At 39.5% G+C, this 144,179-nt stretch overlaps 3 protein-coding genes across 8 annotated transcripts; 2 read left to right on the forward strand and 1 right to left on the reverse strand.

The window, feature by feature from the left end:
- Positions 1–3,822: 3,822 nt before the first annotated feature.
- Positions 3,823–14,623, reverse strand: CMAS (cytidine monophosphate N-acetylneuraminic acid synthetase). Its single transcript, XM_072337461.1, has 8 exons — positions 14,380–14,623; positions 12,470–12,612; positions 12,108–12,263; positions 10,724–10,857; positions 9,825–9,919; positions 8,556–8,727; positions 6,764–6,914; positions 3,823–6,123 (listed from the first exon to the last, which is right to left on the reverse strand). Exons 1-8 carry the CDS (start codon positions 14,538–14,540, stop codon positions 5,891–5,893), a joined length of 1,245 nt encoding a protein of 414 aa, XP_072193562.1. The 5' UTR covers positions 14,541–14,623; the 3' UTR covers positions 3,823–5,890.
- An 82-nt stretch (positions 14,624–14,705) lies between these two features.
- ABCC9 (ATP binding cassette subfamily C member 9) lies at positions 14,706–102,311 on the forward strand. 5 transcript variants are annotated; one of them, XM_072332759.1, is made up of 41 exons: positions 30,435–30,587; positions 31,917–31,956; positions 35,999–36,067; positions 37,574–37,736; positions 40,238–40,379; positions 40,774–40,895; positions 41,984–42,150; positions 42,914–43,156; positions 49,334–49,528; positions 53,111–53,269; positions 54,624–54,779; positions 57,659–57,793; positions 59,087–59,249; positions 59,816–59,856; positions 60,873–61,015; positions 63,400–63,508; positions 64,527–64,637; positions 65,651–65,723; positions 66,867–66,972; positions 71,602–71,640; positions 73,327–73,428; positions 74,766–74,850; positions 75,638–75,718; positions 75,933–76,070; positions 76,564–76,689; positions 77,242–77,338; positions 78,998–79,245; positions 80,207–80,355; positions 80,510–80,579; positions 81,349–81,506; positions 85,170–85,262; positions 87,769–87,871; positions 89,996–90,097; positions 92,792–92,912; positions 93,924–94,054; positions 95,662–95,740; positions 98,420–98,528; positions 98,745–98,848; positions 99,469–99,602; positions 99,971–100,033; positions 102,091–102,311. In XM_072332759.1, the coding sequence occupies exons 4-41, from the start codon at positions 37,592–37,594 to the stop codon at positions 102,226–102,228; spliced, it is 4,680 nt and encodes a 1,559-aa protein (XP_072188860.1). In that variant the 5' UTR covers positions 30,435–30,587; positions 31,917–31,956; positions 35,999–36,067; positions 37,574–37,591; the 3' UTR covers positions 102,229–102,311. The 5 variants fall into 5 exon arrangements, with proteins under 5 accessions (XP_072188843.1, XP_072188880.1, XP_072188860.1 ...); XM_072332769.1 differs by lacking the exon at positions 35,999–36,067; XM_072332742.1 differs by lacking the exons at positions 30,435–30,587; positions 31,917–31,956; positions 35,999–36,067 and adding an exon at positions 14,706–14,734.
- Positions 102,312–112,045: 9,734 nt separating this feature from the next.
- Positions 112,046–120,154, forward strand: KCNJ8 (potassium inwardly rectifying channel subfamily J member 8). 2 transcript variants are annotated; one of them, XM_072361534.1, is made up of 3 exons: positions 112,046–112,129; positions 112,957–113,405; positions 117,275–120,148. In XM_072361534.1, the coding sequence occupies exons 2-3, from the start codon at positions 113,041–113,043 to the stop codon at positions 118,173–118,175; spliced, it is 1,266 nt and encodes a 421-aa protein (XP_072217635.1). In that variant the 5' UTR covers positions 112,046–112,129; positions 112,957–113,040; the 3' UTR covers positions 118,176–120,148. The 2 variants fall into 2 exon arrangements, with proteins under 2 accessions (XP_072217635.1, XP_072217634.1); XM_072361533.1 differs by lacking the exon at positions 112,046–112,129 and adding an exon at positions 112,468–112,694 and having other exon boundaries at positions 117,275–120,154.
- Positions 120,155–144,179: the final 24,025 nt, after the last annotated feature.

Below are 144,179 nucleotides of genomic sequence, written 5' to 3' on the forward strand. Positions count from 1 at the left end.
GAAACGGACTATGAAGGGAACCAGGCACAGGTCTGAGGTGAGCAGGCCAGTTTCCAGGTATCCAGTGACAGTCCTGATGCACAGCCTGCTTACAGTGTCCTTGTATCTGATTGCCCACGTCTGCAAGAGTTTAGCTAGGGACGATCAGTCTGTAACCACTGAGAATCTACACAGAATGGTGGATGGTATGACAAACTGTAGGCACGTAAGCAAATATTAATGGCCAAGAGAAATAAAACCGGATTTTCCTTTACTGTCTGCAAGACTTTGTATTGTAACAAAGGATAACTGGGATCTGGGTTATTTATTTTTGTTGTTGTTTGTTTGTTATTTATGACCTTGGTAAACTACCTAGATCTAATCCAACAGCCAGGTGGTATCACTGCTACTCAATTGCAACTGCTTGCCTAGTTGTTTAAAGAGGGATGAGAAATTAGTCTGCAGCATTGCCTGCTGGATAAATTTACCAACGTTACAATAAAAAAAAAAGGCACAGCAGGACTTCATTGGCAGGTGAATGCAGTGCAGCATGAAGCTGGCTCATGTATCACTACTAGTCGTGCTCAGACACCAATGACAGCAACTTAGCTGGAGCAGCCTAGACTGAGTTACCCTGCTTCTTGGCAGGGGCATCAGTAACCTGCAGTACAGATACACTGCAAGACACAGATCCAGTTGGCTTATTAGTCTCTATATTGTCACTGCCAGCAACCTTAGCTTGAAACCCCCCCAAATCTCTTAACTTTCATTATAAATCAAATGTGCGTTCTCTTTAAAAAACACAAGCAAGATACATGGGAAGCCTTACTCTTTTATTAGCTGCAAGGTGCTCACTGAGAAGATGATAAAAACCTGGCCATGTATTAAGCAAACGAGAGCAAGAAGTAAAAAGCACCACGGCTCGATGACAGCTGTTTTCTTATAGTGAGGCTACACAAAGAAACAACTACGTAGATGTGGCAAGTCATCAAACTACTGCTAAAAAAACCTTCATACTCTTGTCTCATTCAAGTGTAGCTCTGTATTGTTTAAAAGAACATAAAGTAGCATTCACAGAATCAAATCCAAAAGCAGATCATGATAAACACCTTGAAGAAATCCTTAGGTTTATTAAGTCAAATGAGCGGAAACTTTTATATCCATTTACATCATTGTTCCACACCATTCACAAGCTTTTTGGACCTGGCTTCACCCAATCAGTGGTACCGCCTTGACTGGGCATCACTGATCAAAAGGATTCACTGGTGACATGTCTCCTTCCAAGCTATGGCTGTGTTGCTGTGAGCAAGATGTTATAAGGGAAAAAGGGTGGGAGAATAAAAGTAGCTAAGCTTTTAAATGGGCTGAAAAACTGCACAACTGCAATCATAGTCAATCTGGAGATGTAACCCTTCACTATCTCCACATACAGCTTCAATTTGAGTAACCATGCTAGCTCAGATGTCTGTTTAAACTAGAAACCTGTCTGCAAGTGTACATGAACAAACAGGACAAGCACATGATATTCTCCTGAATGTTTTTCCAACCTCCAATTACATTTTGTTTGAGAACTTCCTGTGCAATATACCATAAGCGCCCGCAACAGATGGATCCCAATTCAGCTGATGTCATCACATTCTTACACAGTTTCTGTGCTCAGTTTTGCTTTATGAAGTTGTTTTGAAGATTAGATGATCAATACCTAATAATAACACTATGCTCTTTTCCTTACTGTGTATGAGGCATGCACTGCTACTTCGGAATGAACCATTGATACGTACTGTGAAATAAGAATAAAAATGCACCTGGGAGTCTCCCACACAAGAAACAGGAGGAAGAAATCAAGGTTCAGAACCTGAGGAAACATATCATGCATCAGACACGTGGAACACAAGGACAAAGGCTGTTTGAAGTGTGCAGAGTATTACTAAGTTTCTGAAAGCCATATCCAGCTTCAGAGATTTGTGAGCTGCAAATGTTTGGAGATCATGAGGAAACTAGAAAGAGCTGGCAAAGACAGCATGGCAAATTTAAGTTTCTTGGGCATGTACTTTTGGTAACTCTTCACTTCTTGAATAGTCTTTCCCTGTTCCTCTTAATTTTTTGGGTGTGTAACACAACTCCCAAAACTCCCCTCAGTCATCCTTCTAAAGTTCACTTCAAACTTCACTTGACTATTGGTCACACAAAAGTTGGTTTCTTCCTTTTATCACCTGTTTTATCCTCATACAAACTTTTAGTTTTACAACTTTTCTAACATGTAAGAAACCAAATATATAGTATTCAAGATACATGAAAATCACTGATTAATACAGTGGAATGATGATTTTCGTCCTTTTTGCTCTATACCACTTTTCTTATCATTCCTAAAAACTCACATGCTCATGTGCAATTGAGTGATTTTGTTCCACTGGATGCATCTTATTACTGCTCTTGTAACACTGACATTTAGGATAATTAGTCCTGCTGGGTATCCTGCATTTCTTGAAACAGGAAATAATTCTTAAAGAGAATATTAGTAGAAAACATATTATATATTGAAAGAAAAAGCGAGCTTTCCCAGATGGATACTGGAAATGCCATTTAAATGCTGTCTGCTTGAAGTCTAAAAGTATTACAAACTTGAAATAGTATGAAATCTCTCTGAACACACCAGGCTGAGATTTACATGATTCACATTGATCTGAAAAGAACTCAAGGCAAAACACATTGGATCACTCTGCAGGAAATAACACAGAACTTGAGAGAGACATACACTGACCAGGGCAAAGACCAGACTAAAACAACGTCATGGAGCCCAAAGCAGGTGAAAGGATAACTCATCTCTAACCCCCAGCGGAGGTTAAGAAACAGCAATAGTGTGTTATTGTCCATCCTTCTGCCCTCTTGCCCTCCTGGCAAGAGCAACCAGTCAAAACCAGCAGAATTTGTGAGACCTACACAAATCCTGAGAACATTCTGTCAAAAAATCCTCAGCACGTGCTGCTCCTTGTACAAGGATCCTACCACAGAACAACAGGGCTCGCTGTGACAGCTCATAAAGCAGAGACAAATCCTACCTTTCACAGATACAAATTTCCATAGTGATGGGATAACCATACAGACTCAAACAGTGAAGGTTCGTCTCCAACAGCAGATAGGGACAAAGATATTGGGTAACTGACTGTGCGCTGTGTGATTAATTTAGGCATCAATTTCATCTATCTTCATGAGGTAAATTCACATCACGTAGACATGAAAGCATACAATTTGCGGTATACAAATCACTGTGACCATCCGTATCCAAAAGGGCTAAAGAAAATTGTTTCAATATCCAGTTAATTGACTAATATAAATTATTACGTAGCTTACCCTTCTAGGTTGTCACAATTAGGATAAATATCCTATATTAGCTAAAATTTGGGGTAATTTTTTTTCTTGAGAATTCCCATTTTTTAAGACAGTTTGAAAAAACAAATGTGCACTTTTTTTTTCCTCTCCAAGTCTGATGACCAAAGCAGCAGTATCGCAAAGTTAGTTCACTCTAACAAAAATGACCACTGAAGTCTAGTCTTAGTGAACTACACACCTCTAGTGAGAGGCAACTCCAGTGCCAGGGTATGCAGTGGAAAAACAGTCAGCAAATGGTACATTTTTCAAGATTGACTCAGGAGTTCCCTGTATGGTAAAACTCACCCTCTCAAACTCTACTACTCTGTTACACCGAAACCCTCCATATGATTGAGGAGCTTCCATAAAAACAGTGATCAAGGCATCTCTTGGGATGTTCTAGTTTCATAGTCAGGCTTTCTCTATATTGCAATATAGAGCAATACAAATCAGAACCTTTCACATAGTGGATTTTACCTCCTGTATTCTCAGACTGCCTTTATTTTGTAAAGTTTCTCTAGAGTACTTTAATTGCACAGTGTCTTCCAACATGTCCAATTAAAATCTTATACCAGATTTTTCTAAAAGGAATTTGCCAAAGTGAAAACACTTATGCATCAGCTACCATTTCATTCTGCTCATTACATACTCGCAATATTTTCTGCATTTATTTTTGTTAGAGGCAGAGGTTTGGCATAAGGACCCACAGTATTTGCAGTACATTCAGCTAGTGGCTGAATCATTAGGGGAGCTCTTGAGGTAAACAGAAACTACAAGTAGTGCAGACAGCTTTTATTTCTGTTAAGAGTTGCACTTACTCATGCTTTTGCTTTCTCTTACATAAAAGGAATGGGAGCCAAGTTCATCGCAACTTCTCTAGTTCTATGTGTTCAAGGACAGTTTTCGGTGAATAAAAAGTTAGTTAAGTACCTTGACCATGACAAGGTGAAGTAAATAGGAGCTTGGCCAATTTTAAATGACGTTAATAAACTGAATTGTTCAGACCATCTGGACTTCTACAATTTATCACATTGTTTATGTGAGTAAAATGACTCATTGACCTGTACCAAAGTTCATAGTTCTGTCCAAAATATGGTGCTCTCATTATCAATGGAATTTATCCAGCGCAGAACCCTAAAATTCAATGAATGGAATTATTTAAGTGATAACTGAAGAGGGCAATAGTGCAGCTAATTCATTTTTCAGCTATTCACCTACTTACCTCACTGCTACAGGTAGTAAAAGTGTTTCAGCTTAAAATTTTGCTTTAGAAAGGGAAGTAAACACAAAGTTTATCAACAAAAAAGCAGTAAATTATTAGATCTTATTCTGGAAAGAGATACAGGAAGTCTTACAATGAGAAACGTAAAATAAAATGATAGACCGGTATTATTCATCTCGACAATTATTGCCTGTATGGCCATGATTTTATTTGTTGTTTTTTTTTTTATCTTTTTCCAGCCTAACCCAAGGCTGAGCCTGACTCACTGGTAATACAAGGATTGAAAACAGATGTCTATTTTCAATGTCAGTTCTGTAGATGTTTACAGATCATGGAGTTCTTCAAATCAAAACCCAGTAAAAGCTGTATTTTACATAAATACAGATGTATTTACACCAACTTTAAGTTAATATGCTAAATATAATCTCAGCGTATTTTGTATGAACCCAAAAACATCAATGATGATGATTCTTTTCCCCCACAGCAATTACTTTTCCATATGATTAACATTATTTTTTTTAAAACCCATTAGCAGCTGTAATGAAGACTCTACATGAAGAAACAGTTTTTGCAAAGGAAAGATTTCAAGGTTAATGGGACATTTAGTTCCAAATCTGGAGTAAAGCATTTAGTTATGTTAATTTAAGCATTTAAATAAAACCCAACATAAGCAGATTCAAAGGTAAGAGGCATAATTCTGAATGTCACTTAATTATTTATCAGCTTAAACTGCACACATGCTTAAACACTTTTCTTAACTAACATTAACTAGTTTTACATTGATTTGACTTTTTAAAATACAGGAAAATGTTTGGTGTTTATTTGACCTGACCTCTTCAGCTTATGCTAGAACTCTTCCTTACTGGAGAGACAGGCACCCCAAGAAAAGCTAGCATATAACTACAATCTCATACTGACACATGATAGAGGAAACGTACATTAAATGCCCACACCTTACAGAACAAAATTTGTGAATTCCAAATCCACAAATCATGAAAAAAATCTTTGTTCACTGCATATATCTGGATTATAAAACAAAGATACGTTATTCTTGCAGAACAAGTGTAATGATTAAGAGTAGATCTACAGGACATTACTTTTGTAGTATTTGTTCAATTGCACTTAAATAGCTTTTAAAATAATCATAAATACAATCATGAATGTCAGCACTTAATCAAAGCGGAACCTTAAATTAGAGGGAAACATTTGTTAAACTCTAATACAGTTTAAAACTGTATTAGGAAAGGAAGAAGTGGAAAAACGAGAGAACAACTGCGTTATTGTTTTTTCAATAGTTCCTTATTTCCACTTCCGCTGTTCTCATTTTCTCCCTGTATCCTCTCCAGTTGAATTCACTTCTTCCATTTGCTTTCTTGCAGAGTTCACTTTTTCTAACAAAAGGAATATGTGTTCTGCAAACTCCCGGACAGCACCGCAGCCACCACTGCTTTTACAAATGTAACCAGCAGCCTTCTGAGCGAGTGCACAAGCATCAGCAGGCACACCACTCATACCAGCTTTCTTCAGGCATTCCACATCAGATTCTTCATTTCCTATTGAAAAAAAGTGACAGACGTAAACAAACAAACAAAACAGAGAGGAGAAAAACTGAACAAAATCAACATTTTTTTTTCTGTTTAAATATTAATCTAGTTATTAAAATTTCAATTTTTGTCACATTTTTTTTATCCAAGAAGCTCAAAAGCACTTCAAGTGAACACCGATTATATTTTACATATAATATTTCAAGGAAAAGAGTTGTACTCTTAAGAAGAGTAACATTGTTTGATCAACTGAGGAAGCACTTCCAGGACTCTTCAACTAAGCTGTCACTGAAATATAGTTTAGTACAGGATCACATAGCTTTCAGTTTTAATTCTCTGCTATTTGTTTCTAATTCAGAGTAGAATCTGTATGATAATCTGAAACAAATTACCATCAATTCCAAATTGTGAACTACAACTGTACACTTCTGTAATATGAAAAGCTTTTCTAAATCACATTATAAACATAACTAATACATCACACAAAATTCAATAGTGATTCATCGCTGCATTTAATATTTAGATTTTACCCAAATAAGACTTAAAATACTCATCTGCTTTTGGTGATACTGTGTTATTGCTGGCACTTTAATCCCACTAAATTCAGTGTAATAGCAAAGGGCAGAGTGATTTAAAGAGAGAAACTGACCTAAGTAAGCAACCTCTTTCCAGCTTAAACCAATGTCTTTTTGCCAGTCCTCCAGGACTTGTAGTTTATTTGTTGCATTAACTTCTGCTACACATCCCAGTTGCATGGCTGACAGGGATTTTGAACAATCTCTTTCAGAGATGAGTCGAACCTATTAAATCAAGTCAAGTTAGAACATAAACCTACATATAAAGAAAACAAGTAAGTTGATTTATGAAAAAAAGAGAATACAAGTGTTGTTCTTAGCAGCATAATCAGGTATCAGCTGAGTCTTGCGTGACTTGTTTCCTCATTCAGAACTCAGAACAGAAGTGATTTGTACCCTCAAAAAACCCATATTACAGTCCTGAATTACGAAGTGCTTTCAGAAGGTAAATTATCATTCTGTAGGCTTCCCAAATAGAAGGCTACTTCTGTCTTTTTAAATGCACCATGTACCAAATGAAATACTGGCTACACCACAGTACAATGCCATGCTTGCTATCTAGTGTAGTATCACCTAATCTAAGGCAAAGTAGGGTATCAAAGAGCTTCTGAGGACAGTTTCTGAAATATTTGTATAAGTGAAATATTTTGAAGTATTTTTCCTGATTCCTTAATAACATTAACATTTTATCTACAGAAAGACTTTAGAACGCCAAGAGACCATTAAACAGATTGAAGTGGTGTGGCATATTAATCGCTTGAGATTTAAATTCAAATGTGAAGTTTAGAAATAACACATAAGGTAGGCTAAAACCATAAGATGATTGCAGCGAGATTTTTGAAGATCTAAGACACAATCTCTCCACATTTTCTCTCCAAGCTGCGGACAAGCTTATCATCCCTAACCACTGTTAAATACTAACAAGTATTTGGCATTGATTTTAAGTACAGAATGAATGGGACTGGTGCACAGAGTAAGACTGTGTTAGCACCATACAGTAGAAATAAAGCAAATGAAGCGCAAAGCCCAAGAGGTTTTCAATAACAAATTCCAGGTCCCCAAAATGTATCTGCAATGGCCTTCTTGGAGTTTAACTAGCTTTACCATATCTATGCCTACTTCTATAAACAATAGGACTCAGACTAGGCCCTCTGAAGGCAGCCCTAATCTGTATCTTACCTCAATAAATTCTATATCAAAGCTATATCAAAGGTAGAAGCACGCAGAAAACAATAACAGGAAGGCTAACTGCACATGAATGCAAGCAAATAACTCTGTTCAGCAGAATTCAACAACAATAATTAAAAAAGTAACAGCAATAGCTAAGGAAAGCATCCATGTTATAATTTCTGTTTTTTTCATTTATATCAAATTGTTACCACATAAGTTACAGTTAAAGTAACTATGCAGAGAAAGCGATTGGGGTTTGATTTCTCCTCTGCTGCAATAGCAAGTCAACTAGGATGAGCCAAGTAATTTTCCTAGGTATCTCTTCTTCTTACAGAGCTGAGAGATAACAAACATAGCTCTGCTTGGTAAAGCTATTGCAAAGACACAATTTATACAGCAGAGACATGTCACAATAAACAATCATGACATGAAGCGACTGCTAGCTAATGTGTGCCTAGATTAAACAGCACCAATCATATTGTGTGCTATCAAAATGCCATACAAATGTCTTTCCACATTTTTCAAGGACAAAAGGAAAAATATACCATAGCTGCTACAGATGAGATTGAGCATGTTATCAAAACATATTTATTTTCCTCTAAGGAATCTGAGAACAATGTTTGTCCCAAACCTGAACCAGAGTATTGTGCTGATTAATCACAATAATAAAGCCTTACACTTCAGAACAGTCCTCACCTGGATTCCCCTTTTCTTTAATAGATTGATACCAATAATATCTCTGTAATCATAGGAGACCATTTCCTTGTGATCTTCTGTGACATAAATGCGACCATTTGTCAGGCATCCATCAACACTGCAAACCAATAGCTTCACTTCTTTTAACGGCTCCTTGCCAAAATATCCAAAGCTAAAACAAAGAAATTATCTTTTCAGATGGAAGTTTTTGCGCACTCCAAAAGCAAATATTTCAAATACAGCTGTGAACTCCAGGCAGAAGAACTGACTTTAAAATTCTCATTTTTCCCCATAAGGTCTTCCCTTGGTATCTTCACTCTTCAACTAGATTCTCCCTCTTCAATTAAAAAAAGACCACAAAGCCAAAAGACAAGTAAGTGATGTCTTCCATTTAAAAATCAGAATGATATTTACTTAGCATAAAGCGTTATGTTCTATATGGCACTTGTGTTGGGAAAAAGCAAAATGGAGTAAAGGATGAAAAAGGTACAGCAAATACATTCAAATACCATCCACTGCTTCCTTATAGAAATGTAGAGTAGCTGCAAAGAAAGGCAGCAGTCAAGACATAATCAGCCCATGTCTTCTATTTGGACCACTCTTCACATTCTACAACTTCCTTGAAGGGAGGTTGTGATGAGAAGGGGTTTGGCCTCTTCTTCCAGGCAACAAATAGGACTCAAGGAAATGGCCACAAGTCGCACCACAGGAGATTCGGATCAGGTATAAGGAAAAACTTTCTCTCTCAGAGAGTGGTCAGGCACTGGAATGGCCTGTCCAGAGAGGTGGTGGAATCACTGTCCCTGGCAGCGTTCAAGAGGCATCTAAATGAGGTGCTACAAAATATGGATTAATAGCTTAATGTGTAGTAAGGGTGATAGGAGAGTGGTTGGACTAGATGATCTTGTAGGTCCTTTTCAACCTTGTAATTCTATGATTCTACAATCCTATGACTTAGTCACATGCATGACCAAGCATGTTCCAGGCCACAACAGCTAGAAAAAACAGGGATTTCGTTAACACATTGCTATGAGATATTGAGGATTACAATCTCCCTTTGCCCTAGACTGAACTTACACAAATAAGAAGCACGTACAAGTATATAGCACAGATAATTCAGATGATTTTAACAAAGAAAGGAAAAATAAAGTATTTCAATTATCTTGAATGATTTGTTAAATTGAAAATTAAAAAAAAGCAAATTTACATGATCGTTCTTTGAAACAATTACTAATTTTAAAGAAATAAAAGGAATTATAGTGCCTTTACCTCAATACTCTTTGCTCTGCAATAGGCCAGTCAATGTCTATATCAATATCCACACTGTGCTCAGCACGCATTTCATAGTAGGCCATTTTACCACCCTAAATAAAGTAGAATCCATTACAATTTTCTGTTTGAGATAATAAAACTACAAAATGGTACAACTTAGTACTTTGTAATGAAAGCTAAATACCTGGTTATACTGCAGTCACAGTTGCTAAATGCAAGCGAACCATCAACAATGATATTTTGTCTGTTACACAAAATCAAATACTTGAAATTTTATAAAAGCAATGGTTAGTACCTTCCTTTCACAACTAGAGGAAGTGTGCAAGAAAGATGGTATATGCTACAGTTATTAGGATGTACAGATTTCAGCAGGTCTTTCAATACAGTAAGATGGCAAACCTATTTTGCATGAGAAAGGTAAGGGACTATATTTGTAGCTCTACACAGTATGCAAACGTCAGGAGAGGATAACAGACTTTTTAAACCGCAGTACAAAACTGGCATAGGACAAAGGGTGTAAACTGCCCAGGAATACAAGTTTGTAAAGTAAGAAGCCTATGGCACTGCATTAACATAAGCTTTTCACTCAGTAATACTAAATTGAATGTTAAGATACATACATACAATCAACTTATGTGAAACTCAGTATTCTAGGCTTAAACATATATATTGTAAAATATTATTAACATATTATTTATACAAATATGTGCGCTCTGAACAACCCTGATTACAATCAGTCCTGTCATACTGCAAGAAATAAGCCAGCTGTCCTGAGGCCAAAGTGCTGTTAGCAGACTGAATAAGAAAAAGAAGCATAACATTGAATTCAAATCCCACTGTGACAAGAGTTAAAAGATGGGTTATTATAAAGAGTCATGACAACCAGAAGCACTAACCTGCAAGTAGCCTTTCTCGATCAAATGCCTCTTAGCAAAGTAAAAGGAGCCATTTTCATACAGCTCCCCAGGCCAATCTTGCCTCCGGTACCGCTTTGCTGGATTCAGGTTTTGGGGCTCTGTCATTTTGTTTTCTGTTAACAGAGAGAAATGGAAAAATAAATAAATAAATAGGAAAAAAACAACGAATTTTCCAGAATCCTCATTCAGAATCATTTAACAACTTTCTCTCAAAACTTCTGTTGAAAAACTAAGAACACAATTCAGTTACCACCTCCTTTTGTTATTCTCTCTCATGGCCTTCACTCATTTAACAAAGAATCACCGAATTTCTTGCTATATCTCAGAACTACGGAAAATAACATGGGGGGACTGCCCTGCTATCTCCTGGTACACCGTAGGGGGGACTTTAGCTTTCAGAGAGAGTACACAGAAAACACTCAGCTATGTATTCCTAGAAACCAGAATGCCCCAAGTACCCTAGAGCTGAGGGGACCAACCTGAAATACATGAAGTGATAAAAGAGCACGAGAAGAGAAATTTTGTCTGTGGAAGTATTTTGGCACTTCTCCAACATACTTCCTATTTAGAGACATGCATAATATTAACTATTTTCTATTTGTCCAATTAGCATTTGCAAATAAACAAAACAGCACTTCTGAACAAACAAGATCCCATAAGATCCCATGCTGTTGTCAGTGTCAGCAAAACATGCAGCAGAAACTGAACCAGCGAGCAGAGATCTACCTCTAGTACCTAGAATCAAATAAAGAGTTTAGACTTCAGTCCTCTTAGCAACTGTAGCTGAGAGGCGTATTTGCTCTAGGATGAAGAGTCATATTCTTCTGTATGAGCTAATTACCATGAGATCAGTCCTCATGAATCAAAGGCAGTTTGCAATTTCATATAAGTCATCAGACAAATTAGCAGGCTAAAGCAAATCTTAAGCCTCCAGGCTAGAAGGCTGTCATCCTGTCTTCACTGAGATTTCATCTCACACTACTTGCAACTTATTGGCTACTGCAGGGTAAGATTAAACATCTCCCTAGTTAAGACACGACCTCAGTGTCATGTCCACAAAATCATCAAAACACACCAAGCAGGCATAAACATGTAAACTTGGGAGTTATGTTTTGAGCCTAGGCACGTTAGCGACATTTACATTTTCATCATATTATCACTTCCAAAATCCAATTACAGAACTGCTGAGTAATGAGCAGTAATATTAAAACAGTAATGCTTAAAAGTGATCTCACACCTCCACAGAAACCCAGCCCATGCTCATGACATCGTTTCCAAATATAAACGTCTTGAGTACAAGCAACAAACCCTTGAAGAAAACTTTGACTAATTTTATCTTTAGCCACAAACAGAAAAATCTTACCTCCTTTTTTTACCTCACTCCATCTAAACTGATGCCGTCTCACAACAGAGAAAACAGAATCAAAGCCCTCCTTTTGAATCAGATTTGCTACTTTTATGAGATCACTGGGATGTAGACAGGGAGATGTTGCTTGAATATTTCCTACAATATCGACTTCTGAAGAAAAATAAACATACATTTATGAAACAATGAGTATTTTTAATATATACAACCCCAATGCATAGGATGAGCAGAGGCCTCAAAAGAAGGAAATCTTTCCAACTTTTATTTAGTATAGGATTTAGTTATTCTCCTAAATAGTAAGTGAATCACCCCTCCGGGCCTATGACATAAAAGCTCAGTATGCCTCATTACTGATTTACCGTGATGATGATTAAGAAACTCTCTGATAGTTTCTAGGGAGGTAGAGGAGTCTTGAGATACTTCAGGGCTTCGGCGATGAACTTGAGCACCAAACTGCTTTGCAACCTTCTCAATTTCATCATGGTCCGTAGACACCCATACACTGTTGGCAGACATTGACAGTAATTAATGATTATATAAAGAACAACATCCACCAAAAGGCTTGTCTGACACAATCTGCTCACCTGAACACCCTGTCCTATAACTGGCAATTAAAGGAACTATTGTATTTGTGATGAAAAACCTTACATCAGTCCAACACGGCACTTTTAAGAACAGAGATGAAGACTGTAAAGCCTCAAGCATGTGCTGCATTTCAGTTTAATGCTGTAAGGTGCCTGGCCTGCCATATATACAGGTAATTTAAGAAACATAAAATTCAGATGCATAACCAGAAAATTCAATGCTAATTCAACACAACATTAGGCATGCTAAAATATGATTGAATTGTGACTATCTTGAATGATGTACTTAGGATAAGAGCAGGATTCAGAAACAAGGCCTACAGTAAGTAAAAGTGCCACTCTGTCAGAACTTGCTTGCTCTGCAAGAATTTTAAAGTGCCTTAGCTAGGCTTCATATAATCGCAGAGGAGCTGCTCATGTGGCAAACACATCAGTTTTGGCACCAGAAATGTTCAACACCGGTAAGGCAAGATTGTTACAGTCCAGGGTTAATAAACATTTACAAAGGGAAGGACCAAGTCTAAACATTATGGGATGGTAAACACTTCCGCCTGAGTAAGCCACCTGTAAGGTGGGTACTGTCTCCACTATGATAAAAAAACAAAGTATGCAACATATAAAAACAAAAACTATGACCAAAACCTTTATTCTCTCGGAAATATTGGTGTTCTCAATGCACTGCACATAACAGGTGATGCTTTAGTTAATTTTTTCCATTCAAAGACATCATGAGATCATCAGAGCCTAACTGAACCTGACAGTGACACGTCAAGTCACACCCATGTAAATGAATGAAGAGGAAGTCTTTTCCATAAGCTGCCTAAGTCTGGCTAATTCAAACAGTTACTGCCCACTTAACCAACAGAGTTTGGCTGTGTAATGGGCAAAATGAAAAACCTATATTCACAGAAAGTCACAAAGCAGTATGGATTCACACGGAGGAAGGAATTACCAATGATCTAGTAGTGACACACTGTTCCTTTACGAACAAATAAAGTCATAGGCACTTGTTGCACTTTTTAGAATAGAATAAAAGAGATTTTCCAGAGCAGATAGCAGTAGAGCAGCTGTGAAGACATGGAAGACGGTGCATAAGTCCTGTGCTCAACCTGTCTGGAGCTCATTGCACTTCAATGCAAACCCTGTGAGTCAAGTCCCTGCCCTTAGCATAGTCCACCAGCTAGACATCAGGAAGTTGCACCCAGGTGTGCCGCATACCAAGAAGCACCCTCACTGTGCACTGCCTTTAGCTTCATCTATTAGTGTGTGTGCGTAAAAGTCTCTTTTTATTTGTTCCTGGTAAACGGCAGAATCGTTTAACAGCCTCGTAGGAACGTGTAATAGCCAGATAGAAGTGCGTAAAACCCATAGAATAGCACCAAAGAAGTGGGTAAGCACTCAGAACACCGAGCCCAGCCCCCGGTTGCACGCTGGGCTCCACGCACCGCCAACAGTAGAGCTCCTGGCACTCACTGTTATTCCCTTCCCTCCGATATCTGCCGAACTGCCTCTAACCCCCGGAGCGCTACAGCCGAACCCTGAAGGGCTGCGGGTCGCCATCGCTGGGCAAACCCGAGGACTCGACTCGGCCAGCTCTCCATCACCCCGCAGCGCTTCCGTCCCCTCTCCTCGTTCCGGCCCACTGAAGCCCCCAGCCCGTGAGGGGTCCGAAGGCGCATGCGCACCTGTGGAAGACGCCAGCGTCGAGGGCGGCGCGCAGCACCCAGCCGATGAGCGGCACTCCCGCCAGCAGCTTGATGTTCTTCAGCGGGATCCCCTTGCTGCCGCCTCGGGCCAGCACCAACGCGGCTAGATGTGGCTGCGGCTGCGTCTCATCCGTCTCCATGCCGCCTTCCTCTGGCGGGCGCTACCGCCCTGCCGTGCGCCACGCACCCCTCTCGGAGTGCTACGTGCATGATGGGAACTGTAGTCCTGCGACCGCCGCGCCTGCGCGGGAAGGGGAGGAGACGGGAGGTGTCATGGCGGCGCTAAGGGGAGGATGTCCTATTAGCTAGGAGTGGGATGCTCCGCCTAGCTGGTGTGAGTACGGCTGTGGAAGCCCTAGATGAGCAAGTGCTGTAGTTTTCCGTTGTTTGCCGTCGTAAATCTCAAATTTGAGCATGCTGTCCCGTATCACGTCCTTGTCATGTGAGGAGTCCCGGCAGAGGGCAGAGTCCTCTCAGGGAGACCCTTTAACACGTGATGAGAAGAATCCTCCTTGGCTCTTTGCTTCTGTTTCCTACCTGCTTACCTAAAGGATAAAACCGATAAGTCCGTGCAGGAAATCGAGGTGTTTCATCTAAAAACTGGAAAGTAAGAGGCTGCTGAGCAGCATTAGGATGAGACAGGATGAGAAGGAACGGCCTCCCTTTGCACCTGGGGGATGTTCAGGATGGATATTAGTAAAACTTTCTTCTCCAAAAGAGTGGTGATGCATTGGCAGGACTAGAGTCATCGGCCATGAAAGTGTTCAAACAGTGTGTAGATGTGGCACTGAGGGAACATTACTTTTGAACCAGCACTCATAAAATATATATTATTATTACTGTATATGAGTAACAAAACTTATTTTAACAATATTTTTGTTAAAACCTAAAGAGAACATTAAAAAACATAAAACTAGGGGGATATCTGACCTTGTTTTTGTGACGGTAACATCAGTCTGATTCAGTGGCTGGTGTTGCAGTTCTTAGTGAGTTCTCAAGGTGTTCATTAGACTGCTGATGAAGTTTTACTCTTCCTGTACTTAGTCCTTGACAACAGTTGTTCACAAATGTGTGTACTGTCTAAAAGTGATAACATGAATAAGATGTGATAGTGAAGCTAGGGATATTTTTCTCCGGTCTTAAAAAAGTCTGGTAAAGAGACATGATCACATATTTGAGTTGAATGTTTAATAGCAAGCTGATTAGAAATTGAAGTAATTTGTCTAAGTCAACTGAAAATGGAGTCACAAATATAAATTGGTGGGTTTTTTTTAGTAATCTTGAGACTTTTATCAAAATTCCTTTATCAAAATGGAAAGTGAAGCTTCATATTTTTCTCTGTTCACAGGAATGTGTTTAGCCATGTATCAAAATGCATACTATTATTTGCCATAGCTTGAGTTGACACTGAACTGCACCCTTCCCTTGCTCTGGTTTCAGCTGAAACAGCTCAGACAACACACCTATATTTGGTTGTTGTGAGCAACGGGTGCACACCCAAAGCTAGGATGGGCTGCTCTGTAGGGCAGAGCCACTGTCGTGATGGCATGGGGCAAGGGGTGACTGCATTGTGAGCTGGACTGGACTACATGTGGCCCCTGGGCCATAGGCTGGACATGCCTGAGAGTACATTGGAGGGCTATTAATCTCTTGCATGGTTAGAGCAATGCTTTGATAGGAAGTACACAACTTAAGAACAAAGTGTAACAGATGTGTCCGAACAAGAAGCATCACTAGTCCTGATCATTGGGGTCTGCTATCAGATGAACATTCACTGAATTGCCCATCATGGGATCTACCTTATCCTCCATCTTCTGTACCATCTATCATGAGTTCTGCTCTACCCTTCATCTTGTGTACTTCCTGCTGTGGATCTGCCCTTTCTGCCATTCATACTGACTGCAACACTGCTCTTAGTCTTTAAGACTGAAAAAATGTAACCATGATTCTCTGAAGCTCACAAAGAGGAGCTTCATGAGGAGGCAGAGACTTTGTGGTATGTTAGAGAATGTTTGACTTCTTAAAAACAACATTAAACTACTGTTGACATAACTGGGGCCAGGATTTAATTTAGTGTGCCTGAAGTTCAATTCTGCTTATGTCAGTAGGTCCCCAAGTGGTTCCAACTGCAGGTTCCTGACTTTTTCTGGAATATACCTAACAGTGAGTACTTCAGAAACAGATGAGAGAGAGACATGGAAGCATGTAGTGGTAGCCTCTGTCAGTGACCCAGGGATACATTACATCTGAGTGAACTGAAAGTTACTCTTTCTATGTCTTTCTGCAGCAACAGGAAAAATCAGAGATCTAGATCTTGCCTTCCCTGCACTGGCCTTGGATAGCTCACGTAAAGTCCGTGTAGTCCTGGAGTCAGATCAGTACAAAGGAAATAAGAAATGGACCTCAGAATGTCAAGCAATTGGCCTGCTCTTACTATTGGAAGCTTCATGCATCTCTTGGGCCAATCCAGTTTGTCCAGAGATAAGAGCTAAATAAATAAAGATTAACACAGATTTGAGAAAAGGGCAACTCTCAAAGGTCTGAGAGTTCCAGAAATCACCTCTGAAAAGCAGACAAAAGGGGGCAAGATTGCTTACACTTGACTTGGTGTATTACTTAGACTTTCTGCAGAGCTGGAATGGAGCAAGTTAGTCTGCTGCAGTGTACTGGAATGCACTGTGTTTAATTCAGTGCTTACTGGATTAAATGTATTCCACTTGGCTGTCTGGTATACGCAGAAGACATCAGAACTGAAATACATATATTTAACAGTAATTTCAAGCTAAGTGAAGTCTTCATTATTATTACTATGACTACTATTACAAAGGATGTTGATGTTACCTGCCTGGCTAGGAACAGTTATTAATTCTTGTAATAACAATACTAATTTATATTTAATTTTTACCTTGAGACTACCCAAACCATTCTGTTAAATCAAGTCCTTTATGTTGCAGATCTTTGTACTTTCACTTAGTTTTCATTTTTGTGACTTTGATTCACCTCACCTAAATCCAGGCTTCTAAACTAAGGCAATAAGCTAGAAGGCTGAATACCTCTGGTTCCTTCTGTGGCCAAAAAGGAAGCATACTTTCAATTATCTTTCAAAAAGTACCTTTAGAGACTGGTTGAAGGCACCTAAACATTGAATTGTTCTTTGTAGAGGATGCATTAGAAGGTTACCTCAGCTGGAAAATGGGTTTTAGTAATGCTAGCTATCCCATTACATTCATCTTTTTCAGATTCCAGGTTAATGTGTCCTAATTGTGTCAAGAAGGTTAAATTCCTGGCCAGATGTGCAGAAAGAATTTTTCCCCTAACTCAGATTTGCAAAGATCTGTGTTAACCTTATTGTTTGTTTGTTGAATTTTCTTCTTTAGTTATGGTTTAGTTGTGGCTTTCTTTAAAATCTTCCTCTAAAGTTCCGTCCTACTTAGAAGATATTCATGTCCTTTAGCTAACTCTTCCCCAGAGATTACACCCTCATACACTTATTTCATATAATTAAAAGCACCTAGATGGCAAGGACCACTTACATACAATACAGGCAGCAAAGGACACTGACTGCCAATTGCTCGTCATTTATCTGACTGACGACAAAAAGCTCGTTTCTGACAGATCTTTCAAACCTTTTAGGAATCAGTGCTTGTTATAGGATGGTCCTTTGGGGATTTTGCTTACTTTAGTCTCCATAAGCCTTAGGCAAAGTTGCTGCTTTTGCACATTTTATTTTCTTTTGTTTGAAATATACATCTGTTTTTCTAGTGGTCCAGCAGGAAAAGGAATGCAGTATGTCATATACTGAAACCCACTTGCCATCTTCCTGTTGTCAGGATACAGCATCTTCTGCTGACAAGTCATCTGTGCTCAGCTCTTATCAGAGTACAGGCTTCTGGGGCTTGACCTAAACATCCCATTACTCAATTTTACTGCTGAGAACAAAGCTCTGGGAACAGTATCTGAGGAATGTAGTCCTTCATTAGCAGTACAGGCTACTTCTTCACCCCTCTGCTGTCTCATCTGATACTTTCACGCACATGTTTCCACTCATGATGGGTCCATAACACTCTTAATATTTTTTGTTAACAAATCTGTACAAATTTAGCAGCCCACTTGCTCATTTTATCTCTGCTCTGGGTCTTTAAACAGTATATCTGTCTAAGTCCATAAACACCATCAATCTGTGGCCCGTTTTCCCTTAACAGGCATTAAACTATTTATGAAATGCATATTTATTTTTCATATTTACAAATTATTACATTTGAAACGTAGGAATTTGTGTATAGTTCCTCCTTTCTGTCTGGACCATCCCTGGCTGCTTCTAATGATTTTGGTCTACCGACTGAAAGGCATATTCATTCTTGGCAGATGAGAAACTTATGATTTGAAATTGCAGTCTTACCAGAACATGGCTTGCTTTATTTGTTCCTGGTATGTAGCAATTAATACTTTTCTCTGTGTGAAGCATTAGATTTAAATCACATACATTCTTGTAGCTCATATTGTGGGGAGGGAACACTGCCATCTAGTGACAGTGTTGTTGCAGCATTATCACCATCCTGTGCAGAAGTAAAATGAACTGAACGATGGTCATCAGGAGTCGGAATAAGAACTCTGCTAAATTACCCTTTGTACTCTAATATTGATGCTGATGTGAGCCCGCGAAGAACTATGTAAAATCGACAGCTGTTTTTACTGAGGAAAGCTTTCCAGTCAGGTATCTATGATTATTACACAAGAAAAGCTTCTGCAGATGCCATTAATATCATTTTCAAGTTCTAGTTACTATCCTTTTATATTATTTTATGGCTGTGCTGAGTTTTATTTCCTTTTCTTCCAGACCCAAAAGTTCAGGTACAGACCAGATGGCAGTTTCCTTTTAATGAAATGATTCACTTGTATACACATGTTGCCCTTCCTTTCAATGTAAACACTCTCTCTGTGTCTAGGACTCAAGCTGGATGGGAAACAAGTACAGTAGAGTGTTGTTGTTTGGACCAGTTCCTGTTTCCAACCTCACTGCTGGCTGATGACCCACAGAGCAAGCCCTGGATAGAAAGCACATGCTCAGCCTGAAAATCATTTTGTGAGGTCAGATAAATAGTTATTTTAGTAATTCTGCTATGAGCATGTGAATCACAGAAGGCTGTACAAAAGATCAGACAGAGATCAGGGTCTCCTGATGCTACCTTTGTAATTCACGCTGTTAGGAAATCTACTTCCTGCTCCCCACTGCTTACGCAGTGGCCGATGGAGTCAGAGAGTTCTCATTTCTCTCGTGTCCCTGTGTTTAGCTAACTGTCTTCTCAGACCCAAGGATATTTCATGTCATGTTTCTGTAGGGTCATTTGCCTCAGTGCAGCTGTGGAGCGTATGACGGTGCTCAGGTCAGCACGTACGATCTTCCTGCCTCACTACAAGGGAAGTTTTTCAAAGATGTTTCTCACACTCCAACTCATTGGTTCACAAGTAGTCATTCTGAACTGCCCACACCAGAACATGAGCCATATCACACTTGTAATTGCTGCTGGGAAGGCAAGTCATTGAATACATGCCAAATCACATTTGTGATAGATTTTACTGTTTCGTCTCCCTTTCCCTCCAAAAACAAAGAAACAAACAAAAGAAACAAAAAACAACACAGAAATGATACACTGGTGGTGGATTAAAGAATCGTTTTATTTTGTTAATAAAGACATAGGGGCATCTGCAAAGCATCTGCAATTTAATCGTGTGACTTTGATTGACTTACTGTGATTTTACAGGCAGCTGGTATAGCCAAGAGATTATTAGAGTGACCAAGAGTATTAGCTGGCTCATGTGCTCTCCATTTTATTCTTTGCAGTGTCCTGGAGAAAAGTTGGACCCACAAATCCCTTTTTTTTTCTGTAGAAAGAAGCATTATCTATTCATCTTACTATCTTTTCTTAATGTTACCTTTGCAAGTTTTTTGACTTTTTTTTTTTTTTTTCAGCAAAATATCTGAAAACTGCTCTAGAATTTTTATAATGCAGAACTAAAAACTGAAGTCCTACCACTCTACCTCAAATCATATTTCAAAACCACGTTGAAAAGACTGGTATAAATCTTATCTTTTCTGCTATTCAGTACAGTGACCTGCTTTCAACTGTTTGAGCTGCAGTTTGTGTGCATGATACATCACGTGCTGTATGCAATGTCTGAGAGCAATTTAGGAGAGTGACGATTGTTTTTTTCTAAGTAATTCAAAAGAAAGATCTCTGTTCAAGCACGGGAAGCTGCTGTCCTGGGAAGTCTCCACCAGATCAGACATCACTAATGTACCTTGTCACTAAGGAAATGACTGCTGGAAAAGAATTAATAACTTTTGACAGTACTTGCTAAATTCTATACAGTGCATGGAGCCAATTACATGTTCTCTTACCTACTGCAGTATTTGAAATGCATTACATCTCCTTCAGTGTCAGTAATTGTTTAAGACTACCTGAAAATAGATCTTTGACATGGAAATAAGCGTTTTTCTTAGGCTGGATTTGTTGTTTCTCAAGGAGCAAGTGCACAGAGAGCTTCAAAGGGATGACTGCCTTTCTGGAGATGGATCTCCTGGTGCTGATCATGGCTGTACTGACCATGGTGATTTGCTTCTACCTCCTTTGACAACCATTTTTCTCTTCAAGCTAAATTTCCTCATGTCTTTCTTCCCATTTTCCCTAATCAGATACTCTCTTGGCTCAAGCCAAGGACATTTGGTATTTACTGATGTGTTTCCTAGAGGGAGTGATGCTTATGGGGTCTGATAGCAAGCACTGCTCATGGGGAGGAGGAACTTTCCCCTGGAACACTCTCCTTCTACGGCTCCGTGCCTGTTACCAGTGTTCAATTTGAAAAGGAGATTAAAATATTATCAGGATCATTTCAAACCACTCCATGTCAGGAGCCTTACATATAGGCAAACTCACTTTTGTTGAAGACTTCTATCTGTGCAAGATAAAGTTTATAAATTTGAGACTGGTTATATTTTTGTATTTGACATTGAATGAACACGATTGTTTAGCTTCTGAGATTGCAGCAACTTCAACACTTCTTTGAAAGATCTAAAGGAAAATATTGTTGTAGATACTCCAGTCTATGATGGATGCTGTATCAACACTTTTAATGGGGATAGCTGACAATGAAATACAAAATTTTTGGTAAGGGAACTATTGTTTTATTGTTACAAGCTTTGTAAATGTTCATGGTGAAAGCTGTAATGCATATTTGTGAGACAGAGATCTTTCTGAACAAAAATCGTGTTTCTGACAGCATTAAGTGGGTATAGAAACTGGGGCAAAATAGGTAGGAATGTAATCTATTTCAAAACAGCATTTCATTTTGTTTTATTTATCAGGATCATGTTATATTGGGTTCTTCAGACATAACACAATGCGTTAGTACGTTAAGTATCATCCCAGTCATTTCTGATCTTCCTTTTTTTCAGAAGTTATATATGTATCTTTCCAGCTCCGGCAAGTTTCTCAAAAAATCTGATTCTCAAGGGTGCCAGGAATCAGCATTTCCTCCCAGCTTCAATGAGAAAGTACTTAACAGTGTTAAACACTGATTCTGAAGGGAAGTTAAGATTTTCAAAACATGGGATCTAAAGTTAGCATCTAATATCCTGAGAATGTTGAAATGAACATCATAGGAATCAAAAAAATACATTTTTCTTGCATTAGACTTTGTCAGAATGTTCATCTCAACAAATAGGACGTAGTAAAGACTCCAAAAACACCAAATAGAAGGTTTTCCAGCTTCTTTCTCAGTGTTCTGCTACAAAAAGAAGAGAGAAAATAAAAGAGTGAGCAAAAGATAGAATAAGAAAAAAAGGTTGTATTTTCCGTCAGTAGAATTATTTTTTTTAATAATTTTAATAATAATATTATTATTATTAACGAGCTTTTCAAAGCAGGATTTCAATCAACTATCCTTGTCATGGATTTCCTACCAGCTAGTATAGAACCAGTTTGAGTAAACACTTGTTACTTTGGTTGAATGATAAAGATCAGCACAAGGTATCCTTTCCAACCACAGGGAGCATATGAATTTAAGAAACATCAGAACACATTTGGCACACAGTTAACTTTCCTGTCCTCATCACTATTCTGTTCTTTTCCGAAACTGACCTCTTTTTCTTTTGGATCTCTCCCTTCGAACTGCTTTAGCCAAACATCCAGTCTTACCTTACAATATCTTGCCTTACAAGACTGTCTGCTTAATGTAGGTAGACTGGCAGTGTGCAACTGTATTTTCCCTCAAAAACACAAATTCTCCTAGGATTGTCCTTTTATTTTTCCGCTCCTCACGTTTTCTTATAGTGTTTCCCTGCTCTGTGGAGCCACACTAATCAGAATATCATTTGCTACTTTTTCCAACAATAAAATACTGCCATGGCAACAGATCAAGTGAGGGTTGTTTGTGGGGTTCCTGAAGTGGAAATAAAAGAATGTGCACATATATATTAGTTGCTCAGGACACGATGTAAAGTATGAAAAACATATTGGCTGTATTGCATTCCAGTTTCATGAACTCATGTTTCTACCTAGGATCTTCTGAAAAGGGATATGGGAGATCTACATTCTGAATATAACATTTCAGACATAACATGTAATGTATGTTGATTCTTGTAACTAATGGCTGTTGCCTTATGTTTCTAATACAGTACCAATTATATTCTACTGCTATCAGGCATTCCTTAGCTATGTCTAGCAGTTAGTTCCTGCAAGATCTGTCTCATTGTAGGTAGTAAAATGCTCTCTTAATTCAAAATTTCTATAAAACCAGATTTGGATCTCAGCTGTACAAATGGAATACATTTTCAACTGTGGCCAGAATGGTAAGTGATATGTAACACATAATGCATACTTATGAACATACAATAGCTTGCACCCTGGAATAATTGGGATGAGAGATACATTGGTTCAGTTGAATGGCTGCATGTGGGATCATGTGCAGTTGGCTTACAAACAGATTCACAAGCTGAAAACGTTGCTGGAAGGAATCTGGTCATATTTTTTCAGTCGTGTCCACATTGACTCAGCACGTCAGCATTTCATATGCAAGGTTACAAAATAATCTGCTAGTCCACTTGAAATGAGGTAGTGCTCCCTATCAAACCCACAAATATTGCAGGGACAGGATGTAAAACAGGGATTGAACACTAATGAATTTCTGTTTAATTCCCTCATACATTTCTCAGGCCATTTGCTTTATTGCGGCAAATACGATATAAATCTCCCTGAAGTCATGCTAATAAATCTTGCATTGCCTGCCAAGAGCCTGCCTGGAAGCATTATGCACTTTGTGGTGTTAGTTTTCTACTACTGTTCTACTGGATCTGTTATTTCCAGCCCAAAGACTTGTATTTTCTACCATTTTGTACCATATAGTGTCACCTTTATTGCTGTCTTGGAACTGGACCAAATTGTGCTGTAACAATTTATCTTGCTTTTTTTGAACTTAGCAAACCCTTTCACCATGCAGTCAGGCCATGATGAAGTCACAGGACCACGATGAAGAATTACAGAAGTACCTTAGGTATACCCTACTGAGGAGCTTCAGGACAAGGGGAAATGGCCTCAAGTAGCGCCAGGGTAAGTTTAGTTTGGATGTTAGGAAACAATTCTTTACAGAAAGAATAGTTAAGTACTGGCTCTCCGGGGAGGTGGTTGAATCGCCATCCCTGGATGTGTTTAAGAGACGTTTGGATGTGGTGCTCAGAGATATGATTTAGCAGAGGGTTGTTAGGGTACTATGGTTAGGCTGCGGTTGGACTTGATGATCTTCAAGGTCTTTTCCAACCTGTGTAATTCTATGATTCTAGGATTCTAGGATTCAGGAAGTGTTTTCAGAGAGACAGTGGGGACAGCATTCCTTTGTACATGGTGTTTCTCCAGCATGCTGATCACTGAGTAGGATATTTTTATTTGTTTTTTCATAAATTTTCTTCTGTGTGTTCTATTAAGAAATTGCCTTTCATTGCCCTATCATTGACAATGTCCTACTCTAAAGAAGTAGAAATATTTTAAACTAATCTTAATGCATTTGACTAACTTCTGTCACAGATTTTAATCCTTATAACCGTGAGATATAATAAATTTATGTGTGCTGTAAGATACACTTTAGACTTATGTTACCATTTCCTGATTTCCAGCAAAGGTCACAGGTGGCACCAGTGAGGAAAGAAAAAGACAAGGTAGTTAGCATTTAGTACCCGCTAAATACAAAAGTGGTTGAGAAGTCAAAAAACATAGTCAGTCCTCCCCAGATTCTGCACTTATACTGCAGTGATTAAACAATCCAGACAGTATATAATTAATTTGAATATAACATAAAGTGTGATCACATTAATTTTAAATATATACAGAATTTTACCTATATTTGAAATTTTTGCCTTTTTGATATAGGTGAATTTTAGTAGAAGTCTTTCTTTATTCCCAGAAACCTTAACGGAGACTTTATTATAAAGCTTCCAGGCTTGTGAGATCTAACTTCAGAGACTGAGCTTTAAGGTTTAAGATAGAAGTCAAATGTAGGACCCTTTATGGTTAAAGATTTGTTTTAGAAACACAGGAGACTGCACTACATATCTTGCCTGAAAAAAGAAAAGAGAATGATATGGACCTTCGTAAGGATTGAATGCATCCTATTATGGTAGTGGCTTTTTGAAGAATGTGTTATATATGGTGGTAATAACAAAACAAATGATGTGTTTTGGATACAGCAGATGTCAACATTTCGGGTTAGCATAAGCAAATGAATTCCATTTTTTCATGTATTTCTTTTAGTTTTGATTGTTCATCTTTCCTCACATTTATGCATTTATGCCAGCATAGAGCACAGCAGTGGTCAAGTATGATTGAAATGTGTCAAAATTACAATCAGAGCTGGTAAGAGATGTTGCAGGAGGACTGTGTGGGTTCTACCTGTCTAGTAACAGCGGTGGGATGACTTCTACCAGATATTTGTCCTATTTACTTCTCTTTCTATCACATTATTTTAGACTCTCTTGCTATACATTGGAACATAAAGTGGTCACATGAAAAGATATTTCATGCTGCTATGCCATTTCCATATCTCAAAGAAAGAAAGGGAAGAAATAGATACAAGATAGAACTTCCAAAAATGTTCCAATAATTTAGGTTCATAATTCTCATTTCTAAATGTAGCATTGCAGCAGGAAATAACTTCCCTAGTGTGAGAAACACTTAAAACAACCATATAGACTCTGCTAGTCTATGAGGTGAAATAGTCATATCCAGAGGAGAATGAATTCTCAGCATCTGCTTTAGGATGCATCCTTGCTTTAGGATGGAAAGAATTAATGTCTAGAAGTATATCTTTTCTCTCAAATTCAGTATAGGGAATCTACTGTCAGACATAAGCAACCAGTTAGCAGCCATCTATCCCTGACTGAGGTGAGTTCCGCATTCTGTGATGCCCTTTCAGGCATTTGCATTGAAATTAGACGCCTAAAAATCTTTTTTAGTTTCTGGCTACAAAGTACCTAGAAGCCAAAATTTGAAAAAAGGGACTAGTCAAGATAGGCACCTTGTTGACTTCAATGGGAGAAAATTATCCTCTCCCTAGTTTAGTCTTACCACATTTGCTGAGAGGATAAAATCAGACTGCTAGCTTGGCTGCTGTAAAAATGAGATTTTAGGATCAACACGCAATTATAGTCTATATTGCCAGTGTCAGCCCCTGGCAAACCACTGTGAGGAAGCATCATGAAGGTTGTGTGTGGTAATGACAGTAAGTTGTGTTTCAGCCTTGTGCTTACAAGCCTTGTGCAGAAGCAACCCAAATACTTGCAGCAGTGCAAACTTCTGAATAAACTGCAACATTTCACCCTAATTCAGCCAGGATTTCGAAATACCAAGATAAACATAGCATAGCATCACCACTTACATTGCTGCTCATCAGAGATCAGAGGGATGGTAAATCCCTGCTCAAGCCCTGTGTCTTTGTACACCTTTTATAGCGATGAAGTCTGCAGTCTGGGATTTTCTTGTAGTTCTCCATATAGAGTTCTTTTCTACTTAGGTTGCACTGTTGAACTTTTGCTGTATATATTTTCCACAACATTTTTTCCCCATAGAAACAAGGAATAATAACTTTTTAAAAAGCTGTGGAAAATATTTGAAATAATACCAATCTTCTGATGCTTTCTCTTTCCAAGCTTAATCACAATAAATATTTAAAAGAGACGGAGAAGTTATTCAAAGACCAGGCTGCATTTTCCAATATATTTAAAAAAAAATTAGAATAGAAGATTAATGTTTTGCTACTTCATTAACAATTTTTGGTTGAACTATTTTTATTTTTGAGATAAAATTAAAATGGTATGAAGCCTTTTTTCTTTTAAATAAGACTGTCAGCGTAACTAAAATTAATCTTGAATCTGTGTCAGTCTGGTATTTTTATATGATGGCAAGAGTTCTGACACAGCACTTCTAGCATTTAGTACTGTGACAAATTTAGAAGTAAAATAAATACTTGATAGACCACAGCATATATAATTTACACCTAGAATTGCCTATACAGTTTTATTAGCAAAAAGCTTTCATATGAATGATACACACAGGTTTAAAACATTGGTGTCCAACCTCCCGGCTTGCCTGGGCCACACTGAATGAAGAGGAATTGTCTATGGCCGCATCTACAATTGTTGCTCTGAAAGTAATGCGTCTTAATTATTTCCATGGAAATTACAACAGATACAAAAAGTGCAATAACACTATTTAAAAGAGCAAATTCTCAGCTAAAATATGCTATTTTTTCAACACAGTTACCAGAATTAGCTTTGCATTTTCACCAATGATGAACTATACTGCATTTGTAACAAGCAGCACTCGTCGATGTGACACTGTCACTGTTGCTACTGCTGAAATGCACTGACATCATTAACAACATAATAAAATAGGAGGCATTACTTTCAGGGCAGATCTCATACACAGTAGTAAATGTCAGTGCTGCCAAAACTGTAAATATGGGTTATTGTGTGGAAAATGTTATCCCTGTAGGTACTCAAAGTTAGGTTGGATTGGGCCCTAAAACCCTGCTCATGGCAGAGGGGTTGGAACAGGATTATCACTGAGGTTTCTTTCAACCCAAACCATTCTGTGATTAAATGATTCCGTGATTCTTTTACTTGACTGCTAGCATCAGTGAGCCATGAAATACATGTAGAGGGAAATCTATGGACTGATCTGCAATATGGGGAAAAGCTGAGAGAGTTTGTAGTCATATTCTCATATTCTTTATCAGCTCATTATGTGGACTGAGTCCAGAGCACAGTACCCTTTTCTGTGTAGTGTGTTAAACAATCCAAGACAATTAGAGTGGAAAGTGCTCAGAAGGGAGCTGTGGCAGATAAATCCACAGTCACAGTGGACTGGTCTTACAAAAGTTAGTATTACTCTATTAAAACCATTTCCCACTCCTGGTATTCATCCATCATTTAGATCCCCTTGGGTTCAGCTGATTCAGCCTGATGCAAGCCTTCAAGCAGCATGGAAAGTATCACCAGCATCTTAATGGGCTCTGGCATTTGACTGCTGCCTGCATGCGAGCCAGCAGCCCAAACTCCTTGGTTTTGTAAGACCCACTTATAAGTCCCTCTGAGTCACCAGGTAAAGTGGTCGTGGTACTGAGCTACCAACTCTGCAGACCCAGTCTGAGGAATGGGAACAGAAACAGGGTTAGGATGGGGTTGGGGTTGGGCAGGAGGCAGTGTGAGCTGGAGCTGTAGAGAAGTGGTTGTTGGGCTTCTGGGATGTTCACATGAGACTGGGAGAGGGGATCAAACACGTATATCCAGACATCATCCCATTTTTCCCTTTAATGGCAGATTCAAATGAATCCCTGAACCATTTTGAGTTCCTGTTTTTTTTTTGTTAGTTTCTTTGTTTTGTTTACTTGCTCATATTTTTCCTTCTGACAAATACAAAAAGAATTGCAACAAACATTTTGGAGCAGAGCAGAAAGTTTTCTGACGTTTCAGAGTTTTCTGCTTTTCTTAATTCTTTTAAACATGCATTACAAAGCCTTTTAGCTTGTCACATGGAAAAAAAATGAAAGAACTTCATTTAGAAATCAGCAAAATTATTCATGCAGGCAGCTGCTATGTTTATTTTCATTTACTTTGTTTTGTTTCCCTTTTAAAATAATTTTATGGAAATGAGTGAATAAGCTTTTGGTGTTTTGATAAATAAAGGTCTGATAGTAAATTTCACTCACTTGGATCTGAAATTATACCTGTTTTCAGAAATGCTGCCTGACGTGTTAAAGATTTTGTTTTAAAATTCTTTTAACAAAACATGGATTTATAACAGTACTCAGATCCTTCCTCCTAAAGTACTGAATGTACATACACCAGAGGGAAGGAAACTTAGCAGAAAACCCAAAAAGCAAGGAAAACATATAAATTGCTGTGTAATTGACTGAAAATTGTCTCAGTTGCTCAGTATAATTTTTGTGTCAGTGTTTCAAGTCAATGGGAACTTTCAAAAGGCATCAACTTTCTTCAGATCTGAGGTCTCCTCTTTTGTGTCACTGCAGTCAGAAGGAAAATACATAATAATAAAAACCATAGAAAAAAAGAAAAACTGGATTTGCCAAGACTTGGATGGATTCCCTTACATGGACAGATTCATCCATCCCCTACATTTTCAGCTCAGAGTTTTCTGAAATTCTTTTCATAGAGTGAAAGCATGTTGTGATCACAATCCACTGGAAACCATTTGCTCTCCAGTGATCTGGATTCAGCCTTTGGTTCCTGCTGGGTCTGAGCAAACTGCCCCAGAGACCTCCAGGTCTGCCTCTCAGCCTCTGAACCACTGTGCTCTCAAATGGTCTGAGCTGCAACCAGATCTCAGATCTGACTCAAACACCTTTACCATTTTTGGCCTCAAGCTTTAGGACTTGGTAGCATGAAATGATCAAGATGAAATACCTGCACCCTGGCGTATCTTGGTTCAGTGGCACTGAAATAGATGACAAACCAGCCTGCTGCATAGAGGCAACTTAGAAATCTCCAAACAAAGGAATATTTAGGGATCTTTGGGGATCTTTTAATAAAGAAACATATATGTTGGTCACACTGAAAGCAACACATCCTATTTATTTCCATAGGAACTATAACAGATACAAAGGGCACAATAACACTATTTGATATAGTGAAATCTCAGCTACAGTACACTATTTTGCAACATAGTCTCCACTATTAGCTGTGCATTTTCACCAGCAATGAGCAAGAGCTGCATGTCTTGCTCATACAAATCTGCTCCAGTGGAGGTGACCCACAGTCACTGCTACCACTGCTAAGATGCACTGATGTCATGGACCAACATAATAAAATAGGAAGCATTACTTTCAGAGCAGCCCTCATTCAAATTAGCAACTTTCAGTACAAGAAAATGTAAATGAGGGCAATTGTGTGGAAAATTTTATCCCTGGAGTGAGCATAACATTTGTTTTACCTTTTATTTCAAGCTTAAAAAACAATCTATTTCAAAAGAATAGCTGTCCGGTGCCTCGGTTCCTCTTTTCTCTGTGATTAGTAAACAGATTTTAAGGTGAAGAGTATGGAGGTATCTAGGGTGAAGTGAAATATCTGAGTAGACTTATGCTTTCACTTCGACTCAACATGATGGAGAATATATACAATTATGTTGTCAAATTCAAATCAACTAAGCCAAACTCAAAAAAAAAAAAACCCTCAAAAGCTGAAGCTCCCATGCCTGCCAAAAGTTAGACTACCTTGTCCAAGTCAATTATGTTAGGATACCCATCTGGCCATAGCTTGTGCACTGCAGTGCAGCCTCTTGGATTCTTACCACTCCAGTGAGTAAAAATGAAAATAAAAGCAAGCAGAAGAAATCCCAGGGGACTGCGGCTGCAGGAGGCGAAAAATTGGTGCTTCTTGCTTGCCTGTCTGTTCCCAGCTTCCTGCCCCTTTTCGGCGTGTGAGAAAGACGAGTGGAGTTTGTGCACTTTGGAAACTCGATAGGAGGCAGCAGCTGATCTTCCCATCACGAGCCTAAAAATAATTCACTCCAGGACTCGGAGCTGCTTCGCTAAGTGGAGGAAAATCCTGCCGCCGGGATGATATTGATCACATAGCACAACCAAGTGAAAACTGGGGTTGGTATTTTGGTTTTGTGTTTGCAAAGGTAAGCTGCAGAGTTTGCTCTAACAGCCAGCAGGCGAGCGGGGCATGCAGTGACCCCCCCCTGTCGTCCCCACTAACTGCCTCCTCCTCCTCCTTTATATCTGTGGGACAGGGCTGCTCCTCGTTCTTTCCTGGGATTACGACTCAGATCTGTTTTCCTTTTCCTTTTCCATTCTCAGGCATTTTCAGGCTTTCCAGTCCCCTACCGCTGATGTTTTCTTTGCCGCTCTGCTCATGGTTCTGTTTCTTTTTTTAAACCGTCCTGTCTTAGCATGTGGAGTCATAGGTTTTGCAGCAGGCAGCATAGCACGTCAATGCTTGAAATTGCATTGCTTTAAGGAGCTTAACAAAAAAGAAAAATAAATGTTTTGGATGTGTGAGAGCGCTGCTGATACTGGTGTGTGATGTTTTTCACAGTCAGTACCGCGTTTAGCTGTTTTGCCGATGGGATTTTCTCTGTGTTTGGGGCCTGATCCAAAACCTGCTGAAGTCAATGAGATTCCTTGCATTAGCTTTAGTGAGGTTTGGATCATGCTGCTGGTGTATGCCAGTGAGCGATAAAAATGCTGAAAAGCATCTGAAGTAATTCATCACCTTAAGGCCCAAGGTAACTGGGACAGTGCTTAGTGAGGAGGCAGGGTCTATCTAGGGCAGTTGGTCACAGCTGAAATAGAAATGAAAAGAAAAACAATATTTTGTGCCGGACCATTTGGGATAAAAAAGATTTTTAATGGACAGCATTTTTATATATTTTTTTTCTTTTCCATTGCTTTAGCACAACTCTTGCAAATTTACAGGTTCCATTAGGTCAGGTGCTTTTAGGGAGGTAGAGCACTAACCTAAAATCTGTGGCAAGGTAGGCCTTCCATAGGGCTCATCGAACTTACAAATTCTTCACTTGAACTTCGAGAAAGTTTTCTCTATGAAATTCAGGAAGGAAAGAAAAAAGCTTGCTTTGATGAAGACTCCATTATTCAGAAATTAAGAACCGACTGCTTTTGCAAAACTCCGAGTACTTTCTCCGTTCTGCATCGCTATGTGTACACATACCCATGTATATATGTATACTTGTATATATGCATATGTGGCATATGTGGGCATATAATGCACATCATAAGTAAGACTATATATATATATATATATATATATTATGAACTGAGACCCAAGTATGCTCTGTAAGCTGATATATTTTAATCGGGAAGTGCAGATATTGATATATTTTTTTTTAGTACAGGCAGCAGAAATACTGAACCAAAAACTTCTCAGAAGTTTCATATTTCCCCCAAGTAAGGTCCACCTGAGGACAGTATTTATGCTCTTTCCTTTACAGTTGTATCTTGCAGAGCGTGCAGAACAGAGTGATAATCCAGGTAAGAGAAAACTCTTGAATATGAAGGCTTTAAGCCCAGTTTAAAAGACCCTAAGATAACTAAAATATATTTAACTAGAATTCTTGCAGTTTTGCACTCAGTGAGGATGTTTTTATTGTTTTTATGAAAATTTACATTATCTACCACTTTCCCATTGTATTCTTTTCTATAGCTTAGGTTAAATGTATCTCAGGAATTAACTCTATGCCTTAAGAATTCCATGTTTAAGTTTGTTAAAATTAGATTTGTAAGTGTTTAGGCTAAATGCTACATCACATTCATGCTTAATACTTTGTCCTTCTTCATTTTTTCTCCCCAAAATGCTTTTTGTTCCTGAAACTCTTTGGTACTGATTTCTGTTTAGTATATTATGACGATGTCTGTACACCTTAACCCAGAACCAGAAAATCTCAGTTTCCAGTGGTGATTTTAGGATGAAAATGTAAATACTTAAAGGGCATAAGTTTTTTTTTAGACATTTCATTGCAGGGTGAGCTGCTGTTTAGATAGTTCACATCCTCATTAAATTAAACCAAAAGGGAATCAGATTCCCAAATGATGTCAAGGAGAGCTGAGACTTTGTCCACTGGCACCATCAAGGACCCATCCTCCTGACTGTTCTTTCCATTCCCCTCTTCTGCAAAGTTCTTTTTTTTGCTTTAGCTTGCAGCTGGCTGCTTAACAAAGGCCGTTTTTAAGGGGAGAAAGAAAAAACACCCCTGAAAATGTATGACTGGTTCTAGTGCTTGTAAAGATTGAGGTTAAAGTGAGTGATTTGTCATTAATTTTTGAGAACAAAGTCCTCCAGTGTACAAGAGTGTACATTATTAAAAAAATAAATAAATTACCTGATATATGGCAGCCTTACTGGGGGTGCTGAATGTAGCTGGTACCCTCAGATGGCATGCCCTTATTATCAGAAGATCTTTATCACACTAATGCATCCCCCCCGACTGAAATGCTAGATTAAACCTAGCATGCTTGGCAACATTATTATAAAGTACAATGTTCCTGCTGTAATTAGTAGTGAAGTAAATACTTAGTGAGATACTCCCTTTGGTGCGATCAGCTTAGCGTAATTTGATGGCCTACTGTGTTTAATAGAAAAAGAAGTTATAGCAGGGAAATCTTTTTTTTTTTTTTTTTTTTTTTTCTTGGTAATAGCTATGAGCATTTTTTCTTCTGAAATGTGTGTACAAGGACCTCAGCAGGTATGCTGAAAAGCTACTGCAACCTGATGAGAAATAGTAGTCAATCACTTCAGGTGGCCAACAAATTTCAAAACAACCCATCCCTTCCTATATAGTCAAGTTTGGGTCATGTGTTTTGTTGTTTTAAAGTGGCTGTCAGGATTAACTTATTGTAACCATTGTTGATAGGTAGTCAAACTGTCTGCCTGTAAATAAGCCTACAGCTCCAAACATTACAAACTGGGCATGGGCTCAGAAAAAGGTTCTTGGTAATCTGTATGGGAAAATGATGGCTGTGTGCTTTCCAGTGGCTGCCCCTTCCTTTGACACACACGGGGAAAGATATGCTAAGAAGTCAGTGGGCCTTTTCCTGTGACTTATAGGTCCTCAAGTTCGTCTTGACTGAGGTAGCACTGAGGTTGAAGCATGGCAACTGCCACAGCTCAGCTCTGATCTCATCTCAGGCTTGCAGCAAGCAAGACTTCTTATCTAGGAAATAGTATCTTGCTGACAGAAGTCAGTTAATTCTGATAGTTAATATTTGTGTGGCTCCCCATTGTACTGTGTGGAGCTCAGTGTAGCAGGCAGCTGCCTAGAGCTGCTCCTGAGGTGATAAGCACCTGGCTTTGCTACTCAATTCACCTGGTTACAGTTCCTATAAGAGAAGCTCAGTGCTGCTGCCAGTATCACCAAGGAAGAGTTGACAGGCAGGTGTGGAAGGGTAACTGCTCCTTGGAAAGGTGATAATCTTCTGGAGTTGCAACGTCCCCTGCTTTTTGCTGTACTTCTCCTTGCAACATAAACCTCTTCAAATCACTCCTTTACTTCTGCATCCTAGATTTCCCTCTTTGATCTCTCCCTCATGCCCTCTGTACTGTGAAAAGTCTGTTTCCACATACAAAAAGTCTTCAGTGAATTTAATTATGAACTTGCATGATGCTTTGCACCAAGTGAAACGAGCAGCACTTTCTCATATAAGCAATATACACCTATTCACCTCTCTGTAGGTGTTTTTATGACAGAACTTTGACATAGTCTTACTAAATCCAATGGAAGAGAAGCCTAAATTATAAAAAATCCAAATTTGGTTAGGTGTCAGTCATGTTCCATCTTCTTTTCTAAATCTAGCTGTAGTTTTTGAGAAGACTCCAGGGAGACCTCATTACAGCCTTCCAGTACTTGAAGGGATCTTATAAGCAGGAGTGGGACCAACCTTTTACACGGTCTAATAATGATAGGACAGAAGGAATGGCTTTAAACTAAAAGAGGAGAGCTTTAGCTGAGATGTTAGGAGGAAATGCTTTGTTCAGAGTGGTGGGACACTGGCACAGGCTGCCCAGAGAAACTGTGGATGCCCCATCCCTGAAGGTGTTCAAGGCCAGGTTGGATGGGGCCCTGAGTAGCCTGAGCTGCTGAATAACAGCCCTGCCCAAGGCAGGAGGTTGGAACTGGGTGGGATTTGGTGTCCATTCCAACCCAATCATTCTATGATTCCATCATTTTGGTTAGATTCAGCAGTTGGCAAAACTGGAAATTTTCATGTTATTTCTAAATCTGATGTTCTTCCATTTCAAATTTTCATTTTGTGAAAAGAAATCTTATGGTATTACAGAACAGGAGAGATTACAGCCTTTTCACTCTGCCTTTTCTTGATCTGCTGTCAAGATCTTCCAAAAGGTCTTTATTTCCAGGCTCAATTTTTTAAGTGAAAGATTTCAAACATGCATCTCCAGGAAGGAAGGAAGGAAGGATCACAGGAATACTAAGATTTCCCACAGTTCTTATCTCTTCTGCTTCCTAACACTGCCATACGGCACTAGATGCGTGCCCTGAAGTGGGTCCTGCTGAAAAGGAAAGTTGGATCTGATGAGCATTTTCTGAGACAAAATCACGAGCTGTATTGGGTCAACACTGCATCAAGACCCTTCAGGAGTGCCTCAATAGATTTTAAGCTGAGAGAATATTAATAAAAGTTGTCACTGGATTTGTGCTTCTTATACACACCCTTGAAAATAATCACCAGTATGATGGGCACTGTCTTTATATACTGATATTATTGATCAGACCAGATTCTCTCCTCTAAAGGGCATAAAGGGCAGTGTTTTTTTTAAGACAGCATATTGTCAAATTTACTTCATTCCAAAATTGGGCTCAGCAAAGGTGCTATGAATCTTTCTTGATAACTTCTAGGGACTACAACTTGAGGTGTAAGGTGAAACTTCTACAGACCGATGGTTAAGAGCTCTCCAAGCTAGGAGAGAACACTCTCCAAGTGGTCAGTGGTCCATTTCCCTTTCAGAAAAATGAAAAAAAAACAAACAAACAACTGTTTCCCTTAGTTTCTCTTAGACACAGTTTTGATCCTTTCTCCTAGATTTATTTTTGACTCTAAGCCAAAATCTACAATGGAAGTCAGTGATTCAGTGCTTGATGGAGCCCAGGATCCCCCCTGCTTTTCAGTACCAATACAGCCACTAGACCACAATAGCATCTATGTTGTCTCAGAAAAGAGCCCTATTTGTGGGAAAGGGAGGAAAATTCCCAGCAGAACTCCCTTGGACTTCTGACCTTCAATAAAAATGAGGAAACAACACATCTGACTTTCAAGAGATTACCATTGCCATTATGGTACTCTTAAAGGAGACGTGTCAAGCTTTTACATATTAAACAACCTCCTTGAAATATTCTTTTTTAAGTTCTGTATTCTTTTAATAATGTCTCAGTCCATTCAGAAAGAATTCATGTTAACATAAAGCCTACTTTGCATTATTAATCTTTTACCATTTTGAATATATTTTATATTAAAATGTAATGGCAGATTGATAGTGGTTGCATCATGCTATTCATTCTAGGGAATGGGCCACATTATCTATCAAATTTTGTTCTACTGAAATTGAATTGCCCATCAGCTCTTGCACACAGTGAGTACATGCATCCATTTCTTCAGGCCATGGTCTACCATATAACCCAAAGTTATGCTTATCTTCTGGTAAATGCAAGTCCATGTATCACTGATGTATTTGGAAAAGGGGCTGTATTTATCACCTTCTTTCCACTGAAACTAACTTTAGATGCTTCGCTGATGTGTTTCAACATGGACTATGCTTTCTGGATCCAGCAAAAAGCTATTTAAAATAAAAAACAGGGTTTAGCAGAGGTTCAAAGTGGCTCTTTGAACTCTGTATTCTTTCGAAGGTCTTTATGTTTGTGCTCTCTCAAAGAGAGTAATTGAGTGGTTTATACTTGCCTTCTTTATACAAGTAAACTCACAAAACTAATCTGAACTATCTGAGGAAATAAAGAAAACACTTTTCCCCATTGAACTAATTTTTTTTAACTGTATCTGTGTATTTTTTGCATGTATTTGTTCTGATTCCACAAATCAGATGCCCATGCTATTACAGAAAGATGTGTTCACCAAATTATATAATATACTTTGCTGAATTAGACTCATTTTTTCTATTTAGTAGGTAAATATGGAAAACATATTGTAAGAAAATAAGTTTACACAGCGTGTTCTACGGCACTACGTTGCTGAGTATAAGTTTGGGGAAAATAAACCACCAAGAAAATATTTTGATTCAATCTTCCTATGAAAAAGAATGAATAAAAGAATAATGCATAGATGACTGATAAAATCCAGAAGCTGGCTGTAACTCTAGATCAAGCTGTGTCCCACACTCCATAACTATGAATGCGTGAGTTTATCTTTGTGTCCAAAGATACTCTTGTAAGAAATAATGGAAGCCAGATCTTGGCTCAGCTGAGGCCAAGCACGTCCATTAGGATTTGCAGGATCAAGCGCAAATGCTGATTTACTGCCTATGCAATCTTCAGTACGACTCACTTTGATTAAGAGTTTGGCACTTCATCTGGTATGAGTAGTGTATGTAACCATTGTTGTTCTATGAGACAGTGCAAAAATGTAAAATGTTAGTAAATTCAAAGCTATCAAATCACAAATATCAAAGATTTGAGCTATATTGAAAATGTAGCGCAACAAATTATACAAACAGAATTATGCAGGGCTTAGGCTTACAAAAGTAGCAGTAACACACAGGATTCAACTAATGTGAATTTGAGTTTTCTTATTACAAGTGGAAGTAATTTTTTCCAAACTTCGTTGTTTCAGCCTAAGTTCATACAACATTAGAAGACAATGAACAATATATTTAATGAATATGTACCCATTTAATATATTTAATCAGAGCACAGCCTTCATTCTCATGCATTTATACATGATCAGGTCACAAAACAATTTCAAAACACAACCACATTATCCTCTGTCAGATGTTCAGTGTGCTCCACGTGCATCTCTTTATTTTATTTATTTCATGTCAGGCTAAAAGAAATGCTAGCACTCTTGGTAGTCAGCTCGTACTTCAACACATCTCTTACATTCTCTTATTTTTTCCTTTTTATAATAGGCAGACCTTCTGGGAGCAATGAGGCTCGCATTTTGTGGTAATGACAATGCTTCAGCATACAACATCACTGCTGGTGTCCTTAGAAATGTCTGCTTTGTGGATGCCCTCAACTTGGTTCCTCATGTCTTCTTGCTTTTTATCACCTTTCCAATTTTGTTCATTGGTGAGTTATTCATTGGAGCCATGCAATCTGACATGCACTTGAGCATGTATTTAAACTCAGCCACATGTATGTGTGTGTTTGGTCTATGGTGTAAACTATTAGGAGCTTTGTATTTACTTCTTTTAAGAAAGAATGACTTAACACAGAGAACCTGAAATAAACCCATTTTAAATAGTGGAAATTTTAGATACAAATCTGAAGTGAACAACATGGGAAGATCAATGGGAGCTAGAGAAATCAGTTCCAAATGCTTTGAAACTTCTTTCTGGGAAAGCTTTCTTCGGATTTGAAATTAGTAGCTTGCAATCTTTGCTATTATTGCATGCTAGAAGACAGGGCAGTGAGTTGGAATTCCCTTAAGTTATGCAAATTTCAGAGAATGTCTTGGATCTAAGGCTAGAAGTAGGAATACTTTCTTTTGCCAACATTTGCTAACAAAAGGAGAGCAAAGGAGATGATCTTTTCCCATGGGAATGAAAATAAGAAAAGATAAATCTCTCTCAAATAATTTAAGGCATTGTAAGAGCTCAAGTTTATATACTCTTGTAAAAAGCCATGTTTAAACTAGGACTCTAATTAATTTTTTTCTCCACTGTTGTCTCTTTATCCTGGGTATATGCAGTGATGAAATAAATACAGCTTAATATTTTTTCCAGTCTGTCAAACAATGCCACTCTAAGTTATCATAGTAGATAAAGACATTTGAATATCTGTTTAAAAAGCAATAATATAATAAAAATTAATTATTCTCCTGACAACAGCATAAGAAATGACATGTCACTTCTTTCATGTTAATTTCATGGTGTTATGCATTGACATAATAATATATATCTTCCATGTGGAAGGTTTTAGTTTGGGACTGTATTTGAACTGGAGATTTAAGGAGTTCCATTGCACAAAAGAATCCAAAATGATTTAATAACAAGTGACAGGAACCTGTGGGAATGAGACACTGAGTAACTAGAAATCAAAAATAAGATCCTGTGACTGCAAGCTAACTAAATAATTAAACAGGGGAATAATGAACATTTCTTAATAGAAGACAGAAAAACAAAACAACAAAAAAAGTAACCCGCAAGGGTAATGGAGGTAATTGAAGTAGTGTCATGGCCACTAAGAATGTACTCTATTTTCTATCAGCTATAGGAAAAAAGCATGGTATCTTAAATTATATGGAATGTATTCATGTATACAATTGTTTTTTTCTATTTTGTACTATGGTGATAATCTAACTATTCCCATGGACTAAGAAGCATGAAATCTTGTTTATGTTTCTGACTCTCCTGATGAGACTGTAGGCATTAGGAGATACTGTCTTTCTCCTAAGGGAGGGGATCCGGAACTAGATGATCTTTATGGTCTCTTCCAACCCAAATCATTCTAGGATACTGTGATCTTTGTGTAACAAAATCACATCCTGAATTTTAAGTTCAATCATGCAGCTACTGAAATAGTGATGCTCACTATCCTAAATAAATTTTTGGGCTTGTTTTGTTTTGTTTTGTTTCTTTAATTCCCTAAATTAGCTATTTTTGGGTTCATCTCCATGCTTCCGTAAGTCCACCAGTGAGTTCCAGAATTTGCCTTACAGTAAGAGGGATATGTACAGGCCAAATCTTTTAGGCTAAGTGGTTCAGGACAGACTTATACCAGGATGGGAAGGGGCAGAAGATAAGTTGCCTTACAGAGCAACATGCAGGACAGGACTTGACAGGCTAACCTCTCCTCAGCCCTAAGCTCTTCCCAACACTAATGCATCTAAAAGGTTCTTGGAGTTCTTGTCATCAGGGTGCTGGCTTCAGAGACAATCTTGTCTGAAGTGGATAGTTGATATTTGTGGTGATGAATCTGAAATAAACTTCAAAATTAATTCACTGATTAAACCAACTGAGTTCTGATGATCTACTGGGAAAAAAAAATATATGAAAACACCATCATTTCAGTTGTACAATTGTAGAATCATTCAGGTTGGAAAAGATCTCTAAGATCATCCAGCCCAACCATTAATCAACCATGCCCATTAACTGTGTCCCCTAGCGCCACATCCTCACATTTCTTGAATATCCCCAGGGACAGTGACCCCACCACCTCCCTGAGCAGCTTGTTCCAATTCCTCACCATTCTTTCCGAGAAGAAATTTTTCCTAATGTCCAACATGAACCTTCCATGCCAGCCTCTATTGTGTGAGATAGGGTGAGACTGAGAGGTTTTTACTGTCTTTCTCATCTTTGTTCTTGACTGGGGGCCTCTTCCCTCTGATTTCTATGCTAGGAATTCTTTTGTCCTGTTGTCTACAAAGTTAGATGTAAGTTATTAGGGGCTTTCAAACAATCGTGGATCATGTCCAGGTAGTAACAACAGCCTCCCTCCATGGTTTCGTAGCTATTCTGTGCTAATTCTAGGCTATGAAGCATAACCTATGGCTGAGAATAGGGAACAAATATCTATATCCCTGGCTGACTGTACAATAACCTTCCTCCTTTAATACTATTATTTTCCAGGCTGGGGAAGCCAAAGCTCCAAAGTCCAGATTCACCACAATACATGGCTGCACTTTCCTGGGCATAATCTGCGGTGGATTCTGACATTCACTCTCCTGTTCGTACACGTGTGTGAAATAGCAGAGGGCATAGTTTCTGATACGTAAGTGACAGTAACAGATGCATAGCTAAGCTAACTCAATTTGTAAGTGTACTCCGTTATCATGTGATATGCTTGCTAGTAAGATGTAGAGAGCTTTTGTTATTTTTTTTTCTTTTTTCCTTTTCCCCCAAAAAAGGATGGAGCACCATTTCAGAAACCTGGATTTAATGAGATATTGAACTGATTGTTCTTAGCACATAGTTATTCTCCAGTCAATATATAACAGCTAGTAAATATTGACAGAAGTTAATGCATACACTCAGAAAAAAAACACCTTTGTGTCACTGGGAAAGTCATATTTGTCAGATTAGTTACATTAGCAGAACACCTGTGAATGTAACAATGTTGTTACAGTGCAACCAAAGTCACTAATTTATGCCTTATTTAATTTCAGACAAATGAAATCTCGACATCTCCATCTCTTCCTACCAGCTATAATGGGATTTGTGGCTGCCACTGTATCCATAGTCTATTACCATAACATTGAAACATCTAACTTTCCAAAGTTACTCTTGGGTAAGTCCAAGTCTGATTATGTACTCTTACAAAAAACAGTACTTTTGCCAAATTCACCTTGCTTAGATTGAAAAGGATGATGAAACGCAGGAGAACGTTAAAAGGGAGAGAAGTAATTTTCTGCTCATAGAACTTGTATTTTTGTAGGAGTTATCTTGCATTTTATTAGATATACATTGAAAACTACTTTTAGAAATGATCACAGAAGGGAAAAAACGGGAAGTCTATTGTATTTCTAGCACGAGCTTTGCGGTTGTCTTGTGTGTTGGTTTTTTTTCAATACTACTCATTATTTTATGTCCAAGACTTGTATTTATTCAAAATGGCTATTTTGTAAGGCCTTTTGAAACAGTAGTCTGTTCAGAAGACATCGTGTGAAGATTGCTGTTTTTTTTTTTTCTCCACATCCTTTGCAGTTGATTCCAAGGTCTGGTCTAATGATTAATACCACCACTTACTTTTTCCAAACGTGTGGGGGTGTGGAGGATAAGGAAGGTTTATCTTCAAAAAACATAGCTACCTTCTCAGATGGTGAGAAGAATTTGACTAGGCTCTGCAGAGTACTGTTTCATGGGAATATACTGCCAAATTACCTATAACTCAACAGCCTGAACCAATCATACAAACCAGAGTGCAGGATGTAATTAAACTACATGGATTCTTTCAAAATAAGCCTGTTTCCAAATGCACACCTGTGATGAATCCTACTTTTTCAAGGAGGCAATATGATATTTGTCATGTTAAGTGACTTTTACTTCATTTTAGAAGCAAAGTTTCCCATCAGGTTATCTTCAATGGACTTTTGTAATTGTGCGAAGCTCCACAGTTGTGGATCTTTTTGAAAGGTGGTAACCCAGGAAAGAAAACAATGACTTGGAAAAAGAAAGTGCAAAGCAAATCTCTCCATTCTGTGTTCCTGGCCGACTGACATCAGCCTGGGCCATCCTGCAGGCTTGTGATATAGAGGACTGCCATGTTTGCATTGAATTAAGCTATGAAACATTTCTGCTTGAGAGAGCTGCAACTTCTGCAGTGTTAACATAGCTGAAATACGCATTTATAATGATGCATGTGCATCTGTTTTACAGCTCTCTTTCTTTATTGGATAATGGCCTTTGTCACCAAAACTATCAAGCTTGTCAGATACTGCCAGGACGGTGTGCCTTTTTCTCAGCTGCGTTTCTGCATCACTGGAATTATGGTGATTCTCTATGGGCTGCTAATGGCTGTGGAGATCAATGTCATTCGAGTTAGGGTATGTTGTTTCTTGATCCATATCTGAATAAATATCTGCAGTTTCTGGGTGATGAAAATGTCATTAGCCCCAGTAACTGTCTCTCATCTAGTTTAGGTCCAAGTTTGGTGTCACTATGAATGTCTAGTTAATGGATGTAGTAGTAAGGGACACGATTTAGCAGTGGGTTGTTAGAGTTAGGGTAGTATGGTTAGGTTGTGGTTGGACTTGATGATCTTTAAGATCTTTATCTGAGCAATTCTATGTTTCTATGATACTATGAATTCTATAGACGTGGCATCTCTTTAAAATATGAATTCTCAGTTTAGACCCTTGTCTGGGTATGTATGTGTGCATACGCTTTTGTATACATACAGACAGTGACAGACAGTATAGATAGATATACACATGCATTTGTGCATCTATAGGTATGAGTGTGAAATTGTGTAATCTATACTCTAAGTTAACACAGATAAACTATATATGTAGTGAAGGCGTAAGCAAGCATATGTTTTGCCCATTGCAAATAAGAACATATCCCAGCAATTCTTTGTCGTTATTATTCAGAGATAGGTGATACTGGGAAGCTAAAGAGTTGTGCCCACATCCCACAGTTGTTAATTTCTTAACAGTTACATTATCAGAATGGAAATACTCATGTTTAAAAGCAAAAGGTATTAATACCTTTGAACACAAATTTGATGCTTCCATTATATTATTATACATAGAATTTCCTGTAATAATATATTTTCTGAGAACGTGCTGTCCATTTTCTTATCTCCAGAGGTACGTATTTTTCATGAACCCTCAGAAAGTGAAGCCACCAGAGGATCTACAAGATCTTGGGGTGAGGTTTCTTCAGCCATTTGTCAATTTGCTCTCAAAGGCGACTTACTGGTGGATGAACACGCTTATTATATCTGCTCACAAGAAACCTGTGGACCTGAAGGCAATTGGGAAGCTTCCAATTGCAATGAGAGCACTGACAAATTACGTTTGTCTCAAAGAAGCATATGAGGAACAAAAGGTAAGCAAAGATGTCCATGTCACTATTTTGGCCTTAAAAATTATTGTGTCACTTTGAATTTCTTCTGCTGTGATGAAATCCCAGTTTTAGGAATTTTTCACTTAGGACTGTTTGTCCCAAGGTGAAATTTGTCACAGGAAGTTCCAATGCAACAGTTACTGTTTGGTTTTAAGTGAATTTACAGCAGGGAAGAGTTGCCAAATTGAGAGCAACTGGAAACCAAAACCATAACAGAATGGTTGCTTGCTAGATTTCATTTTAAAAATGAAAGCTTTGTTTAAATCTTAGATATTCATGACAGCATCTTAAATTAGAAAACATCCTACTTTTCCATAGTTTCAACTGGAAACACTCATCTCCACTTTTTCTTCAGAAGTCCTGTCTTATAAATATTACACGTTAAAGTAATTCTTGTCCTTTGCATTTGCAGGAGTGTACAAACTCATAAAAAAACACGTCCATATTAGGTAAGGGCTCAGTTGTGTTTCCTCTGAGATGCACATTGTATGGGAAGCAAATCCTTCCTTCTTTAGACAGAATGGTGTTTGAACAGGGAAATCTTTGGGCACAGGCAAGTGTTACAGTAGTTTTCTTTCCAGTAATTCTACTCTCATTTCAAAAACACATACCAAGAGAAGCAGGTGGATTAGCCCCAAAGAACATCCAAGCACTCACACAGCTTCTTGCACACTCTTCTCTTGGTGGAACAGGAAAGAGAAGCATAAGAGCACAAGCTAAAAACTGGTGAGTCAAACTAAAGGCAACTTACGAACTGAACCAGTGCTGTGCGAGCAAGAAAAACATAGTACAGAGTTCATTGCTACTCATTGCTACTTCCCACCAGCAGGCAGATGTTTAACTACTTTCTGATAAGCACAGCCTCAGCACGTGTGAAAGTTACTTGGGAAGACAAACATCATAATGACACATATCCCTTCTTTCTCCTGCTTTGCCTGAGCTTTTATTATCAAGCACAACATGAAATGACATGGGATACCCTTTTGGTCAACTGGGGTCATCTGTCCTTGCTATGTCTCCTTCTCAAGCTCTTGTGCACCCCTAGCCTCCTCACTGGTGATAGTAGGAAAAGGGGAATCCTTGGTGGGATGCAAACATGGCTCAGCAACAGCTTGGTGTCTTACCAGCCAGCTTTAGTTGCAGATCCAAAAGACAGCAGAATTCAAGCTGCTGTGAGGAAATGAACTCCATCCCAGCCAGACACAGTAAGAAAAACAAAGCTGTTTTTTGTTTACCTACTGACTCAGTGGAGAAGATGTTTCCAGAGAAAGTTCTGCATGTATTTAGGCAAAACTGTGGAATTTCATTTGTGGAGCCTGTCTCCCTGATTTGTTCATACTTGTCAGTTCTTGAGCATAAACAGGAAGGATATGGGCAGTCAGAAGCCACTTTGGAAATATAGCACATAAGATGAAGGCATGTAAATCCCTTTCTTGTACACACCAGGTAAACTTATTTCCAAGCAGTAAACAGTTCAGAATAGCAATGCAAGGAGGGTATGGCAAGAGCAGTTCTTTCCACCTTGGTAGCTGGTGGAGGTGCAGACTCTTTTCCATGCCTTCTGAAATGAAGCACTAATGAATGCAAGTCATTACATTCTAAATAGACTGAGGCTGCTTTGCATGCCTTCCACAACTGATGTATACATTATTAGAGAGTCCAAGACCCTTAAAGCAGAAATCTACCAAGTAATTGGAACTGATCTTTTCACACCAAAGGAGAAATACATCTCTTAGGCCAGATCTTCAAAGAAGCATCTTACTTAAAGAGACCAGTGAGGCTTAGGTACCTACATGCCCCTTAGAACTAGAAGCTCTGTGCCTTTCCTTATGACAAGTGTGCATGACTGAGTGCAAGCACTCATCTGTATCTCATTTATATCTGCAGATACAGCATGTGCCTGCAAAAATATGTATCTCATATGCCAAAAGGCAAGTGAACTCTGTTGTTGTTCATGTGCATTCACTGTTTAGCTTCCATCAGTGCATGTCATGCATATATGAGTACTTGCAGTATTTTACCCATGGTAACATGCACCTACATTTGCAAAAAATGGCTGAGATCAGATTTCTTTTATTCCCGTTAACCTGCATAATATCTCAAGATTATCATAGCCTCTATTTGTGATAATATTCTAAAACAGGTGGTAATCCTAAAGTAAATGGATATTTTACTGATAATGTTAAAGTAAACAGAAAGACTAAAACTCATGCATTGGTTTTGTGCATGGCTGGGTTAGAAAACAGCCACAGAATTAGTTAAATTCTTCAGGCTGAAGCGTGACTGCAGTCTGGAAGAGATCCTTTGTCACTGTTTCTGTTGCCAGGGTATATTTTATTCTGATCTTCCACAGCTGGGGCAGGGAGCCCCCCAGATCCGCTGGCTTAAGTTGGTTTACTCCTGCCTGCGCCTTCAGAGAGCTTATCTCAGCTGCACTCCTTGGCCATGTGGGATGAAGGCTGTTGCTCCTTTCCAGTCCCCTTTTATCACACCTTGATAGTAGACACTGAACATGAACGTGCATGTTCTGTATTGTAAAATGCCGTTGAGACAGTTCACACGAAGTGAGTGGCTTTTAAGGTTTTTTCCTAATCCTTCTGCCTGAAATGAAAATTGAAATCAGGTACTCTACCAAAATAAATAAATAAATAAATAAATAAATAAATAAAATGGAACAGAGGCTTCAGGTTAAATTTTGATGACTGTTTACCAAAATCACTGTTTCTCCTAACCCGTGTCCCAGGCACAGGGACCGAACACCGAGTAGAACCTTTTCTTCTTTCCTTTGCAGGCAGTAGGTTTTTTTGTTGAAATCTTTTTTCAAAGCATTTTCAGGCTGAATTATTGTTTATAGAATCTTAAAGTCAGCAATCAATAATTTTGTTTTAATATAACGTAGTATAAAGCAACACACTGAAGGGTACATAATTGGAGATCAGCATTCTAATTGGCTATTAATCTGATAGTTGCTACAGCAAAAGGCATTCCAGCTCCTACAATAAGACACATGTCATTTGCTACTGGTTTTGTGAGTAGTTTGTGCCTGGCAACGTACACAACATATTGTAAGACAACATCATATATGTCCTTTCAGATTGAAAGATACTATAAAATGACTGCTAAAACACGTTCTCTTGGTAATCTAGCTTACTCAAATATGCTGTTTGAGGTTTCTCATAAACAACTTATTAACAAAAATACACATTGGAACTGTCTTTCCTTCTCATTTATTCTGCCATCAGAAATACAATAAAAGATGAACATACTACATTTCCTTTCTTTTCTAGATAATCAACCGTAGAAATTGAAACACCTCATCTTGCAGCATTTTTTTATCTCATCTTTCTAAGTGCTCTGTATAAATTCTAAGTGTGGATAGGGAGGTTGCTTTTGCAGAATAAGCTGTTGTGCGTGTCATAAACATGGTGTTGCACCCACGACCTTAAATTCATGCATTCTCTTTAACACACATTCACAGTTCCCAATATATTAAAGGACATTTTGGCTCAAGATGAAGAATTTTTTAATAAGATTTAAGAAGGTAAAGGAGTCCTTGGTGATATGAAAGTAAATTCCTACAGCCAAAGTTTTGAATCAAAGTATTACACATGGGTAGTACCTGTCCTAATCCTGAACAAACTGTTGATTTCTGCTGTCACTTCATGGTTATTTTTGGGTTTCTCTTCAAGCAGACTAGATGTTTCAAAATGCATATTAACACTTGCGTTGTATATCCCAGATTTGCACCACATACAGTACACTGCAAGCCCACTAGAGGAAAATTCTGCAAAATTTATCATTGTTGGGAAAAAAATCCAGTCTTCTTTCTCCCCTCTTCAGTTTAAGTACTTCAGCTATGTTAAATTGCTGATTAAGGAAAGAAGAAACAACAGTGTTAAGCAATAGAAATTAATAGCCTAAAAACACACTCAGAGAATTCAACTCTTATGATGCTTCTATCTTCCTGTTAATAACAAATATCTTTTTTTTTAAAGAAAATTATTTGAAGGCATATGGAATGGCTTCACAAATGTAAGTGTCAACACGTCAAGGAAAGAAAATAAGTCTAAGATTTACATTTGATTTTTTTTTTTCCATTAATACATCTAGATTGAAGAGGAAGGAGTATAACAATTCCACTGCCTCTTAGAATTCAAATTTTATTAGTAGAATTCTAATGAAGAGTAAATACATTTTATGTAGTGATGACAAGTACGTGAATTTTATAACAGTGGTGAAAATGTCTATTGAAATAGCATAAGCTTAATAAAGGAATAAGAATTTGCCATTATGATTTACCAAATTTACCATTAACTGAATACCCAGGATAGTGTATGCTATTGTTTCTAGAAGATAACAGATGTATTTTCCCAGTAATTTAGCTCAGCTCCTATCAAACTGTTAAAATGCTGATCTTGTATTGGAGGTAGATGATAATAGAACCTGTAAAGCGGTTCAGTCCCATTAGGCAATAAATTCAGACAGTTTTGTCTGGGAAAATCTCATAAGAGTCTTGTACTACTTCTTCAAATCTGAAGTTATTTCATGATAATGTTAATTTTTGAAATTCTGTTGGATGTCTTTTAGCCCCTAGCTGTTTTAAATGCCTTTAGGCAAACATAGAACCAAGAATTTTTGGTAGGATTTATCTCACGTAAGTTTTGCTGATTGCAGCATAGATGTCCTCATCTGAGCCAACCTCCTCTCTTATAAGTGGTAGAGAGATACAGCTCCTTTTATGGAAGAGATCCATCTGAACTGTTTTCAACATATTACTTCAGATGGGGTGACATTGTGCCACATTTGGTTAGAGACTTCTGCAACCAGCTGGAGAGATGATGCTCAGGAGTGCCTGTATGCACGGTTAACCAGCACCTACCAGTGTGATCAGCGTTGGCCCCAGCAGCAGGAGGAACACTGGCACGCTGTAGGGCAGAGCATGTGTAATACCCTCTCAAAGTGATGAACTTGAAAACAATCTGTTAGCTCGATTTGTCCCTGTGCTGACTATTTCCATATACTGTGCTTCTTGTCATTGGTTATGACCAGCCTGATCTAATCTCTAGAAGCCAGAAAGCAGTTATCTGGCCTTCCCATACATCCGTACATTTTTGGCACCATGTGCATATTCCACCTTACTGTTGAAGTGTCATAAAAGGAAAAAACGTGAAAAGAGAAAACATGACGGAGAGTAGCCAGGCAGGGCACATACATGCTTGCCTTTTGTTGGATAACTTGCTGGGTCAGAGGCTTGTTATTACTGAGCTGTACTTAAAATGTCTCTGCGAACACTCAAGAGGGCTTGGCTTCAGTTCCAACTTGCAGGCATCTCTGCTACTTGAAAAATGACAGATGATTTTTTACAGTGTCAAAAGCTGTTGCCTGAGGCACAGGAAACCACTCTGCAGACCATGGATCTGTTAAGTAAAACTCTTTCTTCTTTAGATTAAAAGGACCTTGACAAAACCAGCACCCCTCTGACCGAGCTCAGATATATCCACTGGTTGGTACTTCAGTACGTGAGTGAAGATAATGCACAGATTCACAGAACCACAGGCTCAAAAGGACCATTAGATGATTTAATCTCACCTCCCAGTATAATTCATTACTTTTACTCTCTTGAGCCCAATAATTAGCTATAAGTGGAAGTGTGTTTTTCTAGAAGGCATGCAAGAGAGAAAAATCCAGATAAACTAAATTAAACTATATTCTCGTAGCTATCTCTCCATGTTTTTTCCTTCAATCCCTTTCTTATATCAGAAAGCTTTACTGAATCAAGTGGTTTCACACCAGCTTTGAAAGTAAAGATTATCCATAGGAGTAAGGTCTTGAAAGGTCAGACCCTTTCCAGAGAATGCCCGTGACAAAGAGCAACATCTACGTGCCAGTATGCTTAACCTGTATTCACGTTCTTGTGTTCAGAAAAGTGTTAAGATTTAGAGGGGAGGAACCACAGTTACCAAGAGGAGGTAGAATCTGAATTTGCTGTGAGGGTTGTCTAAAATCTACCAATACCAGTATCACGTTTGCTACTTTCTCTGCCCTTACAAACCTACAGGAACCATTTGGGCATTCAGACAGCAATGAAATGGAAGTTGTCACATATTGCCAGGGAAGCCTCATGTTGATGCATTATTAACCTGTTTCTCTGTTTTCCAGAAAAAAGTAGCAGATCAGCCCAATCGAAGTCCCTCAATATGGTTGGCGATGTACAGTGCTTTTGGACGACCGATTCTTCTTAGCAGCACCTTCCGTTACTTGGCTGACTTGCTGGGTTTTGCTGGGCCTTTGTGCATTTCTGGCATTGTTCAGGGCTTCCAGAATACAACCCATAACACAAATACAACAGAAAAGGTAACTTTATAATATTATTTAAGGATATTTTCTAGCATTTGTTCTTGATTCATATCAGGTATTTAATACTCTGTGTGTCCAAATATTATCGTTGTAATGTTTCATTATTCCTTTCAAGCAAATTATTTTTTTGTTGTTGTTAGAGACCACCAAGTGAAAGACCTAAGTAGTGGACCTAAGTCTTCATCACAAATGCAACACAAGTAGTACAACAGAGACAAGGCAGGCTTCCCCCAGCTGGAAGAGCTGGCTCTTCATGAAGTCAGTTCTGAACTTCTAGGGAGAAGTAACAGCTTTTATTAATCTCTTCAGCTGTGCCTCCTCACTTCATTCAGGACACCTGCTGGTAGCTTCCCAGTGATGAATCCAGAAAAGAGGAGTCTGTGTGTTCTGCCTGATTTCTGTCCCTCTATCCATTTGTCATTAATTGACAAGTTTGAACCAGTTGTAACCTGTTTTCCACTGGGATCTGAGAGTAGTCACTCTCTGTGACTGATTACACTGCTTGATGCTGTGATGAAATGCATTGGGCATGCAAGAAGTTCATTATTCAGTGAACTCCTTGCACAGAAGATGCTAGTTCACATCGCGTTTCACTCTTCACTGAGACTTGTATTTACATAAGTCGTCTCTATAAGACAACTGAATAAGCCTCTGACACAAAACATTTTCTATCGTAAGAACAAGAATTTGTTAAAAACTAGTGAAAAGACAAAGGCAAAATAATTTTACTAAATGACAGTAGACAAGACACAGAGAGGAAATTTTTCTTCTGATATGGAAATATACCCATACACTTTATACAGTGAATGTTTGTTTGAATTGTATTTGAATGAGGGGATACGTATGTAATGGAATAAAATTTTCCCTTTCAGATAGAGCATTTCACTGCCATCACTGTCCAAACATCTTCTCCTTGGCTGCTTATTCCCAACATTCATTTTCTTGACTGATACTCTGAATTGGGCTTTAGACTTTCAGCCATTTCTGCTGACAAAATAGAGTTTAATCACGCAGCTTATCAAATAAAAGCTTTGTCACATTGAACCTCAACATGTTGGATTTGAGCCACAGTCAAATAGCAAAGTATGCCTTCTGCCTCAAAAATAGAGTTTGGGGTTTTAGTTTTTTTTGTGACAGGATTTTGTTGTTTTCCTTTTTTTTTTTTTTTTTTTTTTTCATGTTGAGCAAACATGATGGTTTTGCTTGAAAATTTTCATGTCTGGATCTCAAATTTGGAAACTTGCACCTTTTCCATTTGCACTCTTCATCAAAATGTTTCATTTTAAAATGTTTTAATCAACACTGGCTAAAGGGAAGATTAAAATAAATTGGAAAACTTGAAAGCACTTCAACATTCTGGCTTTGTGACAGATAGTCACTATTTCTCTTGGATACATTTCAGAATACATTTGCTTTCAATTTGCATATTTTGATAAACTTTCCCTTGGTTGTTCTTGCCATTATGAGTCTCTCTTTAAATCCTCTCTAGCTTCAACAAATTCAAATTGATTTAATTTTATGGTTATTCCCCTTTAATTCCTTGTAATTCTATCTACATTGACAAAGGTGGCCACCAAAGTTAGTTTGTTATTGTTATCCCTGCTATCTTCACATGGGAAAGTTAAATGACACAGGACATTAAGAGAAAGCATGTACCTGACCAATCTTGCACTGAAGCAACCCTCATTTCCAAGAGTCTTTAGCTGATGAAGGAACCCTGTCCTGTTATTTCAGCAGGTTGTCGATGTTTGAGACTTTGGCACTTTTGAAGTGATTTTGGGTCAATAGGTGTTTATAAATATTTGTCTATTTATACTGCTTTGGAAGTATACCTGACTAGGGATGGGACACAGTTCCCTTCCAGTCACTTGGTTCATCCCAGACCCAGACTACCTACCCACTGGTTGCCTTTGATAGATGGAGGAGAGTAGGATGAGATTAAGATGATGGGATGGGATGGGATGGGATGGGATGGGATGGGATGGGATGGGATGGGATGGGATGGGATGGGATGGGATGGGATGGGATAGGGTAAAGTAGGGTAAAGTAGGGTAAAGTAGGGTAAAGTAGGGTAAAGTAGGGTAAAGTAGGGTAAGGTAGGGTAAGGTATGATAGGATATGATAGGACAGGACGGAACAGAATAGAATAGAATGGAATGGAATGGAATGGAATGGAATGGAATGGAATGGAATGGAATGGAATAGAATAGAATAGAATAGAATAGAATAGAATAGAATAGAATAGAATAGAATAGAATAGAATAGAATAGAATAATCAAATTTTCTGACCAATCCAGGGCCAACTGAAAGTTAAAGCATGTTAATAATAGCATTGTCCAAATGCCACATGAACACAGGCAAACAGCATTAAACATCTCCTTAGGAAGCCTGTTTTGCTGCTTGACCATCTTCATGATAATTTTTCCCCAATACTCAGTTTTACCCTCTCCTAGTGACGTTACTGTGGTAAAGTGAGCCTACAAGCTCAGGTCACTCTCCTGCTTCTAGTTCTTTTGCAGGTGATAGTAATCCAGAATGAGACTTTGATGAGTGACAGTGTAAACATTCAGATTACCTCCCAGTATTTTTAGGTGGTGATGCACTGGAACAGGCTGCCCAAGGAAGTTGTTGATGCCCCATCCCTGGAGATATTCAAGGCCAGGCTGGATGTGGCTCTAGGCAGCCTGGTCTAGTGTCTGGCCACACTGCACATAGCAGGGCAGTTGAAACTAGATGATCTTTGAGGTCGTTTTCAATTCAGGCCATACTGTGATTCTATAACTCTATGATTCTATAATTCTATGAATCTGTGATTTACTAGACCTTTCATCTCAACATCAGGCTGGGCATTTCAGTAGAAATTCCTCTGTTTAGAATTCCAGTATATCCTGCTTCCAGCTGGATTGGAAGTGCCAAAGAAACAGCCTTCCTTGCAGTATTTTGGTACATTTGTTTCCTTCTCTGAATGAAGCTGAACAGCAGAGCAAACAAAAACTAGAAAAGGAAAACAAATTTATATAAACAATATTTTTTTCCCCTATTGAGGCATGTGCGTCTCATTTCATGGGAAATACTTGTAGAAACACTTTTATTTTTATTCAGAATTCAGATATCATAGACTGCTTCTGGAAGGAATTGTTTCTATAATGTACAAATACAACATAATCAATGTTGCAATATCAACGCAATAAACCAGTCATATGTTATAAATATAATTTATTTGTAGCTTCTTTATATGCAGGGAAAGTTGCATTTCTTAATCTGCCAAATCATCGGAATTCAAATGAAAATCTAAGGAATAAGACGGACATGTCAATCTCACTGTCTTTTCCTGCTAAGAAAAATTATTTCAGAATTGCTAACAATTGCACTCTTAAATCTTTGGAATATAAGCAGAGAGCTTGATTTCTATCGAAATACATAATATATAGAACAGTGAGAGTTATGATTCCTGCAGTGTTCCCAGAATACCATCAATATTATATATATACAAGGATTGAATTTCCTAATATCTAGCATCTCAAGAAGAGATAATCCATCCTATGTCATTGTCATCGTATCTTTCCTTTTCATTTGTAGGATCCATCAAATTCATATCTCTCCTCAGAGGAATTCCTCAGGAATGTTTATGTTTTGGCAGTTCTCCTCTTCCTGGCCCTTATCCTGCAGAGGACATTCCTGCAGGCCTCCTACTACGTGACTACAGAAACTGGCATCAATCTACGAGGTGCTTTATTGGTGAGCAAAGATGTTCCCATGATATGCCACTGTTCCTGCTTCATCCTTACATTTATCTTATCCTTTATCTAAAAACTCAGTTAACAACTATAGTCTGAGAGAAGATATTCACGATATTTTCATGCAGAAAACTGGAAACAGCAATTTTACTGCCAAACTGACAGCAGTAATTCATTTCACCAAAAAGTAGAACCATTATAATGATACTCAGAAGTTTAACACTCAGTCTGTGCATCTACAAACATATCTTTGCAAATAGTGTTAGTCATCTGAAGATAAGCAGTGTTATTTTGGCTCTGTATTTACTTATGAGTTACTTTGGCTGACTGTAACAGTCAACAGCCATATCGTTGTCCTAGCAATGTTTTACTGGGGTACTGTCTGTGAAACATTAGTGGTGATTATGAATAGTTATGCCCTTTTGCCCTGTGATTCTTCCCCCAAACTGTCTAAAACCAGCATGCATTAACCCCTTATGGAAGTCATGTTTATGAACAAGAGACAGAAGTTCCAACTCAGTTTAGGCTGTAGCCAGAACATTGCAGAAAAAAACTCCACAGACAGTAGCAGGAATTTGTGCAAAATAGAAGCTGGTATTGATGTTTTCCCAGGTGTTGCTAATCACAGAATATTATACCAGTGTGAAGGCTTCTCTTTGTGCTTGCTCTGTGATTGATGCAGCTGTTTCAATAGAGGGGGTGCACTTGGTGAAGAAACAGTACTTCATCATTTCCTTATATTTTTATGATTCCCAGTTTCCAAAATGGGAATTCTACAGGATCTGTTTTATCAAACAGATAAAACAGGGCAAAGTTTTTTTCTAAAACTTCCTTGATGCCACAACCTGTGAAATTTGATTACAGCTTCAACTGGTCTTGCAGTATTTATCTTTAAAATTCTGGGAGCTGCTCAATTAATTTTAAACATTGTTGTGCTCTGACATATTTTATGGAAGCAGATGACCAGGCACAGGAAAGAAAGATGAAGGAATATAAAGCCATTCTATTCAAAACTTCATTGCATGAGTTCAGCTACTGCACTAGAAACAATAATTTATTTGACAGCGCCACAGAAAACCAGGCTCACCAAATGTTTATTAAAAAAATTCTTTGCTCAGTCCCCTGAATTTTCACATTTTGTTGTCATTTTGTTCTGTTTTGGGTCTGCATTAAGCAGCAACACTTTAGGAGGTTTTAAAAGTCTGTTCTCATTTTTTTTTTCTTCTCTCTATCTGTCTCAAGTGAGAGAAAGACTGTGCTAAGTAATAACCAACACTGCAGTTTGAAACATCCTGCTGCTCCTATTGTTTTATAATGACATCCTTTTCATAGATACCATTTCATTCCCTCCACAGGCAATGATATACGATAAGATCCTGCGGCTTTCCACATCCAACTTGTCCATGGGAGAGATGACACTGGGACAAATCAATAACTTGGTTGCCATAGAAACAAATCAGTTAATGTGGTTCTTGTTCCTGTGCCCCAATTTATGGGCTATGCCTGTTCAGGTAGAGCATCAAAATAAGGACATAACGTTGGGATCCTCCAGCCCATTAGAAAAGAGTATACATGTGTGAGACTACCACCTAATCCAAAGGGGAACCTCTAACAATGGACTTCACACTCATTTGCCAGGAGGAGAACTAACAAGCAGAAATGTGGCCCATCATCTCCTCCTAGAGCTTGGAGATTATCTTTCTAAGGGCTGGTAAAGTGAGAATTTTTTGACTAGGATTTTGCTATCCTGGGTACAATCTGTGACTTTACGGGTGGTAGCCTGTTGTCTTTTCCCTGCTCTGTCTTCCCCTACTGACACAAGTCATTTCATTTTCTTCTGCTGTATGGAAGCAGAATCTCTGAAGTGCCAAGCGTTGCTTTTGCAGTGCCTGCTTGTAGCTGTGCTTAGGAGTAGGAACAAAAAGCAATTGAATTATGCTCTGCTGACTGATAGCAGGACTGATGGGCTGCACAAAATGCTCAGAGGAGCTCCAATTTAAACAAGCTTAGTTACTGCAAACATCTAGTTCTTAGCAAGGCAGGAAAGAGGGAAAAGCAGATGTGTGTGAAAGAAAGCTAAAAGTTATTAACCTAGAGGAAACCTTCAGAAGTGTCCAAATCAATTAAGGACCTGAGCTATACTTATTTTCCACAATGCCAGAAACCTATAGCATCTCCAAAAGTTTAGCTTCTGGTAGAAATGGAATGGTTCTTACCTACACATGACCCCAACAACACCAAACAAGTTAAAAAAGGGATAGAAGCCACACTTCTTGCTGAAACTCCTGGAACTGTGCTAATAAGCTGTTGTAACAGTCAGCAATATGACTGCCACTAATGGAAACAAATATTGCTTTTATACGTATACCTTAGGATAGGGTAAGTTTTAGGTGATAAAAATAATTCACAGAGGAAAAGACAGAAGAAGTTTGCATAGTAACAGAAGTTAGAAATAATACAGAGGATTCTATTTCAAGTCATAAGTCAATAATAAGAGGGCTCTGTTTCACATCCATGTTTATTTGGAAGCGTTGCTGATAGTACTGGAGTGTTTCTAAATGAACAGGTGGTCTGTTTCCTGTAGCTAGTGAAAAATTAAATATACATAGCCTAAATTCACCATTTACTGTTTCTTTAATAAACAGTTTCTGTCTCAGCTGCTGAAGAAATGTAATGGTTTTTCTCACCAGTAACCTAACAGGTTTGTTTGAGGAAGTTTCTGTTGATTTTAGTGGTTCCTGTAGTTCAGCCTCGGGGAATTAGGAGACAGTGAGCACAGAGACAGCTTGACCACAGCTTTGTTCAAGAATGAGCATAGCTTCACCCATGAATTTGCCCCTGATGAGTAACTTAGCAAACATCTGTGGCCTGGGCTATACAGGGCTCCTGCACTTAAGCTCTATTAATTGTAATGATTATTTTACATCTCTGCTTCAACAGTAGAAATGGAAGGAAAATTGCTACTATTTCCTTCTCAAAGTATTATAAAGCTGATGTCAGTGATACTGTTTTTGTGATAAATTGTCCTACTGCCTCCTGATGAGCTCAACTATCTGCGCTCTGGGGGGAAAAACAAACAAGCAAACAAAAAAACAGAAAGGAAAAAATAAAAAAGGAAGATAAGGAAATAACCCTTATTAAGTAAGGGCTGAATTAGGACCATACTGCTCTGGGAAAAAAAAATGACAGGACTATCCTGTTTTGCCTTATGCAAAGGAAATAAGTTTCAATGGGTGTCCCAAGAACCAGTTACAGTCAAACCTGTTCCCTCCTCAGGAAGAACAAGTCATAGCAAATACCAAACTTGCATCTGTACAGCATGATTAATGATAGTATAACTGTCCATAGACTGCTGAGGACTGAATAACCTTCGGAAATATATTGTGCATCTACCTGTGTATGGCCTGCTATCAAGGACAACAACACATTGCAGAATGAAACCCACAGTAAGAGCTTGAGAGTTAAGCCCAAGTAGAAATTACCTGTAACCTTGTACTATTTTGCTAAGAAAAAGGCATCTAGGGGCGTTAGCTTACATTGCAGATGCCTGAAAAGCTAAATAATGCTTTCAAAATGTCCAACTCCTCTGATAATTATTTCTATCTAAGAAGACAAACTTCAAGAGAGATCTGACTCAAATTAGGAAACCAGTTCCAAATGTCCTGTTTTCACTGAGGATATCTCTGTACCTTGAAGTGGAGCTCTATACAAAAAAATGCTGTAGAACTCATGTTAACTCTGGCACCAGAATCACAGCAATTGCACCAAAATCATTCCCAAATAAACTGCAGTGGGAAGTGTTCCTACCCTCTTTGCAGGGCTCAGCCAGCATCTTTCTCCTTTCCTACACAGCTATGTAATATCGAAGTATAAGCTCAGGTCTGTGTCACTCCCAGCACATTTGCTTTGTGCTTTGGTGCCTGTCTCAGAAATGCCTCTGTCTCCAGTTGAAGAGGACCCAGAGGACAGTAGGCAAAAATGATTCATGAGAGTTCCAAGACCTTCAAATGCTTCCAGAGTGATGTAAGGAGATCTAGTGTAAATAAGACTTGAGGCCAGTGGTTCTATCACATGTTTTGGAGCAAGAACTAACCTTTTTGATGCTGCTTCAGTTCTGTGGAAATATTGTCCAGAATTAGGACTAACAGGTACTAAAACAAAACACTCAGTTCGTGTTCAAAAATAAAGATTTCTATGTTAATTTTCTTTCTAAAATTCAGGGTTAACTTCGCTTTCTAAATGTGAGCTCCTGAAATAAAGTCTCACTTGATTCCTGTGAAACTTTTAGCTTTTTTATTACAAGAACAAATATATGCATATATAATATTTGCTATCATTCTGGTGTATTAAAGTGGACATTTTATTCTATGCTTTTTTTTTTTCTTCATAGATAATAATGGGCGTAATCCTACTTTATAATTTGCTTGGAGTGAGTGCTTTGGTTGGTGCTGCTGTTATTGTACTGTTAGCTCCAATACAGTACTTCATAGCTACGAAGCTGGCTGAGGCCCAGAAGAGCACGCTGGTAAGTAATTTATTGTAGTGGTTCTTCTGATCTGGAAAGGAGAACAGGGAATCAGGAGTTTTGGATTCTATCCTTGTTGCTAGTAACCGTTCACTGCAGAAGCTAAGGCAAAACATGTCTAGATTCCAACAACCCTCCCTTCATCTTTCCCCATGCATGGCTCAGGAGCCCTTCCTGCCTCAGAAAAGTACCTCAGCATTTGTCAGATAAGAATCCGAAAAAGTATGTGGGCCTTGACCTGCCTTCTCTGCAGAGTCTATATTTACCCAAATAGCACAGTTTTGTCTGAATTCAATTCCATGAAAGGATATTATTACTGAATTCAAATGTTGTATGTCATGGGATGTTAATGAATAGTACAAATGACAGATAAATTATGGGAGTACATTATTAAAGAATGTGGACAGTCCTCCTCTGAAATGGCTAGAGACTCTACACTCTCACTCCAAGCTTTTGCATCCTCTAAAACTCAGATGACATTGCTTGATAATACCTACTATACACTTTTTATCATCTTGTCTGCGTCACCAATTACAGATGTTTTCTAATACTTTGTCTCACACTTAACCTTATTCTCATGGTCTTTGAACTTTTTTGATATGTTTGATAACCTTTGATATGTTAGTCTTCAAATATGTAAAGATCTTTGTTATCTTAATATGCAGTAAGCAAATGAATAGGCAAGTGGATTTGTTCCTCAGTACACTTCAATTCTGTTGATCAATTTATACCAAGATAGGATTTATCTTCTATACTTTCAGAAATAGTCTCAATCTTTTTGCCTTTTTTCTGATTTCTGGCTCACAAAATGATTTGGCTTATGATTTACCAAAACATATGAGCACTGTTTTCTGGTGAGAAGCAATTAGCTAGATTAGATAAAAACATGAATAAACATCTCACCTATTTTCATGACCATTCTGTATGAATCCCAGAATGAATCTCCTATCAGCAATTACACATTTATCATCAGCCTATTATACTGCCTCCCTGAGTTTGAGCTTCTGTTAGAGGGGTTCGGATATTTTATTTCTTTTCTTCAAATAGAGTCATTTAATTTCCCCTCTGATTGTAGGTATTTTAATATCTCCAAAGAGCCTGAAATAATTGCTGGTTATTTTACTCAGTGTGACAACTGAAAGCCTGTGCAAATTCATAAGCAACAACAACAGAAACATTATCTCTTTAATGAACTTTACGAGATAATTAATTGGGGAAAAAAAAAAAAAAGCATTCTCATTAAAACTACAAACCATTATCAATTACTTATCCTTGTTTTCATTTGAAATGAAGGACTATTCTACAGAGAGATTAAAGAAAACCAATGAAATACTAAAAGGCATTAAATTATTAAAGCTGTATGCCTGGGAGCACATATTTTGTAAGAGCGTGGAGGAAACAAGAATGAAGGAACTCACCAGTCTCAAAACCTTTGCACTTCATACATCTCTTTCCAGTAAGTAACTGTTCTTAGCTCTCAGAAATGGGTTCTTCTGACTTCAGCTAGAGCGAGACACAGCTGTGCCTATGGCATTTTTTGTATGTGAAATGTACTTGGAACAAAATATGTGATAAATACAAAGCATAGAAACTTGACAATATATCTTGCTGATTATTTTAGAAATTTGTTTGTCACCTTAATTGTGGCATTATAAGCTGTTTTAGCTTCCAGGTAAAGTCAGAAGCTTAGATTACAGCAAAGATAAATAACTGACTGATAGAAATCGTATTTCTTGTACAGAGGAAGAGCTGACAGGTGATTTAGTTTTGTGGCATAATAATTACGCACATAAAATGTTTTATCCTAATTTACTGAAGTATACAAAGGAAATAATTATTTGGCTTATGCATTTGTGTGTTTAAGATCTCTCTCTGTCATGGAAGGCAATTTGTTACTGCAGGATTTTCCTTTTTGGAAGTATCTGAATTGGAAATAGACAGATTCTTCTCGCGTCATAGAACTATCTGTAAGGCTATTTTACATGTCATGTAATCTGATGCTTATTTTTTTTCTATTCCTAGTTTTTATGAATGCAGCCATACCAATAGCAGCTGTTCTTGCAGTAAGAATTTTTCTTTTCATTTTTCTTTAAAAAAGGGGAGGGAAAAAGAGAGGAGAAGAAACAAATAAACAAACAAAAAAGGCACTGCTGTCACTGCAGGACCATTGTTACTGTTCATAAAACCAGCAGATGAGCACACCCGCTGGCTGGAAGGTAGTGTTATATTAGAAATGCCCATTCCAGTGTACTGGTATTTCATCAGTTGGGATTTGGGTTCATAAAACAAACAAACTGAAGACTAATGGAAATATAGGCTTTTATTGCCAGAAAAGGCAACAACTCAAAAAACAACTCAACATAATTGTATCAATTTGAATGAAGACCTGTTTTTAGAAGCTCCTATTTCTAAGAGTTTTAAGGTGGCTTTGCTCTCCTGCTGTCTAACAGTGAAAATCATTCCTGTAACAGAATGTACTGCAAGCCACCATTTCAGTATTCAAGAAAGCATACAATGGAGTTTAAGGTGAAATAAATTTTTGATGGTGCTCTGGCCAGGTTTAAATCTCAGTCTAATACATTAGAGTAAGTACCACCTGCTGGTCAGTAAGAATTCTTCATAAACCGAATTCTGAGGGTGTTCCTCAGATTGTGCTGGTGATATTTACCAGGACTGAGTGAAATGTGTCTATGGTGCTGTATCTGTGGGGAAAAAAGCACAATGTTTACATTTCTATTGGTTTGTCAGTATTGTCTGCTTCCTCAGGGCACTGAAATCAGCCACAAAACTTCATAGTACTTGATGGTTTGACTTCACAAAACTAAACACTTCAATTTTATCAAGAGATTTTTTTTTTTTTTTTTTTCATTCTTAAATGCCTGAGTCACTTGAAATCACTGGCAAACTTTTTGAATCTTTTGTAATGTAACAGGAGTCACTTTTCCCTTCAATTTTCTGGAATTACATCAGGGATATACAGCTATTGGCCTTATTTAACCAAAACTTTTCCTTGCTTTCTTTATTACTTCTTTATTCAAGAGAGTTTATATATAACATGCTGTTTCTTCTGACGTGACAGACCTTCGTGACTTATGCATACACCAATGATAAGCCCCTTCAGCCTGCCCAGGCCTTTGCATCACTGTCGTTGTTCCACATCCTGGTCACACCATTATTTCTGCTTTCCACTGTGGTTCGTTTTGCAGTCAAGGCTATCATAAGGTAAGTGGTCCCAACTTACTCTATGATTGTTTTTCCAGTTCTTTAATATCAACATGCAGTAACACAACAAGGAAGGTGCTAGAGAAAAGTTTTTTTCTACTTGCTCACCTGGAGGGGGATTTAAAGGTGAGACTCACAATGTCCATTAACAATACCTGAGAGAAAACAAGAACAGTTTCTCTTCATTGCACGATACATAGACAACTAAATGTTCTGTTCCCCAAATTTCCCAATTTTGTAAGTCTAGATTCAGAGCCACATTGTTCTCTCTTGGGATGAATATGCATCCCTTTTCACATAGCTCTTGCATAGGCTGTAGCCAACACAGAAGATGAGAGAGGCTGATTAGAACTATCCCACAAGATTTGCCCTGTTGGTGCAAGGAAGATCAACAGGCTTAACTTGACCTCCCCACAGAACGCATGGTGCTTTAAGTGAGAATTCAGTATTGCCATGCCTCTCATTGTCTAACAGTAGCACAGACTCACTTTGATAGGAGGGTGGTTGGAGGAACATTGGGCCCTGAAGGACTACATACACAAGAGAAACAGCACTACAGGACTTTCCTTTTAAAGGAAATTCTGTTTCTCCTGAATGGCAGTAGAGTGGTGCAGGAGAGGAAAGATGGCAAGGCAGACATTTGGGAGTTTAATCTCTGAGTGCAGGAGATCTGCATGGCAGGACAGAAAAGAAGCTGGCACAAAGTGAAAAAGATTTCAAAAAATAAAAGAAAAAGGAACTCATAAAATGTGTTGCTTCATCAGAAGCGTGTATTTGCCAGGCATTTGCTTCTGCAAATAACTTAACAAAACATCTTCCTAGTTGTAGACCACTTAGTCTCAAGGGACCGTATTGGTAGTAAGACAAATTTTAGACCTTCTCTTATTGCATCAGATGGTCTGAATGGAAATAGTCATGGTTATGGGGCATTTATGTAGAAGTAGACACTGCTAAGCTGTCCCAAGAGGCAGTGTGACACCTGATTGTCAGTAACGTGTCAGATGCCAAACACTAGTATGACAGGAAGATCATACTAGTCTTCCCAATATTTCTTTGGGATAGTAATCAGGGGAACTTCAAGCTTCATAGCTGTAATTTACCAGCACCACATTCACTTACTCTCACCAAGTGAGAGATTTTCCCTACTCTGAAAATGATTTCTGACTAGTGGAAAATACCATCTCTCCCTTATAAATCATCCTAGCCTCTAAATCTTTGCACTACATTTAGCACGGCCTTGATGTCAAAATTGTGCTGACGTTTTCCTTATCGCAGCTGGCTATCCCTCAGAACATTACTTAATACCATATTTGCCTAAATAAACTTCAGCTTTTGACAAACTTCTTTCCTGTAATCTTTCTCCCATGGGCATCACATCCTCAAGTGAAGAATATCCATCATCAATCAAATATATAAGTATGCAGTCATTTGTGTTGTGATTAAGCCCTAAAATTTTGGTCCAAATCTCTGTTTCAATTTAAAAAGTAGTTCCAATAACATGAAAGCCTTTGTGCATACCTGTCCTCATTAAAACAGAAAGTAATGGTTTATGTATTGTTAGGGTGATGATCTGTGTGAGGTTTCTTTTCTTTTAGAAGAGAATTTCTTTCTTGACACAGATATTCTTATGAAAGACTGAAATACTGTTGTTAGACAATCTAATTTTCCAAAATTCCAAAGTCATATGTTCTCCTGCTTTCTCCTGCACCTTGATTTTAGTTTTTGCAGAGTGACATAATTTCACCATGGCAGGTCATTTCTTGTATTGATCCCTTTTCTAGGATGATAGAGCCCTATATTTAGGGCACACTTAAAGGAAGCGGGACAAAAGGAGAATCAAGTCCTTCTGTGATGAAGAATGCGTTGAACCTGTGTGCTGTATTTCCCATGAAAGCAGATAGAGAGAAAACTGTTGCCGTGTTGCTCTGAAGCTGGCTATGACCGTGCAGTTTTGTGCATTATTCAGTCCCGTTAGGATGCTGTTTATGCCAAGGTTGTATTCAGGATACACCTATTGTGTTAGCATTTTCAGAGGATGTAGGCAAGTAAATGACTTTATGTAAGTCCCATGTGTAGACGTGAGAGAAGCACAGCAGAAAGAAATCTGCTGAGATGGAAATAAATCCCACAGAGCTCTAGCAGAAATCACATGACTTTAGCTCTCCTCTTCATTTCCAGCTCCCTGTTTAATTATTTTTGTATGTCCTTTACCACGTATATAATTTTTCACTAGGGTAATAGATGGTCCAATAGGCAAAGGAATGTATCCTGCAACTTTTCTTTGAATACTTTTGGGTGTCCTGCTGTCTTGGCTGCAGATAACTGGAAATGTACCCTTAGTAACTTGGGCATATTTAACCATCCTGTGTTTGCTTCTTTTAAAGTGTACAGAAGCTGAATGAGTTTCTCCTCAGTGATGAGATTGGAGATGACAGCTGGAGAGGTGGGGACAATTCTGTAGCTTATGAATCCTGTAAGAAGCACACAGGACTTGTAAGTTCTGTTTTATGACAATGAATTTCAAAGCAGAGAGGTCATACAGACCAGTATGAGGCAAATGCCCTGTTGATGGTGCTGAGAAGTTTGGGGTTCTTGCTTGACTCTGTTCTTGACCAGTTCTGCCTCTTCTGTTTAGGGACTTGTGTTTCTATGGCATGAAGAGTCCTCAAAAACACTGGAGCTCTACAGAAGTGCCAATAGTAATAAAAATGCCAGAACACACTGACATGTGGGGATCATATTCAGCCTTCTTGGATTTTAAAGTTGTTCCAGATGCATTTTGTGTGGTTATGTGGATTGTAGTGTATATTGCCAGTACAAATCATGATGCATTGGGCATTTTTAAGCAGGAACACTTCCTGCCCTAGCAAATTCAGAACTGGAGATTGAAAAAAACAACAGTAATGTTTGTGGAATAAAAATTCATTCCATAATGCTTTTTGCTAGATGTGCTAAACACAAGTGAATCTGAGTAAAATTTGAGGAGTCATTTTAGCCAGAAACCAACCAGCCAACCTAAATACATAAATAAAATAGACATCAAAAAACAAAAAAACCCACACAATTTGGGAAAACCCTTCAAAGTTTTTCTAAAGCTAGCTGAATCAGCTGCTTAAAACTGTTGATATAATTTCAAATATGACTAGAACTTGACTAAAGCAAGCAAGAACTAGGATGGTAGCTCTACATGTCATTATAATTTTACTGACATAGCTTTGTTTGAAGCTACCTCAAGTAGGGCAGACCTACCTAGTGCTTTGAAGAGGCTGAGGAAGCTGGAATTTGAGTTGGTTATGCATGGGAAAACAACATCAAAAGGTCAATCCCCGTGCTTCAGTTAAGAATATTTAAAATCTTACAGTATGTACATGACAGATACTGAAAAGCATTTTCTTCTTGTGACCGAGAATGATGGAAGAAATGGGAACAAATTCTCTTTTTGATAAGAAACCAAATGCTGTCCTTTCTTGCAAATTCTGACTTTTCTCTTTTCTTTCTCCTCACGATGTAGCACACCAAGGCCATCAACAGGAGGCAGCCCTTGAGGTATCAGCTTGAAAACTATGAACAGACATCAAGAAGGCAAACACGTCCTGTGGAGACAGATGATATTGCAATCAAGGTGGTTTGAAAACATCAATACATACTTTACAAGCAGGTTCTTCAGCTCGGTCCTACAACAGTACCAGAGAAAGTGCAATTACTGCTGCTTTTCCAAAGGAAAATTGTCCAATTCAAGAACAAGCCAAAAATGCCTAAATAAATTAGCACTTAACACAAAAATAAAGTCTGAATGAGAAGGCTTCTCTTCAGACCAATTCTTTAAAGTGCTTCCTTATCTTCTCGGGAATAAGAGGCATCATGAGTCTAAAGGAACAAAAACTAGAGAATCCCATATGCAGAAATGAAGAGATTGTTTAGACTTTCCCTTCTTACACTTCTCTTTCACTCTTAGAATCAGGATCAAAACTTTTACATCATTTTCTGTCATTTATTAAGGATCATAACTTATGATTACATTATTTTAAATTATTTTGGAATTTATTTTTTTTTCCCCCATACATTTCCTTGTTATTTATGGAAGTAATGCTTCTTGCCTCTATTAACTCCAAGGAAGGTATGCACAAAACAGCAAAACCCAACAGGTCTGTCCAGCATTAACCTTGAGGCTATCCAACTACTACTTCAGGAATCCATTCAGAATTCAGGCCATAATATCACAGTATGCAGAAGGACACAATGTGTGATAAGCTCTGGTATTAAGTCTGTAACCTGTGTTAATAACAACCTATTGTTGTTATTTTTAGCGTTTAATCTTTTACTTGACAAAATGAAAATGTCTAGCATAACAAAGATGAGCTCAAGAACATCACCTTATTTCACCTTATTTCATTTCATACTGTATATATTTTATGTATATAGCTTCTTATATTTCTAATTTTGGCTGGTTTTGCTCACCTATCTTGCTTTTGTTGTTGTTGTTGTTGTTGTTGTTGTTGTTGTTGTTGCATGTGTTCGAGCATACATCATCATATCCCAAAGGTGTTTTAATAACCTATTTTAAATCCAAACTAGACATTCTATTTTTCACTTCTCATATTTTTCTATGTCTGATATGTGATAATTTCTTTGCAGGTGACCAACGGATACTTTTCATGGGGAAGTGGTTTAGCTACCTTGTCCAATATAAATATCAGAATCCCAACAGGTAGGATAAAAGTGCGTCTTAAATATGAAATAGATTATACCAGATTGCTGCCAATTCAGTTTCTTAACATTTCTAAAAGCACAAAAACACTTTTTAAAAGGAAAACAAAAAAAAAAAAGAGGAAAATAGGAAAATCAAAAGTTAAACAAGGTTATGAACTGTATTGGGTGTATAACTTCATTGTTAACCAAGAATGCTTTAAATAATAATTAAATATATATATATATATTTTATATTAAAAAAACATATTTTGTGTATTTACATTCTTCATATTATATTAAGACAGAAAGAACATAAACATTAAGAATAAATACTAAAAGGATAGTTGCAGAAAATTTCATTATTATTTTGAAGAAAAGAGTTAAAATAAAAGAAAAAAGAAAAATCAGAGAGAGAGAATTCTAGATTCATTCAGACCATGAGTCCATCTAGTCCAGGATTCTGCTCCAAGCAGCAGGCACAAATTAGCGCACAAGGACACAGCAGTCATACAGTCATACAGTATACCTTTCCTGCCTTTCTTCAATATTACAGTTTCCCAGTATTGAACTATTTTCATCTCAGTGCATTCCTTGACCTTCATGCCATGATCTGTCAAGGAGTCTTTAATGAATTTATCTTTCAAGTTGTTCAGTTTGCCTGTTGTAAAGTTATTGCCTCCACGACATTTTTTGGCTAGGAGTTCCACATATTTATGGCTTTGTTTTGGAAGACCTACATAACAAGTATGAAAACTATTATTTTTTATTTTGATGATGGTGGTGATGGTGAATGCTGTAAAATTCCTACTGCCACTGTAAGAAGGAACTGCAGATAGGAAAACAGTGACAGGAAGAAGTAATAGTACAGCAAAGGAGAAAAAATAGTGGATCTTTCAGTTGCAGATAATACATGTCAAAACAATATTCTCATCCTTTTGGAGCTTAGTGTGTAATTATGCTTTCCACTAAAGTATGTATCACAAATGAATAGATGCAGTGTTGCTTGGTTACACGGTGGGTGCAAACAATGTCCTGTGGAACTGGATCTAGCTATGTCTCGTAAAATTGAGAAGAATGTTTTTTTTTTTTTCTTTCCTGTTTTGTTTATGTTTTTTGGTGTGTGTTTTTTTTTTTTTATCGTACTTTTTTATCATTGTCATAGGTCAGATGACAATGATTGTGGGTCAAGTTGGCTGTGGCAAATCCTCACTTCTCCTCGCTATATTAGGAGAGATGCAGACACTGGAGGGAAAAGTGCACTGGAGCAAGTATGTATCGCATAGCTACTAATTGTTGTTTTCAGTAAAGAAGGAGAAGTTGGATTTTGCTGTGAGAAATGTAAACTTCATGCCTCAGAGCTGTTTGTTAAATAATTACCTATCTGCAGTACCTAGATCTTCTCTGAAAAGCATCATCAGCTAACTTATGCGTTCCATTGCTGTTTTGTTCATGGCTCAGAGCAGGTAGAGCAGAGCCTGAGTAGGTAAAGTAGAGTGCCTTAGGAAGGGAAAATATCTAGTCTGGTAATTAATATCTAATATAGTGGCCGTAGCAGATGACCTGAATAGAAAGAATATTTTACATAGAAAGAACAGAATGTTATCCAATGACCTTCTGTGATTTGAGTCAGCCCTAATTTGCAGTAGTCATTATATGTGAAGAAAGTCTTGCTGCAAAACAAAACAAAACAAAACAAACAAACAAAAAACAAACAACCATGCAGTAAGAACAATAAATCTGCTGTGTTTCATCAGAAGGGTTTGTTGTCTAGTTATATTTTACATAATATTTTCAACTCAAGTCGTGCCAATAATGAGATTCTTCAAGAAGCAGTGGAGGGATGATAGAGTAAATCAATGTGAAAGGAAAACTGATGCTGTGATTTGGATTCACACCTAGATTGTTAAATCAGCTTTGTTGTGATGCAGCTGTACATGGGTGAGGGAATTACAGGCTGACGCTTCTTCAGTTGAGAGGTGTTATTGGTATACTAAAATATGGGAGAGACTTACTTTACCACTCTGCTAGCAGAAAGAAATAAAAGGATTAAGTAATAAACTGTGTGGAATGATGTCTCCTGATATCTGCCCAAGCTTCACTTGTTTGATTCAGTGCTGCTCTTCACAGTATGCACACAGAAAGCAGACTGAGGGTGCTGAATACTAAAAAGCAAAGCTTCCGAAAAAGATGTTGTTGAGGAGGCAGTTGTGGATGGAGTTAGGTCTCTGGTTCTACATAAATTCAGAGTCAGTGCATGAGAACTATGGAAGCTAAGTGAGACATCAACCTCCTTTCCAGCTTAGGCTACATAGAGGTTATTGGAGAGATGTGCTGTAACCCAAAGACTTTTTCTCTGGTTTTAAAGATCAGTTCTGTTTCCTTGAATCCACCAAGCCAAACTCTTCCTAAGTAGCTCTTTTGGTTGAAAGGATGAATTTTGTCACAGTGGCTGATATTATTTTTGCCCCATCCCTTTATTAAAGTAAGTAACCTGTATCGTCATCTTTTTTCTTACAGCAATGTTGAAAGCTGGATATTTTTGCTTTCCTGTGTTAGTATGCATGCCATTTTCTTGTTCCCTAGCCGTATTTCTCTGTTGGCTATTCTAAACATATGATCTCACTGGAGTAGTAGGTATCGTTGGAGCCAAGGCAAGACTAACTTCAGTGCAGTCACATGCAAACTTCAGCACCGATGGAAAAAAGAATATGTGACTTGCCACAGTTAATTTCTTTGAGATATATCATGGAAACATTGACCTCATAATGAGGTGGGTTTTTTCCTGACTAGGTTAAGAAAAAAAAAATAAATCAGAAGAGTGTACATGAAAATTATTCTCACAGCTAGTTTTTAATCTGTGTTTGAGAGACTCAGATTAATTCCTATGGAAGGATATGAAATCTTAGATTAGAGCAATAGAGCAATCATTGAAAGACACTACATAAAGAATATGTAATAATGTTGAAACTTCACAGTGTTCAAGAGGGTAGGATCATAATGTCAGCTAGAAAGCAGTCAGCACATAACCAAATGAGTAACTCAAGTTTTTGCTAGTGTCTCAGGTTTACTGAGTATCTCTTTCATTGTAATCTATAATTTGGTACCATGTTATAGCTTTATCATGGCTTTTGCTGATAATTTCAGACTGCTGACAGGAAGCTTAATTTTAATTATTACATATTTACCTAAGTAAGTGGACCCTATCCTTTACATGGTAAAGGTCCTGTTTACTCCATTAGATCCCTCTCCATGAGATTCAACATGCATGAATAATGTAGCTATCCAGGTATGAATTGCAGTCTAGGTGAATTCAAGTGTAACAATACAGTATAGTAATGATGTATCAGACTTCAGCCATTGTTAATACTGAAGCAATCCTACAATATATTATTGTGAAAGCTCATCATGAGGCTTGAATGCCCTGTTGCTGTTGTGATTAGCTGCAGTAAGACCTGTACATCCTATTGCCTGAGTTGTCATCATTCTGCATTCTCGGAGAAAGAAAGTGTATGTGAAATCATGAACAGAACCAACCTTACAGGCCAGACCTCAGTTCTTGACAGTTACATGAGACACTGCAAATGTTAGACAAGGAAGTGGCTTTTTGTTTTCCTGGTGAACAATCAGCTAGAGAGAGTTCTTCAACACTGAAGAATGAGGTCATCTGGATACAGTGATTCAGCCATGCCCATCTCAGATCTAAGGGATGGATGTGGAGACTATGCAGAGAGACGTATTCTTCTCTTGCAGCCCAAGCCAGTCAGGACCCTATTTTCAGACAGTTAAAGAGAGAAGAGTAGCAAAGTGGGAGGCCTTTCACTTGGGTTACATCTTCTGCCCACTGAACTGGTTTCTGTGCAAACACATTGCTGTGTATGAAAAACATGGAAAACTGAAGAGTTACTGAAGAAAATATATCCTCCCGAATGGCTTGTTCTGCATACTAGCTATGGAATACTTCAAGAAAATTAAGAAAAGTCAGCATTTCCCTAGAAGGATCAACAAGTATGTCTGCCTACCAAAAGACTGCAACCACTATACCTCACAATATATACTATGGAAATATACATACTGGAAAGCTTCAGATTCATCTCTCTCCCATGCCCTGCTATTGCATCATTCTTCTGAATTCTACTGAAAGCACAAAACCAAATACTTAATCCCCTTGCATATGTTTATTAGTGGGATTATTAGAAAATGTGGGTTCTCACAGAACTCAGAGTTCAAGAAAACTGAAGTGTAATCATCAAGCATGCAGTGAAAAATGTCTATCCAAGGAAGAAGAGTTTAAGGAATTGAGATTCTAAAAATTGTTCTTTCTCATTCAGATAAGCAGTCTGATCATAATGGCAAGCATAATACTCTTAAGGAATTGTAAGGTGTTTTGTAGGGCTTGTTCTTGCTTTTTCTTAAGTTTTACTTCTGAAGTCATCCCAAAGCATTCGTGAAAGCATTATCACTTCCTTTCTCCACTATTTTAATGCACTATTCTTAGTGTAAAAGTCTGTGCTCTTTTAATAGAGGAAGTTTAGGTTTTCTTTTTTGTTTGTCTTGACCTAAATTCTGATTTCTCTTTATTCTCTCATTAGTCTCCATTTTCTGCTTCCCTTGAACTTTCTTCCACTGTAGAAGAAAGTGGGTAAATGGGTGGGAAGCTTTTCTGATGAAGGATCAACTTTTATGGAGCAATATCTGTTTTGTGTTTCCTTTTGTGCCTCTCTGACTCTTCTGAGATAATCAGCAGGGCTGATCTAACATATTTTGTGGCAACTGGTGCATGAAGAAAACACAGTGACGGTGCACATTAAGAAGCCTGAATAATCAAAGTTCTTAGAGAGATGATTTACAGCACAGAAAGCAACATGTCTCAGTTCTGGCACTTTGGGAAGATGCTTACTGTGTTAGTCTGGCACAGTAAGTGCTCTTCTATTAGAATTTTTCTGCCCTCTACAAGACTTGGATCCTCTGTTTATGAGCGGAGATGCAGTTATGGTATTCCAGCAAGCTAGCAGACATTTCCATTGCAGTAGTATTTAAGGGTTTGTAGATTTGGAAAGAGGATTTCTTTGTTTTGCTCATTTGGCTGTTTGTTTTAAGTGAGACAAATAACACAATAATATCATTTTCTCAGTCCTTTTATTTCCCTAGCCAATTTCCATTCACCTGGTATATAGTTACTCTTTAAGGTTTTGCAGTTGCAGTGATGTGCTGTCATTCCTGGCAGCAATCATCACTGCTGGTTTAGAAATCTTTTGGCTAGCATCCCATGCCCTTGACACTGTTAATAAGTCAATTACTGGGCATAAACCACTGCAAATCATTCATGTCAGTGACTGTGCATGTTCTTGAAGATCCTTAATTAGAGGCTGACTCTTAAGAAAAGTCTAAGTGCTGCAGTGCTATGCATAGCTTGATGACGTCTCTATGCTACAAAGTGGTTCAAAATTTGTTTTGGTTCAAAAGCAAAGATGTGTCACCTGCACCCTGCGGAATTATATCTGCAGGGCTTCTCTTTGGTCCAGGAGAAATCTGTCATTGGTGGAACAGTATGAAGAAACTGATTTATTGCTTGTCAATCTTTCATATGCCTATGCAACATTAACAATGTCAGGTTGAACAGATTATAAGTAACATTTTTCGTTTTTAATGTGTTTTCTAACAACACAGTTTTAACTACCATGCACAACAGATACAAAGATGTAGTGTTTCCAAAAGTTCTATGCTTTTGATTGAACCATGTTTATTTTCTCTTTGAAAGATAAAAACACACATACACAAAAAATTGAAGTTGCATTCTTAAATATGTACTCAACTACAGTTCCCTGTATGTAAAACCTGCACAATAAGCTATTCTCTGTGTTTTCTGCTTACTAAATGTCATTTACCATAACTTGCAGTGTAAATGAAACTGAGCCTTCTTTTGAAGCATCCAGAAGGTATTATCTCTGTTTTTAGTGTATCATAATGCACTCATTTTTCAGAATTTCCTCAAGCTTTCATCTGTGTACCCTTCAGCCATCTCTGTTTCCTTCCTGTTGATAATCATTTACTATAGAAATAACTGGAAGACTGTGCTAAATCTAGTGGATCCCGATCTTCCCCAGCCACTGTACCACTACCTCAGTCTGAAGTCCAGCACCTCAGAAAGGCCAAAGTCTTGCTTGAAAGATATTGAGCACATCTAGCTATCCAGCTCCTATTTGACATCACTGGGAGTTCTTTATGCTCCATATCTCACAAGACAGGGCCTCAAGATGCAAGTCATCATTACATATACCTGCCCATGTGCATATCTTCTCTCCAGCACTGGGTTTTGTGCTGCTGTGGACCCAGCTTGGCAGCTGTGTGACAGAGCAAGGCACACAGTGTGCAAAGGGAGCTGGCTGTGGTCTGGCTGAAGTTAGCCTGTGATTACAGCCCTGCTTTCTATGAGATGGCCTGCAGGTTTAAATGAACGGCAATCTAAATCAAAAAGATGTGCCATCAATGACAAACAAGTAGTGGCACAGATAGCTGTGGTTGGGACCCACACCATTATTTTATATCTGACATATTTCATGCTAGTCCATATTGAATGCCTATGAACTGCTAAAATTCTGGGATACTACTGTTTCTAACCAGCTATTACTCATACCCTAGCACCCTCTCTCTCAATAGCAAATCCTGGATAGTTAACTTCAAAGTTGCATCAAATATTTGTTTTGAAACAATACAATCAAAGAAAAAAAAGTGTTTAGATTTACAAGCCATTAACAGTGCTTCCTCACACATCTCAGCATATCAGAGGTCTGACATTACACGAAAATTTTGCCTGAGTACACAAAACAGGCAGAAATAAAGAATATCCTTTATTCTTACCTTTTTTATGAGATTTTTATACGCATTTAAAAGTAAGTCTGATAAGTACTTGGGATACTGTAATTGTAGAAACATAGAATCATTAAGGTTAGAAAAGACCACTTAGATAATCAAGTCTAATCATCAGCCCATCACTACCATGCCTAATGATTCCTTACAAGAATGTATGGAGCTGTCTTCTCTACCTCTACCATGTCAGTCACTGAGCAACTTATAGGCTTAGAGAAAAAAAATACTACCTAGAAAAAAAAACGTATTTCATAGTACAGCCTGTTAAAATAATCTAAAACTTCAGAAAGTAGTGAGTCAAGGATACTGATTACATTTGAACAATGCCTTTTCCTTACCTATTCTAAAGTTGGAGAGAAAAGAAAGAATCTTGGTTGTTTCTTTTTCTTTTCTTTTTCTTTTCCTTTTTTTTTAATTTTTTTTATTTTTTTCTTTGCAATAATTATTCTGAGTATTTGTAATTCTCCTTTGGTTTGAAATTGTTTGAAATCTACTCAGTTGGAGTAGGGATCAGCCATTTACAGCAGAATAGAGTACATGGGATAACATAGGATATAGACTGTGCCACCAGCAGAGAGAGTGGGTGCTGCCCTAACAAAAGCAGCTCATTTGCAGTTCTTCCCTTCACTTCTGTAACAATTGCCTTGTCTATGTGTTTCTCTGTATTTTTTATGAACACATATAATTTCCTGATTCTCAGGCACTTCATAACGTGGGTGCTTTGCTTTTTGCTAATGCTCTTTATTTATCTACAGTAAAAACAGATACTCAGTGGCTTATGCAGCACAGAAGCCATGGCTGTTGAATGCAACAGTGGAGGAAAACATTATCTTTGGGAGTCCATTTAATAAACAGAGGTAAATATCAATCCAGTCACAGAAACGAACAAACAGGAAACCCTGACGGCTTTCTTTAAGGTGCTTTGACTTCTCCTTCTTGCATTGAGTATCTAAGACATATGTGAGGAAACACATGGCACAAGTGGCTGTTGTGGGTACAACAGAAGACATATGAACATTTTTCAAGCAGCTAAACTTACGTGAGATGAAACCCATCTTTGGATGCTGGCGACATATTTATAGAATCATAGAATCATTTGAGTTGGAAGAGACCTCTGAAGGCCATGTAGTCCAACTCCACTGCATTGAATGGGGACATCAAAGGTAGATCAAGTTGCCCAGGGCCTTATCCAGCGTTGCCTTTTCTTTTAATGGAACTTGAGGTTGTCATAGGATGCTGGAAACAGAAATACAAGGCATGTTTCCACAGAGTTTATGTCCTTATCCTGCTGTGATCAGCTTGCTGGAGCACTCACTTCACAAAAACAGTGCACCTATGTACATAGGGTGCCTCCAAGAAATAACCTTAATTCTTCCTTTAGAAGTACAGGAGAAGGAAATGTGAAAGCTGAGATGTAGTTTCTGTTCTGCCTATCCAGTACTTGTGTCATATGTCCTTCCAAAAAGGCCAGATAACAAATGTAGTGGAAAAAATGACTTCAGTAAAACAAAAGCAATACTCACTTTGTTTTAAATTCTTAAAAATACATTTCATTCCTCTCAGTGTTTTCTTTGATAAGCCGCTTGGTTGCATTCCCATTTAATAAAAGTGAAGAAATGTCTCAAAATCCAGATAAGCTTCCAAAATGTCAGGGACTAGATTCTTCAGTTCATCAGCCTAACTTCATTCATATCAAAGGGGCAAAGCTGAATTACACCACTCAAATATTCTGACCTCAGATGACTTGAGATACCCCATAAGCCTAGCAAATTCACAGCTAATTTCAAATATTTCTGAGTGGTTTTCTGATTCTGGAAAGATCAGAAGCACTGTAAGGATCCTTTGCCCTTTAATATCACACTGAGGCAAACAAAGAGGCACCTAAAAGGGGAAGAAAAATAACTTATTGAAAAATGCCTTCAAATCCTCCAGAGTCCAACAAAACTGCTCAGTGGTGAGAAAGAACATACTCAGTAATTGAGGTAACTGAATTTTTTTAAAGTAAACTTGCCAGTGAAGATCTCCAATAAATACGTATATAAATTTTTACAGTGTTTTTTACTTACTTATTTTTGCAATTATCCAAAGATCACAGAGCCGTAGTAACTTAGCAGAAAATTTGACCTGGAGGGGTTTTGTGTTAATGAAGTATGTGGCTGGTTAAATAACTGTAATGATCGTATTGGTTTTATAGGTACAAAGCTGTTACAGATGCGTGTTCTCTGCAGCCTGACATTGACTTACTACCATTTGGTGATCAGACCGAAATTGGAGAAAGGGTAAATAACCTGAAGGCTTTCATATTTGCTTAGTCTGTGTGTTAAGAGGAGTCTCCCTGATGCTACTCATCTGTTCTGTATTAGCTACCACAGTGTTCTAGGAATCATGACACTGAGAAAGGTGTTATGACACTAGACAGTATTGTTTTGTGATCTCTTATCTGGAGAGGACAGGTGTAAATTTAAACAATGTCTTTTGTTTAAGAGATCACATTTTGCCCCCGTATTTTGCATATGTTGCTTGTTGTTGTGCCATGGAATGACTACATTGCATGTTTTGATACACTGTGGAAAGCAGATATCCTCAAGGGAAGAGGTTTGTGCAGATTTCATAAGAAAACTGGGAAAGATTTATACTGGAGTTATTTCATTGAGTTTATTGTTCACTGTGTAACAAACCTGCAGTGGCAGCCATCAGAAACAGAATAAATAGGCTTTAAAGTGAGGGGGGAAATGGCCCTTTTATAGCATGTTTGTATGGCAGAGTGCTGCTTGTTGTAAGATTGCATGAAAAAGGTTCATATTGTGTGCTTGGTCCTATAGGAAAATTTGATGCTAGTATTAGTCAGATTTTGCAATCTAAGAAGCATACTATGCTTAGAGAAGCTTTTCATAATTCATACTTATCCAAGATTAGTTGATGATGTTTGTTTACCAACAGGATTATCAATTTAGCTAACCAATTGATTTTTATTGAAACTGTATAATTGTAAAAAACTCATATTTTCCAGTTCCTGTCATAATGTTTATTCACAGTTGCGTATTTCTGATCTATTATATTCACTAGGGGATTAATTTAAGTGGTGGCCAACGACAGAGAATCTGTGTGGCTCGAGCGCTCTATCAGAACACCAACATTGTCTTCTTGGTAAGATTTTTCTTTTTCATATGGATCATGAATAATGTATTCTAGCTCACTGTTTCATCCTGCTGCCCTTTGACTAGGTCTTAATTATTAGAAAAAGTTGAAACATTAGTAATGACAAGTACTTTATATTTTGAAAGGATTATTGAATTTAAAAATATATATGTTTTGTAAAATCCTATTCTATTTTATTATTATTATTATTATTTGATTGCAGGATGACCCATTCTCTGCTCTGGACATTCACTTAAGTGATCATTTAATGCAGGAAGGGATTTTGAAGTTTCTTCAAGAAGACAAGAGGACTCTTGTTCTGGTGACACACAAGTTACAGTATCTACCACATGCTGATTGGGTAAGGGAAGAGATGTCATGGTGCAGATTTGGTAATGAACGACATTTGCAGTTAGCATTGTCTACTACTAGTCTACTACTGTTTTTGATAATAGAATCTCCCCTTAATTTTATATATATCTATACATCACTTGTCTAACTGCAACATTACAAAATAGGGATCTTACAGTAGAAAAAGCATTTTATTTTTACTTTTTTTTTTTTTTTTAATTAAAACCATCAAAGAATTGTGAGTCGCTTGCAATCATGACTATAACTTATTATGACTTATCCTTGTTTTTTTTACAAGTACAGATAAGCTTGGCTTATAGAAGTTTCAGTTTATGAGCTGTGCCAATAAACTTTAAAAAGCATTATTAAACACTGAATACACCAAACATTGAAATGTGCACAATGGTAATGTCACCAATTCTAAGACATATCTTGTGAAATCCACATCAGTGATTATGCTATATGTGTTGCTGACTGGACCTACTGGATGCTTTTTCCCCTAGATCATAGCAATGAAGGATGGAATGGTACTTAGGGAAGGGACTCTCAAGGATATCCAAAACAATGATGTTGAGCTCTATGAACACTGGAAAACTTTGATGAATCGCCAAGATCAAGAATTGGAAAAGGTAAACAGGCGAGGATGGCAAGGAAATATTTTTCAGCTAAATAAAAACAAAACAAAACATCTCAGGAAGCAATTTTTGAACTAGACACTAAGAAAAAATACATGATCTGTGAGGAGCTTAAAGGACTGGAATAGATTGTCCAGGATGTGTGTGGTACATCCATCATGAGCAGTTTTTAACAACACATTAGCTTAACATCTTTTTGGAATGTTATACCCAATTGATCTATTTCAGCAAGGGGCAGGCTAAGGAATTCCTGAATTCTTTCTTAGCCTTATGTTCTATTATTGCCATAATCATTTAGGATTCCTTAAGAACTATTTTAAAAGGTTTTAGCATACCAGAATGAGCAAGGAAAAGAGAAGTAATAAAGTGAACAAAGAGGGATTTTCTAAAAGGTATATTCTTAAATGCTATGGCTTTGTATTCTGTGGCCTAACTGGTCCAAATAAAGTCTATTTGAGGTTAATGTTAGTGCTAACACAGAGGCAGACAGCTCTCTTATTTATTTTATTTATTTCTTATTTACATCTTTAAGCGTTCTTATTACAGGATATGGAAGCTGACCAGACTACTCTGGAGAGAAAAACTCTTAGAAGGGCCATGTACCCCAGGGAATCCAAAGCACAACTGGAAGATGAAGATGAAGGTATGTTTTAACATTTCATTTATTTATTCTATTGTCATGTATATCATTGCTATTCCACTTGAATATCCAAACCTGGCAGTTCATAGCAATAAAATAGGAAGATGTTGGTGAGAGATGTTGGATATCTGCAGCTAGCAACACAACCCATCAAGAACATCCTTGGAATGCCACACCAGGTGTAAATGGAGAAAATAGTTCTAAGAAACAATTGGATAGTGCAAGGGAAAAGGTGAACTACAGGCTTCCTTTTAATAGGAGCATTAATCACAGGCAGTCTCATGTCAGTGTTGGCTGGAATGACTGCAGAATGCAGATTGGCTATTTGCAGGCTCTTTATTGTGTCCTTGTGTTTAATCTGGCAAAATTCACGACAGATTGCCACTTAGGTCATAGGTCTCTGGGGCTTGGACAGCGGCATTTTGAAGAGATTCCCAATCACTGTGAAATAGGCAGAGCTGGATACCAAAGTCCTTGAGATGGAAATGTTACAGTGTCTTCTTAGTTCTTTGGCAGATCTGAGCAGAACACCTCTTTCTGTGCGCAATCATCAGTACACTTTATCAGTTGAATGCTTGGAGGAGTTTAAATTGAGGTCACTTTCAAGCTCCTCTATACAGGAAAGCCTTGCCAAAAACCTAATCTCAGAAACTGGACGCCATTATCTCTTTTTGGAATGAGATAGAAAACTCAGGGAAGAAAGATGTGTCCTTACAGTCCATAGAATGCCTCCAAAATTAGACATCATTAAGATTATAAAATGCACATCAGTAACTTCAGGGCTAAAACATAACCTGACAATACATTCTAGGTCATCCAGTACTTATTATGAGACCAAAGGAAAGTACATAAAGTCTCTGTGTCCCAAGAAGTATACACGTTTCAAAAGTGTATAATAATGATAACAACTTGAAAAAAATACTTGCTGATTCATCTTTAATGTTCAAAGTCAGATGTAAATTGTATGTCAGCTTAGGGCTGCCAAGAGTTGCATTTACTGTTAGTTTACAGCTATCAAGCAAGTGCAGGTAATCATTTCTCTTCCCTAAGTGTGGCCTGCAAAACTGTCAGATGCATTTTCTTTTTATTTTGAGAAAATATGAATGGTAGAATTTATGTATATATGAAATATATATTTTCCATAGCAGAAGACTACCATCATTTGTATTTCATATGATGTGAAAACTATTATATAGTCAATAGTAGGCCTTGTAAATAGACAAAATTTAAGTACCTCTAAATAAAGCAAGACTATAATTCCTTAATGCAACAGATAACAGAGCATCTTGATTGGAAAACTTGAGTGAGCTTTCTGTAGTCTTGCATGTAACCCAAAGAATTCTACTGACAGTACAACAAAAGCAGCAGAACTGGTTGGAAAAGATCTAGTCTCTACTATTAATACAGTCAGTACTGAAGACTTGAGTTATAAAAATATTTGATTAGCAAAACTGTAACTTGTCAAAGACAGTCTATAGGTTACTTAAAGACCATAGGGGAGGTCTTAAGAAGATATGTCTAGAGCATTTTCTCTTTTCAAATGCTAAGTTGAATTTTGCCATTAAGAAGTAAAATTCACATAAAAACTGTCAACCACATACATTAAAACCATATATAATTGTACTGAATCCAAGCTAACTTGATCAAATATTCGAGTCACAGAGGAAGAAGAGGAAGAAGATGAAGATGATAACATGTCAACTGTCTTGAGGCTCAGAACAAAGATGCCATGGAAAACCTGCTGGAGATATCTAACATCTGGAGGATTTTTCTTGCTCTTTCTGATGATTTTCTCAAAGTTGTTGAAACACTCAGTTATAGTGGCTATAGATTATTGGCTTGCTACATGGACATCTATGGACAATGTAAATGAATTCAGGAATGCTGATGATGTTCAGAGCGCAGAAAAGGTAGGTCATACTTTGGAGCTTGACAGAAAAGAATAATCTTTAAAAGAGAGAGAAAATGTTCTAAAGTAATTGTTTGCTGTTATGTCAAAACCAGTTGGACTGGAAAGACAGATAGATATCATAAAATCAATCATTAGATACACTGAGTGAGTAATTAATGCAAAAACATAAGGCAATTCAAACTTTATCAGTCTTTTCAAAATGAGTAAACAGAACCAAAAGCAGAGGTTAGAAAAATAGTTGAAGAATGAACACTCTCATACCAAACTTTTTCATCTGGATTTTTTAATACCTATGTCAATTACTCCATTTTTCTAAGAAAGTGCTAACTATCCGCTTATGGCCTGTCAAAAATAATAATAAAAAAAAGAAGTCTTCAGGTGTACTACTGAAATAGGATATGTTTATTGCTGTAAATTTGACTAGTCTGCAAATATCAAAATCCAACTGGTGATTTTTTTAGAAGTCTTAAGTATTTTATAGCCCTGGCAGATTGATTAGAAATTTGATTTGCTCTGGGAAATTAAGTAGTGTTTGAATTTAATAATGTGGAAGTTTCTAAAGTCTCCAAAGTGCCTCAAGCTCTTCAGAGGTTCTATCCTGGTTGTCTGAGTTCCTTGGCTAACATTCACATACTTTTGTATGAACTTTTTGTATTTACCCAGCTAGCCTACCTTCCTAGTTTTATCACTTCAGGGTCTTGAAGGATATTTACCAGTAGTTTGAGAGATCTTGAAACTGACAGATATTCTAATTAAGTGAACTTGATGTATCTCGATTCCAAGATATCTCTTTTATTTCCCCCATAATGATATTAATATAATAACAAAGCATTTGCAATATGACATAACAGCTATTTGGTACGAGGTAGTAGTTCCAAAGAGCGGTACCTTGGGAAATTTACAGCAGAAAAAAACATTTGTATTTACATCTATGTCTGATACCTTTGTCATTTTATTAGACTTACCATGTAGCTGTCTTCAGCATCCTCTCTGGAGCAGGAATTGTCCTATGTCTCATCACTTCTCTGACTGTGGAGTGGATGGGCCTCACAGCAGCCAAAAATCTACATCATAATCTCCTCAATAAAATCATCCTTGGACCAATCAGGTACAACAAAAATAACGTTATCCCTGCACATTTATTTTTATTGCTTAGCTTTAGAAAATGCCTGTACACAGCCTTGTGTTTTGCCTGACTAAGACTTTTATCCAAAATTGGAATTCTAAATCAGATAACTTTTTGCTTTTAATTTGTTCCACAGGTTCTTCGATATGACTCCACTGGGGCTAATTCTGAATCGCTTTTCTGCTGATACAAATATAATTGATCAGGTAGATGTACCAGTGTATTCTATTTATTATATCTTGGCTTTGTAAGTGAATAAGATAACACATTGAAGTACTAATTAGAGAAAAACATATCAAATAGAAGCTCTGGAAATGATAATAGACAAATTCAAAATATGAGGGCATGCAACTAATTAAAAGTGGTAGGAGATCTTAGTTCTTAATTTCTTCAAAAACAGATTAGTTACTTCTGTTAAGAGAACTGGATTAGCAAAACACCAGATTTGGGGTTCAAATCAGGAAAACAGAGAATAGAATGTTACTTTTACTATGAGGAGTATATGTGAGATAAGTAGATGGTCCATTGTGTCAGCAGCATATACGAATTTGGAGCACTCAGGTTAAGTGCTGGATACTTTCACTGTGTCTATTTATCAAAACATCTGGATGAACAACAATCCAGAATGTACGAGTGATGGGAACATGACAGTAAAATTGAGAGGTTCTGTGAAAGTGTATGCTGTTTCTCTAAATATTTGATATGTCAGTAGTCACATTCTTCCCTGTTATGTGATTGAGGTGGAAATGGTCTTTGGAATACTGACCTCTAGAAGAAGAACTACTAAGCTGTTTTTTAACTTCTGCACATTCAGGCTCCTGGTAGGAGACAAGAATCAAGGAACCTATAGAAATATAATTCCACTTTCCCTTTGGCACTGGATAGGAAAAAGCATGTAGTGCTACTATTGTCTTTGTTGTTGTTGCTTGTTTGTTTGTTTGTTTTTCCTTATATGTATTTTTCTTTTTGCTCTAGCACATTCCTCCTACGCTGGAGTCTCTTACCCGGTCCACTTTACTCTGCCTATCAGCCATTGGAATGATCTCATATGCCACTCCATGGTTCCTTGTTGCCCTAGTGCCCCTTGGAATAGCATTTTACTTCATCCAGAAATACTTCAGAGTTGCTTCCAAGTATGTACTAAAAAAAGTGGCCCAAAAATTTCTTTTATAAAGTTGATACATAAGAATTGTGTAGGAATGTGAGGTTGTTGAAGCTACTATAAGGGGTAAGTTGTCATAGTGACCATAGTGCCTTGTATCTGATTCTGAGGTGTGAGTTTGAGCCATAAGCTGGAAAATATTTCCATCTGAGTTAATGAAAAATAGAGTATTTTGGGAACTAACTAGTTGCTTCAGTTGTGTACACTATTCACTATGGAGATCAATGAGCATGAAATTTGTTAGTCAACTGAGACAGCTTACAGGTTTTGCCTTGATCTTTTGAGAGTCGGTAGCAAATGGAAAATAACTTCCTGGATTAATGTCAGTCATTGCTTTTTCTTTGGAAAAAAAATGCTGCAGAACATCATTTCTACCATACAGCAACATCCCATATTCAGAATGGTTTGGCTGGTTTTCAAGTGTACATAGTTTCAGCAAGAAGAGTCTCTGAGTTCTGTTTTTAGTGACAATGTATAGTTTATTAACACATCTTAAGCAAGTAATTCAAAGGTTTTTCTTAAGCTCAGTCATGTTTCTTATTTTCATTTTCTTTTTTTAATAAGCCAGATGTCTGGCTGGCTTTACTCCACATTCTGATACTTAAAAATACACATCAAGGTGCCTGCTGACATAAAATGCGTGGAAGCCAAAATGACCTACCAGACAGCATCTGTCACTGCAGACCCTGTATCCACAGGAGGTACATAGTAAAGCATTAACTTGTTCTGTAGCATCCATCTAAGAGAGACAATGATTTTCAACTGAATTTTCAACAGTACAGCTGATTTCTTGTTTAGGCAGCCTGAGAAAGAATTGTGCCTGTTATTTCTGATACTTAAATCAGTGCATCAGCTGGGGCATAAAGCAACATAGCAGTAATTTAGCTTCACTGTAGCCTACTCGTCTCCAGCTTTTCTCAGAATTTCCAAGGATGTTTTTTCATAAGAAAACTCCATAATATCAGAATTGATAAAATACAAACTGTTCATATCTGAAATAATTTGCCTAATTTGTTTAAGATTTTGTGGAAACCTTGTTCTTTCCTCCCTGCGTTTCCAAATTAATGCTGTGCAGGGCAGACCAAGGTCTCAAGGTGGCTAAGGAGCTGAGAAACCTGGATTTCATTCATAAATCCATTATGATCTTCTGAGTGTCACTCTGTCCTTCTACACACAGCAGTGTACATTGTTTAAATTTCTTACTTAAAATACACAAGAGGAAACAGAGCCTGATGTTTTGGGCCCTGGAATGTACTATGTTTTCTCTCTGTGAGTAAACTTTCCATCCATCTCCAGAACTGTATTTTCCACAAGCTATATTGATGGCCACAGCATACAAGCCAGCAAGAATTACCCCTGTAGGTCAGTGCACACACACATGCATCCATTGGCTCTGCAGCTGTAAGTGTATAACAACTTCATTCATTTTATCTCCTTACAGTTTCCTGGGAGAACATGCATCAGCAAGTGCTTTTTTAAAAGTGCTTTTAAATGATATTATTTTAAATCACTTGTAAGGTATATAAGCTTTTGTTGTGTTCTTTCACTTCATGATAGAAATTAATAAATGCAATGGTTATTTGTAGAAAATATATTCCTGGGAAGCGGAGGATGAATGAATAGCTTAGTTCAGTATTTATAACATACTTGCATGCAGTGCTTTCCAGACATATAAGCTTCACTAATTTTTAGAAATGCAAATATTTACAGTATTTCTTACAGCACTTAGACTCTTTCTTGTATTTTTCCATTACATCTCTCAAAACCCTCTGTGTATTTTCCATTATAAATCTGAATTAGAGCTTATTTATCATCAAAACATTAGCAGGAAATTCAGTTCTGTATATTGTAACATTCAGCATCATGGAGCAGTTATTTCTGCTGGCCTACCTAATACAGTATGCAAACATAGTAGTATTTAAATAAGGAGTTTAAATATCTAATGCTCTGGCCTCTGTTCTGTTTATACTTCAACAGCTGACTGGTATGCCAACAGTAGTGTGTTAAAGAAAGATGTATTTGTCTCTGTGCCTTGGAAAACATTCTTGACCCAGGAGACTGGAACTTTTATACTTAAACACCACTGCTGTGTTCAGGTTTTGAAAATAAGGAAGTTAGTTTATCATTCATATCTTTTCTTTATTGGTGCCATCTCTATTTCAACCAATGGGGCAATATTAACACTACAGTTAGATCAGTTATACTCTGCCATATTTCATGTTCAGCATGTTTTTGTACTTAGAGATACTGAAAATGAGGAAAGGTTTACTTGGAAAAGCATTATCTTTGTCAGGCCAATGATATGCTTACAATGAAATGGATGAGCTTGCAGACATACAAACTCTGTTTTATACCCAATGCAAGAGCCACAGATAATGTGCTATGAAGTTTCAAACTGTTCTGAGCTATTATATTAATTATATTAATAAACTGGAGTGTTTGAGAGTAAAAGTTGCTAGTTGCTGGCTATAATTGACAGCAGGGTTTTAGCCAGGAGACAGTTGCTGATGCTGCTGGCAAAAGAAGCTCAGCTGTGGCCAAAGACTGGAGCCATGGAGATGGCTGGGAGGTGATTCATAGAATCATAGAATCACCAAGGTTGGAAAAGACCTACAAGATCATCCAGTCCAACCACCCACCTATCACCAATAATTCCCACTAAACCATGTCCCTCAGCACAACATCTAACTATTCCTTGTACACCAGGATTGGTGACTCCACCACCTCCCTGGGCAGTCCATTCCAGCTCCTGGCTACACTTTTGGAAAAGTAGTATATACAGCCTGAATCTCCCCCTGGTGCAACTTGAGGCCATTCTCTGTAGTCCTATCACCAGTTACATGAGAGAAGAGGCTAATGTGCAGCTCACCACAACCTCCCTTCAGGTAGTTAAAGAGAGCAACAGGGTCTCCCTTGAGCCTCCTCTTCTCCAAACTGAACAATCCCAGCTTCCTCAGCCACTCCTCTTAAGATTTGTGCTCCAGATCCCTCACCAGCTTCGTTGCCCTTCTTTGAACCAGGGCCTCAATGTCTTACTTGTAGTGAGGGGCCTAAAATTGAACACAATACTTGAGATGTGGCCTCACCAGAGCTAAGTACAGGGGATGATTACCTCTGTGCTGCTGCTGGCAGCACTACTTTTGACGCAAGCCAGGATGCCATTGGCCTTCTTGGCCACCTGGGCACACTGCTGGCTCATGTTCAGCCGAACATCAATCAATACCCCCAGGTCCATTTCCTCTACACAATCTTTCAGCAACTCTGCCCCAATACTGCAATGTTGCCTGGGGTTGCTGTGGCCTAAGTGCAGCACCTGGCACTTGGCCTTGTTGAACCTCATCCCATTGGCTTCAGCCCAGCAATCCAAACTGTCCAGCTCCCACTATAGGGCCTTGTTACCCCCAGGCAGATCAACACTTCCTGCCAACTTTGGTGTCATCTGCAAAAGTCTTCTGTAGCAAAAGAGAAATGTGACATTTCTGTGCCAGCATATAGGAATTCACTATAGAAATTGTAACTTGTGCAATTCTGAAAAGAGTATGTACAATACATGAAGCATTGATTGTTGTCCATTATGAGGTACTTTTTCTATGGACAGAGATGTAACAGCTGTTGTTTTGTTTTCCTGCCCCAGGGACCTCCAGGAACTCGATGACAGCACCCAGCTACCATTACTCTGTCATTTCTCTGAAACAGCTGAAGGCCTTACCACCATCAGAGCATTCAGGTGAAAATGATCAGAGAGAAGCTTGGGTTCTGCTCCGACTCATGTAGCTTGCTTGGAGCATGTCAGAGGGTAACTTATTTGGTTTAGTAGACTTTAAGCAATCATATAAAAGGGTAGCAGGGTTTGTTTTATTGTTTTGCTACACCTCTGAACACTTGTACATGTGTTCAGCAACATAATAAGAATCTGTATTGGTTTTTCACTGAATTAATTATAATTCAATAATTTAATTATAATAATTAAAGATGATAACATTTTTGGATATGTTATTTAAATTTTTTAAGATGTTTAGTTTAATCATGCCTAACTTGGACAGTAGGAAACTATCCTTTGCAGGGCAGGAGCAGGCATCACACCTCCAATATTTGTGCTATATCTTACGAGCTGTATTATCCAAATGCCTCTGAAACCTTTCTGTATTTACCATGCACCTCAGGCAGGGATACTACTGCAGTACTTGCTAACTAGGAGAGAAAATTTGCAACTAGAAAGGCTTTTCAGGTAAACTATGTCAAAAGCAATCTTGATGTTCTGTGACCTAACATTTTCAACCAAATTCAAATATTTAATCCCAGAAGATTCTGAGAACATTTCTATTTGACCATGAGTATATTTTTTCTACTTATTGTAGGAATTATAGACTAAATTCTCTTTGTATATCCACTACATTACAGCTAGCATGATTACAGTACTTGATGTTGTCCCCTAATAAGCAGAACTTGCACTCATTCTGCACACAATAGAATTTCAACCTCTCAAAAGTCTAGATGATCAGTTTCATCTTCTCAATAAATTACACAGTTCCTGAGCCTGTTTCATCACTTCAAGCTGGCTTTAGGACTATAAGTTCAGAATGCTGCAGAAAGGACTGTGGTAAGACAAGCTAAAATATTTGCACTGTGTTGAAGAGATGTGAGCCAGTTGTCAACAAAAAATGATTTCACAAGATGTATCAATCAGAATGAAATATTAAACCAGTAATTCATAATTAAAGCCTGATGTGGATGTGTGCTGAGTGCTTCTCAAGACATTTAGAGTGGCCTTTCATCACAATATCTATTGAGAAAGATGAGGAGTTTATAATTTCTTGGGAGTTAATCAACAACTCATTGCTTTGCAAAACAGCTCTGTTGGCTTGGATGGCAGAGAGTAAAACACAGTTTTAGAAAATGAGTAGGCATCATAACCACCACCTGAGTTTTCCATGAATCTCTGGTGCAAACCAACGCTATTTCATTTCCCCCTCTGTGCTCCTCTGTCAACCAATCCTGGATTATCCAGTGGTTTTTGTCAGCAAGCTCATATTTACTAATAATCCCATTAGTCATTCTCTGTAGTTTGAGTTCAGTATGTTCCAGGATAAAATAGAGCAGCTATCCACATAACTTCTTGCAAAGTAGCACAGTTGGATCAGTAAGCAATTTCAGTGACCTTTGCTGTTTGTCATCTGATAGGATAAAAGTCTAAAACAGCCCAGAAGATGAGCTGGAGGTGGATGAAAAGACACAGATTAAGCATGTCAGATTTTCCATTAGGAAAACAGAAGTTCTGCTGCCAGAAAGGCAGACGAGCAGAATATTCAGTGTATCTTTGCTCCTCCCCACGTCATTGCTGTTACCGCTTGTTGCCTTGGGGAGGTTGCTTGCTATGTTTATAAGCTGTGCGGAGAGAAATGAAGTATCGCCATGAAAAGGCAATAAATAAATAAATAAATAAATGAAAGATGTTTCTGGCAGAACAAGGATGACAGGTGCTTCACTGCAGAGCCCTGAAACTTTGAAATATAAGAACTTTCCATGACAAAACAGGAGATAAGCTGCTGAATCAAGTTTGGCAGTTTCTTTCAAGTAAAGGTATTGAACTGACTTTAGGATGTGAAACAAGTAAATGTCCACCTGACTGCGGGCCAGATTCAAAAGTACTGTAAGGCATCATGAATGTGATATATTTATGTCAACAGAGGCTTTGCTTATACCCCTCTACTGCCATCATTTACCTTCACTTTCAGGTGCTCTGACATTTTTGCACCTGTTTTTAAACATGACAGGCATTACATGGGAGAAACAAGTGACAGTGGAGGTGACACCATTCATTTTTGCAATTCAGAAACAGTCTATAGGGATTGCTGACTAAATGGGATCTATTCCCTCATTGCAGTTGGCTAAAATACTTAGGCAGTTCAGCTTAGGCTGAGAAAACAGCTGAGCAGAGTAGCTGAGAAGCATTGGTCCACAAATCAATCTACAGCCTCCTAATAAACACTGAAACCTTAGAGACCTCACCCATGTTAAACACTAGAAACTGTCCAGGTAACTTCTGCTTGGCCTGAAAGAGCCTTGGCAAAAGGCATGGGTCCTTCGGGAAGAGCTTGTAACACGAAGCTTGGCAAAGACATAAGGACAAACAGCCTTTGGTTGAGGAAAGGGGCGGGAAAGAGAAGTTCAATGCTTCATCATTTGGTGTATGTGTGTAATGTGTTGTAATATAACAACTTTGCTCTTGGCAGGCATGAATCCAGGTTTAAACAACGTATGCTGGAACTAACAGATACGAACAACATTGCCTACTTATTTCTATCAGCTGCCAACAGATGGCTGGAGGTCAGGACGGTACGTTCAGTTTAGTCCCAGCCATGGTTTTGAAACCTTGGAAGCAAACAGAGACTTAGTCTGATGTAGAGGAGAAGAAAGTAACGGGAATTAATCTCGCGTTGAGATTATACACACTGATGCTTAAAATAGCTCGGGATTGTTTATGTTAAACACATAAGGTTTTTTTCAGCTTTCTTGGCCAGAAGTAAGAAAATATGAGCCTCCCTCATCTTTTGCTGTTGCGAGGTCTTCTGTCTGAAGAGAGTGCAAGAGCAAACATTTACATAATTTGAAATAAGGCTTTCTCTACTACTGTGCAGCATCTGCAGACCTGCCCCTGTAACAGCTACTTTCAAAGCAGAGGGTGGCTTTTAAGTAATTTTCTGAGCTGTGCAATCAGTCAGCCAGGGCTGTTACAGGCACCACGGTGTCTCCCCAGCAATAGGTTTAATCCCACGACTGTGATTTAGAGGCTCTGTTTGCTGTGCCCTTACTTCTGCTGTGAGCCCGTACTGTGTGTAAGGTACAGAACTGTTCAATGTCACAAGAACAGAGCTTGGCTTCAACTTAAAAATGAATGACTCCTATCCACAGCACAGCCAGTGGCAGTGAGACAGGCTTCTGTTTTTTATAGGGGTTCTCCCATGACAGCGTGTGAGGAACTTCAGTGATTAGCATGAGGGCAAGCAAAATCACTGTGTTTTCCTCATATATCTGGCACTAAAACAGCAGTGAATGAACAGAGCTATGATTTGATTTTGACAGACACAATTAGTAAAAGGCATGATTCATACATCAAGGGTATTATCCTCCTCTTCACTGATAGAGCAACAAAGTTGTGCTCCATTTCTTAAGTGTCAGAGCTTCCCTTTGTGCATGAAGCTATCAGCATGAGAGATCATGCTGAACTTCATCACAGCATTAGAAATAATGTGGTCTTAACAAGGAATAGTTCATTTGTCTCTGCCTAATGGTGCAGTAGTACAAATATCACTCAGAACATCAGAAGGGATCAGTAGCAACTGGTCCCATCTGCTCATGAAGACTCGAGAGCACTTTACTTCTATTTCCTTGCAGTTAAGTTAGAGTCTGTGATCTGATCATCAACACTTCCTACAGATACATGAACAACAAAGCCCTCGTTTCAAATCTCTTAGGGAAAGACTCCAGGCAGGACATTATCAAATAGGATTATAAAAAAAAAAAAAAATAAAATAAATAAATAAAAAAAAAATAAAAAAAATAAAAAATAAAAAAAATAAAAAATAAAAAAAAAAAGGATGGAAAATGCTAACTTTGTAATCCAAAGTAAATATCATGCAGGGAACAGTGGGATAGTGGGAACACCAGCAGTCCCATGAATCAGGTACCTTGATGACTGCATGAGACCACTTTGTATCCGACATTCACTTCAAAATGGAGATGGATACACATCAAGACAATTGGCTGACGCTTGTGAAAAGCCTATGAGAAGTCCAGTTCAACCTCCACAGCAATTTATGCAAGAGCAAGACTTAATAGACCAGATGCAGCCCCACAGCTACACTGTTCTAATGCTTTGAGCTACTGCTACCAACAAGCAAATGGTGTTTTGCTGCTGGCTATGAGCATATAGAAGGCTTAGGGACGTCTTCCCCATGCATATGTCCCACTACATAATGTAGTCTGCCCAAAAAACACGTGCCTTACTTGTATAAATCCTGCCAAAACCCTTCATGATCTGATACTTCTATTTTGGAAAGTAAACTCACATTTGAGAAGATGTGAGAGGGTAGAGGGGAGTGGAATTGATTTGCTTTAAAGGCTGTAATTAAGGATGTTATGTCATTCTTATGACTTCTTTTCACACTCTCATTACATTTTTTTATACCTCCTCTTCTGGGAGAAGCTACATGGAGACACCTCAGCCCAAATAGATTTGCAGAAAATACTGGCCTGTTTCATTTGTGTCCAGCAAGCTCCTTTAGGCTGTTTTGGACACCAAAAATCCTGATCTTTTCCAGGAAAAACAATGTAAGGACTAAGTGCCATTACAGAAATAATTCTCAGTAAATTGAATGTGCTGTGCAACAGAAGAAATGTTATTATCAGTGCGTTTTAATGTTGTCTAGAATCTTTCTCTCTCCCTCTGTCTCATTTTAGGATTATCTTGGTGCTTGCATAGTTCTTACTGCAGCTATCACTTCCATCACCGAAGGGCCACACTCAGGGTTTGTGGGTCTAGGTCTCCTGTATGCTCTGACGGTAGGTACCAAAGCACATAAACTTTGAGATTCATGTATTCATTTTATGGTAATTTAAAATAATAATAATAATAATAAAACATATATATGATTATCTTCCAGCTTTCTTAATTGTGAAAATAAATAAATAAATAAATTCTTGCAAATAATGGATTCAAGCCAAAGTTGACAGAGTTCAGAGCAACTTGGACTTGCTTCAGATTTTATGAGCCAATTAAAAAAACACAACCATTCCCAGGCCCTGCGTGCTCCCAAGCAGAGCAGAAGAATTTAAAGTGCGTAAGAGGACCTGCTGTGCACTCTGTTTTGCACAAGACAGTGTTGGTTGCACTTGTACATGGCAGAACCTGCCATGGCTCACAGGCTGTCATAACCTTGGTAATGTTTAACCAAAGACCAATGTAATCATTGCTGAAGAAGCTGAAATGCTAATTCTGTCTTTGGATAGAATCTACTCAGATGCCTAATATTATTCATCCATTTCTGAATGAATATGGAGATGGGGATCTTTAAGGCTAGAAGGCATGGTCCATCATGACAAACAGCAGTAGGAAAGAGGAGGTGCGGTTAGGAAAGATTTTGGTGGCACAGTAACCAATTCATTTTAACTGTATTGTGAACAATTTAAGGTGAGTTACAGAAGAGTCCTTCAGCATAGTAGGCAGTAAAAGAGACTGAGAGTGCATCATTAGCATGGCATGACTACTGTCATCACAGAGAGCAAAAACATAATTGAATTCACCAAAAGAGTGGGGATAAAATCAGGATGAGGATAGTGGCAGGAATAATTTTTGAAACTGGTGTGGCACAAAGCTGGCTGCTTTATGCACTAGTGAGTGGAAAGTGGTGTCATATAGAGGGTATGGGTATGAGTCTAGCACCAAGATTTGGCTTTACTTTTAAATGCTGGTAAGCCCATGGTTGCAGCAGATGATTCCTGGCAGCTGCCTTAGGATGGCCTTAGATCCCCTTTGAGCCACTGTTACATCACTGTGAGCATCTGCCAACAACTGAGAATCTGTCCCAGACTTCCAGCTTCATTCTGAAAACATTCCTGGTAATCCTGCTTCATTAGCAGAGATCTGAAGCGCCAAGATGTCTGCATTGCCTTGTCTACTTTATACTTAATCTGTATTTGCAAACAGATCATTAGCTCAAATTAGCCGTTGGCTGAAGTCTGGTGGAGCAGACAATGCTCTAGTCAAAAAGTGGGAACCTGTCTCTCCTTCCTCACAATAGCACTAATGAAACTAGAGATGTAGCTGGACCATTGCCTGTCTCCTGACAGGTTTTGTATCATTTCTCTTTGGAGCTAAGAGAGGGATGATGTTTGGATCTGGGTAAGGGCAAGCTCTGCAGCAACATGGTGTTTATACTTGGCATTCAGAAGCTTATTCTCTTCCCTTGTATAAACATTGCCAACTATTTCACAGCAGTGATGAAGGCTGAAGCTATGGGCAGGGCCTTTGAGATGCCAGACTCTTTTATCAAATCTGACAGAACTATGATTGTAGATACATTTCTGAATCAAAAGCTGGACAGAGATGTGTGTTTCCGAACAGCAAATAACTCATAACTCATCAGCAAAACAATCAACTAAATCCTCTAAATTCACAACAAATTTTATTGTTGACTTTTAGTGAAAAATATTTACTGTATGCCTATTGAATCTGTATAAGGTGAGTGGAAAAGAAGTGAAGCGGTGTGATTTATTCATAACAAATATCTTATTCGGCAGATTTAACAAGCAAATAAATGACAAAACCTTTCTCCAAGTGCATTTGTTTGTAGGGTGTTCTCATAAACTGAACTTTCTAAACCCTTATTTGGGTACCTAAGTGGCTCAGTTTTTAAAGGTGCTTGACTATCAACAGTTGGTACACGTGCTTCAACATACAGACTAAGGAACATATGCTTAGGAAACTGCTTTGCAATTATCTGCCTCGAATACTCAGTCCTTGCTAGAAGTCAGCTTCTCTAAGCTGGGTATTGTTCAACAATTATTTATCAACAGTTGCTTACTACAAGCAGTACATTTACAATTTATCAGATCCTGTTTGATTGCAAATGGTAATAAAAACTAAGAATGAAATACCAGTGAATAGGTAATACATTTTTTTCTTATATATTTCTAATAAAAACAAAAACAAAAAAAAAAACACATTTTCCACAGAGATAAATGAATCATCTAAACATACACAGAAGGAAACAGAATTTAAGTGACCATCCAATTCTTTTCAATATACTTGCAAACAGTCAACTTTCTTAATCTTTAATCAGTCTTTGAAAGATTAGAAACTGCAGCATTTACAAAGAGTGCTGCCAATTTTTATTTATTCTGTGTCTGTGTGTTTAAAGAAAGTGCCTTCCAGAACTAGGGAACAAGTGACTCCTAGTCAGTCACAGCTTCACACGGAGGGTATGATGTTTCCATCCCTCTCCTCCAAAAGAGAAGGATGAAAATACCGAGCAGTAAATTAACATGTCGGGGCTGTTGTTTGTGTTGGAGTATGACTGGTCTGCTATGTATGTGATGCTGTTGTACTGAGTCTAGGACTGCTGTAATGTCAGTAATTGACCCACTGTGCTGGTTCAGGCCAAAGACGTTCACAGATTTATGTGACTTTTACTCACAAACATAAAGATGCACAGACAGGAATTGGAACCCTACCCTTTTTCTCTTTTTGTGATGTAGATAACCAACTATTTGAACTGGGTGGTGAGGAATCTGGCTGATCTGGAGGTGCAGATGGGTGCTGTAAAAAAAGTACACAGCTTCCTGAACATGGAGTCGGAGAACTATGATGGCTACTTGGGTATCCCACTCTAAATTTTTGTCGTTTGTTTTGGTATTTTTTTTGTGTGTGACTTCGTTTTTCTCCAGGATTGTTAAAGCAAGATATATTGCATCATGCAAAATACGTTGGTCTTCTTGGCCAAAATCTCTTCTTATTGGCATGTAGGAGCTCCCACTGATTTGAATGACAAAGGTAGACAAAAGCAGCCAGAGGATATATAGACCAATGCCTGTCAATAGAAATCAAAATGCAGGGATACAGCGCATGACACTGGACTACAATCAGGATGTTCCAGGGCAAAACACCAATGGAGCTGAACTGTAAATGAAAAGACAGATGAAAACCAAAAACGCATTAAAATTCCTTGCTTCCAAATGAGTGATCTTTGCAGCAAATGGGGGCTACAAGCCAAAGGCATGTTGGTAGTCAGTCCTCAGCAACTCTTTTGTTACTATTTGTTCTCCATATATTTCAGATTGGTTTCGGTGTTTTAGAAGTGCAGAGATGAAAAACTTGAAGGTCAGCAAGCTTCCTTAACAACCAGACTCCTTAGTCAAGACAAAACCTATCTACGTATTTGCAAATCAGGATGACATATGAGCTGTGATAATGTCAACAGCTCAAGTTGTCATGCAGTAACATCTTTCCTTGCACTCTCTTTCCTCTGCTGGTTACTGACCTCAGAGCACATTTACACTGCACTGATCTTTTCTGTTTGCTTTGCTTCTCCCCATTTCATTGCCAAGAACTCCTTAGGCATTCACCTTCTCATCTTAGGTGTCGTGATCAGGAAGCTAAGTGCTAACATGACCATCAGGCAGTCCTGAAATCCCTTGGGAAACAGCCCAAGGATGCCACCTTACTAGAAGGCTCTCCTTTACCCAGTGTGTATTTGGCATGGAACTGAAGGCTAGGTTTCTCAAGTGGTTTCATGAAGGTGCCCAGAAAGAGAGAGGGAAAAAGGAACTGTCATAAAAAGTGACCTTCTGATAGCATTTGTTTTGTTTTGTTCTGCTGTAACCATTCCAGATGCTTCTCAAGTCCCAAAAGACTGGCCTCAAGAGGGGGAAATCAAGATTGAAAATTTGTGTGTGCGATATGAAAACAACCTGAAGCCTGTCCTCAAACATGTTAAAGCTTACATTAAACCAGGACAAAAGGTACTGTACTATTACATATTATCCTCTTTCTGGAGCAGGTCCTTCTTTAGATTGTTTTCTAACATAGCAGAAGAGCAAGACTAATGACCATTTGCAGTGACAGTTACACGGACATGGGTCAAGAAATTCAATGAGGGCATCACTTATTGGCCAAGATCCATTTTTCTTCTTAGATACCCATCTCTTTCCATGTCCACACCCACTGCACAGTGTGTGTGTAGTTGGTGAGATGAGATTAGATGATCACTAAACAAGAGCTGAGAAAGCACACAAGAACCTCTTAAATTTCAGCATATAATGTCACTGAAGTACAGGTCAAAAATTCTGGCATTTCAGAAATCACAGAATCATAGAATCACAAGGTTGGAAAGGAAAATATCATCTAGTCCAACCATCCTCCCATAACCATTGCTACCACAAGCCGCTAAACCATAAATCTTCCTGAGATAAAGGTTTCCAATGATTATTTTGCCAAAGGGGACTATTTTGTTTAAGCATTTTTTGACTAAATATCCCAATATACCTGAAAATCTGTTATTATGTTAACTTTCAGTTACTGAACTGTTATAAAATATTCAAATCAAAGTAATATTAAGTCATAGGATCATAGAATCATAGAATCACCAGGGTTGGAAAAGACCCTCAAGATCATCCAGTCCAACCATTCATGTATTACCAATAGCTCCCAATAAACCATGTTCCTCAACACAAATTTTATGTTGCCCCATGGATTGATTCAACAAGCAGAAATAATGAAGTTCTACGTGAACCAAACAAAAAATATTTTTCCCCCGTGGTTAAAACTGCATTTATTCTGGAGACAATACTAACATTGCAGAAATGGGATTTTACACTGTAAAATAAAATTTAAAAGACAATTGCTCAGCCAAGCATATCTATTTAAGTTCCTTGTCCAATCAGGGCATCATTCATGATGCATGCATGCAAACCCATTGCACACAAAGGAGAAATTCCACTGCATGCAAATCAGAGACATCATAATGTCCCACTGTGAAATAAATAGTACTCTTTTTTATCAACTTGAAAACACCTAGATTTTACTATGTGACTGATAGGATTGTTTATTAGGACAAGTGGGAATTTCTATCACGTTACATGAGTTCTTCAGAGCACAAATGAAACTGCTTCACCATTCAGTTAAAGGTCTCTGTGGATTTCAGCACTGCACAAACCGTAAGGAGAAATTATACAGGCTTTGTTTTTTATTATTTATTGCTGAAGACAAGGCATAGTCCATAGCAGCTGAAGCATCACTTTTAATTAATATTTGTTAAATTATGTGGGTTTTTTTTCTGTTACTGCCTTCTGCCTAGAGGGTGGAGCAGTGTAATAATCTCTGCCTCACCCTCCCCAGCATCAGTGACAGCCAAACCCAGCTTTTACCTTTGTTTTACAAGTTCAAACAATGCAAAAATAGAACACAGTGTTTGCTTGACACAGTCTTCTGATTTTATTCTAGTGTCTGCCACTGGCCTTTGGGAAGCACCTTTCTTCTCACTAGGACAGCCGTCCAGTCCAGCTTCCCTAGGACTGCAAGTCTGACTTACAGCTGCCTTTTATATGGAACATCTTGTTTTCTTTTGCAGGTTGGGATCTGTGGTCGTACTGGCAGCGGCAAGTCATCCCTGTCTTTAGCATTCTTCAGAATGGTGGACATATTTGATGGTTAGTTTTCACTGGAGTACGTTGTCACTCCAGACCCACTCCCGTCTTCTTTCTTTAGAGAAAGCAGGGACTCTTTTTGATCGTTTACAACCTATTTCTCTCTCTCAGAAGATGCTCAGTTAGAATGGGGCTTGTTGTCCCTGATCACTCAAAGTACGAAGTGTCCTATTGTGAGTAACACTTGGTTCTTCCAGGAAACATTATGTTCAGATTATACTTCCACTCTAAAAAAATATATAATAAATAATAATAAAAAAATATATTTTATTTTTGGCAATTGCACTAAGAAAACACTATGCCATTTTTGAGATAAGAGGGAAAATATGCAACTCTCTAGAGCTCTAAATTTCTCCCTAAAGAATAACTGCATTAACTTGTTAGAACTATGATAATATTAGTGGAGTAGAAATGAACTCAACAAATCCATTCCCATGATAATTATTTTTTATTTTATAGCATTTTCCCACAGCTACATCAGAAACTGAATAAAGGTTTTGGAAACTTTTTGCTATATTTCCACTCCTGCAGCATTTCATTCTCCTAGTGAACTGAAATGAACTAGTATGCAGCAGTATGCACCCTGCCTTTATAATAGAGATACATGTGAACCGTTGCGGGTGTATGGAAAACTACTGGAAATTTGCCTTTTTTTTTTTTTTTTTTAACAAAGATTTCCATGTTTCTAATTTGGTCATTGTGCATCAAATGTTTGCTAGGGAAATCCCAGTAAGATGTGGGAGGATAAATAATGCTAATACTTGCTTTTGTTGTGGTTCTGTGCCTGTATGTATCTATGGCAATAGGTTTCTGATTCATGACTAGGGATCCTGGATACATAAATAGTGCAAACAGTTATATTTGTGCCCGACTTTCAGTTTCTTTCTACTTTAATCTTCCTTCTATATCTTTCCTTTGTTCCTTCCGTGTCCCTGATTTTTCCCAATGGGAATGCCTAAGTATTTTCTAGTTGACCTCTGTCCTTTGTGCACAAACCTCTCCACGTCTCAGCTCAATCCATATTTAGTTTCTAAGCTGGCTCAATTCTGAGTGGAGCCCTGGTTCTTAAAACATTGCATAACAAGATTTGGAGTACATTTACTGAAGTCGAAATAGAATTCATGGTATCCTTTTCAGTTCCACATGTCTTTGTTATTTCATAAATTTTTTGTATGTTCCACATTATTCCCCTATTTTCTGTTCTTTATTTAGTGCTTTCCCTTTCTTGTCCCCTCTTTGAACCACCTATCTGTCTTGCTTGAGTACTTCTTTTTACTTTCCTGGTTTCCCAACTCCTCTCTGCTATTTCCTAAAAGTCCCCTCTCTCTAACACAAATACATTACCTTGCTCCCACAGCATGCCACAGTAATATTTACCACAGAGTAACCTACAAAGGGCAATATTATAAAAACTTGGAATTACAGAGTGCCATACATGCAGCTTTGAAAATCCATGTATTTGTTGGTTTGTGGTTAGATTCTCCCTAACAAATGAACATATTGTGGGCACCTCCCAGGGCTGCATGCAGCCTCTCCATGGAGTAATCCACAGGGAAAATGAAGAGTTGAGCCTGATGAGAAATAGCCTTTACAGTATCCTTATTCAGTTTCCTCTGGTCCATTGCTTCCCCATATACAAACAGAAGTTCCTATGTCTAGGGGAAGTCACTGACATAGGTAGCTCCTGATTTTTCTTTGAGGAGCCAAGGAAAGAGCTTCCTTCTACCCTTCCCACTTTCTTCTACTTATGGAATACTCATCCCCAGTTTCTCTGGTATGTTTCTCCAGTCTCTCCACTCTGAATATCTGCAGTTACCACAGCTAGAACACTGTAAGTCAGATTTTCAGACGAGATCCATATGCTCTTTGACCTGAAGTAGTGACTAGAAGTGGAAAAATCTTACTTTACTAAGTCTCTCAGCTGTTACAACAACTTCTTGTATGGGAATGAACTACTGGTTTAAGGAGTGATTAATGTGACTGCTTCCAGTAATCTGCTAGAAGAACAGTATGTAGCTAGTTCACAACCAAATATTTAAGTAAAACTGATATGTAAGAACCACCATGAATGGTATTAAAATGCTTTGGAGTATGGTATTGGGTTTTTTGGTGCTTTTTTTTTTTTTCCTGATCTGCCTCGTGTTAAAAAGTTATGTTGTCCTATTCAGCCTTGAGTTCCAGAGATTTTTGGCTTCTGATGTATTGACTGTAGATAAATACTGTATTATGCAAAAAGAAATAAGCACAGAGATTACAGACCTCCTGCTACTGTTAAAGTCAAGAACAGAGGAAGATACAGAATGTGGCTAATTACTCGTGCTCTTGTTCTCACTCTGGCTGTAAATATTAGGTTGCCTCATAATAAATTATCCTTCTAGTGCTACTATTAATCACATAACACAGAAGCCACTAATTTCCTTTAAAGGAATTTGGGGGAAAAAAATGAAATATGGAAAGTGTTGCCGTGACTGTTGAGTGTTGCAGCACCAAATGGCTGGATTCCCTCTGGGCTGTGTTTCTACATGCATTCACCTCCTCCATGTTTGTGTAACAACACTGAGAGAACGCAGAGGCATGCAGTCACATCAGCTGGAGCCCAGCCCAAAGTATCTGCTTTATCTTTCTGCCTGCTATCCAATTGTGCAATTCCCTCATGTGCCCTCTACTTATTGTTTTAAACAGGCAGGATAGTGATTGATGGAATAGACATCAGCAAACTGCCTCTTCACACTCTGCGTTCCCGACTCTCTATTATCCTCCAGGATCCAGTACTGTTCAGTGGATCCATCCGGTAGGTGTATGCAAAAAGAGCGGCAGTGTGTTTGTGATGGGTGATGTGGGCAGGAAGGGATGAAAAAGGGAAGAAACCTTCCTAGATACCACAATCTAGCCACAGACTGTCCATGAGGAATTAAGTGAGGTACAGAGTTCCACTTTGTTCCTTTGCAGAAGGCCTTTATGAATTGTAACAGTAGTGACAAGACTCCTATTTTGTTCTTCTTTGCAGCTTCAATTTGGATCCAGAATGCAAGTGCACCGATGATAGACTCTGGGAAGCTCTGGAGATTGCTCAGCTGAAGAACATGGTCAAATCATTGCCAGGAGGCCTTGGTATGTCCAAGTTACTAGGAATATAAGTCAATAATGGCATTACACATGTATAAATGTGTATGCACATAAATAGCTACGTGGGATATCTTACACTCTGAACCATTATGCAGGAGTTGATAGGTACTTTGTGAATATACTGTCTCCATGCCAGAGCAAATAACCTTACTAAAAATCTGAAGAAATGTCTGGTTTTCCATTCACTGCAGAAAAATCCTGTGGCACCTCAACATTATAAATGAGTGACTCGTCAGAAGAGTTTGTGAAAAATGTTTCTACTTCTGCTCCTTCAGCAGAATTTTGCTTGGCCAGAAGAGTTGTAGCTCTTATCTTGAACACAGACAAAGCATTTTCCTTTTCATTTGTGATCTGCTTCATGAAGAAAGCTTATCTATTTATTTCCTTCCATAATGTGTGTATCATATTACTAAGATATTATCTTGTATCCTACCAGATTTAACTATTTGGGTCACTTGCTAAACTATAACTCAACTATATGCTATAAATTAACTATAACTTTTGTAGGGATTTTGCTTCATGCTGGAATAGCATACAAGCAGAACTTTCGTGGTGTCCTCTCAAAATCATTGTGTTCTAAGTTTACTAATTGGTTTCTATTACAGATGCAATGGTAACAGAAGGAGGAGAGAACTTCAGTGTAGGGCAAAGGCAGCTGTTCTGCCTAGCCCGAGCCTTTGTTCGCAAGAGCAGCATTCTTATCATGGATGAAGCCACAGCATCTATAGACATGGCCACAGTGAGTATAGCAGTTTTCTTCATTGCCACGTGGATCTGCTGGGAGTAGAGGCATCATCTTACCCAGAAGTCAAACATGAGTTCTATTTAGCAGAGAAAACTGTCAGGTTTTCTGCCTTTGGCATGTGTCTAGTTTCAGTTGTCTCTGTTGGTGTTTGGGGTTTGATTATTACTGTGAAAAGAAAAAGAAGAATAAAAGTAACATTTTAGAGAGTCTGCTTTTACCTGTGCAGCATTTCATTGCTGGGAGTCTGCTTTACAGATGAAGGGTGGTGTGGAATATGAGTCTGTCTTTTTGATATTTGAAGATGCATAACAAAGTAAAATATAGAAGGATGAAATAACTGAGGCAAGCCTTCTGTTTTGTAGGAAAATATTTTGCAGAAGGTTGTGATGACTGCCTTTGCAGACCGCACAGTTGTAACAATAGCGGTAAGTACTCAATGCTAGCAGATGCTCTGTTCTTATTTCTCAAGCAGTTATTCTTGACTTTCACCAGTTAAACATCATTATGAAAGCAAAGTAAAACTAAAACCCAAAGTCAGAATATTCCCAGATGTTGCAACAGACATGTACGACATGTACTGCCAACCTGAATTTTTGTACTAAGTGATATCTTGCAGGTAGGCCATACCAAAGCATTGAGATCTGAAGGACTTTATGGGGAACTTCAGCATCTGCATTACCTGCAAAAAAATGTAAAGTTATTCTCATTAACAAATTGAAACCAAAGCCATGGTCTAAACAATTATTGAAAGCTGCTTCAAAAGAGAGTTAAATATGTGTTTCAACAGCTGTTTCATTTGCTTTGTCTGGAATCCAGTCCTGTGGTTAGAGATTAGAGTTATGTCTCCTGGAGTCTGGTTTCAAGGCTGTCAGTGACTAGTTTGTGTAGATGAATGACTTAACCCAGACTCATTTACAACAGGCTGTAAGATTCTTAGATACGTAAATGCTGAACATGTTAACAGTAAGCTTATTCCTTTTCAGTTAAATGCCATTCAAACATTCAGTATTGTCATTCTCACTGGAATTTTACTTTCCCTTACCTTTGCCTTTCCAAACATGCTGTCTCAAGCAAAATGGCACATATTAATATTTAGCTTTCCTCGCACAGCTGACTTCATTTCCTTCTGCTCTTCACTCATGGCTGCTCTTTCCTTCACCCACCTGTTTTTCTTTTCTTTTTTTCCAGCATCGTGTATCTCACATCTTGGAGTCCAATATTGTCCTAGTCCTTTCTGATGGTTTTCTAGTTGAATGTGACACTGCCTCAAACTTACTCCTCAAGGAGGACGGCTTGTTCACCACTTTGGTGAAGACTCACAAGTAGACTCTCTCAGTCCACACTGTTCACAAGACTTCTGACTATTTGGTAGTTATTTTTACCTCTTTAGTTTCCTTTCATTCTGCTTCCTTTCTACTGCACAGCTTCTGAGATGACAGTGTAAGAACATTTTTATTGTGAGGCTTCTGGAACTGTTTAATTTCTTCACTATTTACGTGAATTACATTTAATAAAAGCCTGGACATGCAACTAACATTGAATCTATGATGCTAAACAAGTGCATTCCTTAAATTAATCCCTAAATTTCAGCCTTTATAATGAAATGTCATACTTCTAGAACTAGAAGTTCTGCACCTGACTGGACACTTCTTAATGATACATTCCTGTACCAAATCACTGCATCTTGCAACCGGTTCTCTTTAAGATTTATGACTATGAGTAAGCCTTCATATCATCCCCAATTGCCATTTCTTAATGTGGATTTTAGAAAACTGTTCTTTGATTTCTGGCTTGCCTGTGCCCTAACTTGCTATCATCGGTCATGTAAGTCTGTGCTAGGAGCGTTGAATTTTGGGTGGTCTTTAGTGGAGCCAGGTGTTGGACTTGACCCTTGTGAGTACCTTCCATCTCAGGATATTCTACGATTACATGATTCTGCGATATTTGCAGGGCACTGGGAACAAACTCTACCTAATGTTACCTGTAGGACCAATCTATTCCCTGCAGCAAGCACCAATTTAAATCTTGGAGGGAGCTAACTGATCTGCAAAAGGAAACAACCTAGGGGTGTCCTAATAGGGATTCAGCATGGACAAGCAGGGTGCACAACCAAGGAGTGGAGCAGGATGCCATGAAACCTGACAGTGCAGGCATACCCAGGATGTTTCTCGCCTGTATTTCCTTAAGGAGAAGATATCTTTCAGTGATGCTGGAGGATCTCTTCTAATAGCTGTCTTGTCTATAATAGCAATTAGATGACCAAAAATGAGGCATGTGCATGCGTGTTTTCAGGCCAGGTGTCAAAGGCTGTGCAGTAATTTGAGATCTCTTCAAACTAAGGATACAGCACAAAGACCTACTCCAAATACCGCTGTAAAGAAATCAAGTCTTAACAACTTCATACACCTTTGATTAGGCCCATTAATGAAATGCAATGAGAATTATCGTAATTAAAACTTCTGTATGCTTTTCTTTATGGCAGCATCGGGTCCACACTATCCTAACGGCAGATCTGGTCATTGTCATGAAGCGAGGGAACATTTTAGAATATGATACGCCTGAGAACCTGCTTTCTCAAGAGGATGGCATCTTTGCTTCATTTGTCCGGGCTGACATGTGAAGGATCACACGACGTATTTTAAAAGCTTATTTTTAAACAAATGAAATGCGTATTTTTTAATTCAGTGTAACATCACTTTCAGCTTTTTTTTTTTCAGAGCTTCTTCTTTATTCACACTCCCAAAATAATAGATCCCGTTGCAATGCATGTATTTCTGAAAGCAATACAAATGTCACTTAATCCAAAAGCCATTAAACTTCATGCTCACATGCACACACACACACAGAGGCAGAAGTTTTGATTTCCTGGAAACCTGGCGTTTTTCTTAGATACAGTAACTTTATTTTCTTTTGTAGAGAGCACAAAAATGCAGTGCTCTTACAAGCTGCATATGTTATTCTGGAACCAAGAAGAAAATCGTGCCGTTTGTCAAGGAAGCAAGAGACCCCCAGAAGAATGTTGTCCCCAGAGGGGAAAAGTTAAAAGACAACAAATCTAAACCCATAACTCTCGGGGCAATCTGCTGCATTCCAAAGGCATAAACTTTGCTCTTCAAGTTATAGGGGATGAGCAGTGAATGAGGGAAAGGAAATTCATCAGAAATAAGGAAACTCTTCCTCCCCTTCACATTAGTTCACACACTGTAGTAGGCACAGTATTACTTTTTCTATGCAAGGATAACTTACCCCTACAGTCAGTTCCTACATCCATATTTGTTCTAAGGAATTCTTTGAACCAAGGACACAAATCATCTTGGAACTCTGCATGCTTTGATAGACTTATAGAGGAATACATTTTGTACAGTATCTTAAGACTTTGTATTTGTATTGAAATTAATCTGAATGTATAAAGTTGATATTAATCAATCTTTTAAAAGATTTCCACTAAAATATTCTACTTAAAATGACATGTTATCGGCCGGTCACTGTTTTATATGTCTTAAGCCCTACAGATTGTTTTTTATGTTGGAACAATTATCAAATGATTTCTGTGTCTTCAAGATTTTACGTCACTTATATTCGTATTTACCTCACACAGCTTTGAAAAGATTGCCCACACTTGGCTAATGCATAGGGCTAGATTCTGAATCATGATAATTGCCCAGTGGACGATAAATCTCTAGGAATTTCACAGACATTCTTTCAAAGACAGAATCTGAAATGTCCGCTTCGATCATAATATTCAATGTGATCTTATTTGTCTACTTTTATGAGGTTTAGAATGAACATGAAGTGCACTTAAGGTTATTGTTAATGTAATGAAAACATGAAACAGTTCCTGGCAAAAGAAAAGACTCAAAATTCAGATTGCATTTAGTTTGATGATACAATGGTTTCTCTCTTTTTTTTTCATCTTATTAAAAATAAAATCTCCATGATACAACTAAACACAAAATTCAGCTTGGAACACAATAATAGGGAAAATACTTCTGTGATTTCCCTACGAACTGCTGTGAAAGGTTATTGCTCTTTTTTCCATTAATACCCTGTGTTGAACTCTGTCTTACAAAGAAAATCAAAAAATAAAGCAGATGTTTACAGTGGCAAAGCACGCTGTTACGCAGATTTCGGAGCAAAGCGGCCAGCATCAATCTTGATTTAATTTCATTGTCTTCAGGGAAAAAATTAATTGGATTCATTGTTGTCAGTTCCGGTCACTGTGAAGTAGAAATAACTTTGTTTATCTGCATAACTTTGATGATGATGCAGCCCCGATTTATTTTAAGTGGTGCTAATCAGTTTGATGAAATGTAATTTTACACTATATTAAGTGGCTTTGAGGGGCTGGGATCGTGTCAGGCATCCTAAATAACCTAAGAGGGCCCCAAAATTAATTACTCTTTCCTCTTACATTTGTCCCAGAGGTGGCAGAGAGGTAAGAATCCCCTTCTTTGCTCATTCATCCCTCCTGAGGTATGGAGCTTATCAAATAGTGCTATTTCAATATGTAGAAAAGAAAATGAATTACGGGCCTCAGTCATTTTGCTGGAGAAATGCAGGAGTACTGACTGTAATGTTACATGTTTGTGGTCAAAGATTTTGCCAATTACTGGAGAATATCCCTAGCAGGTTTAAAGGCACAACTTAGATCAGATTAATTTTGCTCAGCATACACAGGTTCCAAGAGACACAGTAAAGAAAACAAAAACAAACTGTCACAGGCCTAAGAGATCTCCTTGCATTATAGCTGCTGTGTGCATGTCATATACTCACAAAGGCTATAGGCTGAACTTCCACTTCTCTGTGTTTCCCACCACCAGAAAATAAGTGTCATGAATGGTTCTGTGCTCTTATTGTATGTGGCCTTTTGTCACAGCAGTTAGAGCTATCTGCTTATTGCTGCTTCTCCTACACCAGATATGCCCCATACAGCCACTGTGCCTATTACTGAGCCAAAATGTTAATGTGCTGTGAATCCAGTCATAGGGGTTTTAAGCTGTGTTTGAGGCAGGACAGTAAGACTCTGCTGTCAACACTACTGACAGGCAGGAAGGGGAAGCTTCTGCCTGCTCAAGATCCAGCACAGTGGCTGCTGGCATTTCAGGTGTCTGCAGCCTGAGAACGTTCTTAAATCTAAGCCACTTGTGATCTGCTAATTGATACTTATGATTCAAGAACCTGGGGAGCATTACAATTATTTGGACTTGACATTTTAAACAATGCAGTTACCAAATAGGATAACTGTGTGGGGTTTCTCGCCATGTACAGATCTCAGAGGAAGCACTGATCCATGGCATTTCCTGTGAGGCAGACAGCCCCAGCAAAGTTTGGGACAGCTCTGATAAGCTCGGGATGTAAGCAAGGCAAAGTTTAAAGAGAGAAACCATCGCTTCATTAGGAAAAGCAATATGCAGAAAAGGCACCTCAAGTTGCAAATTCATTGCAGATCTTCATTTGCAAGAGCTTGCCTCCTTTTTCCAGCTATCATTTAAGATCAGATAGGTGAAAGAATATACTATCAAAGGCACTCAGGCACTTGGAATAGTCATATCTATTTTCCTGTAAACTGCTAGAACACCTCTGCTATAATTTAACACAACCCTTTGAAACTCAATCTGTACAAACAGCAAATACAACCTAGCTGATCTGGCATCTCATTACATGTACAAACAATGCCAGCAAAAATAATAGCAATGAAATATGTTTGTTTTCTTAAACAACAGATGGCACCAGTTTTGAATACAGTCAGGCAAGTCTCTTCTCATACAGTAAATTGTCTGATTTAATTGCAAGTCTCTTCAGACTTCTCATACAATAAATTGTCTGATTTAATTGTTTTCTTTTTGCTTCCCAAAGCAAAGGGCTTTACTGTAAAAAGATGCTGATCCACTCACATGATGCTCACATGTCATGAGAAGATGAAGGTGGCATCACGCATACATTTCACACAAGCTACAGGCACTTTATCGCAAAGTGGAATATAATTTATTTCAGGCAAAAACTACTTTTAAAAACAATGGCTAAAACCATTTTTTATCAGGAAATGAAATGTTTCAATGCAACTATCAAGCAGCAAAAGCTGGGGCACATTGTACTTGTGAACACTGCAGCCTGACTTCCACAGTGCCAGTAGAAATCAGTTCTAAAATATATAGTGAAACAACACGGTTACTTGTTAAACCTCCTCTGGAGCAGTGATTCTCCTATAAAATGTGTTAAAAAGCAAAAATGAATTCGCCAGATTAGCTTAATAATATCATCAAGCAATGTCTTTTTAAAGCCTTATTTAAAGGCCCAATAAGTTTTATAAGCTCCCCAGTATGAACTCAGTGGTGGCATGTGAGGAACTCTTCAGCTTCTTTGGAAATAAATCATTCAGAGGCAAAAGAAAAAGAAGCCTGAAAACAAAACAGTAAATCAAATTCTTCATTGCCATGCAAACATCCCAATCATTTCCACACTGCTTTTTTCACTGCTCTGCTTTTCCTCTGCTAGAACCGACCTCTGTGTAAAACTGTGGGGAAAAGATTATCGGGTTTTCAGATTATCAAGGAATTGTTGTGAGGCAGAAGTTCTCCAGCTCCTACAAATTAGCGATGTGCTGACGCTGTTCTGGCAGGACAGCTCTGAGTATTGGCTTCTGTGAAGCTGTGGAGTGTGTAGAAGCTCCCAAATGTCATCTTTCATGAGAAGAGATTCTTAGAAAAGTCTTCATCGATTTCCTACATGGTTACTATTAATTACTCGCTGTTGATTGTATCTGTCTGGTGTTAGACGCTACCCACAGAAAGATAACAGACATTCCTGGCTAATGATTTTCATGCCTCTAGTACAATAAGCCATATTCCGATCAGACCATAAAGAAGCAGTAAAAAAGACCTGGTTTATTAACAAAAATTTGTTCCTATTGGCTGTATTGACATTCACCCCGTGCTAGATATCTGCTTTGATTTTCACTGCAAATAGAGATTTCCATCCTACAAATTGCCTATAACAATGCAGCATTCGGCTCAGATGTTACCATAACAGGCATATCATGTAGGCACATTTCACTGCCTGGTGCATTCATTCCCCTGTATGCATATTAGTCATTTTTATACAAAAATACATAGTTGTACATCCATGGAAGAAGAGTTATAAATATGTAACAAACAGTACCAGCAAATACTACCCATAAGACTGTCTCTCAGCTATTCCCATGACATTTCTTACCTCTCCCCTTATTTTACTTCAAGCTTTGCTGGCTGTACCAGCTGATATCCATAAATACCACTTAAACATCCAGTAAAATATTTAACCATGTAACTAAGGAACTAATGCGGCTCAGTGTAAATGACATGGTCCAGAACCACCATCCTTCAGCATCACAGTTACAGATGCCCCAAAGCTGCATATGCTTTGACGTGCAGAAGGTTACAGATTCATGGCTGACAGCTATCAGTACCTTTATCACACTGGCTGGATTAGGCCCTTGCCCTTTCAGCAATGCCAGCTATGGCTGTTAGAGCCCTCTGTCAGAGGCAAGAACCTGAAGTTCTGAGAGGATCTTTGTCCTGCAGGTTTCTAAGAGCAAATCATTTGGATCTGGGGCCTGTTTCAGGTCCCACCACAGCATGAGATCAGAGGGCCCAGAGTTGCCAGTTACCTGTGATACAATTGGAAGACAAGAGATGGCATCTATCTTCTGTCAATAGCATGTCTCCATTTAACCCTCACTGCAGCCATCAGACAGCTGCTGGATCAATCACTTGTATGCAAAGGGGATGGGGGCACAGAGATGGAGATGCAAACCATTCCACAGCTCTGTGGAACTTTATGGAGACAAAATCAGATTATGCCAAAGAGAACCCCAAGTTTGCTGGCTCTTGTTACACAAGAGGAATGGGCAGAATGTGGACAAGGAGCAGAAATGGAGACCCTTTGAAACCTTCCTCTGTTACTCCAAATACCACCAGAGGAAAAGGAGAAAATAAACTGTAGTTACCATTTGTAACAGACCAAGCAGTCTGAGCACATACACTCTCCTGGTTTCTGGTTTTCCAAAATTCTGGCACAGAGAAATAACACGGTGGCTGTTCCGTTATATCCAGCACTCTTCCATCTTAAGCAGCTTTGCCAGTCCCTAGAGCCAACTCTTGAGCTCTACTACACTATGAAATAGAAAAGGCCAGAGCCGGCTGTTTGCCATGAGGAAACCTGGCACAGTCTACCCATGAGAGCAACCACATAGCTAAAACCTCAGCTACCCCAAAAGAAGAACACCTTGTCCATCCCACAGACTTAAAACAGCCTCTGAACCATGCCTGGGGCATTTGGGAGAACAACTTTTTACATAGGTAGATGATGATAGGACAAGGTTTTAAACTAAAAGAGGGGAGATTTAGATTAGATGCTGGGAGGAAATTCTTTACTCAGAGGTCAGTGAGACAGTGGCACAGGCTGCCCAGAAAAGCTGTGGGTGGCCCACCCATGGAGGCATTCAGGGCCAGGTTGGATGATGCCCTTTGACAACTTGATCTAATGGGCAGCATCCCTGCCCACAGCACAGGGTTGGAACTGGGGGAGGCTTTAAGGTCCCTTCCACACAAACCATTCCGTGATTCTATGATTCTATGGTCCTACATACAACCTGTCCCAGAGTGGCTATTGCCAACTCAGCATGTAGTACAAGCCTGACGTGTTAGTCCCAGATGTGACAGTACAGTATTTCAGTACCTGGATCGATAGGCTTGAACTGAGTAGGAGCCAATACCTGCTATGAGTTGAAAAATGAGATGATTTCTTAGCTCTGCCAACCAAGCATACCATAACCTAAGGTTTGGCTTGGGTAAAACATGCACTACTTTCCCTGAAAAGCTGATGTTGTAACTGGCTGAGTCTCTACAAAACTGAGACTCGACAAATTGCAGCCTTTGGGTTTCTCTATAAACTAGAAATTTGGAAAGAAACAAACACACAGCTAAAATTACAAAGATAGGGAGGTAGATAAGTAATATGGGGTTGAGAGAAGTCTTGGTGTGTTTTCCACATGGATACAATGTGATGTGGTCATCTCCAGAGGGAATGAGGCTAGGACTTTGGGCAGCATATCCTGGAGCATTAGGCATTTCTTTTAACTACCCCTTCCTTGGCTCGGCCACGTCCCCCGAGCAGAGGTGGAGTAAGGGAAACAGAGACTAAAAGACGTTGGATTTCATAAATCAGGTCACTGTAGGGATGATGCAGTTTGGATGTGATAACCTTTTTTCTCCTCTCCCTCCTCCCTTCTCTGTGCCGACCGAGGAGCCCCAGCCCAAAAGCTTCATGGGCTGATCTCCCAAACCATGGAGTTAGAAAGAATTGCCCTAAGATCATGTATCCTCATGGATACATGCTGGCAGCTGAAATGCTGATCCCCTGTAGCTCGAGGAGAGCTCACGAAGGATGGCAGCACTTCTAGGAGTGGTCAGGGAGCAAGGTTGCAGGGACTTGTGTTGCAAGCAGGAGAAGGAGACAGAAGAGACTGGCTCTGAGAAGGTTTGGCTGGAGAACTGCTGCCCTCTCCCCCCAGATGTGTTCCTATGTGAACAGGCTTGGCCCTAGTTTGCTTGGTGCAGGAGAATGCATGTGTTGTCACATGTTTCGTAACGTCTTGTCCCAAATCTCCCTGGAGGAGGGCCACTACAGAGACAGAGGAAGCCAAAAGGAATGACTGTTTCTCCAAGAAGTGTCTGAGATCTCATCAACATGTATCATTTCCAAACCAGACAGCTTTCATGCAAAACAAAGCCTCTGCCAGCAAACCCCTAGGACATCTACAGACTCTACTACGTAACTTAGCAATATTGGACAAGGGGCACGAGTTCCATGCATTTGGATGATAAAGACTGCTTTTTTGTCCTGTAGCTCTTGCATGAAACAAGAAGAAAGAAAGAAAGAAAAAGAAAAAAAAGAAAAAAGAAAAGCTGTTTTGGGGTAACAGATGTCCTTAGTTTGCAGTTTCTGCTCTTTCATGTTTGATGGATCTACTGCCAGTTCAGCCGGAGAAGAGTTCATCCACGCTGTCCGAATATGGCTTATCAGCTTTGTGTCTTTGCGGAAGCCTCGTGCTGAGTGCTTGACATCTTTGGACGCCTGCGGAGTCATCCTATCTCTAAGCTAAGACTAGAATTTCAAACAGAACTTCTTACAAAGCAGGATTTTCTCAAAGGGCTGGACACAGCCATAATGTGGAAATTTCAGATTCATGTCTGAGCACTTTACTTAATCCTTTTTTGATAAGTATAATTCTAAAGTGATATTTGCTATCGTACCAGTAACTCATGAGGGTGGAGGACAAATGAAACAGCAGGAAGGGAGAAGGGTGATGGGCCCTAGAACATCTGAACCCAAACCTGCAAGCAATTCCGGCCATTTTTTCCCCGAGCAGGCTGTGTTCACAGCACTCAGACACTGTGTTCCTTACCAGAAGGGCCCAAAGAGGTTACAGAAGATTTTCCCAGCTAATACTGAACTCTCAGACTTTCATGTGCATGTGGCAACCAAGCAAGTATTTGAAAGGGCAAAGGGGAACATTTTTGGTAGCTGTCACTCTCTGAAGCATATTCATGCACTGTAGCTTGGGGAGGCGTGTGCTATGCTCAAAATCATGACATATATTATTGAACTAGGAAGAGGGAAAGGTTCTTGCTGACAGTGTTCTTGGCTTTCATGTCCCAGTGGTCACTGCCCAGCAGGCCTCCTTGAAGCTGGTTGTAGGTATCACAGAATCACAGAATGACAGAGTGACCCGGGTTGGAAGGGACCTCAAGGATCATGAAGCTCCAACCCCTTGCCTGGCAGGGCCACCAAATGTCCACATTTACTAGATCAGGTTGCCCAGGGCCCCATCCAACCTGGCCTTGAACACCACCAGGGACGGGGCATCCACAACCTCCCTGGGCAGCCTGTTCCAGGACCTCACCACTCTCCTAGTAAAGAACTTCCCCCTAACATCCAACCTAAATCTTCCCTCTTTCAACCTGTCCTCATAGGGCAGGTGCTCCAGCCCCCTGACCATCCTCATGGCCCTCCTCTGGACCCTCTCCAAAAGCTCTCTGTCTTTCTTGTACTAAAGGCTCCATACCTGGACACAGTACTCCAGATGGGGTCTCACAAGAGCAGAGTAGAGAGGGATAATCACCTCCCTATCCCTACTGGCCACCCCTCTCCTGATGGAGCCCAGGATACCATTTGCCTTCCGAGCTGTAAGAGCACACTGCTGGTTCATGTTAAGTTTCTCATCCACCAGGACCCCCAGGTCCTTCTCCGCTGAGCTGCTCTCAAGGACTGCTCCTCCCAGTCTGTACAGGTGCCTGGGATAGAAAAGCAGAGGCTGCACCCCTTTAAGTACAGGTGTATTGAAATAGCCATTTCCAACATCTCCACCAAGCAAGACGAGTTTCTAGAGGCTGCACCCAACTAGCAAGTCAGACTTTATGCCCAACCTCTGTCCCTCCACATGCAGAGGTACAGTCCCAGCTTGCCCAGCGTGGACCACCATGTGCCACAGCCACAACTAAGTGCCAATCTGCAGACACTCACCCAAATCTTGGTGTGCTGAAACTCACCCAGCTCCGTGCTCTGGCACGTGACCCTGGTTACCACCCTGAGCAATTGCTCTAGATCTGACTTTTCATGTGGGAACTGTCATCTGCCTGAAGCTGATGTCCAGCCTGGATGTGAAGCTAATTGCCTAACGGGACTGGGACTCTGTTTCCTTAGTTCTGCATAGCTGGTGTTGGGAAAGGATAGTGCTAGAGAAGTACCCAGGAGTTGCTTGTCTGTTTGAAGTGAAGCTCACATGTGTGTGACAGGGTGAATACCTTCAAGCTGAGGTTTGCATTAGCTGTCAGATGAGCCTTCACAGTATTTTCCAAGCCTGAATACACTTCCAAGCTTGCTGATGGCAGCAGGCCTGCAGAACGCTTCTTTCTGCCTCTGGTTTACAGAGGGCAATAATGTGTTGTATACTGTATAAATGTTACAGCGTGTAGGTCATCCCCTTGAGTGATATGCAGAAAACTTCTCACACTGCACACACACACACACACACACACACACACATGCAGACGGGTGTTCCATGGGCACGGAGGAGTTAAGCCAGCACCATATCTCTGCACTTTGCTATACTGAAATCTAAATATAGATCTTTTTGCAAAGCTGAAGCCGTGTTTATTCTTCCTGCTGCAAACCTTTAAGACCTCAGGGGTGAAAAAGCAAAATTAAAAAACAAAAGAAAGAAAAAGAAAAGCTACGATTTCCAAGAATGCAAGTTTCCATTCAACACCAGTGCCAAAACCATAAACCCCAACCTGCAGGAACACGAGTGAACCTCTGCGAGTCATTTTTGACGCTGCGCTAATTTTGCTTATATAAATACCCATCCATCAACTTCCCTTACAGCAGCTGAGGATTAGAGCAGCCCTACGCACTGCCCATCCGAGTCAATGCGAGCTGCACGCAGTAAAAAAGGAAAGTCCCTTTTCCTCCTGCCGCAACAGGTAACTGAGTTTAACGGGGGAAAGCCTTCCGGCTCCAGCCCTGCTCCTGAGCTGAGACCTGAGCTGCGATAAAGCTGGGAAGGCGAAGCTCCGGGCTCACTAAAGCGCAGACAGAGACGGGCTCTGCCCAGAGGCAGCCGCGACACCCGCGTCCCACCGGCCCGGCCCCACTCTGGAGCCCCAGGGCGAGCGTCCGGAGCCTCTGTCCGCTCCCGAAGGACTGCCGGTAGCCCCGCGCACCGCCGCCACGCTCTGGCAGCCGTTTGGGGACACGGCTGGGGATAAAAGCGGGGCCGCCCCTCCTCGTCCCGGAAAGGAAGGAGGGCTGAGGAGGGAACGGGAACGCCCGCTCGGCGCGGTCCTGCCTCCAGCTCGCGGCTCGGCTCCCTGCGATGCTGCCGCGGGACGAGGCGGGGGCTGTGCGGCCGGGAAGGCTCTCCGCTGGCCGGTCTCGGTTCAGAGCGGAGCAGACTGATTCTTCACGCCCCGAAGGATGCGAGTGACCCAGTGTCCGTGCTGCGGACACACCGGGGCTTTTCCTGGAGAGCCGAGGACCCGACCTGTAGTACGTCGTGTTACTTAGGGCGAGTTTGCGGGAGGGCCCTGCAGCCTGCCTTCTGCCGGGAGCGCAGATAGCATCCCCGGTGTCCTTTGGAAGCGGGCGTCTGTGGCTCACACAAAGAGGATGGGCTGGCGTGGGGAGGTTGCTGTAGAGTAAAGCTACTTGGTGAAATTAGATGTGAAGGCTGCTGATGTGGGCATAGCCAAGCAGGGCTTCTCACTGTAGCACCTCACTGCCGCATCTGATCAATTTTCTGTTTTCTCAGCGGAGGCAGTGAGCCCCACGGAGACGCACCGCAGGGAGCATCCCCCGTTTCGCATCTCGCTAGGTGGACTATGGTGGCAGGAAGATGTTGGCTCGGAAGAGTATCATCCCTGAGGAGTATGTGCTGGCACGGATCGCTGCCGAGAACCTGCGCAAACCGCGCATCCGGGACCGGCCACGCAAAGCCCGCTTCATCGCCAAGAATGGAGCGTGCAACCTGGCCCACAAGAACATCCGCGAGCAGGGGCGATTCCTGCAAGACATCTTCACCACCTTGGTGGACCTGAAATGGCGTCACACGCTGGTCATCTTCACCATGTCCTTTCTGTGCAGCTGGCTGCTCTTTGCCATGATGTGGTGGCTGGTGGCTTTTGCCCACGGTGACATGGACCCGAGCACAGAGAACACTGCAAACAACACCAAGTGGACTCCGTGTGTGACATGTGTCAGGTACAGCGCAGTCGGGGGGACACAGAAAGGGGAGGGACATGGCTGCCTGCTGCCCCATCGATGACTGAAATGCAGTTTTTGGCTTACATGAACCATTATGTTTGGTTGAGACAATTGAAAAGTGCGGTGTTTTCCTCTAGATTACGTAAATTCAGCATGCCTTCTGGGCTTGGAAAATGCTGTACTGTAGATTTCTTTGATTCCTTACAGGATCTGAAAGAGAGGGAGACCTGCTGCTTTTCATGTGTCTCCACACTCTGTGGGTGACATACCTTGCCTGTCAAGATAAGAGCCTGCTACAAGAGTGGGTATGTGTTACACGTATCGTAATGTTGTCTGTGGCAGCAGGAGCATCCCAAGTGTGGTGTGAGCTGTGAGCCACACTGGTGGAAGTTGGCCTGCTCCAAAAGCACTGCCTGGGAGGCAGGCACCCTCCATAGGTGTCAGCTGGCAAGAAAAGTGCTGCTTAGGGCAGAACGAGATGTGTTTCAGGATGACACTTATGAGACGGCTCCAAAATGCCTGGCCTTTGGTGAGGCCAGCACTTTGACATACTGTTTCCTTAATGTGCATGATTTATCAGACAGTGAAAGCTTAAGGGACTTCTGGGTTAAATTTCGTCTGTTAAGAAACAGCATTTTCCTCCCTGTCCCCAGATGGCAATTTTCAAGGCTCTGGCAAAGTGATGCATAACTACACAGGACAGGGGGAGCATTTGTTAATAGGAGGTGAGGGTAAGCAATAAGATCACCCTGTCATCTCATCAGTAACATGTCTTTTTATAGCAGCAGGTGCTTTTAAGCAGGACGGTCTGGGTTCAGGATGGCCAGGCTGCCCAATAGCAGCAGCCTTGACACACTGCAGTGACTGTATGAGGGGCTGCTTCTCTTTTAAATTTCTGTTGCATACAGTTTTTGAGGCACCTCAGCAAGATTGAAGGCACCTCAGATATGGCTCGTGAGGCAGTTAAGATTTCATTCTCGCCATGCCCTGCCCCTCCGCCTTTATTTGTTCATTTATTCATTTATTTATTATGCTGTTTTGCTAAATGGGAAATTTCCAAGGGGAAGAGAAAACAGATTTTCCAAGCTGGCCTTCATCAAGTTGGAGATCAGGAGCAGTGGGAGGTGGCTGTCTTATTTCCTTTCCATTAAGTGGTCAGAAACAGTTGCCTCTGACATGAGACGTCATGATCCAGCTGGCGCACACTGGGGATGTCCTCTGGGGTGTGACCCCCTGCCTTTCTGGTGTACTGCTCCCAGAGGGAAGCGCGTGTGAGATTTGTCCAACCCCACCAACTTTCTGGGGTCCTCCGGGAGGATGTCACCCTACTTGATGGAGGCCCCCTCAATGTGTATCTCCATGGTGCTCTTGGGCCACTCCACAGAGTCTGGTCTGACTGCTGAGGCCATCATGCCACCAGGACAAAGCAGAGCCATGGCCCCTCGCTGTCTCACTGCAGCCCCAAATGCAGCATCCCCGTGCCAGCAGTCCTCCCTGCCATAGAGACTGTCTGAGGGCTGGCAATGAGCAGAGCCAATGAACCAGTGTGCCTTTGAGCTTTAGCCCTTGGCAAACAACACCTGTCACGCTCTCCTGTGAGTACCTGAGGTGTTTCAGCCAACAGCTGCCTACGTATCCATGGAAAAGCTTTTCCCTTTATCTTTTATAATCTGGCCACCACCTTGGGCACAATATGAAATAATATAAGGTGAAATAACAATACGATTGCTGATATTTTTAAGAGCAGTGAGTTGCTGTATTTAAAGCATACCTAATATTGTGTATATATAAGCCAACATATAATATTAATATAATATCTGTCAAAACAGTGGCAAATATTTTTTTAATTTACTTTCCTGAGATTTAGGCCTGCAGATATTTCTGGAGAGCTTTATTGGATGGGTGCCATTACAAATTTATAGGGAAATCTGGCTTTAGGAGGTTCTAATCACTGCTGCAGGGAACTTGCACAGCACTTCAGTTCTTCAAAGTACTGCAGGATTTCTAAGGCTAGTAGCACTTTTGCCACACAAGGAAATGTTGTCCAAAGAGAAAAACTGTTGCAGAGCTTAAAAGTGATGGACCTGGGAACAGTGTGGTTGAGACAGGACAAGGGGAAATGGATAGAAAATGGAGCATAGGAAGTTCCGCACAAATGTGTGCAAGAACTTTTCTGCAGTGAGGGTGACGGAGCACTGGAACAGGCTGCCCAGGGGGTTGTAGAGTCTCCTTCTCTGGAGATATTCAAGACCCGCCTGGACACCTACCTGTGCAACGTGATGTAGGGAGCCTTCTTTGGCAGGGGGGCTGGACTCGATGATCTCTGGAGGTCCCTTCCAACCCCTACAGTTCTGTGATTCTGTGACATTCATGGCTCCCTCCTCACTTGTTCACCACGCTGTACAAACTTGTTGCTTCTGATATTGCCACTCTAAAAAGGTGTTTGTTTGGTTTTTTCTTTTTTTTGATGACTATCAAAGGGAATCAGAATATTTAATTGCACAGAGCTTTAAGTTGAATTGAATTAAATTAAGGTTTAGCTGGAAGCTTTATTCTGCATGTACATGACTACTCATTATCATAGAAATCATTCCATGAATGAATGAACTCCTTCATCCCTGATTTCTTCAGTATAAATTACAAGAATAAACTCTTCGGTGTGAGGGAATCTGCCACAGACTAACAAAGCAGGAGAGAAAAAAAGAGCCTAAGTTCTTTCAAAGATTGTGCAGAGACTGGCTCCTTTTCCGAAAGATGACCATTCTCATTCTACAGAACATTCTCCCTGGTATTGTCTGTTCTATTTTAATGTCTCTTTTTGATCCCAGGCCTTAGAACTGTCTTCATGGACAAGATATATATTTTCCGTAGGTAAAGCCACACTGAGCATGGGGATGGTTCAAATGTTGGTGGACTACACTATGTCAAAAGGGTCACTATGTTAGTTCATGAGACCCCGTGTGCAAAATATCTACTGTGTAAACCCCAAGGTACAGGTTTGGGGTATGAGAGACTTTGGTGAAGGAAGTGTCATTTTACAAAAGTGAATGAAATAGCTTGGTGTTTATCTGAGAAGTGATATTGTGCACTATTGTAAATAACGTGTTTTGCAGACAGCATCCTCTGATGTCCAATAGTATAGCATTTTAGAGATACACTTCTACAACCTACTGCTGTGTTGAAGTTTTCCAACTAGCCTTGTCACAGCAGTGAGCTAAACCCAAACCCTGGGCACAGCATTGTCTTTCAGCTGGGGTGCGTCCTCCCTCTGCAACCTGATTCCATAGGGTCAGGTGCAAGGCAATGAAAGGGTCTGAGAGGAGTGATAAAGATGGAAGTATCCCCTTTCCCTCTAGGAAAACTTGCTAAAGGAGCTCTTGACAAAGACAGTCAGGTTTTGAAAATGTAGTTGTGAAGCTTTCCCAGTTTCCTTTCCCTGTGCAGGCTGGTGGGAGAACCTCAGCATGCCAGCCTGTTGCTCACCTATCCATCTCCAAAAGCACCTCACACTGCCAAGAGCTTCACAGAATGTAGAAAGTGGAAAGTCATGCTGGGAGTTAAAGCACTGTCAGCTAACGAAGTGTGCAATGTTTTTCTGAACAGAGAATCTAGTGAGCTTCTCAGGGTCATCTAGAATTACAAATGATCTTTTGGGAGCTCAAGCTCTTACATCTTCCGTCAACATTATATGTACCACTTTTCATACAAACACTGAATCACCAAATGTGCAATGTTAGCAGAAGGCTTAAATTTACAAGAACTGCAAAAATAGACACTTCAGTTTGTTTCTACTAAGCATGTGCTGATAGCTTATCAGTTTATGTCTTATGGGCTTTGAATTAACTTTGTACAATCTTCCTCTCCAGGTCTTTCACCTCTGCTTTCCTCTTCTCCATTGAAGTTCAGGTGACCATTGGTTTTGGGGGCAGGATGATGACGGAGGAATGTCCCTTGGCCATCACGGTCTTGATCCTGCAGAACATTGTGGGTCTAATTATCAATGCTGTCATGTTGGGCTGCATCTTCATGAAAACTGCTCAAGCTCACAGGCGGGCAGAGACCTTGATTTTCAGCCGGCAGGCAGTCATTGCTGTTCGAAACGGCAAACTTTGCTTCATGTTTCGAGTGGGAGACCTGAGGAAGAGCATGATCATTAGTGCCTCCGTGAGAATCCAGGTTGTGAGGAAGACTACAACCCCTGAGGGAGAAGTCATACCCATTCACCAAGTAGATATCCCCGTAGATAACCCCATTGAAAGTAACAATATTTTCCTGGTGGCTCCCTTAATCATTTGTCACGTCATAGACAAGCGCAGTCCTCTTTACGATATCTCCGCTGCTGACTTGGCGCTCCAGGATCTGGAGCTTATAGTGATACTTGAAGGAGTCGTGGAGACGACTGGCATCACAACACAGGCGAGAACCTCCTACATAGCAGAGGAGATCCTATGGGGTCACCGCTTTGTGCCCATCGTCACTGAAGAGGAAGGCGTTTACGCTGTTGACTACTCCAAATTTGGCAACACAGTCAAAGTGGCAGCACCGCGTTGCAGCGCACGAGAGCTTGATGAAAAGCCCTCAATTCTCATCCAGACCCTGCAGAAAAGTGAGCTGTCCCACCAGAATTCCCTGCGGAAACGCAACTCCATGAGGAGAAACAACTCCATTCGGAGGAGCAACTCTATGCGCAGAACCAACCCCTCCCTCATGGTGCCCAAAGTGCAGTTCATCACACCCGAGGGGAGCCAGAGCACCTCTGAAACGTGATACACAGCCTTGTGTGGGGTCAGGGGGGGTCCAAAAATAAATTTCATTCTACTGAAGAAAATGAGAATGCAGAAAAGAACTGGGCAAGGACTATTTGTTCCATTACTTACTGAAAGCACTACCTAATGGCATTAGGAAACACGCTAGCACTTAGTGTATGAATTAATAAAAGTGGCACGTACACTAAAGGAAACACAGTTCACTTATGTAATATAATGTATATTTATACTTCTCCTAATGGCATGCTAATTTTTTTTTGTCATAGTTTTTCTACCAGAGGTCTCTTTCCCATCTTTCTCCACTGTCTGTCACAAAGTGTGTTTTTATCCTTTAGAAGTGGGTTACTCACCCACAGGCAGAAAAGTCTACATATCAACAGCTTGCACGTATTTTGTGTGAGATGTTTTGATATCAGTTTTTTAAGGGTGAATCCCTTGTTCTCTTGAAAGGAGAAGCTAAATTCCATAATGATTTAACAGGTGAAGGGGAAGGATTTTCCCATCGGCTTTCTACATCCTTTCTTTCCATTGTTTTATAGCATATATATCTTGAAAGCAGTCCCAGTAGGTGAAGTGACCTGACCATGCCAGAATAGAGCTTCTGCAGTTAGCTCTGAGCAGCATCAGGACTAAAAACATTTCAGAAGCCCCACAAAATGGTGCAGCCTCTTGCAAAGTGCTGCTCTTGTTCTGCAGGTGGGATACAGCGCTGCAGGATAGTGTGTGTTTGTTATGCATCTGCAACCCATACTGAGAGATTCAAGTGTTCCCAGCCTCCCCTTGAGCATCTGAGGTGCTAAAGCTGAATAAAAAGCACAGAGCTTTTCAACATTCTCCTTGTACTGGCTGAAGACCAAATCCTGTTGTTGTTTATATTGGTTTTGCAGATTAACATACTGAAGAACAAGAAATCTATTTCCTTCACTTACACTACTTTTTGTAGGATGAAGTCTGTTTACTTCAGCAAACAGTTGTTTTGTTTTGGTTTTGTTTTTCCTCAGTGTGGATTCATGAATGGGAAAGAGAGAGGATCGTGGCAGTAATATTACAAGTAATAGTATTTTCAAAGCCATCGGAGTAGTTTTCAGGTGATGCTGCTGGAGTACTGTGACTTTTAGCTGGAGTGTGACTTTTAGCAGTGTTGCACCTGTGTTTTTATATAAAATGACACTGAAAGTCAGTGGTGAGTACCTGTTCTCTTCAAATCACAGGGGGCATTTCTTAACTAGAGCCTTTGCCAAAATGTCCCCACAAGATTTTCTAGAAGAGTAAGTAGAGGTAAAACAATTAATTGTGTCACATTTGGTAATGCTAAATGGATGAATGCTTCTTTCCCCTGTGAATACTAAGTATAATCATGGACAAATTCTTGTTCACAGAAGTTGCCTTGATGTCTCTGTCTCAGGAAAGGTACTATTTCTGTGCTGACTCAGTAAGGCACCCAATCACTTAAATACTCCTGTAATTTAAATATCTGCTTACTACTTCCAGGTTGTGCAGTCAAGAGCAATGATGAATTCTCATTCTCTTTGGAAGCCATTTCATCAGCACTTGTACAGTCACTTTACAGCTTCATTTAGAGTTTGGTGGTGGCATGGAAGGGCCTGGCTGTGTAGTGTAGCCTCCTTATATGTGGAGCAGGTGCTGTCCATGAAATAAACACCAACAAAATGCTTCATCTGAAGCACTAACAGAAACTGAAGTTTCTGCTGAAAGTGTTTATTCCTGACCTGCCCATTAATGTTTTGGGAGGATGTCTGGTGAACATCTGGAGATATTAATCTGTCCATTTTGTGTCCAAACAACGAACATCTGTAGCTTCCAAGAAGAGTCAGAATGAACATATACAATCTTGTCTCTGGCCTACATTTGCAGGGCTATGAATTTCTGTGAGGCATCCTGCTTGCAATACAATTAAGTCAAATGCTGCACAAAAGCAAATTTTCTACAAAATAAAAAAATAATGATTTATTCCGTCTCTAATTTTCTGCTTGTGTCTTTTCTATTTTACTTTCTATTCCCCATTCATTTTTTCTGGATGAATAATCCCTCTTGTCCCTCCTCCTTTTCCACAGTCTCTTTGAGTATTAATTTAATATTTTTTAAATACAAGAGCTTCTCTGTTTTAAATAAGAAAATGGCAGGGAGAGCATTTGTACCCTCTGTGGATAGACAGAAGAATCAGAGTTACCGTGATGGGACCATGGAAAGCAAACAGAGAGCACTCAGAGGTGATACAAAGCATAGTACTCCAGGGCTGAAGCCATCTTCTGAGTAACGGTATTTGGAGGGAGCTTCCCTCAGCAGCAGGTCACCCCACAACTGTCACTATCAGGTTTTCTTGTGCCCTCTTCCAACACACCTGGAGTGAGCCAGGGTCAGGGTAGGACCTGGAGTGGGCACACCCTGAACCAGAAGGGTGAATAGGAGCTTAGAAGAGGTACAGCAGACTGCAGACATCCCAGTCACCCTTTCCAGGCAGTCCCAGTGCACTTGTCTGCAACCTGCTCTGCCACCAAACTTGCCTGGAGCCTTCCCTATGTCATGCTTCTAGTTCCTCCAGAAATGATCCCATTCCTGAGTACTGCATCACAGGTACATGCTGCACCTTAATAGTTTGCCCTTATAAACGAGCCATGTGTCTCCATCCAGAGAAGAGTTATCTCAAACTTTCTGGGACACTCAAGGCATCATATGGTAAAAGATTCAGATTTAGCTAACATCCCATACACAGAATAGGCTTTCACCATAAAGCCGTGTCTTCCTGTAAGACACTGGGTCACTTTAGAAGTTCAGCAATGCCTCACTGCCATCTTGAATGCATTTCACAAAGTCACACACCTCTGCATAAAATTCAGGCAAGGCATTATGCTTTAGTTTTTCCATCTGGGAAGCAGTTATCTGCACTCCACTCTTGCTGACAGAAGAAACGCTGCTAATTTTGCCTATCTTTTTCCCCTTCACAAATTAAGATTAAGGACATTTTGTGAAATCAGTTTTCTGGCTTTTCAGTGATTATTATTAGCAAATGCTTGTTGATGCAAGTTGACAAAGTAGTTTGTGCAAGACCAGAAAGAAACTTTGTCTGGACAAAAGCATGAGATATTATATGATGAAAGGAATAAAGCTTTCATTATTTTTGATAAATGATACTCTCCACAGAGCACGATATTTTCAAAACACTGGTGAGGGTTTGGAAGGCACTGTCAAACAATAAATCACATCCCTTTAGACTCCGATTTTGTGCTCTACTGCCATTAGCAACGGGGTTTTGTAACCATGTAGCCATGGCACAGCGTCCTACAACTGTGCGTCAGCCCTGTCTGCAGATGCCTGAGGTCGCATAACAAGTTATACTAGGGATTCATGGAGAGCTGGGTGCTGCCTGGCCCCAGGAGCCATGCTCACCAGTCTCAATGGGCAACAATGCTGGAGTTTGTGATCACAAAACTGGGGCTAAAAGTATCAAGGACCCAGTGTCCTCATGACATCCAGACCCATGGACAGGAGGTGGATGGTCTCTGCTGGACTGCCCCATGCACCAGAAACCCTGACAGAGCCCTGGGGTGGTGACGTGTCCCCAAGAGTGGACTGGTATGTGTTGTGCCCTCCAAGACACTTTGTCCTTCAGTGTCCTTCATAGCAAGGTGTAAAGGACCAATAGGCAGGATATGACACAAGGTAATGGGGGAAACTCTTTCTGTCTTTAACAGAAGGCAGTGAAATACAAAAAGATAAATTCCCATTTTTCTACATTTCCTCTCTGAATTGCTTGCAAAGCCAGGTGAGAGTTCACATTTTCCTCCAACAGATGCTTATGTCAAAATATATGTTCTGTATATGTGTGTTTACATCACATCCAGACTAATCTAAGATGATAGGCAATTCCTAATGCCCCCAGCATATTAATAATGCTGCTTCTCCCTATCTCTCTGAATTATGTTTCCTACTTCCCCTTAAGAATTCTTTGAACTTGAAAAAAAAAGATTTCTCATGTGATAACTGGACAGTAAAGATAAAACGCGTTCCCACATTCTTTCATTGGACAGTGTAGAGAGATTTACCCCGTGAGACAAAATCAGTGCCGTCCAAGAGAAACAGCCTCTGAGACTGAGGCACTCACAGTTTGGACGTGTCACCAACGGGCTTGGATTAGGAGAAATCTTTGAAAATAGTAATTAGATGCAGTACTCTCAGACCACTGACAAGTTACTAGTTAACAATAGAGAGAGAGTATGCTGGAAACATCAAGCTATACTACAACAAAAAGACAAAAAACAAAAGAAAAATGCATTCGAGGAAATTATCGCCTGAACTTTAGCTAACGCTACCAATGATTTTATCATTTGTGCTGTTAAAAACTCAAAGAGGAAGACTAACAAAGTGATAGATTCTCTGTTCACATCTAACAAAGGTTTAACAGACTTTTTTTGCCTCTGTTCTAAAGGAAGAGTTGTCCCAAATGAAGACATTTCTTTCACCCACGAATCTGGTCTGTTTTTCTGGAAGATGCACATTAGCCTCAATACACTTTTCTGGAGTCAGTGCAGTAGCTGTGCATGATGCCAGGGCCTGTGCTGCTTGGGAGGTCAGATGGGAAGACCTAATGGTCCCTTCTGGGTTCCAAATTTATGAATAGGGAGAGTTAGTAAGTTTGGGTTAAGGGAAAGGCTTCTTCTGATTCAAAGGTTCTAAATTAATCTCCCACTGAGGAAGCAAACATACAAAATTAAAAAAAACAATGTTAAGCAACACCAAATTGTTGATTTATTTTGACAAATGTATTCCAGAGCTAATTATGTCATATGTCATTGACGTATGTCCCTGAGGTTAATCTGCAAAAGTTGGGGTATCTTATCATTACAGGAGTTTACATTTTCTCTTACTGCTGTTAAATTTTAGCTTATTAGCAAGGGCAAGAAAGAAAACGTCTGTGCGGGCCAAAGCAAAACTGTATGTCTCGGTTTTATGGCCTGAGGCCTGCTGCAAAGGCCATTAAATTGAGGAGTGGCACTGGAATGACTGCAAAGGGCTGTTGTGGTTTGAGGATCTGAGTCTTCCTCACTCAGGGAGCATCGCTGCTCTCCACAAGTGCTATTTCTATAACCACAATAGCAACAAAAATTAATTGCATCCTTCCACAGCCCAGCTTCTTTATTCTTCAGGGCATGTTTTTTGATGTTAGGTCTTTGAATCTGGGTGATCTGCGTTAGCCTGTCAAAATGTGGCTACTTCTGCTGTCTGTCGTCATTTTTACATTCCGTCAAAGCCAGGACTGAATCAATAAAACACTGCTGAGTTTCAGGGAGAGCAAATTATAGTTGTTAGCCCCTTGGGTAGTCAGTTTTGTGCCTCACAGCATTTAAAATATATATCAAATAATAAAAATGTTCTATGTTCAATCTCAGCCAGAGTTTCTAAAGTAAGTTATAAACAGATACTATTCCTGGCAGATCAGATTAAGCTGTTTGTGATGAGCTAATTTTTCCGTATATGGTATTTTAACATATTCTCTGAATCTTTAGTATTAACTTGAGAGAATAATATAGTTTCTGAACTAAAAGTCAGTCTGTTTGTATTGGCTATACACCAACATGAAAAAAAAAAAAATGGAATACAAATCTGAATGGGACTTTTGAAATATTTAATATAAACTAATTTTAAAGACACAAGGATCCTTCGGTTTATATGGGTACTAACTATGCCCTTATCAGTCATATTTTCTGTTCCCTTTTGGGGACAATAATCTGTTCTAATATCAGTTCAGATATTCTTAAAGGGTGGCAGGCAATGAGCATAGTGTATGTTCTCATTTTGCTCAAATACAACAAAATTGTTTATCATATAGTATTACATAGTATTGTGTCCAGTTCTGGAGCCCCCAGCACAAGAAGGACATGGATGAGGTCCGGAGGAAGGCCACAAAGATGATCAGACAGCTGGAGCACCTCCCCTACAAGGACAGACTGAGACAGCTGGGGCTCTTCAGCCTGGAGAAGAAAAGCACCCAAGGAGGCCTGATAGCGGCCTTCTGGTACCAGAAGGGGTCCTACAGGAAAGCTGGAGAGGGACTTTTTACAAGGGTGTGTAGTGACAGAATGAAGGAAAATCATTCTAAACTGGAAGAGGGTAGATTTGGACTAGATATTAGGAAGAAATTCTTTACTGTGAAGGTGGAACAGTGGAACAGGTTGCCCCATGAGGTAGTGAATGCACCCTCCCTGGAAGCATTCAAGGCCAGGCTGAATGGAGCTTTGAGCAACCTGATCTAGAGAGAGATGTCCCTGCCTATGGCAAGGGGGTTGGAATTAAATGATTTTAAAGGTCCCTTCCAACACAAACCATTCTATGATTCTATGATTCTGTTTCCTGGAAGGTTTGTAGTAAATTCTGTAGCTGAGGCAAAGTTTTTCAGTATGTTATTTTTCAGAAATTAAAAAAAAAAAGAAACATAAAACCTTTCCACAATCTAATTTATTGTTGTCCATCTTGTGGAATGACCCCAAGAAAACATATAGGTAGGCATGACTATATTTATTAATAAGGTCTATATCGGTACTTGAATGTGAGCTTAGTTTTGAAGCATAGCTTCATCACGGAAAGAGTAAAGATTTGTTCAGCACTAAAACTGGGGCAACTTTTTGCTTTCATAAGGAAGTTACTTAATTAAATCCCTGCAAAAGCTTTACTCTTCCTGTAAGAGAAGCAATAAGTTGCCATCCTTCCTTTTGGGCAATGGACCCCTTCTGTTTGCACGTCAGATGTACCCATTGTGGCTCAGCCTGCAGCAGGTGTGGTGTAAGCACCCTTTATTCCCTCCAGGCAGAACAAGTTGGCCCCATTTAAAGCATATCCTGTTAAAGTGGGTGATCTTGCAGCAAAGTAGCTGAAGGACAAGCACTTCCCTGTCCAGATGACTAAAATCAAGATTTCCCAACTGTGCTCTGAGTGATAAGTGGAACAATATTCAAAGTAGAATTGGCAGAAACTTCACCAATGGCAACAATAAATGAGACCATACACAGACACGTACAAGCTGTAATAAATCATCAGGGAAACACATAGACCAAGTCAACTGTATCTTTCTCATTTCAAAGTTCAGTGTCTGAAAATTCATTCACTGAAAGGATGTTGGTGATATCCTCAAGATAAAAAAGACCATCTCAATTGGATGACTGCACCTAGCACAGGACATACAATTGACTGCATATCACACAGCTAGACGCTAGTAATAACCCCTCAGGATCTTCCCAACATAATACATCTGTGTATATTATTGCATTCTTTCCTATTCCACTTTGGGCAGAGGACTATTAACTCTTCAGTAAATTCCTTAAACTTAAATTCTCCTTGTATACATTAGCAAATCAAAGGATAGAAACTTGTTTAACTTGTTATTTATAGAAATTGAAGATGTAAGTGTTTGTACTGCCAGATTTGACAGTAGGAATACTCCAGGTTGCAGTTAATATGACACTCCAGCCAACAGTTTCCCCTTAAAGCTTGGTGACCAAGACCAGGAATCCTCATGTCTGAGAGCCTTGTCCCATGTGCTTTAGTGAGGAAAAACCATCACTGTGCCAATTATCCATTTGGACTTTTCTCCCACCCAGAGCCTCAAATAAACTCATTGACATTTGAGCAAAGCTACCAGTTCCATCTGTTCTGGCAAATGTTAAGGAAGGTTCAACACAGCAGAAGATGCATTTTTTTGTTTGGGAGAACAGGCTGTGAAGGGGAAATTTTCGTCCTTATTAGGGCAGCGTAGCAGTGATTAATGTGACGTGATGTCACAGGAGAAGCACTGGTTTTGAGACTGATTGTTGTTTGTAGCTCGTTGTAATGTGTTGGTTTAGATTTCTGTCAAGTGTTTCAGAGAGCTTTATTTGACCACTTTTCTCTTTAAAGTTTCCAAATTGGCTAGCACACAGATGCAGAGTCAGAGATGGTACTGCCCATGTGCCATCTGGAAAGAAAGAGGGCAGGACAGTTAAAGTGAAGCTTCTTTTTCTTCCTCCATTAGAATTTCCAGGCAATTCATATTGGCACATTACAGATGTCATTTTGAGCATTAAAAAGAGGATGTAAGCAGTAGTTTAAAGTATGCACATGCAACTGTGGAAACACACACATGCAAAGACTGTTTATGTTTTGTTCGTGAACTTATTTTTGTGAAAAACTTAAAGGTTTCCTTAGTAGTAAAAGATTTCAAACTCCCTCTGAAAAACTTCCAAACGTGGGGAAAGGTCTGGCAAGACGTGTGAGGAGTGGCTGAGGCACCTTGGTGTGCCCAATGCAGAGCAGAAGAGATGAGGGGAGGCCTGATGGCGGCTGCAGGTCCTCACAGGGAGCAGAAGGGCAACGCTGAGCTCTGCTCTGTGTGACAGCGACAGGGCCAGAGGGAACGGCATGGAGCTGTGCCAGGGGAGGGGCAGCTGGGTGTCAGGGAAAGGGTCTGCACCACAGGGCGGTGGGCATGGAATGGGATGCACAGGGCTGTGGGCACGGCCCCAAGTGCTGGAGTTCAAGAAGTATCTGGACAAGGTTTGAATTTTGGGCAGTCCTTTGTGGAACCATGGACTGGAATCTATGACCGTCATCTGAATCTCTTCCAACTCAGGATATTCTATGATTATATGATTCTGTGAAATCATAAAGATGCCATGGCAGTTCAATTCAATGAAACTGCCGTACATACAGACCCATTCACCCAACAGCTCAGTCATGATGTAAACATACAAAGACAGGTACAAGTGTACTTTCCAAGGAGTGACATTTATTACTAAAGACATGGTAGATTAATCAAAAGATTCAATTCAAAGGCCCAGATTTTAAAGGTTAACACTCCATGTACCCATGGCCCCAGGGATCTCCACTAGCATAGATAGTGTTGTATGGGAAGCAGCAGCATGTACCGTGCAGAACAAGTTCTTCCAGTCATGAAAAGCAGTAATGACCACACAGCTACGTGCCTGCCCGCTCACATCAGGCAGGGACTCACTTCCAACTGGGTTGCGTGTCGTGACTATGCGAACATCACAGTAACGGGAGGGATCAGGCCCAGATCTTCTTGCTGTCAAAAGCACATGTGCCTGATATCTCCTGGGGAATACTCTCTCTGAGCTGCCAGAAGCATGGCTCAAAGGACTGTAAAAGACAAACCAGAGTCCTGGCTTTTCTTTGTTCCCTTCCATGGTTTTTGCCTTTTCTCTTGCTAAACAACTGATTATTGTGCAGAAGGGTCTTGCTCACACTCTGAACCTGAATGTTCTCTTCTGCCCTCTGGATGAACTTGATTCTCTGTAGTAAACAGTGCACAGTGAATGCTGAACCTGTTCCTAGGGTGCGGCTATGGTGAATCAGCTTAACGAGGATCTGGTGAGCAAAAGAAGCAGAAAAATTGGGAAAAACCATCCTTCAGCATGTGTTCTACTGTGAAGATACAACAGAGAAAGATGGGTTTCGAGGGAAACAGAGATCAAACTTCTGCAGCAATCTTGAGGGAAGGCATCATCCATGGGAGAAGGAGACAGCTCCCCCAGGCAACCGGGCTAATGTGGGAATGCATTAGAGAGGTCAAGGAAAGACCAGCCTTTAAGGAAAGCAGAGGTGAACATCAGCTTTTCACAGTTCTAAAATTATTTCTTTCAAAATGTCTTATTCTTCTGGGTAAAGTAAATGTGATTTTGATTATTTCAGATATGAATGATCCAAGACTTCCGGAAGGGAGATCTGCAGGACTCCAGCCACTGTGCTGGGCAGTGCATGATAACAAACGGGTACCAAATTAAGTATGGATAAACATGAATAAATGAGAGCTTCATTATAACACTGAAGATGCTGTTATTCACTGAAATACATGGAAACATGTTGGGATTGTTGAGATCCTAAACAGTTCAGAGATCTCTGTACACTTCTTTTAAGTCTCCTCCAAACTAGGATGGTTCTCAAGGAAGGCTCTGAAGCTGAATATATGCATAAGAGCTCAAAGTCCAAACAGGAAGAACAACTCTGTGAATAGTGGCAAGACTTCCAGATCATAACTCGGCCTAGACTTTTCCCAGTTCTTATTCAGCCCTTTCCAGGCAGCATGGATATGCACCTTCCAACCCCAGAGTTATTTAACCCTTGACTTACATACAAACACAAACATCTTTGTTTAGACATCTCACTGTAACCTCTACAGGAAATGAAAATGTCAGGAAGTTTCCTGCTGTCCTTTCTGTATGACTGGAATGTGCTTTTGTTTCACACTCTGACGCATTAAGAATTTTGTCTTCATTGTTATTATATGAGGGTTGCTCTGAAGGTAGTATATCCTATTTTATGACGTTGGGCCATGAGTTGGATGTTGGTGGTATGGCAGTAGCAGTCGAACGTTCCCACCTTCCCTATTTTGTATATTCTTGTTAAATATTGTTTTTGAATGACTTGCCTGCTTTTCAATAGCAACAGTATTCCAGACACTGCAGGACAGTTTGACGAAATTTGAAATGATGGGAGGAGGGAAGGGAAGGAAGGAGGGAGGGAGGGAGGGAGGCAGGCAGGCAGGAAGGAAGGAAGGAAGGAAGGAAGGAAGGAAGGAAGGAGCATCATTAATGACTGAATGAAATCCAACTAACTTAGAATATAAATTCATAATTCCATTTGATAATATTTTAAATATCCATGTCAGAAGGAAGGAAAAATTTCACATATTACTGCTATTAAAATATTTAACTGATGCCATTTCTCTAAAATTATACAGTTTGGAGATTTCTCACATAGTCTTGCTTACGTTTTTATTAGTAATATTAATATTCTATTAATCTTTTTCTTTTAATGCAAAGTCTTTGACTGTTTGACACTCAACTTATCTGAAGTAATTCAACTGTGACCTAAATTTACCATTAGTGTTGATAAACCACGTCTTGAAACTGGTATTCATCTACATGATGTAAACTTTGCCTCAATGCCACTTGAGAAAGCATCAAGGAAGACACTGCACACATTCTGGCTTCACATCAGTGGAACATCTTTGAGTGCAAATATGAATGTGAAAGGCTACTATAAAGATGTATACCGACAAGAAACTTCGGTACCCTGCTTGGATCACCTGTGTGCATTTATTACCTTTGTCCCTCCTTTGACTTTCTGAAGCCACAGTGCTAAAGTGCTTTCTAAATGCTGTGACATCAGGTAGTTTGTGCCAGAAAACACTGTCAGACAGAAAATAGATGCCCCACTCTAGCTGAAATCTGCAATTAGTTCTGACATAATCTGACCTTTTGTTTTTAATCCTATCTGGTCTTCTGTGGAGGACTTCAGGATTTCCAGATGCAATTCCAGTCTATTTTACAAGTGTTATTCACATTAACTTTGCCATATTTCCCACAGATAGAACAAATATGTGTTTTCATTTTATAAACAAAGCAGAGAATGTCTCTGGTGCAGTAAAAGTGCCATGCAGTTCAGTACTGTGCACACTGGAGCTGCAGTTGGCACCAGTCATTACTGACATCTTATGCCATGGATAATACTCTTGTTTCCACTCAGGTCTGCTGACTCCTGCCCCCAAATTCCCAATGAGAAAACACACGGGAGCAGGAATGGACAGCCTATTACCGAACTTAGTATTCCAGAGGCCCATGCAATGCCCACTACCAGAATGCAAACAAAGCAGCTCAGCCCAGTCACACAAACAGGCACTGGTAGGACGAACCCCTGTTTATTTATTATCATAAACCAGTGTAGCCTGAAGCATAAAGGAAAGAGCCTTGTTGTTACATAACTGCAATGTACTACTTGACATCAGGGAAAGAAAAATGACTTATTTCATCTGAGCAAAAGCCCAGTAATCACTTGAGAAACAAAATGTCAAACAAGAAGCATCTCCAGAGTACTGAGCATTCCCAGAGGAAGTAAGAGACACATTTCTCCTTGGGAGAATTTCCCACCAGCAGAAAGAAAAGCCGTCACATGGTTTACACAACACAAATGGATAGATCACAGTACAACAGATCAGTTAAGGGCTTTTTGATGTAAGTTTAAGAATTATCTACATACAGTATTTTGTAATATTTTCCCAGTGTTGTGACTTTCCTTTCGCTGTTTAAAACAGATAACAATCCACACATCGCTTTCTGCCATGCGCTGTTCTATTATGTGAAAGGAATTGAAAACACTGCAGGATTTTAATAACTGAAATGACAGGACATGGTTTACTTCTGTTCCTATAGAATATGTCCCAGAGGGCAGGAAAGGAAGGATCTGCATTATTCTCTGTGCATCAGCCAAAGTTGGATTGTCATGAGGCACCGAGGCACCTATAGTTGTCTCTGTCCTCTGCTACTTTTTGTACCCAGGTGTGCAACTCAGGAGCTGTAGCCCAGCTCAGGTCACCCATTCTCCTGGAGGTGCCTGTGGTGCCACAAGGTGACCCAGCACTGATGATCTCCTCAGTCATCAGCTAAAGAATACAGTGATGTTATACTATTCCAAGAAATGTTTTTAAAATAAATATTGAAAAACCATAGACTTTGAGGAGATAAGGGAGGTAAAGTTTAAATACAGTGCCTAAACTCTTCTACTCTTCAGGTCTCCGGGATCAAGGGGGTTTGATTTTGTTTCTCTCTGGGATAAGAATACCTAGGTATGCTCAACCCTACACGCTCTTAAACCTTTGTGGCCTAACATATGATGGAAGATGGTGGACTTCTTGTTTTAAATCTGAGGGTTTAGTGCAGACTTTAAAGTCAAGATAAGGCACTGCTGTGATTTAATCTGTCATAGTTCTGTATGACATCAAGGAATAACAGGCTGAGACGTATTTTTGATTTGTCCTTTTTTTTAATGGCATCTTTTGCTGGATTTATACCAAGCGTTGCAGGAAATATGCTTATCTCACCACCTGAAAGAGTCAAACTGATGCTGCCAGAATGCAGGTGAAATTTTTAGGCATAGGAATCAGTTCTAAGTACTGATCAATTCTTCTTACTGGAGGCTGTTCATCAGACTGGCTTTGCAAGATGAAAATCATATATCATCATCATAGTATCATAGTATCGTGTGAGTTGGAAGGGACCTTAGAGATCATCGAGTCCAACTCCCGGGTTTCGAGCCCCCTGTGTAGCGAAGCGGCACTTCTACCCCTGCGCCACAGGGGGGGATTCGAACCCAGGCCCTCCGGTGCCGCAAGCAGCAATTCTACCACTGTGCCACTATGGATATACATCCATAGATGTTCATTTCTGTCCATAAAATACAAAACTGGGAGAACTGGAATAAGCTTTCTTTGATCAGTGTATATATATCTGTACAAATACATACTTACATGTATCTAAGCAACAATTTCAGCAGTGAAGGTTAACAGATACACTACATTAGTCCTGAATATTGATCTAACAAAACCTACAACTTCTTTTCTCTGAAAACCTTCAAAGGGTTTTAAAAGGTGGATACTGAATTCTGCTGCAGTGTTGCTTGGATGGAAGAGCGCAGAACAGATCAAGACTACTGTTAGATGTGTGATATATTCTTTCTTCTATAGGACAGCATTAAGAAATAAACCACTGAGACAGTATGTCATCCTTCAGTATTAAAGAACTCAGTTCATGCTTAATTTCAGAAAAGAAGGCATGTTACAGAATATTGTTGCACTCAATAAGAAGGGCCAATCATTTGTCAAATATTCTTGCAATTCATTCTCTGAACTTCCCAGTAAGCGTATTATTCCATAAGGTAGTAATGTCCTATACCTGCAGTCATTTCTCATACTGAAAGGTAAGTGGATAGCATTAAAACACAACCCAATTGCTTTCCTCCTGCTTTTGTCTCTTACTGGGCTGTGGCAGAGAGAGTTAGTCAGGGGCAAATAGAGATGTTCAATAAACACACTCATCATTCTGTTTGATGAAAACAGTGGATGGATGAACAAACTTCCCTAGCTATTACAAATGGATGGGAGCAGTGAATTCTTCAGTATCATTGCTCTGTCGCTTCATGGAGTTTGTTTCCACATAAATCAAATGTTATCCAGACAGAGTAAAACTGTTCTCACTGTCACAAAGGAGGCAGCTGGCCAGCTCAAAAGGACTAAAACTCTTTTCCTCTGGGACATATTGAAATGGTCATTACAAGACAATATTTATTTATAAACACACTTGGCCCCATCAATTGGACTTGAATATATAGAGGAATGGAGCTTATTAGTAAGATAAAGCTTTCCCATGACCTATAGAGGACACTGCATAGGGACCACAGATGTTCCGTATTAGAAATGCTGGAAAATTTATGTCAATGGCCATGAAAAGCTCAGTTTGAAAGTAAATAAATAAATAAGGAGGTCACCAGCAAAGACAAGGTTAAGGACCCTGGAAAATGGATCTTCCGGGATATGTAACCTTTATTTATTTATTTAGGTGGAACAGATCCTGTCCTTGACTACATGTGTCTCTCCCTAGGAGCTCTGGTGAAGATTTCAGATTGCTGAAGCTCAATGAATTATCAGAGAGCCTCTGTGGTGGCCATGTGAACACACACACACATTTGCCTTTGCATTGGGATCCACATGAGTAATGACGGGACAATGCCAGGAAGACCAATACTTTGGAGGACAATTCATACCAGCTTCCATACACAAGTACAGAGAAAAATGGTGCCCATATGGACTCAGCTTTCACTGCATAGTTTAAATCACAGAGCTTCTTTACCACAGAATTCATAGCCTACTTTTAAGACTGAAATCCTGAAAAAAGCTGCACAAAAACATCACAAGATCTGATTCAACTTCTATGTAGCAGGACCTGCAACTTCAGATTGTAGATGACCTGTCTAAACCAAAGGATTGCCTCCTTATACCAGCTCTGAATCTTGCCTTAAATAAACGCAAACTATCAAGTCCTGCTGGGACTGAAGCCCAAAATCAAAGATTTTGTGTGAAGCCCAGAATCAAAGGTTTTGTGTATCTATGACTTCAGTCTATGCTCATGAAAGTTGATGAACAGAAGCTGATGTTTGTACAGCTGCAAAGTCACTGTACACCTTTGGTCTGGCTCACAGCCTCCCTCTGCTTCCCAGCTGCTTCTTCCTCCACACAACATGGAACAATCAGACCAGCATTTCCTCGCATATTCATGTGGCAAGGAGCCTTTCTGTCACACACCAGATCCTTAGCAGTCTCAGTCCTCCCTTTGCCAGAGGATGCTGGCTAGCTGACTTAAGGTAGAACCAGGCAGAGCCAGAGAGACAGTCAGTATAGACAACCAGCTTCTCTAGCTACTAAAACAGCCATTCTATGTCCAGATGCAGTTTTTGTCCAGACAAAAACTAGAAAAAAACATTTTTTTTTTTTTTTTTTTTCTATCTAAGCCTGAAAGAAGACTCAGTAACTGACAGGGTGAGAAGTGGGGCCACAGGATTCTTGGGGTGATGAGACATCCTACCTACCACAATTTTACAACAAAAATGTTATAGCTGTCATATGGCTGAGAGCACCAGAGATGTGGGACTGACTGATTTCCACCAGGTAACTGAAGAAGTCTAACGTTTTCTAAAGCATCTTAATGCTGCAGGAGGTATCCAGTTTTTTCCTGACTGCAGAAGGCCAGATAAGTATTCCTACAACTACAGAAGTATGGCTACATCTTTGCTGTCAGTTTATCTCACTTTGTGTATTTCCACAAGTACCTGGTCTTGCAGATATACCCACCCTATTCACCACAATCTGGAGCTATGCAGCTTTCTGCCAGGCCCAAAAAAGGCAGTGCCTCCTCCACCAGCTGTCCAGAGAGCTTTGGACACAACCTAACAATCTCCCCTTCTTCTGGGACCCATGGACACAGATCCCTACCATAACATAAAGCTACCAGATTAGGACCATGTTGCACTGGTGTTCAGTGTTTTTTTAGCATTGTCTCCTATGATGGGAAAGATATAAAATATTAATCTGATTACTGCAACTCAAGCTTAGTGTCCAGCAAGGTTAATTATTTAAGAGCATTTTCTTTTCCTCTGAGGCTGATATATATCGCTGAGAGGAAAAAAATCTCACAGTGCTATCTTGCAGTCATTTTCCTTACATTTGTGCTGTTTAGAATTTTCAATTTATGGTTTTGTTTTGTTTTTTTATACATATAATTTTAGAGTCATTAAGGAGAAACAAAACATTTTAAGTATGTAAAACTCTCCAGCTTATAAGAATGCAAGCAGTTCCCACTGCTCTTCAACACCAAGGGGAAAAACTTCATCTGGAGTGTATTAGTATTTGCAATATGGTCTTTGTTGGATAACACGTTTGATCAGATCTCTGATTCTTCGAATATTCATGGAGCTTTTTCAAATGAAAGTGAAACAGAATCTATAATCATTTATTATTTGCAATAAGAACTTAAGAAAGAAATCAAATGATCAGCACTTTTATAGCACGGAACACTTGAAGTATATATTGGCCCTCTCAAAATCCTACAGTATATGATTACAGAATCACAGAAGACATCTATGGTCCAAACCAAACCCCTTGTTTAAAGCAAGGCCAACTACAGCAGGTTACACATCCAACTAGGTTTTATATATTTTCAAGGATGCAGGCTCTACTCTTTTTCAGGGTTTAGTTAACATTTGGTTAAAAAGTTTATCCTCATATTTAAGTGGAATTTATTGTATTTCAGCTTGTGCTTATTATGTCTTATCCTGCCAGTGGATGCCACTGAGAAAGGCCTGGTTTGACAGTTCCTTACTCCCTCCATCAGGTATTTTGACATACGGAGAAATAAACCCCTAAGCCGTCCTTGTTTCAGGCTGAACAGTCATGACTTCTCTTCATACAAAATATGCTCCAGCTGTTACTTGGCCCTACTATTAATTCCTAGTGTATACTACTATTGATTGACTTCCATTGGACTTCATGTCACTAATCACATTTGTTTGAGCCTGGCAGGTAAATCAGTTTTCAGTGCACCTTACTCCCCACTTACCTAAGCGGTGCCTCCTCAGCTTATTTAGGAGGATATTATGGGAGACAGTATCAAATTCTTTGCTACTGTCAAGATAAACAGTATCTATTCATTTTCACTCAACCATCAGGATGGCCATTTCATCATAAAAAGTGATCAGGTTGGCCAGTCATTACTTCCCCTTCATAAATCCATGTTCATTTTTCCTAATCACCTCCTTGTTCCTACTATGTTTGGAATTATGTTTTCCAAGATTAATTACTTCATCATCTATCCAGTGATTTAGGTGAGGCTGATTGCTCTGTAGTTACTCCTCTTGCCTTTCCTGAAGATAATGGAAATGTTTGCTTTCTTCCAGTTCTCAGGAATTCCTCATGATTGCCATGACATTTCATAGATAATCAAGAGGGGCCTCATAATGACGTTGGCTAGCTCCCTCGGCTCTCATGGGAACAGCTCATCAGTCCCACAGACTTGTGTATGTTCCATTTGTTTAAATGCAAGTATTTCTCCTCAGGGAAGGAAAATACTGACAACTACTCACATGGTTTCACTGTTGTTAGTTATTTTTTGTTGTTTTTGTTTGTTTGTTTGTCTGTTTTTGTATCCCTGGTTTACTTCTATAAACACTGTTGCTGAACTTGTCAGTTCTCAATTTTTTTAGTCCAGCTATCATCCCATTAATAGAGACAGAAGTGCAAGACTTTGCTTCTTCACTGCAGTCCTCACTCACTGTTTCATCCTTCAAAGTACTCTAGTTTCTAAAGCACAGAGAAAAATAGACTAAAATGTTCTTTAAGTTTTTATTTGTTAAAAGAGACCTGAGTCTGTCTATATCTGCGCTATTTACTCTTGCTCCCCTTGAAACAACTAGCCTTATTTCTACAACAAACAATCCTTGTTTTGACCTGAACCCCTCTGGTTCTCACAGAGGCTATTCTGTGGTATGAGAAGTTGATTCGTTCTGATTAGCCTATGTTAAAGCCATTTCTTATCTTCCCATGGAACACTCTGAGTTATCCACAATGAGAAAAACACCATCACAATACAACCTTTCATTCCAAATCCTCTGCTGTCCCTGGATACCATGAGAGTCTATTTCAGACACAGAAGGAACAAAGACATTTATTTTGATTTATGGCTTCCTATCTGCTCCCCTTTAGCCACAAGATGCTGATCTCCAAACAGACACATCATCTCTGCGTATCTCTGCTCCCCAGCCAGACAGTGAACAATCTCAGAAGTCAAACTGAGATCAAATGTTACTCTCCGGTTCATGTGTAAAAAAAAAAAAAAAGCATTGAATTGCAAGAGAAACTGGAAGAAAAATATGTCCATTCTGCACACCACTGTGTTCACAGTGAATACGGTTGGTTCCTTTCCCATCCATGTTTGTGTTTCTTTGTTTGTTTGGTTTTTATTAAGCTAACATACATTGCAATAGCTGTATCCTTGAGAGTTCTAAAACATAGCAAGGAGTAGGCTAAAACATCGACAATATATATAATAAAGTAAATAAATAAATAACAATAATTGGGGGAAACAAAAAAATTGTAATCTGGGAGATGCTGAGCTTGATTTTCTCCTCATGGCTTTATACAGTCAAGAAAATAGTGAGGTAAATGTATGTGGGCAGAGTTGTCAAAGCACACACACGATGTATGCGTGATCTAGTTAAAAATTTTTAACAACTAGGCTGAAAGAAAGAAAAAGAAAAGACAAAAGAAAAAGAAAAAGAAAAAGAAAAAGAAAAAGAAAAAGAAAAAGAAAAAGAAAAAGAAAAAGAAAAAGAAAAAGAAAAAGAAAAAGAAAAAGAAAAAGAAAAAGAAAAAGACAAAAGAAAAAGAAAAAGAAAAAGAAAAAAAGAAAAAGAAAAAGAAAAAGAAAAAGAAAAAGAAAAAGAAAAAGAAAAAGAAAAAGAAAAAGAAAAAGAAAAAGAAAAAGAAAGAGAAAAAGAAAAAGAAAAAGAAAAAGAAAAAGAAAAAGAAAGAGAAAGAGGAAAAGGAAAGAGAAAGAGAAAGAGAAAGAGAAAGAGAAAGAGAAAGAGAAAGAGAAAGAGAAAGAGAAAGAGAAAGAGAAAGAGAAAGAGAAAGAGAAAGAGAAAGAGAAAGAGAAAGAGAAAGAGAAAGAGGAAAGAGAAAGAGAAAAGAGAAAGAGAAAGAGAAAGAGAAAAGGGGGAAGGGAAAGGAAAAGGGAAAGGGAATAGAAAAGAAAGAAAAAAAAAGGAAAATGGAAAAAGAAAAAGAGAAAGAAAAAAGGAAAGAAAGGGGAAGAAAAAAAAGAGGAAAAAGAAAAAGGAGAAGAAGAAAAACAGAGGCCCCAGCCCATGTCCTTGTTTCAGGAAATGTCAGTTAAACATACCAGTTATAATACTGGGTCCGCACACCGGAGTTCATGTCCTACAGATGGACATATTATAGATAGCTCCTAAATCCGGGTACAGAAATAATAAAGTATTACAGCCTCTCTGTATTTAAGGTTATTTAGACTTGTACTCTAGAAACTCAGTTTCTTGCTCCCTTTCTCTTTCTGGTTGCTCATTAAAGCTTCAAGTCTTTTATGGGCTTTGCTGTGTATAATGTCTATGAAGAACACCGATTCTTTGCACTACAGAGTCACTGGCTGAAGTGATCAAGCTATAAATTTGGCTTAGTTCAATATGTCATCAAAACATGAAATTAAATAAACTATCTGTTTCTTTTTATGATCCTCATGGAAATAATGCAGAACTTCACCCTAACAAGGACAGTTCAAATGCAATGTGTCTGTATTCTGTTGTTTGGATCACTTGTCTTTCCATATCAGACCCTCCAGATACTTTGTCTTAGATGGAAAATAGAGATTCTTTAAAAATAGGTGAAAAGAGGGAAGGATCAGGCTGAGAATTAAGCAACTCTTTAGTATCTGTCCTGAGCTTTATCAGCCCAAGTCCAGGGTATTTTTTATGACTACCCACATTCCTGGTACTGGAGGTACAAAGTCCCTTGGTAATAGGAGTTTAATCTGATTCCAACAGAAATAAAGCAAGAGAACTGATTTTGCACATGCATTGCCCTAGAAACAGCCAAAACCATGTGAAAGGCTCTGCTTTGTTATGAAACACTGCACTAGCACAATCATTTGGCCACAGTTTGTTTAAAGAGTGGTGGAGACAGGGAGAACATAAAAGAAAACACAGCTTTACATCTATTCAGGATGGAAGGACAGTTTTTTTCCAAACAGCAAAAAAAGATAACGTTTCTAAGCGCAGCTTCAAAAGCTGATATGCTTTATGATGGAAGGAGGGAAGGGAGGGAGGAAGGGAGGGAGGGAGGGAGGGAGGGAGGGAGGGAGGGAGGGAGGAAGGAAGGAAGGAAGGAAGGAAGGAAGGAAGGAAGGAAGGAAGGAAGGAAGGAAGGAAGGAAGGAAGGAAGGAAGGAAGGAAGGAAGGAAGGAAGGAAGGAAGGAAGGAAGGAAGGAAGGAAGGAAGGAAGGAAGGAAGGAAGGAAGGAAGGAAGGAAGGAAGGAAGGAAGGAAGGAAGGAGGGAAGGAGGGAAGGAGGGAGGGAGGGAGGGAGGGAGGAAGGAAGGAAGGAAGGGAGGAAGGGAGGGAGGGAGGGAGGAAGGGAGGGAGGGAGGGAGGGAGGGAGGGAGGGAGGGAGGGAGGGAGGGAGGGAGGGAGGAGGGAGGAAGGGAGGAAGGGAGGAAGGGAGGAAGGGAGGAAGGGAGGAAGGGAGGAAGGGAGGGAGGGAGGGAGGAAGGGAGGAAGGAAGGAAGGAAGGAAGGAAGGAAGGAAGGAAGGAAGGAAGGAAGGAAGGAAGGAAGGAAGGAAGGAAGGAAGGAAGGAAGGAAGGAAGGAAGGAAGGAAGGAAGGAAGGAAGGAAGGAAGGAAGGAGGGAAGGAGGGAAGGAGGGAAGGAGGGAGGGAGGGAGGGAGGGAGGGAGGGAGGGAGGAAGGAAGGAAGGAAGGAAGGAAGGAAGGAAGGAAGGAAGGAAGGAAGGAAGGAAGGAAGGAAGGAAGGAAGGAAGGAAGGAAGGAAGGAAGGAAGGAAGGAAGGAAGGAAGGAAGGAAGGAAGGAAGGAAGGAAGGAAGGAAGGAAGGAAGGAAGGAAGGAAGGAAGGAAGGAAGGAAGGAGGGAAGGAGGGAAGGAGGGAAGGAGGGAGGGAGGGAGGGAGGGAGGAAGGAAGGAAGGGAGGAAGGGAGGGAGGGAGGGAGGGAGGGAGGGAGGGAGGGAGGGAGGGAGGGAGGGAGGAAGGGAGGAAGGGAGGAAGGGAGGAAGGGAGGAAGGGAGGAAGGGAGGGAGGAAGGGAGGAAGGGAGGAAGGGAGGAAGGGAGGAAGGGAGGAAGGGAGGAAGGGAGGAAGGGAGGAAGGGAGGAAGGGAGGAAGGAGGAAGGAAGGAAGGAAGGAAGGAAGGAAGGAAGGAAGGAAGGAAGGAAGGAAGGAAGGAAGGAAGGAAGGAAGGAAGGAAGGAAGGAAGGAAGGAAGGAAGGAAGGAAGGAAGGAAGGAAGGAAGGAAGGAAGGAAGGAGGGAAGGAGGGAGGGAGGGAGGGAGGGAGGGAGGGAGGAAGGGAGGAAGGGAGGAAGGGAGGAAGGGAGGGAGGGAGGGAGGGAGGGAGGGAGGGAGGGAGGAAGGGAGGAAGGGAGGAAGGGAGGAAGGGAGGAAGGGAGGAAGGGAGGAAGGGAGGAAGGGAGGAAGGAAGGAAGGAAGGAAGGAAGGAAGGAAGGAAGGAAGGAAGGAAGGAAGGAAGGAAGGAAGGAAGGAAGGAAGGAAGGAAGGAAGGAAGGAAGGAAGGAAGGAAGGAAGGAAGGAAGGAAGGAAGGAAGGAAGGAAGGAAGGAAGGAAGGAAGGAAGGAAGGAAGGAAGGAAGGAAAGAAGGAATGGAGGGAGGGAGGGAGGGAGGGAGGGAGGGAGGGAGGGGAGGGATTTCAATAATTTAGAAAACAGTTTAGTCACAAGGTAATATTCCAGAAACAATTCATGAGCCAACATCAATTCGTATACACACACAAATTTTGTATTCTAGGAGACACCAAGTTAGAGGAGTCTCTTTGAAAATGGGATCTGCCAAATGCATGATGTATGAGTCCTACCCAGTCCAGAGGGTCCAGCTCTTGTTTGCCCTGTTATCCCTGGGGGAAAAAAAGGAGCTGTAGGGGAAAGAACACTTGATCAAAACCAGTGGCATTTCTGGGGCAGAAATTACTGAGCAGTCTTCTGCACAGCAGCCCAAGGGCAGAGAGAGACTAGTTTGAAGACATTATCATTCAGTCTGATAGAGTTTTTTGTGGCATATTTTAACTGTCTCCCATTCAGAACCTATAAAAAGGATTAAGACTGCATAGCCTTGTCTGTTCTTTGGCCTTGTAAATGCAGATGTCCTTATGAAGAAGAAAAGCCTAAGCTATGCAAGGGCACAGTAGATGACCTTGTCACAGACACCATATGCTGAGCTAGTTCAACTGGCAAGCCGTACATAATGTTAGTCTGTTATCCGTGCCTTCTGCTGAACTAATGACACCCCTTTTCACTGGGATTTTCTGTTTTCAGTTGTCTAAATTTGGTGTCCAAGCATGTAGAATTCCCATGTGACACTGGGCATAAGTGTGCATTTCTTTGTGAAGGCACTCTATCATATAGGTTCTCTAATGACTAATAAGATGTAGGTTTGCATTACGGTCCTTCCTTCCTCTCTCTTCTACTTGTAAAGTTATTTTCACAAAACTTGTAGCATCTTAATTACCTGTAAAATCTTTGTCTTGTGGTTTATGATAGACTAAGTATTTGAATGTTACTAAGCAGAGGGGATAAAGGGTCACAGTGGTTGCATACGCTTTGTTTTCAAGTGTAAAAACTCTGTAACATAATTTCAGGGCATGAAGAGCAATAAAACTTGGACTATTTTTTGAAAGGATGGAAGGATTGTGGATAGGATTACAATGGGCTTCATCTCTGGGGAGACTTGGTGACCTTGGACTGAGGTAGCACAAGAAATATGTAAGCTACAAGTAATTGAAGCAACATACTGAATGCTGAATGTATCAGACCACACTCTACAAACTGCTTACCCAGGTCTAGCAGGAAAGAGTGCAGAGCCTCTTGCAGTGACAAGGTGGAGGAACATTTGAGCCTAATCCCTCCACCTGGACCTCCAAACTGGAAGTATGAATACTGTGGCTGTTGGGGTAGTTTGCTTATGTAAATAATCATATTCAGGCACCCTGGTTTTATTTTACACTTGAGTGTGTATGTTTCTTTAACATCAGGTGCTGTTCTAACTTCTTCTGTCAGATTGGGAAACACTTTAATGTAATGCTTGGCTATTTCACTCAAGGAAATAACCTGTATGTGTTGTAAAGTCATACCTCAACAAACGGAACAGTATAAGATTTCCTCAGGCTTCCCAATTTCCTGAGTTCTGCCTCAGCTTTTGTGATACTTGTTCAATTACCTGAGCTTTATAACATTCTTTTTAAAAGGCAAACACTACAAATCTCTGACTTGTCCCCACATTAGGCTCACAGCTGCCACATACCAACAAACCTGTTTCTCCTTGCTGCTACCTGCTGCACATTTACTTACACATCTATGGGTCATGTTTCTCCTTTACTATAGTGCCAGATGGCATTCAGCCTTTGCCCCCACTGTCCTCAGCATTTGTTAGGGGTTTGCAGTATATCCTCAGTCTACTTTTCTGTTTATCCTTTGAAGTTTTGATGTAGCTCCATAAGCCATGAGCTTCCAATAACAAAACACAAAGATGTTGTACAAGAATGTGAAGACAGGCATAGCTGAAAAGACCAAATGTTCTTCGAAATTGGTATTGACTCTTGAGGTTTAATTACAACTAAATCTGGTAGCTGCTTTCAATGGCCTACTGTGACAGGTGCTTCCTATGAGGACTTCCCATAAATGGCTTCTTTGAGCTCACAAATGGATCCCTGCATATTTATTAACCCTTATTAAAGAGTGTGTAGGGAGTGTTACAAGAGCAGTAACAGTACTATCTCCCAGTATCTACATTTTGCTGTCCAAAGGCAATCTGAGGCAGAGCTGTGTTCTCACAACCAACATTCATTGTGAATTTTTGTTCCCTGAAGCTGTCAAATCACTTTTTGAAAATGTGATCTTAGCATCCAGCAGCTGCTGAATCAAGGGACGACAGATTCAATATATTTTGGTTGATGGATTGGTTATTTTCTATGTTGTGAACCTTCTCTGACAGTTCAAATTGATATCCATTAGCTTGCATTACAGACAGTGGGAAGCATTTTCTTACACTTCTTCCTCAGGCAGCACATGTCTTCTACATGTCTGTCACAAGTTCCCTCTCACGGACTCCTACTTAATTTAGTATTCAACTTTATTCATAATGTTACGTTCCTGACTCTTTTCTACTATCTTTTCTGAAGGGAGAGAATCAGAACTGTGCTCTACCATCAAGGTGCACCATGGACCTGATAGTCTTTAACTTCTTTATCAGTGACACAGACAGTGGGATTGAGTGCACCGTTAGCAAGTTTGCAGAAGACACCAACAACAGAAGGAAGAAATGCAATCCAAAGGGATTAATCTTAAAAGTCTAGCCCATGAGAACATAATGAGGTTCAATACGGCCAAGAGCAAGCACTGCTGTTGGGTTGGGGCAATCTCAGATATGTGTACAGAATGGAAGTATATATATATATATTGAGAGTAGCCCTGTGGAGAAGTATTAGGGAGCCCTAGTGATTAAATATATATATATATATATATATATGTATATGATCCAGCAGTGTGTACATGCAATCTAGAAAGCCAACTGCATCCTGGACTGCATCAAAACAGGGGTGGCTAGCAAGCCAAAGGTAGTGATTGTCCCTCTGTCCCTCTCTATTCTAACCTTGTGGAATCTCATCTTGAGTACTGTGTCTAGCTCTGGGGGTCCCAACACAAGATGTAGAGCTGCTGGAGTGGGTCCAGAGGAGGGCCATGAAAGTGATCAGAGGGTTGGCACACCTCTCCTATGAAGAAAGGCTAAAGGAGCTGGGTTTGTTCAACCTAGTTCTCTAGAAAGAACACAGGGAGAGTTCTTCCAGTACTTGAAGGGAGCTTATAAACTAAAAGAGTCTGACTTTTCGTATTGGTAGATACTGATACGACACACGGGAAGAATTTTAAACTAAAAGAGAGGATTTTTAGGTTGGATATTAAGGGGAAATTTTTCACCCAAAGGGTGGTGAGGCACTGAATATGATGCTCAGAGAAGCTGTGGATGCCCCATCACTGAAGGCATTTAAAGACAGGTTGTATGGAGCCCTGGGCAGCCTGAGCTGGTGCCTGATCTAGTGGGTGGAACTCACTATGTATGTATGGCAGAGGGGTTGGAACTAGATAATCTTTAAGGTCCCTTCCAAACCTTCCAAACCAAACCATTCTATGATTCTATGACATGACCAATATGGGGACATCATGATACTCTCTGTTTTCTTTGGTTTTCTTCTCTCAGTAATTCCCAGCACAAAGGTACCAGGGAGTACTGGGAGCAGAAGTCCCTGGGAAGAATGCTGCAACTTATTCCTGAAATGCCAGAAAAAAAAGGGTGAGGATTTTTCAAGTTGCATATATCCCTTTCTGTTGATGACTTGAGTGGCGGCTGTCTGAGTTGGTTAACACTAAATTCAAACTCTCTCATTTTGAGATCCTACTCAGATTCCCTTGCAAGTTTGGCTTTTTCAAACCCTTGCTGCTTGCCTACTAACATCACCACATGTTCCAGGAGTTAAAGCCTGGATCTGAGGGTTCTGAGTAAAATATATAGAGAAGAGATGATTAAAAACATGATTTTTTTTGCTAGATGAAGGCAGTTACACTTAGTGATTTCAGCTGAAGGAACCCCCTTCTGCAAGAGTTTGTTCAGCAGCATGATGAGCTGGAGTTGACCAGCTAACGTAACACTAGAAGGGGGTAATTTTCTGGCTGGTTTATTGATTGGCAAAGCCTGAGCAACTCCACAAAAGTTGCAGTAGAGCAGGATAGACACAAGTAAGCCAGGACTAGCCCTGCTGCACAGCTTAGCTTCATTGGACCCCTGGGAGACACTGGGCCCCTAACAGAT

This window comes from Excalfactoria chinensis, chromosome 1 (assembly GCF_039878825.1).
Source record: "Excalfactoria chinensis isolate bCotChi1 chromosome 1, bCotChi1.hap2, whole genome shotgun sequence".
Lineage (NCBI taxonomy): Eukaryota > Metazoa > Chordata > Aves > Galliformes > Phasianidae > Excalfactoria > Excalfactoria chinensis.

Coding starts and splice junctions, on each gene's coding strand:
- CMAS (XM_072337461.1), bottom strand. CDS start 14,540: ATGGAGACGGATGAGACGCAGCCGCAGCCACATCTAGCCGCGTTGGTG. Junction 12,264..12,469: donor GTTTCTTAATCATCATCACG/GTAAATCAGTAA, acceptor ATTTTTCTTCAG/AAGTCGATATTGTAGGAAAT. Junction 6,915..8,555: donor TAAAGAAAAGGGGAATCCAG/GTGAGGACTGTT, acceptor TTGATTTAATAG/GTTCGACTCATCTCTGAAAG.
- ABCC9 (XM_072332742.1), top strand. Junction 40,896..41,983: donor CTTTCCAAAGTTACTCTTGG/GTAAGTCCAAGT, acceptor TCTGTTTTACAG/CTCTCTTTCTTTATTGGATA. Junction 54,780..57,658: donor TATGGGCTATGCCTGTTCAG/GTAGAGCATCAA, acceptor TTTTCTTCATAG/ATAATAATGGGCGTAATCCT.
- KCNJ8 (XM_072361534.1), top strand. CDS start 113,041: ATGTTGGCTCGGAAGAGTATCATCCCTGAGGAGTATGTGCTGGCACGG. Junction 113,406..117,274: donor CCGTGTGTGACATGTGTCAG/GTACAGCGCAGT, acceptor CTTCCTCTCCAG/GTCTTTCACCTCTGCTTTCC.